General features: G+C 39.5%; 4 protein-coding genes and 3 long non-coding RNA genes across 15 annotated transcripts; 5 read left to right on the top strand and 2 right to left on the bottom strand.

The window, feature by feature from the left end:
- Window positions 1-19,780: 19,780 nt before the first annotated feature.
- Window positions 19,781-31,065, bottom strand: LOC121393661 (proteasome subunit beta type-1-B-like). Its single transcript, XM_041562745.1, has 6 exons — window positions 30,865-31,065; window positions 29,009-29,116; window positions 27,080-27,161; window positions 26,410-26,539; window positions 24,486-24,592; window positions 19,781-20,089 (listed from the first exon to the last, which is right to left on the bottom strand). Exons 1-6 carry the CDS (start codon window positions 30,969-30,971, stop codon window positions 19,904-19,906), a joined length of 720 nt encoding a protein of 239 aa, XP_041418679.1. The 5' UTR covers window positions 30,972-31,065; the 3' UTR covers window positions 19,781-19,903.
- Window positions 31,066-43,734: 12,669 nt separating this feature from the next.
- LOC121393662 lies at window positions 43,735-55,203 on the bottom strand. 2 transcript variants are annotated; one of them, XR_005961228.1, is made up of 4 exons: window positions 54,943-55,203; window positions 53,935-54,038; window positions 51,921-51,994; window positions 43,735-43,942 (listed from the first exon to the last, which is right to left on the bottom strand). It is a non-coding gene; the product is annotated as an uncharacterized LOC121393662 (long non-coding RNA). The 2 variants fall into 2 exon arrangements; XR_005961227.1 differs by lacking the exon at window positions 43,735-43,942 and adding an exon at window positions 50,754-51,638.
- LOC121393663 lies at window positions 44,006-44,706 on the top strand. Its single transcript, XR_005961230.1, has 3 exons — window positions 44,006-44,295; window positions 44,398-44,505; window positions 44,620-44,706. It is a non-coding gene; the product is annotated as an uncharacterized LOC121393663 (long non-coding RNA).
- LOC108715319 lies at window positions 44,707-49,371 on the top strand. Its single transcript, XR_005961229.1, has 5 exons — window positions 44,707-44,969; window positions 45,512-45,580; window positions 46,770-46,947; window positions 47,216-47,416; window positions 47,897-49,371. It is a non-coding gene; the product is annotated as an uncharacterized LOC108715319 (long non-coding RNA).
- A 162-nt stretch (window positions 55,204-55,365) lies between the features above and the next one.
- tbp.L (TATA-box binding protein L homeolog) lies at window positions 55,366-66,817 on the top strand. Of its 2 annotated transcripts, none has more exon segments than NM_001090900.1 (8): window positions 55,366-55,419; window positions 58,488-58,626; window positions 59,892-60,211; window positions 61,215-61,302; window positions 62,255-62,346; window positions 63,649-63,816; window positions 64,128-64,222; window positions 65,331-65,996. In NM_001090900.1, coding segments are annotated over 7 exon segments (894 nt in total). In that variant the 5' UTR covers window positions 55,366-55,419; window positions 58,488-58,575; the 3' UTR covers window positions 65,411-65,996.
- Window positions 66,818-78,338: 11,521 nt separating this feature from the next.
- On the top strand, window positions 78,339-121,533 carry phf10.L (PHD finger protein 10 L homeolog). Of its 6 annotated transcripts, XM_041562216.1 has the most exons (13): window positions 78,339-78,486; window positions 82,042-82,166; window positions 92,452-92,582; window positions 93,993-94,076; window positions 95,998-96,131; window positions 99,158-99,211; window positions 99,301-99,450; window positions 100,979-101,088; window positions 102,190-102,364; window positions 104,443-104,598; window positions 114,733-114,841; window positions 120,051-120,239; window positions 121,317-121,533. In XM_041562216.1, the coding sequence occupies exons 1-13, from the start codon at window positions 78,412-78,414 to the stop codon at window positions 121,400-121,402; spliced, it is 1,578 nt and encodes a 525-aa protein (XP_041418150.1). In that variant the 5' UTR covers window positions 78,339-78,411; the 3' UTR covers window positions 121,403-121,533.
- Window positions 82,222-85,392, top strand: LOC121393664. 2 transcript variants are annotated; one of them, XM_041562746.1, is made up of 2 exons: window positions 82,222-84,395; window positions 84,512-85,392. In XM_041562746.1, exons 1-2 carry the CDS (start codon window positions 83,035-83,037, stop codon window positions 84,930-84,932), a joined length of 1,782 nt encoding a protein of 593 aa, XP_041418680.1. In that variant the 5' UTR covers window positions 82,222-83,034; the 3' UTR covers window positions 84,933-85,392. The 2 variants fall into 2 exon arrangements, with proteins under 2 accessions (XP_041418680.1, XP_041418681.1); XM_041562747.1 differs by having other exon boundaries at window positions 82,222-84,323; window positions 84,440-85,392.
- Window positions 121,534-121,896: the final 363 nt, after the last annotated feature.

Here is a 121,896-nt window from a genome sequence, read left to right on the forward strand (position 1 = left end):
AGAATAAAATTACAAATAATATAGGTATCCTGTATGGTGATTCTACCTGGTTTCATATTTGGAAGGCCTATGATTTAGGGCAACTAAACTGTTTATTTTATAGAGCTTGGTGGATGCCTGAAAGTGTTACTGCATGTCTGCTATTGACAAGGAAAGGTAGGTAAATGTACTACTGCGTTTTATCATACATTACACTGACAGAAAAGTATTCTTGTCAAAGCTCAGTTACACACTGAAGCAAAGTGAAGCAAAGTGCTAGTCATTAAAGGAGAAATAAACCCCCCTACTAATAAAAACCCCTACCCAGTACCCTACATAGTCCCCCCTCCCTGCTCCCCCCCTACAGAGTAAGTATAGCGGAGGTCGTGGGTGCCATCTTCCGGGTCCACTTCCTTTCCTTCGGCAATTCCCGCAAATGCGCAATTGCTACAACAAGAAGACTGCTCCAACTGCACATGCACCAATACGGCTCTTACTTCCCCAAGAAATCTGAAGAGCCAGAAGATGGCACCCACAAGCTCCACTGCACTTACTCTGCACCTACAGGTGAGTAAAAGGATTAGGGGCACTAATAGGGGTTATCACCTATGCAGGGGGGGGAGAGCAGGGAGGGGGGACTATGTAGGGTACTGTGTAGGGGGTTTTATTAGTGGGGTGGTTGAGTTCGACTTAAAGGCTATTATTGCATACATACATGCTCCATTTCAACTTGTAGAAATGTTGGAGCAGGACAGTCGAAAGGTCACGCATGGATCAGACGAATGTAGAGTAAAAAAATAGAAATCTTCATTGGTATAAACTACTCGTGCCTGATGCGTTTCGTGTCGAAGACACTTAGTCATAGTATACCATTTATCCGCTCCCTTGAGCTGAGGGCCCGAGGCAGGAGCACCTGGGCCACCTACTACATTTGGTGAGTTATTTTACTGGCGAAGCCCATGCTTAAACACATAAACTTGAAGAAAGGAACACTGCACCTCTTTATCCCACTTTATATTTTAAATTCTAGTAACAATGTATAAAGCACCAACATATTCAGCAACACTGTACAATTAATGTGTGTGTTCAATGAACACACAGATTACAAAAAAAAAACCACAACTGATACAAGAGGTAAAAAGAGCCCTGGCCAATAGAGCTTACAATCGAAAAGACTTGCTCCAAGTCTTTTGGATAGTATTCTCACTATTGTCAGTATTAATGCTGTAAGTAAAGTCATTGCAACACAGCTGTAGAATACAAAACATGCACTGATACTTGTGGATTTATGAGAAAGGGACGCTAATTTGTGTCCAAAATGGTACATCGCACACGAGTTGCAGTAGACGCAGCTTTGTGCAAAATAAAACATGTAAGAAAAAGGTATTACAGTAACACCCAGGGCCCAACATCCTAGGAATGGAACTTTTTTTCCTTTGGAGAGATAACAATACTCATTGTACCAACACTTCTCCTATTGAATTGCCCTGAGCTATTTGTTATTGCAATGACTTTGTTTGACAAATCTTTTACTGTTTCAGAGCCAATGCCATTCAATGTATTTGTGTGCAGTGATACCTCACATGCTACTATATTTTACCATTTTATATTGTGCTCTAATGTAATAGGTCTAAGTGAAGGGAAAATTAGGAAGCTCCATCTAATGATAACATTACAGAAGTATGAGACCTGTAAACCAGAAATTGTTATGCAGAAACTGCCATCTCCCACAGACTCAGTTTTAAGCAAATAAACCTAATGTTTAAAATCTAGTTTCTTTTAATCTGCAAAAATGAAACACTACCTTGTATTTGATCTCAACTAAGCTGCCTGAATTCATATTGGTGGCAACACCTATTGGTTTTATTTAATGTTTAAATGATTTTTAGCAGCCTGGAAGTATGGAGATCCAAATTACGGAAAGATCTCTTATCCAGAATACATCAAGAGGCCCATTTATCAAAGGTTAAATTTCTAATTTATCTGAATTTTTTTTTACTCTAATAAATTCAAATATACTCACAATTCAACTGGGAGTTGATTTAAGAAAAAAATTGAATGTCTAATATTGCATCGAATAGTCCCAACCTGAAAATTTAAATCATATTCGAATCGTACAAATGTCAGGAAGGCTACTAACATCTTTAAATAGGTCAATGGATTTCTACCAATGACTTGTAAATGAACCGGGCAGGTTTTAGGTGGCGAATATTTGAATTAGAACTGTTACCATGGTCAAGATGTTACCATGGTCAACATGGTCAAATTGGGGGATTAAAATCCGAATGTGTGAATTTTGACACCAAAAAATTCAAGCCATTACATTTAAAGAAAGCATTACTTGAGAGAGAAGAATATCTTTCCTTCATGTACATATTAGGGGCAGATTTATCAAGGGTCGAATTTCGAGTTCATGGGAGTTTGTAAAAACTCCTATAAACTCCCATGAACTCGAAATTCAAAAAACAATCATCCAATCGAAATTCGAATTTTTTTTTAATTCTTTACCAAAAAACCTCTATTTTCAGAATGTCTTCAAACAACTCCAATATATTCCAGGACTCGAAAATGATTCCATAGGCTAAAACATAAATTCGGCAGGTTTAAGGTGATGAATAATTGCATTCGAATTCTTAAAGTGCCAGTACATGATAAATTTTGAAATTCTAATTTTTTTTCGAATCAAATTTTAACTATTCCCTAGTCGAATATTCCTTATTCCCTACACTAAAATCAATTCGAAAATTTTTACATTCGAAATTCGAATTCAAAATTCGAATTATCACTTCGTCCCTTGTTAATTCTGCCCCTTAGGGGCAGATTTATCAAGGGTCGATTTTTAATTTGAAAAAACTTCTAAATTCTAATTTAAAAAAGATAAACCGAAATTAAGTCTAAGTTTTTTTCTGGTCGAATAGGTCCGTTTTTGATCTAATAGGTTCGATGGAATAGCGCATTCAATCGAATTAGATTCAAAGTTTTTCCCAAAAAAAACTTTGATCTTTCAAAGTCCACCAATTGACTTCAAGTAGGTTCTAGGAGGTCCCCCATTGGCTAAAACAGCAATTCGGCAGGTTTTAGATGGCGAATGGTCGAAGTCAAATTTTTAAAAAAGTGACAGTACATGATAAATTTCGATATTCACATTTTTTATTTTTATTCAAATCGAATTTGTACTATTCCCTAGTCGAAGTACACAAAAATATAGCTTGAAATTCGAATTTTTTTCATTTGAAAATTCACCTCGACCTTTGATAAATCTGCCCCTTAGTGTCAAATTCTCAGACTTAAATGGTCCCTCCTAACCAAAGATCTCAGTGCTGCACCCAGGATCTAGGCTGCTCTCTCTCCACCATCAGCAGAAACCACAAGCTTTCCCCATACCCATCAGGCTGGCCAAAGCAATTGTTCTACCATCGTCCCTGTAAAATATCTGAAATTCTGTCTATCCCACTCAAAGAAGCCAAGGTTTCTTTTTAATCTATTCTAAACCATCTATGTGCTGTCCAACCTAGAGCAAACTAAATCAGCCATTCTAAGTATACAATAAAGCTGGCCATAGATGTTGAGATTTTTAAAAGATCAGAACCTGATCGTGAGACCACGATCTTCTCAGAACGATCGTACGAATTGACCATCAACTAAAAAGACCAATTTGCCAGGAAAACAAAGGGGAGCTGCCTGCTTAGCCCTGCAAACATAGATAGATTGCACTGGGACCGACAAAGATTTTTTGACCTGGCCGATCAATTTCCTGACAGATAAAATCGTAAGATGTACGATCGTTCGAATCCCACTAACCGCACGATAATTTCGAAGGATTGGTCGGGCGTCTATGGGGAGCTTAAGGCAATCCATGCCCAAGAAGGAGCCATAAAAATAACAAATGTCATTCTAAACTATGGACAAAATATTTATTCAGTAAGTTTTTAAAGATCCAGACTCAATACATAATCAGATAATAACATGATAATGTTTTGGCTGTAATCTTACTATATATATCTGCATAGTTATATTAGCTGAAAACTAGACATTAGCTGACCATAATTAGCCTTTTATAAAACCCTTGGCAATTCTAGTACATGAGGGGAAAAGGTACACCTGCTGCTCATGTCAGATTTGCCTAAACTAAGGGAAAATCTCATGATTTTGTAGCTGAAGGGGTGATGCAGTGACCATCAGTCATTGAAACTTGTGCCTGGACATATTTTTTGTTTTGCCTAGAAACACATTTAGAGGTTACTGTGAAAATTAGTAAACTACACCGTTTTGCTTGACTGCCAAATTTGCGAAGCCAACCAAAAATCTGAGAAATGCCAAAAATGCATTGGAGTTAGTAAGTGTTTTATCCCACACGAAATGCATTGGAGGAAATAGCCATTTGTCTTCTGTTTTTTTCTTGGACAATATGCATTGGATTCAATGCAGTTCTCAGTAGTCTCTGTGCTCTGAAATGGGGGGCCACCGCCCTGACAGTCAATATTGTTCCATGAATTAATATGAACAGTGTAGGAAGTATCTGATATATCGTGCTGTCGTGTATTGACATACATCAGTTTGGTGGTGGATTGTAGTGAACCATGCTATTACAGTATATATTGTTTTAGAATAGAGACAGTCTTGGAGAGGTGAATCTGGGTGTCATTGTGCTGCTGTGTATTGATTGAAATTCAGCTCTCAAAGTTACAAGAGGCGGCCCATTGTAACTGGCTGTTTCCTGCTGCCTGAGCACCTGCCAAAAGTATCCTTTTAATCCCTCCAATCAATAAAATTCTTAATAATTTATCATTCTTTCGATTTTTCATTATTCTTTACACTCAATTACCTGAAATTTTCTCTTACAAGTACCCGGCAAAGCCATCTATGCATCCCCTGGCATCACGAGAGCTATGGAGGAAGTTCATGATCTGAACATGACCAATCAAAAAAAAATCAAAAAACAAAGAAATAACCAGATAGGAAAAACAAAATATATTTGAGGAAAGTTAAACCATCCAGCTTCGCTAAAGTACAACACTCATTGCATCCACATCTAATGGTTTAAAATTGTTTATTGGTGAGCACAATTCTGCCTCGGATCTGGATTGGAATTGAAGGTTGTGGTTGTAAATAAGCTTTATGGTCAAACTCTACTGATCTACAATATACAAAATGATGTATGGGAGGTGTGTCTTGCATGAAGATATATTGTACCTTCACTAAGAATAATACATATTTATTTTATTGCCTATTTTTTAGTTGAGTATAGTTGAGTGTCTTTGACAATGTCCAGCCATGGGTTAGTAAGTGTTCATATGTTCCATAATCTGCAAAAGTTGTTCCATGTGACCCTAGCCTAGCCTCTGACTGCTATCAAGATGGGAGATTTTCCCACGTGAGTAAAGATGCAGCCAAATAAGTCTCACGAGCTATATATATATATATTTACTGGATAGCGGTACATGAAAAATAGAAGAGTAGAAGAATGAGCATGAAGTCTAGTAGATTTATACTAGTTCTAGTTGTCAAAGTATGGGACCCTTTATCCAGAAAGCTCAGAATTACTGGAAGGTTATCTACCATGGATTCCATTTAAATCAAATAATCCACATTTTTAGAAATTATTTCCTTTTTTCTGTGTAATATTAAAACAGTAAATTGTACTTTATTCAAACTAAGATATAATTAATCCTTATTGGAAGCAAAACCAGCCTATTGGGTTGCCCTAGGCAACCCGTTCGGATAACCCCGCCCCCACATGCATATGTGCTCGTGCACCATAAAGTAGGTGCAGAAGGGGAATAGGAAGGGCAGTTAGGGTCAGGGGAGGGACGGACAGGGGAGGGACAGACAGAGGAGGGACAGACAGACGAACAGAGGAAGGGCCGGACAGAGGAGGGAGGGACAGAGGAGCAGGTGACAGAGGGAAGCGAATCCGGACTAGGGATAGGCAGAATAATCTTGAACAGGCACCTGCCCAGCGCCCCCTCAGTGTTGCACACTAGGCAGCTGCCTCTTCTACCTACAGCTAAATCATGGAAAGACCCCCTTTTGGGAGGTCCCGGGCATTTTGGATAAATGTACAAGGAAACTGGGACCAGGCCACAGTAGGCCTCACTCTAGGAGAACTGCCATCAACTCATTATTTCCAACATCAAGTCATATAACATCTGTATCATTTAGCTTATAATGGCTGTTAGAGTAGGTCTTAAATGTAGGGTTAGCAATTCCTGGTAAGCTTTGTACTGTTTTATCCATAGTTTGCTGAGTGAAGGCTGCATGACTACATCATTCCTTCTGCAAGTCTGCAATGTCTGCTTTAGGTGCAACCTTAGGCCCCACCCTAGATGATATAGCTTTAGCAGATGCTGCATCATTAAGGAAGCAGGTTAATAAATAAACAGAATGGATGCTCTGTGCATATAAATCCATGCCCTCATGAAAGAAATGGGCAGCACATGCATTGCTATATACAACACCAGTCTCCACTCACTTGGAGAGATTGAAATACATTTAAACATGCATCCCCTTCATTTCTATGGGCAAGCTTCGTTATAATTCTAGCTTAGTTATACAGTTATAGTATACACAGGATCCTAAACTGGTTTTGTCCACTAGATGTCAGTGGACAGTAATTGTTAATTTATTCTGCTTCCACCTTTGGGGAATCAATAGTTTAGCTACAGTCAGCAAATGAGGTTCAGGTGATTTTCACAAAGGTGGAGAACAGTTTGTCCATATGAAAGAATAGTATATAAATAAGATCATCTGGAATGACGCAGCCCAAAATATGACGTGTCTCTGTTTTGAGATCCTTCCAATAGGGTCGAAGAAGGAGACAAGTCCAGAAAATATAAAGCAAGGATCGTCTCTCACTCTCCGTCGCACCTCCTCCACTCATTTGATCATTTATATTTTCAGTTCAGAGAGTTGTAATATCATTGTTAAATAATTTAAAGGGTTTTTTTATGTATTCTACAGCATCTAGAGCTATTTTGAAGTTTATTTAACAAATTGACAATGTGTTCGTCCTGTACAGGTGTGTGTGGGACCTGTTATCCAGAATGCTCAGGACCTGGATAACTAATCTTTCTATAATTTAGATCTTCGTACCTTAAGTCTGCTAGAAAATCATGTAAACATTAAATAAACCCAGTAGGCTGGTTTTGCTTCCAATGAGGATTAATTATATCTTAGTTTGGATCAAGTACAAGGTACTGTTTTATTATTAAAGAGAAAAAGGAAATCATTTTTAAAAATTTGGATTATTTGGATAAAATGGAGTCTATGGGAGCCGGCCTTTCCATAATTTGGTGTTTTCGGGCTGACGGGTTTCCAGATAACGAATGATTCAATATATAAAGGTTTCTTAAATACATGTGCTTGACATAATGATTTGTAAATTTGAGAGATTGTAGGAAGCTCGAGTGTGCACATCATTTTGAAGGGAGTCAATGCACGGCCTAGGGTAGTAGAACCTCCTAAACTATAAAATAAGTTGTTGTATTGGAGCGAATTTAAAATGCTCCTTGTGTGAGAAGGGTTTAAGTAGTGGGAATATTATCTAAAATGCAGAAGACTACAGGTATTTTTAACTTAAAATATGACATTTTCTGAAATGGTGCAGAATTTCTAAACAGAAAAAAGAGATATAAATCATAGGGCTTATTTACTACCGTCACGAGCACAAATTCTGGAGTGGCACAACAGTTGTCTTGCACCTCTTAGAGACCATACAAATAACACTTGTGCCAAACTGAATTTTATGCTTTGTGCTAGATCAGGGATTCCCAACCTTTTGAACCCGTGAGAAACATTCAGAAGTAAAAGGAGTTGGGGAGCAACGCTAGCATGAAAACTGTTCTTGGGGTGCCAAATAAGTGCTGTGATTGGCCATTTGGTAGCCCCTATGTGGATTGTCAACTTATATTGAGACTCTGTTTGGCAGTACACTTGGTTTTTATGCAATTAAAACTTGCCTCCAAGCCAGGAATTCAAAAATAAGCACCTGTTTTGAGGCCACTGGGAGCAACATCCATGGGGCAGGAGAGCAACATGTTGCTCACAAGCTACTGGTTGGGGATCCCTGTGCTAGATTGACAGGTCCAAGGGAGTCCAGTACCAAACACCTGTGGCAGAAGGTGCAGATTGGGGGTGGCCCAGGTGCAATGTGGACAAAAGACCTGCCTTAAACAGTCCGGGACTTCCTAGTACCTTATCATTTTGCAGTTATTGTAGAATCACTTATGTGCCTAGGTGTAGTGAGCACACTGTGCCATGTCAAGTCACCTGTCACCCTTTACATGGCAGACACAACTTATGCTCTATAAGGTGCAGGGCTGTATTTGTGATAAAGGTATCTATATGGTAAATGTAAATAAAGCACTTATAGTAAACAAAAATCTCTTTGCCCATCACTGGTTAGTTGCCGCTCTCTGCAGTGATGTGGACCCCCTCAATAGCTGAAGGCAGAGAGGATCGCCCCTGCAGGGGTTAGAATTATTGTGCATAAAAACAAGGAAAGTGAAGTCTGTTTTAACATGTTGCACCACTTTAATAAATGAACCCATCTCCTGTATTCAGCATGCCCTTCCTGGCTATTGATATGCTAATATAGAGTAAAAAAGGAAGACGTGTGTTTAGAAGAAAGAATCAAAATATTAAAATCTATTAGAAAGAATAATGCTGGGAGTTAACAATTACAGTCTTTTTTTATCGCTGGAACTTCAGCATCTGGAAGTGCAACCTAACAAACTTTCCCTCCCCCACTGAGATCCCAGAGTTATTATAGTGATCTAGTTAATATTAAACTTTGCCTGACAAGTTTCTATTCAGTGGTCAGATTTCCTTGGAAAAAAATGCAATCTCTGACCACAGACCTAAAACAAATGCCGATCTGCATGTTCAAAGGATTCGAGTGATAGAGTTGATTAATGAAGCCGATATTGGATTTTTTGTTACTTATTTCTCTTACCCACTGTAGTAACAAAGGTCAGGATTAGCCTAGGGTCTTCATATACTGGGAAAATGAACATTTATTCAAGGACCTATGGGCAATAAAATGCTTTTATTATGTGGGAATGAGAAAACCTGCAGCATGGAGCACATTAAAGGTGACATAAGTCATGCTACTGAAAAATAGGACAATTTTCTGTACTAAAATGAGTGACAACACACAGAAAAGTTGGCATATGTATGTGCAATGTAAATGATTTTAATGACCATTAGATTGGGATACCATTGGATTTTCGCTGCCTTTCCTTTAAATAAACAAAGGTCTGTCTGCAGGGATGTGGGGAGGAGCAGTGGATTAAATTTCTATTTCACATCACAGACAAACAAACCAGAGCCCTGTGACAACAGCTGGACATTAGGAGAAGACAGCTGACCACTTGCTCTGTATACTTACATCTTTCAACACAAAACAGACGTCTCTGGTAGGCTTTGAGCAAGGTCACCGAAGCAGGTTGAATTTATACCTTTTGGTAATAGGTATCACTTAACAACCTGCTATAAGGAACCAGGTTTTTTTCCATCGCAGCCATATCTTGCCCACCAAACCTCATTCTGAGCAGGATACTTTCATCATGGAGCCTTTCCTGTAATTCTATTTAGATGTCACTGTATTAAATTAAATTGCATAGCTTTATTTTATTGCTATGTGCAATTCACATAGCAATCCACAATTCATAAATATTTAAAAGTAATGACATTTTTATTGATTTTCTTTATCATTGGGCAATATAAAGCCTAATAACGGAAAGTAAGGCTTATTAAACCATTTTTAAAGTAATTGCGGAGGACAGGTATATGGTCAGTGCTTTACTGTGGCCCATATGATATCAGCCCCATATGAAAGAATTGGCTCTATTAAGTCTGTGTTCCTATGCATAAAAAAGCCACTGAACAAGCACGCAAGAGTAAAGGCTTTTGGGAAGGGTCCTTAAAAAGCCATCTCACTGAAAATATAAACTATAGGGGTTTTAAAATGTACAACCTGATAAAAAGGTTGCTTGTAGTGATGAGCGAATCTGCCCCATTACGCTTAAAAAAGGGCGAAACTGCAGAAAAGATTGAAAACCTTTTTCGGCACAAATATTCTGTCATGCAGCGATTTTTTTTTATTGTTATACGTTGTTGTGTTGTTGTAGCAAACTACATTAGAGTCTATAGGTGGTTTTTCATGGCACCTTGTTTCTGCTTTGGGGCTACCAATAAAATGTTTTTTCCTTACTTTCATGTCTTGCTGATTATGTATGCTGAATATATCTGCCATGTTTTGCTTTGTGTCAAAATTCGTAACCTGCCGTTAAAATTTGGGAAGGGGAAGGAAAAATCACATGCATGTTTCATTCAGTATACTGTTACACACGTGCCCTACATTGTTAGAGGATCTCTTATCCACTAGGCTACAACTGCTTTTTTATTAGAAAAAAGGCTCCCATGTTGCCAATTTCTTAAAAACATGTCTGTGATTTTTGACATTACCTCTGGTCAACTGGTAATGGTATCTACTACTGCACTCTGTTGCTGTTTATGCAAAAAGTGTCATCTATAGTTTATATATTACTACTATCTTACAAATACAGGCACTGGTGCCCCAGGTCTTATTAAGCATTTGAAATCAAGTATTATTCTTTATTAAATAATCACTGCACCCAAGAGGAGAAAAAAGATTGCACATTTTGACCAGTGCGTGGGGAATGTAGGCAGGGAGATCACATACATTAATTGATATGATGGGCATCATGGAATAATGAACTCATGTGTAGATGCTATATACTGTAGTACCTATAATATAAGTGGCTTCCTCATAGGAGACACTATCAGCAACCCCCTGCTACTACATACTGGGAATGTTTTTCTGTCATGTAGTAATATAGAATGACAGTAAGCTGGCATGAACACTGGTACGTGTATAGAAATAGCATGGGGACATTCATTTTGTCGGTGCTGAATTTCCTGCAATACTCTTTCAACAAGCAACCATGGTCAATTTGGCTGGCAATGAAGCCATTTTATGGAAAGAAGACCCTTGCAAATCTTTGAAAGTTGAACAAATGATTTATCCATTCTTTGCACTAATGCACTAATACTACAGACTTACATAAATAAATAAATATATCTTTAGAAACATACCCAACCATGAAGTACCATAAGTGCTACCCTCTTCTTATAGTTCCCCTTTATTTCTACACACTCAAATACTACCAGGTACAATGACTTGCCAAATGTTCCTTACATTACATGAGTATATGATTATATTATATATACAACATGGAAGGCAGGGTGCAAAGTACAAATTATGAGCACAATCTGCAATGATCTTGCAATTTGCACCCTACCTTGCATGCTACATGAATTGCTGTCAATCTCTGCTCCCTGCTTCAGAGAACAGAAATCTGTGGGCAACTGTATGAATACAGCGTTGAGTATGAGTCAGACTGGGCTGGTGGGGGGACACCAGGAAAAACCAGCCTAGGGGCCCTTGATGTTGCAAGGGGGGCCCTTGAGGTCATAGTCCAAGTGGGCCCCAGACACCCCAGTCCAACACTGGTGCTGCCTGAGACTTGTACCTCATTCAGACACACAAGTTAGAAGTAGCTGCAGACGCTGGTATGATTGGGTTGCCCTATATTTAACATCTATCTTATGGTTGGTATAAGGACTGAAGAAAAATAATCTGTTCACAAGGTGAAAAGCACAGTGCCATAGGATGGGCAGTAAATAAAGGGCCCAGTCTGAATCACGCACAATAAGGGAATGGTAAAAGGGTTGTATTTGTGGGGTGGCTGTAGGTCTTTGTGTTCTGATAAAGAGTGTAGACACCTGTGGAAATTCATCTAGCATGGAAGGCAGGGCGCAAAAACAAGACAGATTGTGTCCATTTTTGTTAAAATACTTGCCTTGCACACCATGCTGCACTCTGCAACCTCGCACCAGGCTTTTTTTTTTTATATGGTTTGAGCTATAGAATGCAGACATACAGTATACCTGATTGATGGATTTTCTAAATTAGCACTTTTGCATCTTTTAGTTCTCTACATGGGAACATAGTAAATTACCCCTGTATATGTGTTCAGTTTAGTGCCTCTGTTCTGCACTGTCGGCTCTTTGGTTTTATGCCAACAGGTCTACTGAAAATTTAAAAATGCCTGTCCAAGATAGCCTACTGCAGTGACAGAATTAATAGGCTGCTGGGAGGGTTCTAGGCTTTAGCTACCAGTACCAGGCTCTATGTAAAGTATTGGGCAGGGTCAGATTGGCCTATAAGGGTGCTGGGACCAGGCTACAGTAGACCTAACTCAAGAACTGCCATCAATTCTTTTCAGTTTGACTCATCTGGCTTATTGGTGCGCTCTGAACATGTGAGGAATGTGTATAGATGCAATCCATTCCAATCTGAATGGTACATGCTTGGAAATTACCTAATGTTCTCAGCTCTCAAAGTAAAACCTGAATCAATTCAGCATTAGTCAAGTTAAAAAGGAATTCAACTGCATTTAGCTCTGTATTCTCAAATGTAATTTTTAACCCCATATGCAATAAAAGCCAGTAAGTTTGCCAGGGAGCAGTAACCCATAGTAACCAATTAGATGTTTGCTTTTAAACAGGTGGCCAGTAAATTCTACCTGCTGATTGGTTGCTATGGGTTACTCTCCTGGGCAAACTTAGCACCTTTTATTAGATTAGCTCTTTTTTTAAAGTAGCAGCTATTTTTTGTCTCTCCCTGAATAGGACTTTAGGGTAGAGGCACACGAAGCTATTTGGAGATTAGTCGAGATTAGTCTCTTTTTCAGGCAACTAATCTCCCTGCAATGCCTTCCTGCCGGCTAGAATGTAAATTGCTGGCGGGATGGCTTCGTTTTCCGAAGTCGCCTGAAGTTGTCTCACAAGGAAACTTCGTGCGACTTCAGAAAACAAATCGATCCGGGTGCTATCCCACCGGCGGAATTCAGATTCTAGTCAGTGGGAAGGCATTGCGGGGAGATTAGTCGCCCAAAGAAGAGGCGATTTGTGGCTGGGCGACTAATCTCCCCCAAATAGCATTGTGTGCCTCTACCCCAAATAGCATTGTGTGCCTCTACCCTTACTCTTGTCAAAAGGTTTTAGATGTAACCACTTTATGTAGAGTAACAGTGACATCTAGTGGTCAAAATACATACACATTGAGTCAGGCATTAATTATGCCCTACATTGCTCTTGAAGGTAAGAAAGACTGTTCTAATAGTACACAGCCCACACTGGCAGTCTGTAGATAATGGCAAATGCAAAAGGTATTGCTGTAAGATGCCGTAAAGAGTCACTGTTTACTGGGCCAGCAGGAGGCTGTATGATCCTTTCTTTGATAAACATACCAGGCTCGATGTTGAATCTAAGTCTGGACATGGATGTAGGGCTGCAGAATGAATATACAGATTTAAAGTCAGAATCCCCCCTGTGTGCAATACCTTATGGCTATGCAAGTCTTAAAATTACACTTGGACAGTCAGAATTTGCCCTATGTAATAATCACTATGCTCTACATACTACCTTGCAACGTTATGAGTTGGATACAGGGTTAAATAATATCATGTACAAAGTTTGCTCCAGTCGAGCAGAGAAATTTTGGTTTAGATAGATATGTTTGTGCTACATCTTATATACCTATAAAACTAACGTCGGTGCTGAATTTCCTGCAATACTCTTTCAACAAGCAACCATGGTCAATTTGGCTGGCAATGAAGCCATTTTATGGAAAGAAGACCCTTGCAAATCTTTGAAAGTTGAACAAATGATTTATCCATTCTTTGCACTAATGCACTAATACTACAGACTTACATAAATAAATAAATATATCTTTAGAAACATACCCAACCATGAAGTACCATAAGTGCTACCCTCTTCTTATAGTTCCCCTTTATTTCTACACACTCAAATACTACCAGGTACAATGACTTGCCAAATGTTCCTTACATTACATGAGTATATGATTATATTATATATACAACATGGAAGGCAGGGTGCAAAGTACAAATTATGAGCACAATCTGCAATGATCTTGCAATTTGCACCCTACCTTGCATGCTACATGAATTGCTGTCAATCTCTGCTCCCTGCTTCAGAGAACAGAAATCTGTGGGCAACTGTATGAATACAGCGTTGAGTATGAGTCAGACTGGGCTGGTGGGGGGACACCAGGAAAAACCAGCCTAGGGGCCCTTGATGTTGCAAGGGGGGCCCTTGAGGTCATAGTCCAAGTGGGCCCCAGACACCCCAGTCCAACACTGGTGCTGCCTGAGACTTGTACCTCATTCAGACACACAAGTTAGAAGTAGCTGCAGACGCTGGTATGATTGGGTTGCCCTATATTTAACATCTATCTTATGGTTGGTATAAGGACTGAAGAAAAATAATCTGTTCACAAGGTGAAAAGCACAGTGCCATAGGATGGGCAGTAAATAAAGGGCCCAGTCTGAATCACGCACAATAAGGGAATGGTAAAAGGGTTGTATTTGTGGGGTGGCTGTAGGTCTTTGTGTTCTGATAAAGAGTGTAGACACCTGTGGAAATTCATCTAGCATGGAAGGCAGGGCGCAAAAACAAGACAGATTGTGTCCATTTTTGTTAAAATACTTGCCTTGCACACCATGCTGCACTCTGCAACCTCGCACCAGGCTTTTTTTATATGGTTTGAGCTATAGAATGCAGACATACAGTATACCTGATTGATGGATTTTCTAAATTAGCACTTTTGCATCTTTTAGTTCTCTACATGGGAACATAGTAAATTACCCCTGTATATGTGTTCAGTTTAGTGCCTCTGTTCTGCACTGTCGGCTCTTTGGTTTTATGCCAACAGGTCTACTGAAAATTTAAAAATGCCTGTCCAAGATAGCCTACTGCAGTGACAGAATTAATAGGCTGCTGGGAGGGTTCTAGGCTTTAGCTACCAGTACCAGGCTCTATGTAAAGTATTGGGCAGGGTCAGATTGGCCTATAAGGGTGCTGGGACCAGGCTACAGTAGACCTAACTCAAGAACTGCCATCAATTCTTTTCAGTTTGACTCAATTTCATCGTATTACAAAATATTTGAATTTTCTGTAAACTGCGATAAATTTATTGGTAAAATAACAAGCTTGTTTATTGTTAAAACGTAATATTATATCATATATTATTTTTAAAATAAAATAACGTTTGCTCCAGGTATAGTAATTCACACCCAATCAACGAGAAGCTAGTTTTAAAAAAAAAAAAAGATAGTACTGATAACATCTGAATTCTGGGGACAGTCTTCTCACAAGATGATGCAGCCTTGAAACTTGTTTAAAGAGCTAATAGCACCCCCCACCATACATTCCATAGCAACTGTACTTGATTATAGCAGTTATGAAATATCCTTACGCCACTGGATGTGTTTAAAAACACTATGTTTGGCTTTCTAGCAAGAAAAGTAACATAATTACACACAATGCAGTGTGTCATGCGTTTGTACATTTGTCACTGGAATTGACAGTGAAACAGCCAGCACTAATGCGGGTGTTATCCACGAATGACTATATTCTGCCATCAGCAAGTACAATTCTCTGCACAAAATAAAATAATAAAAACAGCTCAGAATATCATCTAACCTTATACAGTATTTGAATAATGTTTTTCTTGGAGCCTTTGTGTGTTTAGCTTAAAGAGGTTGTTCACCTTTAAATTAACTTTTCGTATGATGTAGAAAGTGATATTCTGAGACAGCTCACAATTGTTTTTTCAGTTTTTATTATTTGTGGTTATTTTTTTATCATTTCAGCAATCTGGTTGCTAGGGCCCAAATTACCCTAGCAACCATGCATTGATTTGAATAAACGAAGAGACTGGAATATGAATAGGAGAGGGCCTGAATAGAAAGATAAGTAATAAAAAAGTAGCAATAACAATACCTTTTTAGCCAGAAGAGTCAGAAGAAGGCAAATAATTCAAAAACTATAAAAGAAAATGAAGGCCAATTAAAAAGTTGCTTAGAATTTGCCATTCTATAACATACCAAAAGTTAACTTGAAGGTGAACCACCCTATTTACATATATAAACATACCCTCCTTATTTGACTGTTATCTGGATTGTACCACAAGGCTATACTATACAAGGTAATTCAGAGAGTCTGAGGCTTATGGCTTACCGGGAATAAACCTGGTGGACCCGCGGTTCTTGTGGCCGGCAGAGACGCTGCTGAGAAAAGTATCAACTAAATGTTGAAAAATTGTAACAGTTTAGAGTCTGCATTAGAATTATTGAGCTGCCAGACTCAAACACCAGAGAAACGAACATTTAATTTTAGACTTCGATTTTGGAAAAAACTTAAAAAATAAATAATGGAAAGTCATTGAAAAAAGTCTTTATTTCTGAGGAACAACTGAATTGAAAAAAAGTATTTGTAAGGTGAACTAATACTTTGCATATCTCTTAAAGGGGTTGTTCACCTTCCAAACACTTTTTTCAATGCAGCTCAGTAATTCAGGCGCAGACTCTAAACTGTTACAGTTTTGCAACATTTAGTTGATACATTTCTCAGGAGCATCTCTGGAGTATTAGCAACTATTGTATCAATTCTAACATCTGCCTGTAATGAAACCCAGAGATTTTGCTCAGCAGGGACAAAGATAAGAACTGTATTAACTAAATGTATCCATATAGAACAGTTTATATGGTCAGCGACCCCCTCCCAGAGCTGCTTCAGAAGGTGAAAAATTACACTTTACACTTCAATATTAGAAAAACAGTCACACCGAAATTAGAAAGTAATTGGAAAAAGTCATTATTTCTGGTGATCTATCTGAAAACAACTAGCTGTTTGAAAGTGAACCACCTCTTTAAAGCTGAATACCAGCATTCCCTCAAAGTGTTTAAGTACTAGTCGTGTGTGTGCAGCCTTCTAGGAAAAAAAAACAAAGAAAAATTACCTATTTGACTATTATTTGAGTTTATTTTTATGGATTCCGACTGCATTCCAGCACAAATACAGGTATAAACATTGGCTGTATGTATGAATTTAATTTATTAAATTAACCAGTACCAGTCTAGATGTTTAGCAGCCATATATCAGCAATGATCCAGGCCTGCAACGTTGTCCATAACAGCTCTCCATCTTCTGATCTTGTTCGGCTATTCTTGTGTCAGAGGCACTGCTCAGTGTGCTCTGGGCTTTTGAGAAACGAAGCTTTAAGTTTGTGCCTTTTTAAATAAAAGCAGATTCCTTGAGACTGGCAGAACTTAAATCTGTCTGGATTTAGGCTGGAAAGTAAGCCTGTTAGAAAGTAAACATGTGCTATAATGCCAAGCAGAGGCAGACAGAAACAGTGCTCAAATTAAAATCTGTTTCTTCCTTTTACACCAAACCAGTAACTGTGCCTGTACTACTTTTATCTGGGAACTTGCCTTCAATTGAATTAGATTCTACCTAAATTAAGATTTAAAATTCCACTTTTGCCTATTTATGCAGTACACTTCATCTGCCCCCCTTACACAGGAGAAATTTAATCCCACAAATTTCTATGTACACTTCCAGGGCCGGAACTAGGGGTAGGCAGAAGAGGCACCTGCCTAGGGCACAACGAAAGGGGGATGCTGGGCAGGTACCTGACTTTTGCCTACCCCTAGTCCATGTTCGCTGCTCCTCCCTCCCCTCAAGCGCTTTACACAGTCTCTCCTCAGTCTCTATCCCCACATCTCGCCTCTCTCCCTCCCCTCCAGCGCTCTAACACCCTCTCCTCCAGTATTCTGCACATATGTGCGCACATGGTGTTCAGGAGCGCGCACGTCCACAAACGTGGAGGGGAGCACAGAGCACGGGGGGAGGGCGGTGGCCGCCCGCGTCGCCCAGTCGGCTAGGTCCACCACTGTACACTTCACCTGCTTTATATATTCAAAAGTATTTGAGTGTAGGTAGTATAGGCTTTTCCTACATTTTCCTTTCCATAATTGATTTAAAAAAATTCATCTTCAGGTCAGGCCCAGAACTAAGGGTAGAAAGAAGAGGTTGGGTCATAGCAGAAATACCAATCCAGCCTCGCATAATGAATTATTTTCTACATTCCTTACCCATAGCAATCCAGTTTGGGGAGAGACAGGCTACCTTACTTTCTCCAAACTTACTATTTTCCTGTTCCTTTCACATGCCAGTGGGCAAGACTGGGTTAATCCCTCCTGCCGTGGGACAGGAATTACAATAAAAGGCCACTTCCCCCCCCCAGCCACCATCTTCTTTTCCTCCTGACGCTTCCCGCGCAGTGCCAGAAGGGTTCCTCTCCCCTTCTGATGCTCCAGGACCAGGATTACCCCGAGAGAAGCCTCTGGGCTTGGGCCATGTGTGCCACTGGTGCAATCAGTCGCAAATTAAGACACCATCTTCAAGAATGGTGCCCGGACACACCAAGCATGCGCAAGAGGTATGCAAACCCGGAAGTAGGTGCACACACTTCACGAAATGGGCAAGCAGGCAGAGGTTTAAAGGTTAAACTAGCATCCTTCTCCGCCTTGTGCAAACAAGCCACCAGTAAGAGCCTCTGCGCCATTGTGCGGTCAGGAGGGTACTGTGTAAATATGTACCCCATCTTTCTGACCACAGTAACCGAGCCCATAGAAAGTGGGACTGCCAGCTAATGATGTAAATCTTTTAGGCTGCTGGTCTAGATCTGTAAATCAAGGACTGCTTAAAAGTGAATAACGGAATGAGCTTCAGGTTTCATTCGGGGCTCAGAGGGGTGAGTTACCAAGAGAGGTGGAATAAGCAGGATGCTGCTGGACGAACTACTTATAATCCTTACAGATATAAAGGGATAATACAGATTACTCCATTACACTTTTTTTGTTACAGGAGTTCTCCAAATAAGAGAAGAAAGTGGAAGAAAATCAGCAAGGAGAGAATGTTCTTCCTGCTCAGACAATGCCTTACCAGACAAAAGACTATGTGCAAAATGCTTAATAGGAACAGCTCCACCACAAATGTCTGAATTTATGGACAATATGAAGGTTACATTCAACAAAACCATGACCTCCATGGTATCTCAAATGACTGATAATGTACTAAAAAAACATAGGCACACATACCAGCAAGATTGGAGACCTCAGCCTTAGAGGAAACATTGAGAGTACCAAGAACAGATACAGTCAGACAATGTTACCAATCTGACACCTGCCCAAGTGTTTATGTCCATGTCACCTAATTTGTTGGTAAACCTATTCAGCAATGATTGTATGTGCAATTATATACTATCATGAATCTAACAGCGAACAGGTCTAACTGACGGTTCCAACAATTCAGTCATCTGCAGCAGACAGCAAATCAGATTACATTAGCCGTTTTTGTGGTGGGTTCTAACAAATAGGACTATACAGGTTGGGATGGTTTTAAATATGTTTAAAATACACATATGAAGCGGTTTCTATGCTTATTGAACAAATATATAATTCTACACACATTTTAATACAGGTTATTTGGCTCTGACTCTTGAAACAATGTTGTATTAGTAGTTCCCCTGTTACATTAGTTCAGGAGTCAAGAGTAAGAAATGCTGCAAAAGTAAACAGCCAGACAGGTGCTGCTTTCAATTATAATGTTTACATAACTTTTTATAAATTAAAGTATACTGGAAAGTTGCTTAGCATTTCACTATATTTTATTATGTTGGGTGGAATGCCAAATGAAGACATGCAAGCTAGATATGATCATTGTTATGACCCCCCAGCCCGCCTATGGCATTTTTGTATGTTATAATTTGTCCCAAAAACATGATATATTGGATAATCAGCCCACTACAAGAATTGCCTTAACAAATATACATTTGCAGTGACAGTTTTTTTCTGGTTATTTTTTTTATTTTAGAGACACATAAAAAAGATCAACATTGCAGAAATCAAAGAATGTTCTGAGAGAGTTCAGAAGATGCCTACAGCCTCGTCACTGACTGCATGTCAAACTAATCTTTCCTCAGAGAAACGGACTCTTCTCTGACACCGTCTTTAGTCACAATGCTTATATGCAGAGCATCGCCTGTGTAGACATCCCTCTCAGCAGCAGATATGAATACATCTTTGATGAGCTTCAGAGCCTTCTCCAGTGTCAGAGGGACCTGCTCGACATTCTGCATGTTCTTGTATCCGATCTAGTAGTGAAAAGAACAAACAAATTTAAACAATTTACTAAACGTATCATCATTTGCATATATGATATCATTGCTATAAATTACATACAGTGGTGTGAAAAACTATTTGCCCCCTTGCTGATTTCCTATTCTTTTGCATGTTTGTCACACAAAATGTTTCTGATCATCAAACACATTTAACTATTAGTCAAAGATAACACAAGTAAACACAAAATGCAGTTTTTAAATGAGGTTTTTTATTATTTAGGGAGAAAAGAAAAGAAATCCAAACCGGTGTGAAAAAGTAATTGCCCCCTGAACCTAATAACTGGTTGGGCCACCCTTAGCAGCAATAACTGCAATCAAGCGTTTGCGATAACTTGCAACGAGTCTTTTACTGCGCTCTGGAGGAATTTTGGCCCACTCATCTTTGCAGAATTGTTGTAATTCAGCTTTATTTGAGGGTTTTCTAGCATGAACCGCCTTTTTAAGGTCATGCCACAACATCTCAATAGGATTCAGGTCAGGACTTTGACTAGGCCACTCCAAAGTCTTCATTTTGTTTTTCTTCAGCCATTCAGAGGTGGATTTGCTGGTGTGTTTTGGGTCATTGTCCTGCTGCAGCACCCAAGATCGCTTCAGCTTGAGTTGACGAACAGATGGCCGGACATTCTCCTTCAGGATTTTTTGGTAGACAGTAGAATTCATGGTTCCATCTATCACAGCAAGTCTTCCAGGTCCTGAAGCAGCAAAACAACCCCAGACCATCACACTACCACCACCATATTTTACTGTTGGTATGATGTTCTTTTTCTGAAATGCTGTGTTACTTTTACGCCAGATGTAACGGGACGCGCACCTTCCAAAAAGTTCAACTTTTGTCTCGTCGGTCCACAAGGTATTTTCCCAAAAGTCTTGGCAATCATGAGATGTTTTTTAGCAAAATTGAGACGAGCCTTAATGTTCTTTTTGCTTAAAAGTGGTTTGCGCCTTGGAAATCTGCCATGCAGGCCGTTTTTGCCCAGTCTCTTTCTTATGATGGAGTCGTTAACACTGACCTTAATTGAGGCAAGTGAGGCCTGCAGTTCTTTAGATGTTGTCCTGGGGTCTTTTGTGGCCTCTCGGATGAGTTGTCTCTGCGCTCTTGGGGTAATTTTGGTCGGCCGGCCACTCCTGGGAAGGTTCACCACTGTTCCATGTTTTTGCCATTTGTGGATAATGGCTCTCACTGTGGTTCGCTGGAGTCCCAAAGCTTTAGAAATGGCTTTATAACCTTTGAAATTTAACTCAGGTGTGATAAACCACAGTTAAGTTATTTTTTAATAAGGGGGGCAATCACTTTTTTCACACAGGCCCATGTAGATTTGGAGTTTTTTTTCTCCCTTAATAACGTAAACCTTCATTTAAAAACTGCATTTTGTGTTCAATTATGTTATCTTTGACTAATAGTTAACGGTTTTTGATGAGCAGAAACATTTAAGTGTCACAAACATGCAAAAGAATAAGAAATCAGGAAGGGGGCAAATAGTTTTTCACACCACTGTATATTACATATTACAAATTCAGTGCATGGTGCAAAGTGCTCTTTTCAGATGCAAATCTTTTCCCGGAGTTCTAATGTTACTGCTGCCTTGTGTCAAGTTTTGTCTGATGAAACGGCACATTATTTACACACTTCGTGCACGTTGCGGTCAACATTGACATATGGGTGAAGGCATCACTAGCGGTTACAGAGGTTAATAATAGTATTTGTATGCAATCTGCTTGCTGCTGGTCAGTAGTGTTAATGTAACATGCTAGCATTAGTCTTCATTTTCTGCTGCATCCAGGGTTCTCTTGTGCCAATGCATGAACTGGAGTGACTGGATGTCTAATATAATAGCCAGAACACTACTTCCTGCTTTTCAGCTCTCTTGGTTTACACTGACTGGTTACCAGGCAGTAACCAATCAGAGACTTGAGGGGAGGCCACATGGGTCATAACTGTTTGCTTTTGAGTCTGAGCAGAATGCTGAGGATCAATTGCAAACTGAACAGAAATGTACCATGTGGCCCCCCTTCAAGTCGCTGACTAACTCAGAGTTATAGAGCTGAAAAGCAGGAAGTAGTGTTCTGGCTATTATGTTACACCTCCAGCCTTTATAAATTACATTTTTGGCTAACTAACTATATTAGGAACATTTTTTTATTTTGCACAGCCAATCTATTTACCCAGTTTTTATTTTTATACTGAACAATTTATACTGAACAATTCCTTTAAGCGAGCGAGTACATGTTATAAATGACATTAATACACACATAACTGTCCATTTTAGCATGGTGCACTTGCTTTCCTTTGTTGTCTTCTTTAATTAGTGCTGACAAATGACTGTTAGAGGCACATTTATCAAGGGTTGAATTTCAATTTCATGCGAGTTTTTTTTAAAACTCCCATACACTCTCATAAACTTGAAATTTGACCAATTGAAATTTATTAATAAAATTTAATTTTCTCAGTTCGGACAAATTGAATCGACCCGAAAACTTGAATCTAATTTGATTCGAATTAGAAAAACTCAAATCGAATTTAGAAAAAACTCTATTTTTTTCTCTGAAAAAAACTCCAATGGGGAAGGCTGCAAACATCACCAAATTGATCCCTGGACCTCTCCCACTCACTTATATAGTAATAAGGCAGGTTTAAGGTGGATAATAGTCGAATTCAAATTCTTAAAGGACCAGAGTATGATAAATCTCAAAATTCGAATTTGAATTAAAACTCGAATCGAGTTTGGATAATTCAAATTTGAGAGTTTTGACCCAAAAAAGAAAATTTAAAAAAAAAAAAAAGAAAATTCGAATTTTCACTTCAACTCTTAGTAAATCTGCTCCCAAATGTAACTACAATTAAGGGCTACAGCCCCTGGATCTTTTCTCAGCTGGCTAAAATACACTTTTGTGCCACAAACTGCTAGAAAATTGCAGTCTCAGGTGGTTTACTTGGGAGGAAGAATGGGCAATTTCAGGTGCTTCTCCACCTGCTGAAATATATTAGCAGAAAAATCACACCATATGCGATCTACCTTAAAGAAATGTAACAATTAAATTGTTTTAAAATATAAATAATGGATGGAAGGCACCAAGTTCTGTTGAGATGAATTAAGGGAATAGGAACACCAAAAAAACTAAAGCGTTTCCATACCTTCATAAACTGCAAACTTAATAGCCAAAGCTTAAAGGTATAGTGACACCTCAGGTTTTAGCATAATTGAATTCTTCATCAAAATATGCCCTTTAGACCATTTTCCTTAATGTGAACTCTTTCTATGTAAATGGCACATAGGTCACTTCTCTGACACGTTCTTATGTTTCATTGGGGCTTGTGAATCAGAGCTACAAGGCCGGAAGTTCCTGTAAGTATGTATAGAATGAAACTGGGTGACTTAATGGTGCCTATATATTATGCTGCGTAAAAATAAATATGCCTGAAAAAAAAAAACGGTGTAAAAAGCTGTATAAAATAAATGGCAATTCGGCCGAACCCCCAGCGAAAGATTCGGCCGAATACAGAACCAAATCCTAATTTGCATATGCAAATTATGGATGGGAAGGGGAAAACATGTTTTACTTCCTTGTTTTGTGACAAAGTCCCGCAATTTCCCTCCCCATCCCTAATTTGCATATGCAAATTAGGATTCAGATTTGGTTCAGCCGGGCAGAAGGATTCGGCCGAATCCTGCTGAAAGATGCCGAATCCACACTAAATATTGGTGTGTAGGCAGCCACCTCAAGTCATTTTCATCTGTAAAGCATGGAGCACCACATGGAGTGTATTGCATAAAATCCAATGCTTATTCAATCTATTAAAAGTCAATACAAAAGAACGCCATGTGTATGTAGAACCATTATGCTTGACGCGCTTTGTAGCCCTCAGGTTGTTTTGCCTGGTCATGTGCTTTCAGAAAGAGCCAGCATGGAACTGCTTTCTGGCAGGCTGTTGTTTCTCGTACTCAATGTAACAAAGTGTCGCAGCGGGACCTGGATTTTACTATTGAGTGCTGTTCTTAGATCTACCAGGGAGCTGTTATCTTGTGTTAGGGAACTGCTATCTGGTTACCTTCAAATTGATCTGCTGAAGGGCTGCTGAAGGGCTGCTGGGGGGGGTATCACTCCAAATTGCAGTACAGCAGTAAAGAGTAACTGAAGTTTAGCAGAGCACAAGTCACATGACTGGGGGCAGCTGGAAAACTGACAATATGTCTAGCCCCATGTCAGATTTCAAAATTAGATATTAAAAAATCTTTTTGCTCTTTTGAGAAATGGTTTTCAGTGCAGAATTCTGCTGGAGCGACATCAGTATCCCTTTAAAGGGACTGGTAGTTAATAGTAAATGCAAAAAAAGTCAATGACCTGGCATTTAGTTCATGTTGTTACATACCTGGTTGTCAAGAAGAGGCTGCAACATGGCACTCGCAGAGCCACCAGCTTTGTATGCATCCCTCTGGTATGAGCCTACTGGATCAAAGCTGTACACTGCCCCTTTACCTTTGAGATAAATAATAAACTATTACAAACAGCACTGACTTAAAGGGCAAATCAATCCCAATACAAATTTGCCTAATAAAAGTGCTTTTAAAGGTTTTTTTTTGCAAAAACAATTGCTATTGAAAGAAGCATTTGCCGACCTCCTAGTTGTTACTTTTTAAACATTGTTGCAGAAGTCTTCCCCAGAAAAGACAGGTCTGTTAATCAGCTTGCCTTGTCTTACATTGTATCAATGGTCTGAGCCACAGGGCAGAGAATAGAAAGGGACAAACACTGCATTCAATAGCAATACATATACAAATAATGTAAAAACCATAGGAAATTTGTAATGAATGTATATTGCATAGTTGTGTAAAATAATGATTTATTTTAGTAGGCAAAAGAAAAATATATTTGGGTTTACATCCCCTTTAAACCATAAAAAAAATAATGTGAAGCTTATTTTTGAGTGGTAAGAAGTATGAACATTTGTCACTCAAAATGCTTGGGTGAGTGTTTCCAGGCTGTAAAGCACTCACTTCCTGGCCCAATCAAGTACTGAGGAGCTTTGAGAAAAGGAGCTGGAAAAAGACACACGTGTATATATACATACATTTGGGAGTATGTGTGTTTTTCATCATTTTATGAAATGCCATTAGGATAATTAATCTTTCTTTATTACGTAGTGTGGGTTCCTATTTTACTGTTGTCCCCTAAGAAGCAGAGAAATACTGGAGGCTGGTACACTACCACAGGGGTCCTTTGCAAGGCAGAACTTTTTGTCAAATACATTTTTCATCAGAAACAAGTAAAGGGTGTTTTACTAATGTGGATTAAGGAACTGAATAAGCAGGAGAAGCGTCCACCAACAGTTTTGCACACACATCTATTTAGAAGAGAATGTCTATAAAATACTTATATTGTATGGCTTATTATTTATTAATCTGGCTTAATAAATGTTAGTGAATCTGTACGGTTTCTCGATAGTAATAAGATCCACTCAATTAATTAGTGTCTCCCATGGTGACTCTCCATGTTTCTTTATTCCTACTTTTCCATTGTTTCACTTATAGTCAAGTGCCCTGAACAGTCTCTTAGTAGTGATGAGAAGCAATTCATAAAGCAGTATAGGGGTAAACTAAGCATATTCAACACTTCTATTCGTCTGCAGTTTGTAATGAGGCGGCAAGAAGCAGGTCTGATCAGCAGCTTTCTGTAGCTGCACTGCCAGGCACAGTTGCGGTTTGAGGATAGCTACACAGAGCAGATTGGCCTGTAAAACGCGAAAACAGGCATTTTCAGGCCTATCTCCACACAGGGTGTCTGCATTCAGGCCAAAGCTGTGCCTGGCAGTGTAGCTGGGACTCAAAATAGGCCCTGGCATTCTTATTACAGAGAGGCCCAATCAGCTCCAGACCAGCCTACTAAATAGTGACTTTTTATGGCATCTTATGGTAGCCCCTCTGGCATTTGCCAGAACCCACAGGGACTGGTGCAACTACAGGAAGCTGCTGGTTCACAGTGGATCCCCTTCTCTCCACCTTATCATAAATCACAGGTGGCTAGAAGCCTTGCCCTTGCCCAAATGTATCCAGTCATACACAATTAATTAAGTTTGAATCTATGGGAGATGGCCTTTCCGTAATTTCGGAACGGTCTGGATAACGGGTTTCCGGAAAACAGATCCCATACCTGTACTTGTTCATCTAATCATTACACAGTTTTGTTTTCTTGCAAGCAATATGGGCAGACATGAAAATATTTGTATGAAAATAAAAAAAACAACAACATTCTAGTGATACTTTACTTGCAAATTGAAAAATAGTTCAGAAATTCACCTTCTTCATCGAGGCCTCCAATGATGTTATATACGTAGTAAGGAAAGAACCGGCGGGAGTAGAGAATGGTGGATAACATGGCAGCTATAGCTCCACTGGTCATGGTTTTATTATTTGAATGTTTGTACATCTGGAGTTAATAATACACAGAAAATGAGAAAAAGTTAAAGGACAAAGATTCCTAATTTACATAAGTTACAAAAAGCCCGACAGCCCAAAGTTACTGCCTAAATGTAGATCTTGATCAAAAGGAGCGATAGGTAGCACCTTCCATTGATATGAAAACAAATTGGTGGTGTGCATGGTCACGAAGTGTAAGGATATATCATGAACAAAAAGTATGACCCATAACTAGCACCTTCCCACTAAATAATTCTGAGCTTCCCCAATAAATTAAAACGTTACCTTTAATACTAATCTTAAAAATAGCCGAAAAATGTAGTTAAAAGGAAAACATAGGAGGGACAAGCTAATATGACTCAAGGTCGTCAGCTTATAAACGGTAGGTTAATCCTTTATTGGGTTGGTTATCACAGTTTATATGCTCACTGTGTAACCCATTCTCGGTGTGAAAAGGTGGGGACAAATAGTGTGTAAATGAATGTTTAGAAGCACAAACTGATCATATCATAAGATATTTATGCAGTGTTTATCTAAATGTAGATCTTACCTTTAGCCTGGCTTCAATAATTTTTGTGAGTGTGAGGCAATCAGCATGGAATCCAGTGCAACCAATAACAGTTTTGTCTGTTCTAAAGAAAAAGAGAAAAAAGAATATTCATTAATAGCAATATACAAACATTTTGTAGACACTTGAAATTACACACACACAAAACAAATATTAACCAAACATGGTCACCCCACCTACAGAATAAAGAATAATAGTACTTAGAACGCTATTATAAAGCCAATATCTTAGCGCAAACCTGTACTTGGCACCTGCAGCCACAAAATAAAAGATGGCTGGAACTGGAACAGCACTGTGTCGCCCCCCATTCCCTACAACAAATCTTGTGGTCACAATCGTCAGAACGAGTCGTTGAAACACCTTTCTTGGACACGGTGAAAGCCGGCCTGCAAATTTGGTCGGATAACGCAGGCCCGGAAGGTAGAATACCTTTCCCGTCCCTTAATGCACCAATAAGAATGTTGGAGTTGCACACTACAGCCAAGCTTATGACCTGGGAAGACTTGGGCATATCCTCACAACGGCCCTTCTTGGCTTAGACACTAACATAAATGATAGGATATCAGAGAAACTGCTAACTCATATTTTTATAGCAGCTCGGAGACTAATAGCTAGATTCTGGAAACAAAAGGAATCCCCCACAAATGATCAGTTAATACAAGAGATAAATTCCAATATTCAATATGAGAGAGCAGCACTGACGGCTATGAACCATCCTCTCAGTGACAGTCAAAAATGGCAACAATGGACTCTATTCTACGATAGGACAACCAAAGGTTCACTAAATCCAACACATGGCAGCAGTAAGAGCTGAGGGATTGTTAGAGAAGTAATGATAGGGGAATCGAGCATAGATATTTGATATACAGATACCAGGTTTGTCAATGGTTGGAACGCAGCCGCAATGGTTTATGCCCAAGTTCATTTCTCCCCCGTTCCCCCTCCCCCCCACCCTATCCCCTATACAGCGTGGCTATACATAGGCAGCTTATCAGAGGTACTATTGTTGAAAAATTATGTGTATCTTACATGTTATGCAGTGACCTCTCAGATGCATATTGTTGATTCTGTTACTTCACTGTACATGAAAAGTATGTATCACTAATATCTGCTTTTTTCAATAAAGACAAAATTTGAGTGAAAAAGAATAATAGTACTGTGGACACAGACCTAGCAATTTATCAGTGACAACCATTCCTCAAAATAGCAGCTAGTGACTTGAAATTCCAGAGACCCCATTGAAGGAAAAAACTATTTCTAAGGCTAAACGTATTTCTATGGCCAAACGTCACACACTTGTTACAGATAGCATTAAATAACTTTGCATAGACGCTGAAAAAAATGTATCTACATATTTACATTTCTTTATACCTAAAAGACATATGATATTTGATAGAATATGATATGTGGTTTACTCTGCCAAACTGTGATTGAGTGACATTAAATTCTGGTACTGGGTGAAGTAGTAATTCAACTTTATTATCACTTTTTCAGTGCAAATATGGGCAACTTACATTTCTTTTACATTTGGTTTGTAAAAAATATCATCAATTAATACCACTCTTATTACTATGTTTTCATACATAAGGATTCAACACCAATAAATGCAGTTCCACTGAATTACATAATGATGATATTATATAAATGCATAAAGGCCACAACTTTGTCCATCCATTCTATATTTCCTGAACATCTTATCACCTTTCAGATTTGCCTTTCTGGGTGCGAAAGCATTACTGGTGTATGTATACTACTACCAGTGAAAAATATAGAAATAGGAGAGAGAGAAATAATTTATTTAATATGCTTTCACAGACATAAATGTGTTGATGGCTGTGTGTGTGCTTGTAAATGCACATGTACAATTCTGCAAATGAGACACTATTATGACATCTTTACAATGTAACTTACAGTTTGTAACATTTCGGTGTGTCCCTGCTGTGGATGCTATAACCTTCACTAAGTCTTGTGTCAGATGCCACGAGAGCAAAGTCATCACCTGCAAGAGCCAGCACAGTCCTAGGAATAAAAATTAGAAAACAGATAAATCTATGGGTCATTCAACTAAACCTATTTTTAGTACAAGTAAAAACTGATTTTTGTGTTTATAAAACCTGTGTTACCAGTCTAACGGAACACATCATTCCCAAGTATGTACATAAATTAAAGGGGTTGTTCACTTTTGAGTTAACATTTAGTAGTATGAGTGATATTCAGAGACAATTTGCAATTTGTTTTAATTTTTTATTATTTATGGCTTTTTAATTGTTTAGCTTTTTATTCAGCAACTATCCAGTTTGCAGTTTCGGTTATCTGGTTGCCATGGTCCAAATTACCCTAGCAACCATGCATTGATTTGAATAAGAGACATGAATAGGATTAGGAGAGGGCCTGAATAGAAACCTGGGTGATAAAAAGTAGCAATATCAATAAATGTGTAGCCTTATAGAGCACTTGTTTTTAGATGGGGTCAGTGACCCCCATTTCAGAGCTGGAAAGTCAGAAGAAGAAGCCGTATAATTCAAAAACAATAAAAAAGAAATAATGAAGATCAATTGAAAAGTTTCTTAGAAGTGGCCATTCTATGACATACTAAAAGTTTATTTCAAGGTGAACCACCCTTTTAAGACAGCACGTAAAAAATTATGCTATGTTTCCACAGGTGCAAAAAAGTGATTAGTTGTGATTGGTTATGGCCTAGATCAGTGATCTCACAAAAGTGATTTAGAAAAATCACACACCCTCAGAAAGATCAGCCCGGTGCACAATATTAAGAGGATCAGCAACCAATGCTTGACAAAGGGGAGTGTCCCCGAAATGTTGCATCTCCGCTAGTGATGTGCGGGCCGATCCGATTCCCACGGGACCCGTGGGTCGGGCGGGTTCGGGTCAACCTCGCAGTGCTCCTCGCAGTATAAACGAGCAGGGTGTTCCCTGCAACGCTAATGCCTTGTGTGCCAATATCCTTTTTCCTAGATCAGTGATCCCCAACCCTATGGATGTTGCTCCCAGTGGCTTCAAAGCAGATGCTTATTTCTGAATTCCAGGTTTGGGGGTAATATTAGTTGCAAATCAAGTATACTGCCAAACGGTGACTCTTTTAGACTGCCAGTTCACATAGGGGCTACCAAACAGCCAATCACATCCCTTATTTGGCATTGTCGGGAACTTTTTTCATGCTTGTGTTGCCCCCCAACTCTTTTTACATTTGAATGTGGCTCACATGTAAAAAAGGTAGGGGATCCCTGTCCTAGATGCTTAATTGACCAATGTTAATTTCTGTTAATTTACCCACATCCTCTGTGCTGTGTCAGGTTAGCTGAGTTTAGGGTTTTTAATGTACAGTGTATAATACTAGGAACACTGAGCATGTGCATGCCTGTGACACTAAAAAGCTGGTCTTGGAGGACAAGCTATTTCTGGAGTTGAAAGTGAAAGTGCAAGCAAGGCAAGAATGTTGCACATAAATGCGTATTTGCAGAGCCAGGCAAAATGAGAATAAAAGAAACGTTTCCGCAGAGCGACATACATTAATACTACATGTGCGATGAAACAACGCCTAAGGGGGGGGGTCAGTCTGGGTGACATGGGTTGTTAAATGTACAAACTGTATGGATCGTGTCCGTATTCAAGGTTTGTACAAAGGTTCATTCCGTTTCATATAACCACAGCAGCAAGATTCAAACTGTGTGCGGAAGAACATAAACAAGCACCGAAATGCCCCCGTTATCGCTCGGGGTTTCCCGTTTTTGCCAGGGCTGCCTTACCCTCCGTTAAAGGTGTATGGGTTAAAGCGCTGCTCGACAGGTCCCGTGTAGTGATAGTCCATGCTCTTGTTGAGCTCGCGATTTAAAATGGATTCGGACGAGAACATTTGGAACGCTTCAGTGCAAAGACCCTGTCAAAGCCGGCAATCACCAATGCTGTCTCACTCCCAGAATGGCTACCTTAGAACATCCGGTTTACTATTACTCACTTCCGGGCGAAATCGCTTGAAGTTGAACATGGGAAAGCGTGTCCTTCCGGTCAAAAGCTGTCGCTGATTGAGCAAATGCAGCTTTCATGGTTATGGTTGGAAAGCGTTCAGGCGCTAATCCTTTCTGTAGTTCACCATTAAAGCCTCTAAAGTAACAATAGTTTCGTATTCGCAGTTTTATTAAACAATATTTTTTGATCTTTCTTTTTCAGTTCTTTTTTCAAGTAAACTTTTCCACTAGTGTTATTTTACAGGTGTAAAACGGATGCTCAAGCTCTATATTATCATCCAGGGCCATCATCAGAAATCACAGGCAGTATGATGACAAATTTTCTGGACCCTGCCTCAGACTCCACAAGCCACACAAACTTGGATGCTAAAACATAAACGCTAAAAACCCACTGGTAGCCAGGGACACCCTACACGTTTATAAAACATAATTGGTGGTCAGGGGTCCCCCATAGAAGTTAAAAAAGAACCTTTAGATGCTAGGGTTTCCCCTACAACAGGCATGTCCAAAGTCTGGCCTGGGGGCCAATTGCGGCCGTTTTGCAGCGGCCCTCAGCCTCCATCATGAAATTAATAATAATGTGGCACCCCAGCACAGTGCGATCAGGAATTGCGTAGCTGTAGCCGTAATATTTGGGCACATTAGTGAAATGATCTAGGTCTATTCTGCTGCCTGTGTGCTGAAGGTGTTTGCAATAGACAAGTACTGGCACGTAGTGACACGCTGCTGAAGGTGTTACTGACACGTAGTGACACGCCGCTCTCGCATACTTCTTTAGGGCCGAAGGTGTCAATAGACGTACTGACGTGCCAGTACGGTAAACTAAAGAAGTATGTGAGAGCGGTGCATCACCATGTGCCAGTAAGTGTCTATTGCTAACACCTTCAGCACACAGGCAGCAGTATAGACCAAAGTGGCAGATAATTTCACTAATGTGCCCAAATATCACTGCTACGGCTACGTGATTCCTTGTTTAAATGAGTTAAATGATGTTAATGGTTCAAAGAATGTCTGGCTGAATGGTTTGTCCGGAACTAGGGGTAGGCAGAATTGGAGCAAAGCTAGGGGGGCACCAGGCACGTACCTGGTCTGTCGCCTACGCCCATGTCCGGTCTCCTCTCTCCCCGACTATGTGTGGTATGTTCCCTTCATTCTGCGCTTCCGCCCATATGCGCACGTCAATTCACGCAATCGCAAACTCACGCATGAGTGCCAGAGCACCGATTTGCGTATTCAGGGCCGGCCAGGTTGCCTAGGGCGACTGGCCGGCTCTTTGTCGCCCCCACACATTTTCACCTCACCAAATCTGGCCCTTATTGCAAAAAGTTTGGACACCCCTGCCCTACAAGTTAAAAAAAAAACAACTGGTGGCCAAGGGCCCCCATATAAGTTTAAAAAAAACTTCATTGGTGGTCAAAAACATTGGTGCCAGTGAAGTATGAAACAGGAGGGTGATTTAGATAAGTTGTTTGTTGACAGTGTCTTGAGATCTACTGATCACCAGCTACCTTTTGGGCACCCCTGGCGTAAATAGTGTTATTATCAACCATAGTAGAAAGAGCTTTATCCAGCAGGGTCAATCCTTTGCATATCATATCCAGGATAGAACCTCAGGTAAATATCAGATGTTATATCCAGTTTGCAAGTAGCACAGAATATTACTATAGGAGACTGGGGTACAGAGGCCAAAATCTGGCAACATCTGACTTCTACACAAGTCAGTCCCACTGCATGCTGGGTATTGTAGTCTTACATTAAACTTGGCAGTCGGCAAATTGTTAAACAAAAACTACATTACCCAACATGCATTGGGAGACGCAGGCTTGGCACATTAAGGCAAGAAAAAACTTTCTCTGGTTTCTAAAGTACAAACCAGCCAAAGGCCCCAAAAACCTTTCAAAATCTGTCTGGGCTATAAATAAGTAGTCCATTTGGCTGGAAACCCGCTAACCTGGTAATCCCTGTCACACTGCCAGAGTGAGACTGTACCAAATGTTGGCCAATATGGGGAGTAAATAGCACTAAAAGAGACACACTCTGGTACAGGACATGCTACATGCACATGGTTAGAACACCCCTTTAAGCAGAATTAAGAGTAGGGACTAAGAGCGGATTACTGAAAGAAAATGCTTCTGTGCAGTTGGTCAGCTTTAAGACACAAAGGCAAACATGAAGCAGCACAAGCTGTAGTTCTGGAGATTAGGGTCGGACACACCCACCCACCAGTGCTGGAGGGAACAGAGACCCCACAGGAGCCCGGCCTTATAGAACTACCATAAACCTAAGGGGCCGGCCTGTTCTACTCTTAAAGGAAAACTATACCCCCAAAATGAACACTTAAGCAACAGATAGCTTATATCATATTAAGTGGCATATTAAAGAATCTTACCAAACTGGAATATATATTTAAGTAAATATTGTCCTTTTACATCTCTTGCCTTGAACCATCATTTTGTGATGGTCTGTGTGCTGCCTCAGAGATCACCTGACCAGAAATACTACAACTCTAACTGTAACAGAAAGAAGTGTGGAAGCAAAAGACACAACTCTGTCTGTTAATTGGCTCATGTGACATAACCGGTATGGTTTGTTGGTATGTTTGTGAGTACAGTGAATCCTACGATCCCAGGGGGCGGCCCTTATTTTTTAAAATGGCAATTTTCTATTTATGATTACCCAATGGCACATACTACTAGAAAAGTATATTATTATGAAAATGGTTTATTTACATGAAGCAGGGTTTTACATATGAGCTGTTTTATGCAATATCTTTTTATAGAGACCTACATTGTTTGGGGGGTATAGTTTTCCTTTAAACTGGCCGAGTATTTACACCAGTCCGAATGACTTTGGTCTCAGGCCTTCCCCCCATCCCAGAGCCTTGAAGAAACATTCGGAACGAAGTCCTGAACCCTTCACCCCCACCTTCCAATCCAGATCTGGTCCCTTCACAACTTCAGGCCGGCGGGGAAAGCTGTAGAATGGGTTTTCGGCCTGGCGCCCCCCACGTCTTCTTCCCCATGAGGAAAAGAAAAACCCACAGACGGAAGGCAGCGGCAACTTCCTATCCTCAGAAAGGACCTTGAGGACATCACCGTCACGTGACTCCACCATGTGACCGAGGGGTAGGGTTGCCACCCGGTCGGTAAAATACCTGCCAAGGCCGGAGCCGGTATTACAAATTTACCGGCAATGTAGCTGCCGGTAAATTTGTAATATGATTAAAAAGAGCCCTCGGCCTGCCCCCAATCCCCTGTAACTTAGCTTTTCTTTTCCTTCTTTTAACGTCCGTGGTGCGGCCCTGCCCCTTTTGATGTCACAGCCCGCCCTTTATGTCCCTGCCCCCCACCAGCCGGTAAAGAATTTTAAAAAAGGTGGCAACCCTACCGCGGGGGGCAAAGCAATTGCTGCTGCTAAGCGGCAGATTCAAATGGCTGCTGATTTGCTGTGTGAAATGCGGTGTAGTGGACTCTTCTTCTTCCTGGAATCTGCAGCTTAATCCCCATAAGATGAACTTTGCCAACTCTTACTGTAGGCTGGGTGCAGCGTTTCACTACTAGATTCAACGTCACTTGGTCATTTTATACTTTCACTGAGTGCGGCCAGGATTCACTGTGTCACTTGCTGCAGGGAGGCTGCTGGGTAATCTTCATGTTGGGTGTGTAGTGTATTTGTACTAATGTTGTGTGATTTACAATCAGTGTGCCATAAAGTTGTGGGTGATGTGTGTTTATAAATCCTAATTTCTTTTGTGATGGGGCATGGCTTCTTAAAGTGTAAATGTATTATTCCAGATGTAAAACCTGTATGTAATGTTTGTGGCCGCTATAAGATAATTCTTAAAAAAAATTCTCTTGAGTGAGAAACTCATAGCAGGAAAGACGCTGAACTTGTAAATACATTTGCGGTTGCTGTGACAACCAGAAGGCAGGAAACCGGAAGTGCGTAATCAATGGAACGCATGTGGAACGCAAGAGAAACGCGCACCACAGGAGAGGCACGGGACCCATGTGCAACACACCAGAAAGTATCCTAGGGTAATGAGGGATGATGCGCCTCTTAAGGGCGCTCCTGTAGAGACACTTCATGCCTCTGAGGAAGCCGATTGGTCGGTGAAACGCGTCAGGCGGAAGTGACGTCACAAGCAGAACACGGAGCAAACACCACGAGGGAGAGAGACGCCGGCACAATATCCTCCTTTGTTTTACAACTGGTGACATCTCCAAAAAAGGACTTGCTTACATGTGACAAAACCTTGCAAACAAATGTGAGTGTAAATCTTTTAATGTTTTTTAAATTTTTTTTAATAAAACGCTATTGCACTATGTACCCTTTGTATTCCTATCTGGGAGCCCAATGGTGACTGACAGGAGGGGAGAATACAGGAAACCAAAACTACATGCGATAAAACTGCCACTGTCTTGTAAGTAGGCAATTTTACTAAATTTCGGTGAAGGATTCAGAAAACACTATTTTTGCTTCTACACATCTTGGGAAAGGAAGATCACTTTAATGGGAAAATAACATATTTTAATCCCTTTCTGATTTTTATTTTTTCACTTTTTATTTTTTCACTTTTCAATTTTTATACTTTTTCACCACAGGGTGTTCTAACAAATTGAAAATACTACACCATATTATGCCCCTGTTTTTTTGCTCTCTCCGTTTGCTCTAGGCGCTGTTCTACAAGGAAACATATATATTGTTCCAATTGGAATATATATATTTTTTTTTACTTTTTCTGGAACTTTTTTCACGCAGTTGAGAGACTGAAAGAGAACGACAGGAGGGGGATACTCTAAAGGGTTAACTTTTTTCTTTTTCATTGTATATTGTTTTGCAGGAGATTTACTTACCTGATAAATATCTTTTGCATAGGCCCGTACTGTCAGTGCAGGACGTATGGGGTTAAATTCTCCTCTCTGGAGGCAGGACAAACATTAAATGAATTTTAGACTCCTCCTCTTCCTGTGTCTCCCAGTATCCTCAGTTGTTTGTAAAGTCTGTGAGGAGACACATAGAATACATAGAACTAACTCCCTATATAACTAAGGATCGGCAGCAACCGGCATCCACACACAAGGGCGGGATGCTGCACTGACAGTACGGGCCTATGCAAAAGATATTTACCAGGTATGTTAATCTCCTTTTATGCATACGGCCCTACCTGTCAGTGAAGGACGTATGGGGATGTCCCAAAGCCTTTCAAAAAAGGGAATGGATGTGGCAAACAACTGTATATAATTGAACTAACAGGAAGCTATCTATGTGCTATTGCGGCTTGTAGCACCTTCTTGCCAAACTCAGACTGCTGAGCATGGAAAACATCAAATTTATAGAACTTGTATGAAAATGTATGAGGCAAGTATAATATGTCTATATAGGGCCATATGCATAACGCCTTTTTAGTTAACTAATTTGCAGATATAGTTACTTTTAGTAAATCTTCAGTGTTATCGGTTTGTTTAGACATGAACATGTGAATAACAGTGGGGCCATTGCAGGAGCAGAAGGAGGAGACGGGGAGAAAAGAGGTCTACGCAGCAGTTCCAGGCCTCCTCAAACCTTAAATCCAGTGGGAGGCCGCAGTCAATCTTGGGAGGAGTCTTAGCATCAGCCCACCAGGCAAAGGAGGCCAGCAAGTGCAGGAGGTGTGTAGCAACTGGAAGAGAGCAGTCTGAGGATTGTCCAGGGAGGTTCGCCAACTGCTCTCAGCTGCAGGCAAGTGGAGGGGGTGGGGAAGGGGAAACACCACACCTGGATGCCCCGTTTTACTGGGGGTGACACCAGGAGGCTTCAGACCATGCAGGTAGGGTTGCCACCTTTTCTGGAAAAAAATACCGGCCTTCCTATATATTTATCTTTTTTCCCTTTTAATAACATTGGGATCAACTTGTTAAAGAAACTTGTTTTTCAGAGTGGGATAATTATTTTTTCCTGCTGTTTCATATACACAACATCCACCATGTATTAGTAGTCACAAATATAGAAAATTGAAACAGACTGGAACATAGGCAGTACTTTTGTCTGCAATAACCCTTTATTGGGACCAACCATAATTTTTACCGGCCAGGCTGGTAAAATACCGGCCAGGTGGCAACCCTACACGCAGGGGAGGAGAGGACCAAGTTCTTAGCAAGACCCACCAGGAGGCATAGGCAAGTGGAGCAGAGGAGGTGGGGGCAGGTTAGGAGTCTTGGTCTGAGACGACAGTTAGCCAGAAGTCAAAGCGGCAGAGCAGCGAGAGTCGGAGGAATTGACTGGCAGAGTGGAGAGGCAGCAATAAACAGTCATCAGGGGACCACAGTGACAGAGACACAAGTAGGGACCAGAAGGGCCTGGCTTTGGGACAAGCCTGGCACAGTGACAGGTTCAACGGGGTCAGGGGCACAGGAAGATGATGGCAAGGGAGCAAGTCCGACAGGGGTAGTGCAGGGTCAGACAAGATTGGGGCAGATGGAGAGGAGCAGCCAGACACAGGGGTGCTGCCAACATGAAGGAAGCAGAGTGAGAACACAACAAGGAAAGAAATACTTTCATTTCGGGCATCGCATTCCGCCTCCTTCCCATTCACCGGGAATGCCATCACTTGTTCAGGAGCTGGTTTCACAGGCCCCTTTGCATTTATCTCTGCCTCCCTATGGGTTATTGTATATTCTGCAAATACTTTTGAGATGTTTAGTAGTTTTACTGAATGTGTTGTCAGGAGGTATGGTGGGGTATGGCTATCTGGTGCACTTTCAGAGGACACAGTGGTAATCAAGTGGTTTGGATCCAGAGCTATGAAGTGGGCTGGGAGACGGCCTGATGTCCTAGTAATTCATGCTGGACGCAACAATATAGGGTTGGTGGATCTAAACAGAGTCAGTCTTATACTACCAGATGTGGTGAAGGTGGTCTGGTCGTCAGGTGAAATAAGCTGGACCTTAAAGCAATTGAAAAGAGTAGGGAAAGTTAACAAGGTCATGGGGGCATTTGTGCATAGTGGTAAGCCATTGACTGTTAGAGTAGCGGTAAACTGGTCAAGTGGGCATGGGATGGGTGGGTGGGGACCTGGCGGTCAAGGTAAGCAGGGAAGTTTCATGGTAGGATAGGTCAGGGGCAGCCCAATAACTTGGGGGCAGGTACTGTAAATCAGACAGGACAGGGTTAAAACTTGGTTGGGGTCAGGCGTGGTTGGAAAAGGAGAGTATTTCTAATGAGGTGGAACAAGAATTTGGCCTGGTTGGTCATTTGTTTTACAAACTGTTATATATAGATGGGTTATCACATTGTGGTTCAATTATAAATTGTGTTCTGTTTAATAAAATGCTCTCTCTGCTGCCTTTTTATCTCAAAACTGTCTCCTAGTGTTTGTTTGAGGGATGGGGGTGGTATCTAGGGAGGTTGGTCGTCCTGGGGGTTGTGGGGTTGGTCACCCTGGGGGTGGGGGGCTGAACTTGATGTTGCCCTGGTCATATATATATATATATTTTTCTCTTAATTGTCTCTGCTAACATGTTAACGCTGGCATATAAATCCTTTAACACCCATGAATCTGCAGCAGATATTGTCCTGAAAATTCACACTTCCACCCTGATAGCTGTTCTTTGTGTCTCTCAAGCGAACCCCTGTGTGCCTGGTGAATATAAATCATGTGCTTAGTGATACAGGGAATCAAGACTAACCAATGAACTATCACACATTTAAATAAATTAAACAGGTTTTTCTACACCACTCAGTATTTGCCTGAAATACTAAAGTGATATATATAACATTTTATTTACAGTTTAAGCACAACACGTCCGATAGCAACTCAGATGTTCAATATCTTGCTTCAGTTATAATTTTTAAGCTATTTCAGGATAATACCATTCATTAGCTAACTGTGCAGAGGACCTCTTGTATTTGTGTGTATACATTTGTAGTCACACAGAAAAATAAGTAAATTGAAGGTATGGACAAATAATCCATGTTTTGATTAAAGGGGAGGGTATTTTTTAATAGCTTAAGGCAAAAAATGTCCCAAATCAATAATGGTTTGAGTGCAAAAGACCTTCTGTATTTGTGTGTATTAAGTTTGAGGTCATGGTCTCATTGCACCCCCGCAATTAGCCGATCCTAGCTCACGGTTCAAACTGGAGGGGCTGCTTAGTCCTCAGGAACATAGAAATCTTCAGCCCAGTTGGGAGATCTCATCATCGGAGGCCTCCAAGAAAAAAGTGGTGTTGTGACTGGCAACTGCACCCTGGCAGAGAGAGAGTATTGAGTTCAATGGAAAGTACACAGAGGCAGAAATGTTCACTATTGGGGAGACACCAACATCCCAGGATAGGGAATTATCCCCTCTTATAAAATTGAAATCCACTAATCCAATATATTAGGAGCCCACTGGGAGAGATATTGACTCCAATGGAAAGGACACGGAGGCGTAAATGTTAACTATTTTATTTATTCAGTTCTATAAAGGTCTTGCTCATATCTGAATCTGCGCAACTTGAAGCGAAGTATAAACTTTCTGCAGTTGGTCTGTGTGATAAGAATTAAAGATGAACATTATACATTTTACCTTTGTTGTCACCCCAATTTCACAGTGACTCAGTCAGACATGCTCTCTAATGGTGTGAGGACTTTGCCTCTCGGTAGGACAGAGGTACAAGAAGGATGGGAACCTTTGGTAGAGGTGGGACATCACTGGAGACCTTCAATCAGAAAGGGAGATCTATGACAGAGCAGCATAATGGCTACTGTGGGGCCGTCACTGGCAAACGCACACTGGGATAGAATATTGATGCCAGTATTAAAGATGGCAGAATGGGGCTCCCTCAGCAGCTGGTGCAACATCCCAGGGCAGGTTATTATCTTCTGTGTAAGCTTCATATCCATAGAGGCTCATGGGAGATTTCAATAGAGCTCACTCACTCAGACTTCTTACATTGGCCATTAGAATTAATATTCCTTATCAAAGATTCATGAGCTGAACCCCCACATATCCTTACTGAGGTCCCACTTATCTAAGCAGCATATAAACATGTGCTAAACTTGCAGCCAATCACTACCAGGATATAAACATAAAACGTGATTGGCTGTAAACTCACTTTTTTATTTCTGGGATCAGAGGTGAGCGGAGCATTTATACACAGGGGCATTAAGGGAAATAATGGCAGAAATTAAGGAAATTACTATTTGAGTGTGACACTGGCTAGTGCCTGGGATATTCGCCTTGGTTTTGTGCATTTTCTAATAGAAAATATCATCATGGGAGGAATGGGGAAACAGGGAGACAACAGACAACTCAGGATAAATACACAGAAGTACATACTGGCATTTGGCCGTACGGCTAACTGACAGTTAAATAATGGATTTCTCACTTTCATTTCTGGGATCAGAGGTGTGTGGATGCACAACACACACTGGGGGGACAATTTATGGAAAATAATTATATAAATGTAGAAAATCACTACTAAATTGAGTCACTAGGTAGCGCCTGGGATATAAACCTTGATTTTGTCACTTTAAAAGATTATAGGAGAGTTGGGGTTGGGGGAAGGAACAGGGATGCAGGGAGACTATACACCTGTCAGGCTAAAATACAGAAAGTATAAAATAACATTTGTGATTCCAATTGCTTTATATTTAAAATAAGTGCAAGTTAAGAAATAATAAAAAGTCTGAAATCTCCTATGTTAACATATAACAGGGTTATATGGTGTCTAATAAAAGGGCAGCCAAGTTTGGGAGTTTTACTTTGAAAGCAGCTAGTACGTTGCAGGTAAAACTTAGTCCCTTTGTAAAATGTATAATGAAGCAATAGAATTCTTAATGAATCAGATGAAAATTGAGAATAGGACTGGCCAGATATGGGATGACTTTGACGTAGTTGGCCAGCTTAAATATATTGCAATATATGGACAAACAATCCCTGTTTTGTTTAAAGGCATTTTTCAGTAGCAGTATGCACAAAATGTCTATGTCTTAAATATATTGATAATGGGTGGAGTGCAGAGGACTCTTGTATTTGTCTATATATAACAGGGGTCACTATGGCAACATCTGGAGTGACAGGTGGCCACTTGGTGTTCAGGTTTCTCCTCTAATGCTATTAATATTTATATTTCTCACTGTATCTCACTTTGTATATAACATTTACTTCTTAAAAAAGCTTTTAAGGGAAAGTTAAGAAATTATTAAGGGGAAAAGTCTGAAATCCCCCATGTTCCCATATAACAGGGGCCCCTGACAGTGTTTGGAGTGACAGTTGGCCACAGTTGGCCACTTGGTGTTCAGGTTTCACCTCTAATGCTATTAATATTCATATTTCTCTCTGTATCTCACTTTGTATATAAAATGTACTTATTAAAAAGCTTTTCAGTAAAAGTTAAGCAATTATTAAGGGGAAAAGTCTTAAATCCCCCATGTTCCCATATAACAGGAGTCACCCAGTGATTGGAGTGACAGTTGGCCACTTGGTGTTTCTCCTCCAATACTATTAATATCCATATTTCTCTTTGCATCTTACTTTGTATATAAAACTGACTTCTTAAAAAGCATTAGAGGAAAAAGTTTTGGAGCTGCAACTTCCCAGTCACTGTTACTCATGTCCTTAACGTCCCAGCATTCCTTGTCAGAGCTGCAGCCTGGAGTCTTCTACCTGTTACTGACCTACAAATCCCAGCATCACTTTTCAGACCTGCAACCTGTAGTCTTCTAGCTCTTAATGAACTACAAATCCCAGCATCCCTTGTCAGACCAGCAGCGTGTGGCCTTCTAACTGTTACTGACCTACAAATTCCACCATCCCTTGTCAGACTTGTAGCCTATAGTATAAATCCCAGCATCCCTTGTCAGAGCTGCAGCTTGTGGTCTTCTAACTGTTACTGAACTACAAATCCCAGCATCCCTTGTCAGACCTGTAGCCTTTAGTCTTCTAGCTCTTAATGAACTACAAATCCCAGCATCCCTTGTCCGACCAGCAGCTTGTGGTCTTCTAACTGTTACTGACCTACAAATCCCAGCATCCCTTGTCAGACCTACAGCCTGTGGTCTTTTAGCTGTTACTGACCTACAAATCCCAGCATCCCTTGTCAGACCAGCAGCTTGAGGTCTGCTAACTGTTACTGACCTACAAATCTCAGCATCTCTTGTCAGACCTACAGCCTGTAGTCTTTTAGCTGTTACTGACCTACAAATCCCAGCATCCCTTGTCAGACCTGCAGCCTGCAGTAGAAATCCCAGCTTCCCTTGTCAGACCTGTAGCTTATAGTACAAATCCCAGCATCCCTTGTCATACCTGCAGCCTGTAGTACAAATCCCAGCTTCCCTTGTCAGACCTGTAGCTTATAGTACAAATCCCAGAATCCCTTGTCATACCTGCAGCCTGTAGTACAAATCCCAGCATCCCTTGTCAGACCTGTATCTTATAGTACAAATCCCAGCATCCCTTGTCAGACCTGCAGCCTGTAGTACAAATCCCAGCTTCCCTTGTCAGACCTGTAGCCTATAGTACATATCCCAGCTTCCCTTGTCAGACCTGTAGCCTATAGTACAAATCCCAGCTTCCCTTGTCAGACCTGTAGCTTATAGTACAAATCCCAGCATCCCTTGTTCGACCAGCAGCTTGTGGTCTTCTAACTGTTACTGACCTACAAATCCCAGCATACCTTGTCAGACCTGCAGCCTGTGGTCTTTTAGCTGTTACTGACCTAAAAAACCCAGCATACCTTGTCAGACCTGCAGCCTGTAGTACAAATCCCAGCCTCCCTTGTCAGATTTGTAGCTTATAGTACAAATCCCAGCATCCATTGTCAGACCTGCAGCCTGTAGTACAAATCCCAGCATCCCTTGTCAGACCTGCAGCCTATAGTACAAATCCCAGCATCCCTGGTCAGACCTGCAGCCTGTAGTACAAATCCCAGCTTCCCTTGTCAGACCTGTAGCCTGTAGTACAAATCCCAGCTTCCCTTGTCAGACCTGTAGCTTATAGTACAAATCCCAGCATCCCTTGTCAGACCTGCAGCCTGTAGTACAAATCCCAGCATCCCTTGTCAGACCTGCAGCCTGTAGTACAAATCCCAGCTTCCCTTGTCAGACCTGTAGCCTATAGTACAAATCCCAGCTTCCCTTGTCAGACCTGTAGCTTATAGTACAAATCCCAGCATCCCTTGTCAGACCTGCAGCCTGTAGTACACATCCCAGCATCCCTTGTCAGACCTGTATTGTATTGTACAAATCCCGGCAGTGAATCCTGATATGTATAGCAGAGAGGGCTGGTGCATGTGAGCTCACAATCTCTTCTTTCTTTCTGTGTCCCCACACAGTGAAATTTCCGAGCGACGAAGCGTTTTCATAGCGTTTTCTAAGCGATTTTCCGAGTGATTTCACAGCGATTGTTTTATAGAGATATTCAGTGATATTACATCTGATTTTTGGCGTTTGGAAAAAACATTTTCCTTTGACGTCAAACATCTTCCTTTTTAACTCAACAGCTCTTTTAAGAGCTTAAAAACTTGGGCGAAATGCCATTCTGCGCCCCCTGGAGGAAGGTAAGGCAACTGTTTTATCTGAATTTAGGGTTTTGCTGCATAGAGAACAGATACAGATAAAGTATAGAATGTGATAGAATCTTTCTCTTCTCCTTCAGCCACAGGCGGAATCCAGACCCCTCTCTGAGATTGATAAGGTGAGTAGAAAGGAGGGTAAAACACTCGCCGCTACTGCCGGAAGTGAGACATGTTTTGTACCCTGGGGAATATTATGTTATCAATAAAATTCTTCTTTTTTCTATTTTATTTTCCAGCCTCCTGATGGTCGGCTGACCAGGATGTGCTTCTTGGAGAGGGCAGCACCGGAGACGTCTACAAGGTAAGGGACCAACCAATTCCTAGAGAGTAGAGGAACAAGTTTGTCATCACTACACACAATCACACAATGATTTAGGCAGACATATCAAGCTTCTGGTTTGGGGGCTGCATTAGACCCTCTCTTTCCTACTATTCCTACTTGTATATAAGTCAACCTTTCTGTCTGTATTACAGGGACGCCACCATCGTAAAGGCGTGGTAGCGGTGAAGATCGCCAACATCAGCCGAATATATACTATACACTATATATCAATCCTATTTGTGTAGTTGCCTATGTGAGCTAAAGCAGTTCGGCGGCCACAAGAACATCGCCTCTTACTATGGAGCCTACTACAGGGCTCCACTCACGGAGTGCTCATGGGAGCTCTTGGAAGTAAGAAATGATTTACTGTATCGTTTCATTCCTCTTGTGCCAAAGCAATCTCCACTGGAAGCGATAGAATACATGACCTTAAATGATTTCTATACATTGCAGATTGTTCTCGAGTACTGTGGTGGAGGCTCTCTCTGCAACCTCATCAGCAAGACCAATGACCAATCCCTGAAGGAGACCTGGATTGGCTATGTCTGCAAGGTTTTAAAGGTACGGCCAGAGAAGGACTCTTCTTTAATTGCATAAATTATGTATACAATCTCTTTGTTGGGAATGTTTAGTCTTATGTCTGTTATATTTTAACCTACATCTCAATCTCCCCAGGGGCTGCACCACATCCACAAGAACTGGGCCATTCATAGAGACATCAAGAGCCTGAACATCATGCTCACAGAGACGTGAAGATCAGGGAGTAAAACTTACAGTTATAATGGATGGTGGGGAGCTTCTGTGAATATGGAGTCATGAGGTTTCATAATTCAGGTTTCTATCTTATTGTGGTTAAACAATTTATTTTCCATTAACAGATACTATCTGTCATTTCAGTCGACTTTGGAAACAGCTGGGACATGGACCCGCAGACTGGATTGTGCCACGAAGCGGAAGGGACTCCACATTGGATGGCACCCGAGGCCATAAGGCAGATGGGCCAGCGCATGGCATACGACACTAAAGTATGTTGTACTTCTATTACTTGTAACAACACGGAGCATTTACTTATCAGTGTTAATGGAACATAGGAGCAGTCATTTTCTCATGGAGAGAAAGGAGTTTTTCCTGAAACGTTGGGTTTATTAACTTTTTGCACAATGTGTCTGCTTTAATATATTTGCACATTTGCATTGTGATGCTGGTGTTATGTACTGTAACTGCTATTGTTTGTAATGGAGATGTATTGCTGTATACACGTTGATATATAATGAAGAATTTTTTCACTTTTACCTATACCATGATGTGTTCATTTACTAGGGTGTGCATTGGGTTATTTTAGAAGTTGTATTTTGTTCTGTTTTGGCCATAAGGGAAAAACACGTAAGTGAATCACAACAATTGTGGCTACTTTATTTTATACATTGAGCAGCAGAGGTTCTATATCAGAATGGGAGGAATTTGGGGTGATTAGCTATTTCCAGCAAAAAAGAACTTTTTCTATAGATTAAATAAATAACTTCTAGACATGTGTGATGGGCCTGATATATATGTTTTTCACTTTTAGCATACGCAGATCAATATCCGGTGGAGCACCTGATAAGAGAAGCCCAACCACCGAAGCTTCAAACAGATGGTGAGTTGGTCCCAGCTTGTGTCACTGTACATTGTACCAGTGCTTGCAGACATGGAACTTATTAACACTTGGGACATTTGGCAACTCCTATATCCACTTAGCCGCTTCCACAGTCTGCCCTCACCATGTCCCTTGTCTGTACAAATTTGGGATAATGGGGAGATTTCAGTCTCAGCTCAGGGGGAAGTGTATTTTTTTAAATAACTCCTAAATATAAAAAGAGGTTTTTCTACTGCAGACTTTAAATGTGGCCCATGAGATGCAGGCAGGGATATGTGTGTTTTCAGGGAAATATAGGTGGATGCAGAGCAGATATGATATATTTTATGTATATAATCAATGTCTATGTCTCAGGGGCATAACAGTATAACTGTGGGCCCTACTACTGTGAAATTACAGACCATGTGCACTATGGTGCAGTCAGGAGAGGGTGTGGGAAAATCACAGGACCTTACCTTGTCCCTCATACCCTTATAGACATCTAGATTTGCCACTGATATCCTTTGTTATACCCTTGTTGACCAGTTTGGGATAGTGGTGGGGAATCTTGGGTTGGGGAACAATTGTATGTATGTGTAACTTTATTTGTAAAGCGCTGTTAAGGAGTCACAGCGCTGTACAATGCATAAAAGTACAATATAAATAAAAGTATCCATGGGGGAGACAAATCACATAATAAATATATACCTAATCATAGGACAAAGAGCTTAAGTGCTATGTGGTAAAAGACATAGTGGGAAGGAGGTCCCTGCCCCATAGAGCTCACAGTCAAAGTGGATGGGAGGCTTACATACAGGTGCAAATTGGAGATGAAAAAGTGCACAAGGTAAGGCATGGTCAGTAGGGACAAGACTTTGGGAGAAGATTTCTATAATGTGTAATGCTGTAATACTATGGGTCTCGCTTCTCCCTAAAGAGATCAAATCAAAATAGATAGATAAATAGGGGATAGATAGATGATAGATTGAGGGATAGATAGTTAGATATATTGATAGAAACAGGGATAGATAGATAGACAGAGGGACAGATAGAGAGATAATATATGATAGATAGACAGATAGATATACTGCAAAATATATGTATATTCTGGGGTATAGCTAATGGTTACTGGGTAAAAGTTTCTGGAATCTGGAAACAATGATCGGGGGATTTTTTTTGCTAGCTAAAGCTAAAATCTCTTTTTTTCCAGGTCACAATGTTTTGTGTCCTTCTTGGAGTCCTTTCTGAAGAAGGATCCTTTCGGAGAGAGGGAGTGCTGAAGAACTCCCGCAGCACCAAATTCATCACCCAACTGCCACCAAAGAAGATCATCAGGGCTGAGATTGGAGAACATCTCCAGACTCTGCAGAACCGGCCGGCCAAGAAAGGTGAGGGAATCTATTATATTTGATACGACTGCACCATCACACAGTGTAACTCAACAGCTGCAAGAGTTGGTTTTAAAATAATGGCACTGGGAATAATAAACATGTTTTAAGGGGTACTTTAGCTTAATATTATATTTTAGTATAATGGTGACAATGGCATTCTAAGACAATTTGCATTTGGTCTTCAGTCTTTATTTTTTTGTTTATGAATCATATTCAAGCTCTAATTAGTATTCATGAATCACAAATATGATTTTTCCCTATACAGGACTGAAGGGAGAAGCTCTCCCGACCCTGAAACAGCTGCAGCGTGCTTGTGACTTCTGCACACAGACATTGGCAGAACAAGAAGCAGCTCTGCAAATGGCCCTGGAGGGCTTCTCCTGTGATTGACCTTGTGGCCAATAACATCAACAGCCCAGAATGAGTTTCCTGAATCACAGCCGAGGAAAAAGAAAACATCCACAGGGTAAGGTCCCATCTCCATTCAGTATTCCTGTACAATGGTTCTTAGCTGGTAGAAAAATAGCAATTTGATTCCCTGCTGCATGGTGTGTGTCTACATTGGAAGGACCCGAATCCTCACTGTGCACAAGAGGTGGGTTTCGGCTAGAAGATGCTCAAGTTTACATTTCTTGGTCACAATCCTCCCCATGTGTGAAGCAAATAAACACATCGGGCAGTAGGGGCTGAATCAAGGTTTTCTGTGCTGATGGACATTAGCCTCACTGCAGCAGCTGCACAATAACACAACAGGGTAGAATGCAATTGAGAAGGCTCAGGCATTGTTTCCTATTCCCATAGCCAGTGCATTTATTTTTAAAAGGAGTATCAGCCTGAGAGAAAAACTCCCTAACATGTTAATGAATAAGGCTTGTGCATAAATGCCATGCCTCTGAATGAGAATTAATGATGATCTATTACTGACTGATATTTTTTTCTCGTACAGATCCAGTGGCATCTGCAGCTCCACCGGCACCATCTCCTTTCAAGCTGATGCAGTTCAGCAAGTGGTAACTTCAAGATTCCTGCAACTACACCAGCAGGGAATTTATCTCCTTATGTAGTTCCATGATCATATTCATATTGTAGAAATTCATATATCTATATATTATTTTGTGTAAGTATCGATGGTCAAATTACCACTCATCAAGGTGATAAAATATATTTTATTATGTGGAAATATTACAAATTATATTCAAAATTCAAATAGCTAGTCAAACATACCATTGACAGCCTAAAGTAAATAATCTGTATGCATAGGTAAAAGTATAAAGTTTAAGTGTATATGAGGTGCGCGCGTGCATGTCTCTCTCTCTCTCTCTCTCCATCTCTCAGGAAGAGAGATCCTTCTATCCCTCCAGGGAAGAAGAGAGCAGGAGAGAGACCAACCTTTTGTTTCATAGTATATGCCTCTTTCAGGGCCTATGCACCCCCCCCCCCAAGTATCTATATAAGGCAAGAGCATATGTTCTACAGCCTAGTTCTACAAGGAAGTGTGAGTGAGTAAGACAGGCGTACATACATTATACTGTGGTCAGTATTACTTTTAAACTGTGTCAGCTAATTTCTACACATATTCTACCACATCTCCACCAGTGGTGTCTTTGCTTCAGTTTACATCACTCCACCCACACACATCTCCACCTCACTTTCCAACTGGCATAGTTCCATCCACTATTAGGACCTTAGTTTTCATTAGTATCCAATTGCCACATCTCCACCCAAGGACTTTTCATTTAACTTTAGCTCCACCACCAGCCCTTTTACCATATTTTACCTCTACCCGCAAGCTCTATCCTTTTACCTCCACCAATATCTTCTTTTATTTACATATCATCAAGACTTTCTCCTCTTTAAAATATCTTTTAATCCTTGCCCTTCTTCCTGCACCTCCATTGGTTCTTCCATTCCACCAATACCAAGACATTTAGTCACCACCACACATCACACACTAAAATGATGCCCCCTACACAGAGGCTTCTCTTCTCCACTTTTTTCTTTTGCCTCCCCCCCCCTGCAATCTCCTAACACCAATTACTCAGTGGTTTCTCCTGTTCAAATTCTTTCCTTTCTAAATTCTATCATTTCAAGCCTTCCACTCAACAACCAGTCACATCTCCTACTCTAAACCCTGACATAAACTCTTAGTACTGATACTGACATAAACTCATAGTACAAGTTGATCCAGGGACTTGTCCGATTGCCCTTTGGGAGTCAGGAAGGAATTTTTCCCCCTCTGAGGCAAATTGGCTCTGCTCAGATGGGTTTTTTTTGCCTTCATCTGGATCAACTACTAAATAGGAACATCCCATTTACACTAAAACTTGAACCTAATGGATGTGAGTCCTTCCCAACTTAAATTAGTATGAATTAATCTAAAATGCATAAATAGAACATCCAATTTATAAATAAATATGTTACACATTTCATTGGTGTTCTTGCATTTTTTATAGTTCTATAGTATTGCCAGGGAACATTACAGAGAGAGACTTCTAGTGCATGAGAAAAGGGTCACTGAAAAGTAAAGGTGGAATAAAGAGGCAAGGGTGGGAGAAATTGGTGAAAGGAGATGCTAAGGATGAAGAAATATAAGAAGGGGATAAGCCATGTCTGGAGCTGAAAAGCAGGAAGTAGTGTTCTGGCTATTATATTAGACATCCAGTCACTCCAGCCTTTATACATTACATTTTTGGCTAACTAACTATATTAGAAACATTTTTTATTTTGCACAGCCTATCTATTTACCCAGTTTTGTTTTGTCACACTAAACCGTTATTTTAAACTAAAAATATGTTATTTTTGGCCTAGCAGGGACTTGGATATAAAGGTCACTGCCATTAGTATCCTTTGGTCCAAGGAGAAACTGACTCATTGGGTCTAGAAATAGCTGATCCATAAACATGGCACTGTCATTAGAAACGTTTGTGCCATGATAAAGTTGCCTTTGGTATTATTTGGGCATAGGAAGGGCAGGTCTGAGTGATGTTTCATTGGGCATCAGTCCATCCCGTGATTGGTCTGCTGATAACAGGTGGGATATTAAAGGCCACTGGAAAGAAGCCCTGGGCCAAAGTAAGACATACATAATTTACTCTATATTTTTATTCGTAGTGAATATTTTACCATAGTACCCTGCTCCCCAGAGGTTCACAGCACATATCACTTCCTTTGGGACAATGGGAAGAGGAGGGTCCGTCCAGAGTCACCAGGAAGGTTTGTTCTGCTGAAGTGGGGGGATGTAACTTTACCAATGACACGGCTGAGAGGTAGTTCAGCAGCCCCCCTGCCCTGATATTAATCCATGCAGTTTATGTTTAGTCCTGGGTGTACTTGCCCTTTAAAGGGGACCTGTCACCCAAAAAAAATATTCAAAATCCTATTTTATCACATTAGTCAAGCAAAATGAACTTTAATTACACTATATAAATTAATTGAATCTTGTTTCCTTCAGTCTGGGAATTCAAAATGATAGCAAGTAGGCAGCAGCCATTTTGTGGACACTGTTTTTAAGGAAAGCCTTGCATCATCTCAGAATCTTGTTTTTGCACCAGAATGGGGGACCCGATGTCCATCCCCATGTACTGGCTACACAATTAAATTGTGAAAAGAATGGGAGAATGCGGGGAGAGCAGTGACATCTAGGAAGTGCTGAATGGAAAGTGAAAGTAATTGTCTGCCCCGCCTCTAGGCCCATGGCATAGAGGAGGGGCAGACAATATTTGATTGACAGCTGAGATTTTTAAATGAGCTTACAACAGCTATGAATGCTTTAATAAAAAATAGAAATTGGAATTCATGTTTAATTTGAAAAAGATTTTTATTATACAGATTTTTGTGTCTGGGTGACAGGTCCACTTTAAGAGACAGGGTGGGGGGGGGTAGACAGAGCAAGGGTTAAGTTTATGTTATTGCAGGGTACAACAGTATCAAGCTTCTCAGTTCTGTTGGGCCCAGGCCTTTAACAAATCACATGTTGATCTTGCTGCCTCCCTGCTGCATGGTGTTGCCCCCATGCTTTATAATGAAGTAGTAGAATACCCATGCCCACTGACATACATGAGTAGGGGAAATAGGAGACGCTGCTTGTGGGAGTAGGCGCCACCAACAGGTTTTCACAGTCCATTGCACTGATTTAGGCTGGGTGCCAGCACAGTCCAGTCAGCTCGGAAGAGGCATTATACTGGGCTTGTGCTGTGCCAGGGACATTATCATACATGGGCCCTCAGAAGGTCCTGCCTGACCAATATCTAGGGTTGTCACCATTTTCGAAAAAAAAAAATCTGGCTGTACAGAAAGGGGAGAGACAATGAGGGGGTGGTTCGGGAGAAAATATGGTCGATATGGGAGCAGGAGGATTATAGGAAGAAGGGAAAGAAGCGGAGCTGGAGGCAGAGATTGGGGAGGGACAGGACAGGGGTGGTATGTCAGGGAATTATACATTTATGAGCAAATACATTGCTGGTTAAATGTGTAACACTGGTCCCAGTTTCAGCTGCTATATTACAGGTTAGGCTGGTGATATGTCAACCCCATTTATATCTAATTGAAGCCATATGTATCTAGGCAGGTGTGAAATGGACCCTTGACTGAAGTAGCCACTGATCAGCTCCCTGCTCTTGTACGGTCCATTGGCCAGACTAGTCCACCTCTCAAAGAATGAGCCAGGTAGCATATTTTGGTTATCAGATCTAAGCAAGAAAAAGAATCAAACAGCAAATCCAAACACAGGGTATAGATCTATATATTCAGTAGGACATGTGGCAGGGGGTTGGGATCTGATAATGAAACATCCCACAAATGGGACACACAAAAACATCATACAAAATAGTTTATTTTTATTTATTTTTTTGTACAAAACAGAAAACGAATGACATTATTATGAATTCTATGCTGAATTATAAACATAAGGGCCTGGTTTCTACCTGTATATAACTGAGCAGCTTTACACCTGTAGCAGCTTCTCCACTTACTTTTAGTAGTCGTCTGGGGCTTTCTTCAGCTTCTCAAAATATTCATCCAACTTCCTCTGGAGTTTGCCCAGAATCTGCAGAAATGAACGAGAGAGAGAGAGAGAACAGTTTAGTATCAGTCAATAAACCCCTTTTACATCCGTGTGCAGAATAAATACCTAGAAATGTTCTATTAGAGCAGGGGTGTCCAAACTACGGCCCGCGGGCCAACTGCGGCCCGCGATCCAGTTTTAATCGGCCTGCAGCCAGGGCCGGATTACCCACAAGGCACCCTAGACTGGGCCTCCCCATCCACCCCCTACCGTGGCGCGTCGCTCTGCACGCACACTTCTAGGAGTGCTCGGCGTGCACGCTGCAGAACAGCTCAACCGGACCTCTACTGCTGCGCATGCTTGTTGGCTATTGGGATATTGCATCACTCCAGGATGAGAGCGAGGTTACGTGCATGTCAGAGCCAGCCGTCAGCATCCACTTCCTGGTCCACGCTGCTCTAAATACAGTCTGGCTGGGCTGCCACAGTACTCCTTCAAGCATCGCATTTCGTAGAGTGTAGAGTGATGCGGCAGAAGGGCTGGGCAAGCGGCAAGTGGGCTGGACAAGCGACAAGTGGGCCGGGCAAGCGGCAAGTGGGCCGGGCAAGTGGCAAATGGGCTGGGCAGGCGGCAAGTGGGCCCATTGGTACAGAGCAGCTGGTTCCTCTGGCACATAATGCAATTATGCAACTAGAGGGCCTAGGGCCCACCAATGCCGGGGCACACCGGGTTTTAACAGCTGTCAGGCTCGCAGGTTGGGCATCCCTGCTTCAATCCTATGCCCGGGCATAAAACTATGGCAGCATATATCAGTATGCTGTCCCAGCTGCTGCGTGTCTGGCCAATTGGGAATGCTGGGAATTGTGGTTGCACTGCTTTAGACTGGTACTTGTCGTTGTATTACAGCTGCTGCTGGTTCAGTCCCAGTGTCTATAGTGGCTTCCCATTTCATATTGCCTGGGATCCAGCATGTCAGGCTGAATGGTCGGCCCCCACACATTTTCACCTCACCAAATCTGGCCCTCTTTGTAAAAAGTTTGGACACCCCTGTATTAGAGGCACTTTATTGTGTCTGGTGCAAATGGATATAAGAGGGATGACTCTACAGGGGATCAGTGATTGGAACAACTGGGGGCCCCCGAACAACTTGGCACTACCCAGTGATTTTACATTTTCTCCTCTTTAAAGAAAAGTTGAATATAAAAATGCTACAACTGTTTGAAGCCTGAACAGAAGGGATTAAAGGGCTGGTTCGCCTTTAAGATCACTTTTAGCATGTTATATGTCTACATTTATTTCTCATAGTTTTTAAGTTATTTGCCTTCTACTTCTGACTCTTTCTAGTTTTCAAACAGGGGTCACTGACCCCATCCAAAAACAAATGCTCTGTAAGGCTACAGATGTATTGTTATGGCTACTTTTTATCATTAAGGTCCTCTCCTATTCATATTCCAGTCTCTTATTCAATTCAATGCATGGTTGCTAGGGTCATTTGGACCAGATGGCTGATACTGCAAACTGGAGAGCTGCTGAATAAATAAAAAGCTAAAATAACTCAAAAACCACAAATAATAAAAAATGAAAACCAATTGCAAATTGTCTCAGAATATTTCTCTCTACATCAAACTTAAAAGTTCATTTAAAGGTGAACAACCCCTTTAACATGAGACAGGAAGGAAAACAGAGAACTCACAGCCTGATTGTGCCGTTTACTTTCATTCTCCTATTCATATTCCAGTCTCTTATTCAAATCAATGCATGGTTGCTAAGGGTAATTTGGACCCTAGCAACTAGATGGCTGAAACTGCAAACTGGAGAGCTGCTGAATAAAAAGCTAAATAACTGAAAATCCACAAATAATAAAAAATGAAAACCAATTGTAAATTGTCTCAGAATATATCACTCTCTACATCATACTAAAAGTTAATTTAAAGGTGAACAACCCCTTTAACATGAGACAGGGAGGAAAGCAGAGAACTCACAGCCTGATTGTGCCGGTTCTTTCATTCTCGCCCAGGGCCTGCCGGAGATGGTCAATAGCTGAATAAGGGAACCAAACCAACTGAGAGGTTGCAGAGAGAGGAGCCTGGCAGGAAAGAAACATCATTATTGTGCTTTATACAGCGCATGGCTTCTCCAGTAGAACTGATTTTCCTATCACAGTGGCACATGCACAGTTGGTTCAGTTCAGAAGGCAATAAAGTCATCAGTAGGTTTGCAGAGGGAAACAGACACTCCATATGGATAGTGCCATAAAGGAGAAGTAAAGGCTACAACTAAATAAGCTTTATCAAAAAGGTCTATATAAATATACCAGTAAACCCTCAAAGTAATGCTGCAGAGTCCTCTGTCAAAAGAAACACATTTCTTTCCTTCTATTGTGTACACATGGGCTTCTGTATCAGACTTCCTGTTTTCAGCATAAATCGCCAGGGCTTGGGCTTGAGCATGCTCAGTTTGCTCCTCTCCTTTTCCCCTCCTCCCTGCTGTAATCTGAGCTCAGAGCTATGAGTGAGCAGGGAGAGAGGCAGGAAGTGATGTCACACCATGCTAATATGGCAGCTGCTATCCAAAACAAATAGAGAGAGCTTCAAGAGCTGTTTACTCAGGTATGGTAAAGCATTCTACAGAATAAATATAGTGTTATAGCTTGCACTATTGTGGCTAAACTATTGGAAATAAACGGCTTAGGTAGCTTTACTTCTCCTTTAAATGAAATGAGTATACGTGTTTGGGGTTCATCTAAGAAGCCATACCCTGTACCCCACAAAAATTCGGAGGCACAGTGACTCTCCCATCTAAATGGAAACAGCAACCGGGTGAGCTCTGATGCAGTCCACATCAACCTTCTTTATTGTTAATAACTGTAGACTCCCCCCCCCCCATAAAATTCAGACACACTGACTCCCCCTTACCCCACAGAAATTCAGAAGCACAGTGACTCCCCCCTCACCCCACAGAAATTCAGAGGCACAGTGACTCCCCCTTACCCCACAGAAATTCAGAGGCACACATCCCTTCAATCTCTACAAACATCCAGCGACACAATGAACTGCCCGAAAACTAAGGTAGAGGTTACAACCTGTACCAAACCTACAATACAAGTTGGCAACACCGGGGTTTAAGTTTCAGGTCCAGTCAAGAGTCCGCAGCCGCCACTAGAACCCATTACCACTTTCCCATGTTTGAATTTGCAGCTCACTAATGGGTAATACGCAGTGGAACGGTCACATGACCGGATCACATGACCGTGACGTCAGGTCCTTTCCGAGGATAGGAACTAGCTGCTATCAACCCTTCTGATGGTGGAAAAGGAGGCTTCGCGAACGGGATGTGACGTAATTCATTGCGCTGATTAGTTGAGCAGCGTTTAGTTTACGCATGCGTAATAATCAGTGGCGCCGGGTGAAATGGTGCAAAGTTAATAAGGCGAGTCGGCGAGTGGCAGTCAGTGTGAGTTGCAGCAGGTAAGGGTCTATGGTATGGTTGGCTGCGCTCACTCAAGGGCCTGCTACTTTATTTCCCTCCTGCAGGTTTTTTTTGCTTGTAGTGTCTTAGGTACAAAGCAGTTTTAGGTACAAAGTGTGTCTGATGGTTCCGGTCACTTCTATCAAGCCGGTTTTTCATGTCTCTCGTTCCCCTTAAAAACTAATATAGCGTCGTATTTTGGGCGTACTTGCTTAGAATAGCCAGTGGCCCTGGTGTCGCCTGTGTTCCGCATAGTATGGCCATGTGAGTTTATAGCTTCCCCTCAGGCCTGCTTTGTGTAATAGTTTAATTTAATGGGAAGGTTCATCTCTAAGTTTACTTTTAGTATGTTATAGAATGGCCAATTCTAAGTAACTTTTCAGTTGGTCTTCATTTATTTTTTTATAGTTTTAACTATTTGCCCTTTACTTTTCAAATGGGGGGGGGGGTCACTGACCCCCTCTAAAAAAATGATCCATAAGGCTACAAATAGTTATTTTTACTTTTTATTCTTTCTATTCAGGCTCTCTCCCATACCTCATATAGGGTAAAAAATGGATCAGCGCCTTTGGCAACGGAGTCGAGCACACCAGAAACAAAAAGGAAAATAAATGGATATATAGAGTAGTATTTTCAAGATGATAGTTTCACACCACGTGTTGGTATACAGATTTTCTGTTGTGTTTTATTATTTCCCCTTTTCCAAGTTCCCTTTACAGCATGCATGCGTGGCTTCCACCAAGGGATGGCTAAAATGCCTACTTACAAGACGTTAATCGTTAGATCGCATGTAATGGTACCTGCGCCCCTCTCCTCTTCCGTCACTCCATGCAGTCACTCGCACATAGAATAGAGACTGATATCGTGTAGTATGCTTTAATGAATATTTAAAAGAATATAAAAAAATGTTGCACTCCCATCTTAATCAGGTTTCACAAGCGTTATTATAAAGTTAGCTGTCCTTTGCAGGTTGCCCAGTTCTTTCCGGGGTAGGAGTAAAAAAGCTGGCTTCTCCTGGCTTATTCCCTGCTGGTCAGCGTCTTGTCCCCACTGCCTGATGTGTTTCGCTGATCCAATCGGCTTCCTCAGAGGCATGTCTCTCCCATACCTATTCCAGTCCCTTATTCAAATCAAGGCATGTTTGCTAGGGAAATTTGGACCCTAGCAACCAGACTGCTGAAACTGTGAACTGGAGAGCTGCTGAATACAAAGCTAAATAAATCAGACTACAAATAACAATAAATGAAAACTGAATGCAAATCTGTCTACATCCTACTAAAAGTTAACTCAAGAGTGCACAACCCCTTTAATAAGGGGATTTCATGCAATTATATGTTGGAAGCTTTCCACTAAGTTCAGTTTTTAAATGAGAATGTAGGGTGAATGGGAGATGTTGGCATGTGGCAATATCCTCCCTGTTTGTCTGCACGCAGGCTGACATGTCAAAGGGAATGAGCATGTATTGGCTTATCTTAGCCTGCATAGAAAACATAGGCAGAAGCCAAAGCAGCACCTAGTGTGCCACAAGCCTTAGGCATTCCCCTGTTAATGATTCCAGTCTTACTTGGTTCCTCTTAAAGGAATTGTTCAGTATAAAAATAAAAACTGGGTATATAGATGGGCTGTGCAAAATAAATAATGTTTCTAATATAGCTAGTTAGGCAAAAATGTAATGTATAAAGGCTGGAGTGACTGGATGTCTAACAGAATAGCCAGAATCCTACTTCCTGCTTTTCAGCTCTCTTGGTTTCCACTGACTGGTTACCCTGGTGACCAATTAGTGACTTGAGGGGGGGGGGCACATGGGCCATAACTGTTACTTTTGAATCTGAGCTGAATGCTGAGGATCAATTGCAAACTCAATGAACAGTTCTGTCCCTTGTGCCCTCCTTCAAGTCACTGACTTTCCTTGTCCTTTAAAGCCTTAAACATTTAAATTAAAAATCCTTCTCTCTGCTTTGAGCTGACAACGTTGATTTGTTGCAGTTTACCCAGTCTTAATTTTAAATAACCCTTTTTTTCCTCTAGCTCAGTTTCTGTATTGTTACATTCCAAACTCTGCATTAGCAGTTAGCCTATGGCTCTTTGTACTGTGGGTGACATGATACACCCTGTATCAACATAAGCTCAGTGGATTGCGCTGAATATATTTTGCCAGTTGCTTTAATTTATAAATATGTATGGTGGTATTTCTGGCACACAAGCAGAATATGAAGTAAATTTTAACTTGAATGCTTCCTGTCACTTCCTGAGCCTGAGCTGATAAAACTTTATTACCAGTCCACTGAGAAGCCACATGATAATGTGCTGTTTAGAGGCTGCTACTTAGAGAAGGAAGGAGTTTGTTCAAAGATAGATAGGGAGCTCTGAACAAATTACCCTGTTTATGAAAAAAGGAGGTAAGATAATTGAAAACAGCCCAAATTAGTGCTTTATAAAGGCTAAAAGAGGAAATATGGATTTTGTAAATTAAAACAATAGGTAGAATGAATGTAATTTCAAAGCAAGTTCTAGTTATTGTGTTTGTTGTAAACTGCCCCTTTAGTTCCTCAGGGAGTGGGACGAATGACAGACTAGCAGATGAAAAAGAAAAAGGTTTTTTTTATATCTTAAAAAAATTGCTATGTTCATAACAGACAACATACTGGGGTTTCTGCTAACCCAATTCTGCATAACAATCTTGAGTATGATGTTTAGATATACTATTTGACCCAATTTTGACTTGTATAGTTGATCATATTGATGAAACCAGTCTTTGGCTTTACCAGTACACTTATTAAACAGACTTCTGCACAGAATAACCTGTGGTACCATGTTTACTCATTATTGCTTAGAAAAAGAATATGGGGCTCATTATGAAGACAGGTGCTAAACTGCACATTTTGGGATGCTTTTTGCAACTGATCAGCAGTTCATTTTCAAGGACTCTACAACAAGTTGGAAAATGAAAATTGCTACTGGAAACTGCATTTGTGCAAGTTAGCACCTGTATTGGTAAATGCAAACATAAGCCCATTAATTGATACATTGCCTCTTTGTTTAATGTATTGTTACTTTTTTTCTATAGGACTTTTGTCTGCAGCTGGAATGGTTCATTTTAATTTGCAGAAATAGCACACCATTTTATTCTTTGTGGGATTTCCAATTGACACGACATGGATCAAAACAACAGCATACCCCCTTTCCAAGGGCTGGCATCACCACAGGTGGGTGTGAATTCCATTTATGCTTTTGCTGTGTGGTAATAAAACGTTAAAACTGCTACTTTTTTCCTTTTACCACAACACCTTTTAACAACAACATTTAAATACGATGTCCTATAGGCATTGTAATATTAGTTTAGTCTACACTTAGCAAAATGTGGGATCATTCTTCAAAGCACAATATTTTTATTTGATAATGCTCTTAAATTTTCACTTCATTTTCTAGTTCCATGAGCAGAGTAGACCAGTGTGTCTATATTTAGACAAGAAGTCACTGAAAATTGATAAACAGGACTTCAAAGAGAGAATGTGTACGTGTATAGGATAGAAATAAATGTCAGGATTTAAATTTTTGGTGTTACTGGTCTTTAAAGCTGTAAAGATCCATTTATTTCATGAGGACACCATACTGGCCTTTTCACTAAATCTTTGCATGATTTGGCCCCCCAAAATGCAGGCCTTGCATGATAGGATTTTAAAAGTAGCTTAGAAGGCCCCATCCACAGCCCAATATGCTGCCAACTGACTTTGGTGAATATATCATATTATATTAGTAGTCTTTCTAAAGCAACCAAACAGCTTTTACCAGTGCATGCTAACAGTATATTATATGTTAATTACTTTAAAATGCTTTTTATTTTTTGGTGTTACTGTTCCTTTTAATATACTTTTGTATTTTCCATGTTGAAAAGTTAAGTACACAACATACAAGGCATTTTATCACTGCTAAAGCTCAAAAATATAAACTGCATCCTTGGGTATTTCTAAACCAAAAACAAAAAAACTACATAAACCAAAAACAATATATATAATAATTGAATCTGGCATATAGCTGTTAAATATAATTCAAAATTAACTAAAGTATTGTTCTTAGAAACATAATTGCTTCTGCCATAGATTCCTTTGTAGAAGCTCTTAAATCTGATTTGATTATTTTCAGTAATTAGGAGTCAGAATCTGTACATTAATGCCAGCTCCAACTCCAGGTGCCCAAAATTGCTTCCTGCTCCACAACTCAAACACCACAGCTCTGGTTGTCTTCTTGTAAGTGGTGGTATAGTCTGGAAGGGGGAGGTCTTTCCTGCTTTCTGTGCAGGGCTGTACCATCAGATTTTTGTTAAAGGCATTCCCCTGTACTAAGCCCAGTTCAAAGGAAACTGTAATGTCAAAAGACTTATTTATGTTAGTGTTCTAAAAATGAAGTTTGGGAGCAAATACATGTATTATTAAAAATATATATATATGTATTTTTTATTGCCTTTCTATAGGGTTCTCTGACTCCAGGGATAAATATTTTCAGTCCATTGATAACCTATGGAACTGGTCTGACCCCCCAGCCTGTACAAACAACTAACAGTTTGTCAATACTGGAAGAACAGCAAAGACAACAGCAGCAGACGCAGCAGTCTACATTACAGCAAGGGAATCAGGGGTCAGGCCAAACCCCTCAACTGTTTCACCCACAGACTCTTACCACAGCACCTCTTCCAGGAAATACACCATTATACCCCTCCCCAATAACTCCAATGACACCTATTTCTCCTGCCACCCCTGCATCAGAAAGCTCAGGAATTGTTCCTCAGCTACAGTAAGTCTCTATCTTAGGGGGCATCTTACAGACATCAATTGTCAGATCTGTATCTTGTATGTAGCTTTTGTTTGTGCATTTATATAGCGCCATATGGCATACAAATGGTAAATCCTGTATTTACTGTATAAAGTTAAAATGACTTATTTTCCCTGTTGATATTTATGAATATCTTTGACAGTGCAGCATCACCAGTCTTTATTTACCATTTAAGTGTTCATCTTGGCTGTGTGGGCTTTTGAGTTTTTGTTCACTCACTTCATGTAAAATGTGGGCAAATATTGCATTCATAGAACATTTATAATCTAACATATTTGTCTAAATATTGCTGGGTGCTGATTATTGCTTTGGCATGTGTATTCTTCATAGATGTCTATAGCAGGACCCTCTTTTATAAAGTATTTATAAAAATACCCTACACATTATCAAAATGTGAAAAATATTCAACTTTCATTAAAATACAGAAGTATTGGATTTAAAAGCTTACTCTGTATCCTAATGCTTGCACATTTCCAGGCTTCCTGTATGCAGGAGGAGTTCAGCACTTTAGTTTCAGCACTGTAATTACCAGCACAGGGGTAGGTGAATAGGTCTGGGTACTGATCTAGACAATAGTTCCCTCAAATCAGACCTTTACACTACATTCTTCAGCATTGATTGCTACTTTTAAAAGCAATACTGACAATTTCTTGTGGAGAAGTCTCTCTTGAGCATGGTTTATTGCAGTTTCCACACTTGACTGCTACATCATTTAGCACTTGCAGTAGCATCCTAGTTTATCCTAGTAAATTTAGTTAGGTGTTGTATAAGTCTGTCCAACATTTCTGAACAATACAAGTAAATAATTGGGAAACGTACTTCTCTGTAAGACATATGTACAGATAGGCAAGTGTTTCTCAAATTTTTTAATAGAGAGAGAGAGAGATACACACTGTTACAGTAGTTTATATTAGAATGAGAAAAAAACACTAACAAATTCATTTACATTTTTTATTTTGTCCAGGAACATAGTGTCCACTGTAAATCTTGGCTGCAAACTTGACCTAAAAACAATTGCACTTAGAGCGCGAAATGCAGAGTATAACCCAAAGGTAAGAAGCATGTTGTGTTCCCCCCCCTAAATTATGCTTGTTACCTACAAATACTTTCACTCTGAATTCCTATATCTATCTAAGGTAATTCAGAAGTATATATTGGTGCATTGTATCAAAAGAGGTGCCACACTTACACCAATGCTCTGTTTGAAGATCTGGTGCACGCTGTATTCCTCTCTGCACAGGTTAATTCCACATAAGAATAAAGACTCCAGCAGTATGATGCTTAAGTCTAATAAGGTCATGACATTCTAGAAAAAATGTGTAATTCCTTGCCCTAACTCATCTGCTGGCAAGAAACTATACCCTTTCTATTGGAGTGAGCTCACTGAGCAAAGTATGCTGTATGCAAATTATGCTGCCTTGGTGTGGCACAGGGATTTGAGAATCTGTGTTATCACTGTTAATAGTATCTCCAGGTTTTTTTTGCAGCCTGTGGTTTGTGGTTTTAAATTACCTAGGAGCTGAACTAATAACGTAAGAAAAACCAAATATTGCAGATCCACCCATATCATGTTTTATAGTACTAAATGAAAGCAGTCCTATTAGTGAGTGACACAACATGGACATAGACAATGTCAAAACAGCTACCTCCGCAGTCATTTGATGTGTCCCTATTGCTGTCTATTCTCTACCTCTTCTCCGTCCATCACCATGCATTGTCTTCCTTCAACCCAAAATAAATTATATTGGAGCAGACTTTTGGCCTTGAAGCACTAACTGGTGATTTGAAGAATACCTTAACTGAGGGGTGGCATGGAACAAAAGTGCCTAATGTGCAGATTAAAAATTACACTGATCTTGGGGTGGCTTGATCCTTCATTAGTCTGGAATACTGTTACATTGGTATAATTTAAGAATATAAAATGTTTTTATTTAATGAAATTGTGTAATATCTTTACATACTGATATATTTTGTCTGTAAACTTTTTTTCTTCTTTTAAATCAGCGTTTTGCTGCTGTTATAATGAGGATACGAGAGCCACGTACAACTGCGCTTATATTTAGTTCAGGAAAAATGGTATGCACTGGGGCTAAAAGGTAAGTTTCGCCCCCCCCCCCTATTGGTTTAACCTAGCGCTACCACACTGTCTGTGTTTAGCAATAAAGGGAAATAGATGGGCCATGTTTACTGGCTGACAGACAATCAGTCAGGGGCCACTACTTTCTTGCTCTGTGTGACTGTTTTTGATTTTTGTTTTATTATGTGACAGATCAGTCATTTAAATGTACAATCCACAAGTGAGTGGAGACTGAGCCAGTTGCTTGTTTGCCAACATTGTTAAGACCTACCAGCATGAAAAGCATCTTGCTTGCTAAAACATTTAGTAATACAGTTCAAATAAAGATAAAGTTGATTGAAAACTTTAACAAGATTTTGGAGGCAATGGTCGTTTTTTATTTTGATCCCCCTAATATCCTTTAATGCAAATGTTAAGTTCTGCTTTAGATCTGCTTTAAAGGAGAAGGAAAGGTTAAAACTAAGCTTTATCAGAAAGGTCTATATGAATACACTAGTAAACAAAGTAACGCTTCTCCGAATCCTCTGTCAAAACAAACACCACATTTCTTTCCTTCTATTGTGTACAAATGGGCTTCTGTATCAGACTTCCTGTTTTCATCTTAAACCTCCAGGGCTTGAGCATGCTCAGTTTGCTCCTCGCCCCCTCACTGCTGTAATTTGAGCTCAGAGCTATGAACGAGCAGGGAGAGACTCGGGCAGGAAGTGATGTCACACCAAGATAATGTCAGCTGCTATCCTAAACAGAGAGCTTCTAGAGCTATTTACTCGGGTAATGGTAAAGCATTCTAAAGAATAAAAATTGTGTTGTAGCTTGCACTGTTGTGGCTAATCTATTGGTAATAAGCTGCCTTGGTAGCTTTCCTTCTCCTTTGAGAGTAAAAATAATGAAACTCCAATGTATACGTACGGCATCTAAAAGCTGCCGCAGTCATGTAAAAGTGAAATGGATTACAAGTTAAAAAGAAAAAAAAAAATAGATAAATCCAATACCTCTTGCATAAAATGTGGAGTAAACAAGGATTTCAAGGTTTTAATATTCTTAATTAGTTGTGTTCATTTGCTTTGTTCCTTTTTTATATTCTAATCTATTAGCAAATAAGTAGACATTCATGCCTCAGATTTGAATTTTGATAAATAGGCCTCCACATCAAAGAAGGATGTCTAGTAAGGAGAGGTAAGATGGTGACTCTTCATTAGAAAGAAATATCTTAATGTGCTATAATATGATTTAAAATATATTACAAATGAGTAGGTTTCATATAATTATTAGACATTGTATCTGTAATGATAAATTAATCTATTTTTTATTTTTCTTCTAGTGAAGAACAGTCTCGTTTAGCAGCTAGAAAATATGCCAGAGTTGTACAGAAACTGGGATTTCCAGCCAAGTTTTTAGATTTTAAAATACAAAATATGGTGGGAAGCTGCGATGTGAAATTCCCTATCCGATTAGAGGGACTGGTCCTTACACATCAGCAGTTTAGCAGGTAATCATTTCATGCTGTTGTTGTGTCTTCAAGTGTTAAGTTTAGCAGTTGCATGTGGGCCATGTGAAATACATGCTAAGCATACTGAAACAGGATTTATTTCTGTAAAGGATTTTTTTTTTTTTTTTTTTTAAAGAGCAGTGCAGATCGTTGGCAAAACATAAATAAATATTGGTTACATTGCCACAACAACATACTTCATGGAGGGAGTTTGCTTTAGCAGTATGGGCATATATTTTCAGTATACCAAGAGGAATGAGTCGCAGGAAGTCAAACGTATAGACTAATGTGTTTTTTGTTTTTGTACTTAGTTATGAGCCTGAGCTGTTTCCAGGTCTTATCTACAGAATGATCAAACCAAGAATTGTCCTGCTTATTTTTGTTTCTGGAAAGGTTGTACTGACAGGTAGGTAGTTTGTTATATTCTCATTTATGCATGTTGACCAGTTGATGTTAAAATACTTTTTCCTTCTGTATTTGTCTAATGGAAATAAAAGCCGAATATACTGATATTTTTATAAGGGGTGAGTTATTCACACAAGAAACAACCAACCAAACAAACTGTGGTTTTATTGGAATAGTTTGATATCTGAAAACTTTGTTAATTTAGGAATTGCATGTGTTTTGTAAAGTGGCCGGAGTTCCAGGTTCAGCTCCGACTGTAAGGGGATTATTTACTAAACCTCAAATTTATCTGGTCAGGCTTTTTGGGGCAAAAACTCCGATTTTTCATGAAAAAATGCTGCAAAAAGCCTGAATACGAAAATCCACGCTCTGAGTTTTCGACAAAAACCAGACTATTCGGGTTTCTGCTCTATTTTATCGGGTTTTTTCCCAATTCGATAAATTCGTTTTTTAGGTAGGACTCCACGAACGATTTTGTCGTGATCCGACACGCTACTACAAAAATAAAGTAAAAGAATTGTTGCATGGTGTCGCAGCGTGACTGACATGACTGTTGGATGCAGGCTCTGATCAACCATGCAACAATTCGATTTCTTACCTTATTTTTGTCGCATGCATTTTGTCGGATCGTGACAAAAATCGTTTGAGTCCTACCCTTAATTAATAAATTAAGATCAAATCAGGCATGGGAGTTTGGTCATGGGTTTTTTTAATAAAATATGAGAACAATTTTGATTTAAGTAAATAACCCCCTAACTGTGGGAAGTAGGTTTTGTATTCTGACACATTCAGTCGAGAAGAAAATGTGTAAGCCTGTGTTTTACCTACTTGCCACTCTTCAGTTATGGGTTTGTTTTTCTATCGCTTGTATCTACTTAAAAACTTTCTCAAGAAATACACAGAACTTAGAAACAAGAATAAATGCTGTTATAAATGGGCTGTTCATAGAAGGGATCATAGGCAGCACGCATGGGGTATGGGTATTGTAATGTTAGGTTCTCCCTGAGGGGGTGCAAGAGTAGTCTGAATGTCTATGTGCCAAAGACTGTCCTAATTGGATAGTTTGGGTCTTGTTCAATAATAAATGTATCCTTGTAACTTTGTTTCAGGTGCTAAAGTACGAGCAGAGATTTACGAAGCATTTGAAAACATCTATCCTATCCTTAAAGGCTTCAGAAAAACAACGTAACCGCTGGCTTAAACTTTTTTTTAATGTAATATAGAACATTTTGTACAGGATTTTGACTGAACACACCCCCCCCCTCGTTACATATGGTGTTCCATTGAAACCAGTATATTTGTGGGGCTTTGTTTCCTGATGGAGAATGGTTTTACATGGACTTTTAAAAGTTTTTAATTTGGTTTTATCAAGATTGCTCCCTTTTACACAGAAGAAAGCTGGTCAACAGGAACTTTAGATGGAAAAATCTGCTTCCGTATGTTTTAGATTAAAATCTATCAGGGAAAATCTGGGTACTGTAAGGAGTCCCTATTGTAAATAGATTTCATAAATACATTATGCTCTTTAGTAATGACTTGATAGGTTTATCTCTGCACTTGATAGCATATCTTATGAATATGAACCAGCAAGTTTTATTATGTAAAGTAACTGATGTGTGCTCACAGCTCATTGTTCTGTTTGTTTTTTATTAACTAACCTTGGGTCTGAAATCTGAGCAACCAATGTAATGAATCACTTTTACTACAAGCTGATTGATCTGGACTATGATTTAATTGCTTGCAGAGTTTATTAAATCTGAAACCACTCGGACAAACAACTGTATATTATATACTCTAAGGAATATATAAAACCTGTAATTTTTGTGTTTACTTGCTTTGTGCCAAACACATTCCCGATTCACAGAATTCAGTGAGATAGAATAAATGTATAATGTTTCTGTAATTTGTCGTTAAAGGACCAGTAACATCAACTTTGTTTTTTGGGTTTTTTTGGTATACCACGAAAAAAAAAAAAACACCAAGACTAATTAAACTTTAAAATTTGCACAGCCTATATTAGGAAATAATTTGCTAAAAACTCCGCTTGCGCTCCTCTTCAGAAAAGGAGACACAATGACGACCCATCGTGCAGCGCTAGATTTCTCCTCCCTGGCTATCTCCTATAAGGAAGGAAGGCAGGGAGGAGAAATTGAGCGCTGCACAATGAGTCTCCTTTTCCGAAGAGGAGCACAAGCAGTGTTTTGGTAAGTTATTTCCTTTATAAAGGCTGTGTGATTTTAAAGTTGAATTTGTCTTTGTGGGTTTTTTTTGTGGTATACTAACAAGTTTTTTTTTTTTGTTTTTTTAAATTGATGTTGCTAGTCTTAAGTTGTTTTTTACAGTCAGTCTTACTGTGGTCCACACATTCAGAACTTGTTGTGAAAACCTTCCATGAATATCAAAACCGCTTCTGGGGGCATATTTATTAAGATTGGAGACAAACATCCCTGGGTTGTTGCCCATAGAAACTAATCAATTTTTTATGTTTTTAACTTGTGGGTGACTGTTACAATCTAATTGCTGATTGGTTGCTATGGGCAACATCACCAGTGATGTTTTTCTCTTGTGTTAATAAATAAACTCTTTTAGTTTGCAACACTATCTCACAGGTTATTCAGAATTAATTCAATACAAATATTGTGTTGTCTGCCTTCGGGCTGGTATGTTTATTGTTGTTGTAGACTAGGAAATCGCCCCTTAACCCTTTCACTGCCAGCCAATTTGGTACTTTTATTGCCGGACCATTTTTTAGTTTACTCAGGACAACCTAAGCTTTCAAAATGCTCGAATTTTGGGGTTATTCCACTTCTGTAAAAACAAATAGGCTTCCAAGTGTCTAAAATATAAAAAAAAAATCATTTTTCCCATAATACAAACACATATATCAAACTTATTTTATGCACAAGAACACAGATTTGGAAAGTGCTAGGTTTTGTGAACAAGCCAATACCAAATATGTATAGTTTTTTTGGTGATTTCTGACTTGTATAGGTGAAAAACTCATTACACTACCCAATTTCCATAGCACTGCTCCACAAAACTGCATACTTCTGACTTTAAGGCCAAACATTCCACTAACAGTAGGTTTACCCTAGAAAACAATACATTAATGGAAAGAACAGATTCTGACATCCAATATGGGTAAATATATCTATATACTCAAAACTACCCAGTTATTTTTTTTTATAAACACTTGTGAAATTTTTGAAAAATGAACTCAAAGCTTCCAGTCTACAGCATCATATCTCCCACATATCATAAGATAACCATATAAAACACCCTAAATAGGAATGCCTGGGGCTGCTGAATAGTTTTATACCCAATATGCATAGGTTTACCTAAGTATGTAGCATATAGGGGCCCCCAAAATGAAGACACCCTATACGAGCTATCAGTTCTGTAATAATACATACTGCAAAATCAACACATTTACACAAAGGTACTGAAAAGAATTTTCACCCCAGAAAACCATATATTTTTGGAAAGTACAGATCCCCCCCAATCCAAGTTGGGTATGCATGTCTTTTTATCCCAAAGCACAAGGTGCAAAGCTTTCCTATATTTGGCTATTTTGATATTTCCGAAAATCTGAATACTGAATGCTCAAGGGTACAAGCCTGCAGAATAAAATGGAATCATTTAGGTGAAACGTTTAGGTGCATCCAAAGTGCTTCTCAACCGCTGCTATCCCCAACAGTGCTGCTTACATAAATTAACACTATAACTGGTGCTAAAAGGGATGACGTATTAATTCTTTAGTAATCTCACATACCAAATAACAATATACTTTGAAATCCAAGCTCTTAACAGGCTCAGCATGGTAAATGACAATTATTACATTAAATCTATTTAAATTAATCTATTCATACCTAACAATTGTCAGCGTTGAATCCCCCCAGCTTTGAAATAAAGTGAGATAAATATACTGAATTTTAAGTTTATGCCAGGAGATGGAGCCTACTAAGCTTTCTATCAATGTGAAAGTGAAATTCATTAAGCTTGAAGAAGAGTGCCTAGCTGGCTGTTAAACTGATGGAAATGTTTGCTACTAAGTGAAATGCTTACGGACTCTTTCTAGCATTCAAATGGGCGTCACTGACACCATCAAACTAACAAGTGCTCTGTAAGGTTATGGGTGTATTGCTACTTTTTATTACTCATCTCTCTATTCAGGCCAAATCAATGCATGGTTGGTACGGTAATTTGGACCCTAGCAACCTGATTGCTGAAATGTCAAACTGGAAAGCTATTGAGTAAAAAAGCTAAATAACTAAAAAAAACACAAATAATAAAAAAGGAAACCCAATCGCATATTGTCTCAAATTATCCCTCTCTCCACCATACTAAAACTTAATTTAAAGTTGAACAACCCTTTTGTTTGTCTACTTTGCTTATTTTTATCATTTTCCCTGTGAATGAAAGTGGGCTCAAATATTATCAGAGGAGAAACTAAATTGGTTTGCAGCATTGCTCACATGTAAAATATATGTGCAGCAAATCTCATTATCTTTGTTCCTATGGGAAATTATTAGTTTTAACTTCTGCACAATGAAAGAAATGCTTTATTGCACTAGAGTTTTCTTAGCACTACAGTTAAATAGAAATCCTTTTTTTGTGCTGCGTAACATTTGTAGTAGCAATATGGTTAGATGGAACAATACATAAGTCAATACTGTGAAAAGGACAGACAGGTGCCCACTACTTGTACACAATGTCGCCTAACAATTCAAAGCACTATATAAAAATCAATGTGCCATTGGGTGATTTTATCTGCATTCAGTGTCAGACTGGGGTACCTGGGGCCCACCAGAGAATATCACCCCAGGGCCCCCCCTGAAACGCATAAGGGCATCCAGCACTGCAGCAGCCACCACCTCCCCTCACAACTTTTGTCTCCCTCCAAGTCCCAGCCATGTACACACACAACAGGGCTGTCTCAATGAAATATGGAGCCTCAAAAATGCATTGTGCTTAGCATGGTGCCACTATTTGTACACTCTTTATGCAACTTGTAGCCATAATAACCCAGACATGCAAGTAAGATCATAATAAGCATTAACCACAGATATGCCAGTATGAAGTTTCCAATGAATATATTAATCCCAGAAATTCCAGTAAGAAATGTACAGATAGCAGATAAGCTCTGTAGAACATAATAACATAATGATGTTATTGGTTATCCACTATTTATCCTGTGCCATATAGCCTTTTTTCAATCTCCACCATTGCTACAAAGCTTTCATTTTTCGATGCTGCTGTTCCTTTTACCCCAGACAAGCCAGTAAGATCACTGCTGAAAATAAATAGAGCAACTACTTCAAGTATCTCAACTATTCTTGCACAAGCAGAATTCCACCACGCCATGACTAAAGCTGAGTAGGGGGTCTGTATGTTCCTTGTGTGTTAACTTTCCTTACCAACTACTTTGTTGCATATGAAAGCTTCCTGGCTCATCATCTACCTTCAGTCTTCTTTGCCCCCATGCCATCTTGTCACCTCCTGTACCATACCTAACTTTTCTTTGGGCACCACACTCTCAGTATCCTCTGCCCATCTTTCCAGAACAAGCCATATCTTCTCCTCTTGCCTTCCTCTGTTCCTCACACCTCTTAATCTTTTAGTTTTGTGTGCTTCACATCCTATACATTTTGCCACCTGCTCCTGTTTCCCCCTTTACTTTTGTGTCCACTCTGACATGCTCTTACCTTCTTCTAATGCATTTTACCCCATACCCATCTCCTACTGTGTGTTGCACTCCTTAATTTCTTTCATTACCTTGTGTGTTGCACCTTGTGGTGCTGGTGCTGTCTGACGAAGGGGTCCGCCCCCGAAACGTTACATTGTAATAAACACGAAGGGCTTTGCCCGCATGCATCGAGCTCTGAGTGCCAGTTTTTCTTCTATTACGCTGACTACAATTGGGGTTGCCGATCCCTTCTGACTGTGCACCGGGCCAACTTATGCTGGAGAGGCCAGGGTGTGCTGGTGGGTTCTGGAAATTGGTGCTGGTGAGGGAGAGCCAACAGGGAGGGAGACAAACTGTTTGCAGTGAGGGGGGCCCAGCAGACCAGGGCCCATCGGGTTTTTTCCAAGTATCCCAGTGGGCCAGACCGAATCTGTCTGCATTCAAAGAACCCTATTTCTGAACTCATCACATTGTGCAAAGTACATTATTCTGATGGAATTTTCTATGTTATTTCAGACAGTGGAGCATTTTTCTTCCACGATTCCAATGTTATTGTGCCTCAGGCTAACTTGTATGCGCCACAATTGTGTGCGATGTGCCAAAATGTGTGCTCATTACCTTAAAATGGACCTGTCATCCAGACATGAAAAGCTGTATAATAAAAGTCCTTTTCAAATTAAACAAGAAATCCAAATTCCTTTTTTTATTTAAGCATTCTTAGCTGTTGTAAACTCAATTAAAGGACAAGGAAAGGCAAAAAAAAATAAAATCCCATTTTTAATTTCTTTAATGAAAAAGAAACCTATTTCCAATATACTTTAAAATGTGTACCGTTTTTATAAGAAAACTGACTGTATGCAGTGAAATTCTCCCTTCATTTACTGCTGTGGATAGGAATTGTCAGATGGTCCCTAACTGCTGAGCAGGGAAACAATCATACTTATGAACAGCAGGGGGAGCCCCCACCTTACTTAACAGCCATGCAGAATTCAAGCAGCTTTGTTTATGACAATCCCTAAGCAGCCCAGACCACACTGAGCATGTGCAGGGTCAGGGTCAGGCAAAGATGTTTAACAAAGTTACAAGATGACAGCCCCCTGTGGCCAACTTTCAAAGCATAAATCATTTGTTTGATTAGGCTTGTGGTGCAGTAATTTCATTCTTATGTTTAGTATACAAAATACAGCATTTCTTGCCTTATTCTATTTTAGACTTTCCTTGTCCTTTAAAAGTCCCATACCTGTACTATCAATATTTTGTGCTCACATGGCACAACATGCTTGGGGGTACACTTGACTTCACTGAGTGTCCCTTTGAAACGTACTATGTTATACAGGTATGGGATTTGTTATACAGAAGGGATTTTCCGGATAAAGGATCTCAGTAATTTGCACCTTCAAACTCTATTAGAAAACCATTTAAACATTAAATAAACCCAATAGGGTTGCTTTGCTTCCAATAAGGATTAATTATATCTTAGTACAAGGTACTGTTTTATTATTACAGAGAAAAAGGAAATAATTGTTTAAAAATTTGGATTATTTGGATAAAATGGAGTCTATGGAAGATGGCCATTCCGTAATTCAGAGTGTTCAGTATAACAGGTTTCCAGATAATGGATCCCATACCTGTAGTAATACAATTTCCATTACTGTGTGTGACTGCTCTTTTATATATCGATTATTGAACACTGGATCCCATTAGTGAGGTTGGCACTGACACTTTTCTACAAAAAAATTGTGATGTGCAGGATGTAATTTATATGTGATTGTTTTTCACTTAATCCCAGCAATTTATTCTAGCTTTGCACTTGTGCTGTATTTATAATTTATAGGCAAGGTTTCCTATAAACATTTAGGATTCTGAATGCAGAATAACATGTGGTACATTTGAATAAATGTTTCATCTCACCACAGAGAATTGTTTCACTTAAATCATTTTAAGGCTTCTTTCCTCAATCACTGTATGCATAAATTACACAACCGTGCATGGAAATTTGAAAAAATTTCACAGTTTAACTCATTGGTGAATAAGTGGGAGAAGTAACGCAAGTATACATTCCTTCCCACCCCCTTCCAGAAACTATTTTCCCTGTCCCCAAGGGGGTGCAGGTTTGGGTGCAATAGAACCCCCACAACCTTTTTTTTTTAGTATTGTACAACTCTAACATTGTTTGGTCCGGAATGGAACTTCTACTGGCACAGAATATACATTTGGTTTCAAACAGACCCCCCCAATATATACTCCCAATATAAAATAAGTAGGATGTCAGGGCACTAACTTGCACAGATAAAATTGGTCTCCCATAGTAACTTGGTGCTTCATTCAAAAGAGAGCAAAGCTGATCCATTGTGCTTAAACCTTAGCAAATAATACTTGCTACCATGTCTATTAGCAGAATATAAGCACCACTGAAATATTAGCAGTGGCCTATACATTTTAATTACAAGTTGGAATAAGCAGACCTTGAATTATACCAAGTAAAATCAAAAGAAGAATAGTGAAAGGAAGCCATAGGCTGCAGAGCTCTGCTGCGTTAGTGCTTTATTGTACACACGACATGTTTCGAGTCACACGGACCCTTTCTCAAGTGTAACAATCACATGATCAAAACACCTCTTATAACCTTAATTACCACACAGTGTTCCTCCTCCCACCAATTACCTCATTATTCCAGGGTAATAGTAAAAAGTGTAAAATAGGTAGAAAACGTATAAAACGTTTAAAAATCCCAGTGGTCTCCAGTGAACAGGTAGTGTCCAAGTGCCAAAGTTCCATATCCTCAGGTTCACTCTATAATAAAAACAAAAAATCCAAAAGTCCCACATCACCTTAGTCCACTGAAAAACGGACAACTGCTTTTGTTTAAAAACAATTAAATATACATATTCACATAAGAAAGGTGGTACTATCCTTTTTTTGGATCTACCTGTCCTGACAATCCAAGAATACATGCATAACTGTGCCTTTCCACAATTATTCTAGATATACATTTATTTTAGAATATTACACTTTACAATACGATTTACGTATTAAAACAATAGCTTCTCCCTTACCTTACCCCCAGCTGAGAGAATAGGCACCAATTAATATCTGAAATAAATAAGAGTACACCATTACAATTCTTATAAAAAGCATTTCAAACTCCAGGCATCATTAAGCCCAACTGGGGCTAGTGAATTCAATTTTGAAATCCATTTGGCTTCACGTTGTAGCATCTTTTGCTTGAAATTACCACCTCGACTTAATGGTTGTACTACCTTGAGGACCACCCATTTCAATTGCCTGTGGCTATGTTTTGCCTCATTAAAATGTCGGGCTACAGTCGTATCTGTGTGAGATCCTGGTTTATAATTCTTTATGTCCCCTTTATGCTCTTTAATCCTAGTTTTTACATTTCTCATTGTCTGCCCCACATAGACTAGGCCACACAGGCACTTCAACATGTATATGACCCCTTTAGATTCACATGTGGCATAGTCATTCAAATTAAGTTTATTACCTTTAGTGGGATGATTAATGCTTGACCCTTTTATTATCGAAGCGCAACAGACACAATTCAAGCACGGAAAAGTACCCTTCTTCTGTATTCCCAGGAACCTCTGTTTCTTTTCTATAGGTAATTCTGAAGGGCATATCAAGTCCCTAATACTCATTCCCTTCCTGTAACAGAACCGTGGGCGATCCTTGAATAATTTCCCAAAAATCTTATCTCGTTGGAGAACTGGCCAATATTTCTTTATAACCTTTTCTATTTATTTACTATGCCTAACGAATTTGGACACAAACATACTCCGGTTATCCTTCTGTCTAACCTGTCGATTTTTTTGTAACAGCTCTTTCCTTGGTATAGACTCTACTTCCTCCATCGCTTTTTTGATATACTTCGACTCATATCCCCTTTGTACAAACCGCTCACTTAAGGACTGGCCAGCCATTCTATAATCCTCATCTGTAGATGCAATCCTTTTAGCCCTTTAAAACTGCCCCTTAGGGATTGCTTTAACTGTATTTGGGTTAGGAAAACTTTGGGCATGGAGTAAGTTATTTCTATCCGTTCATTTAATGTATCCATGGTCCCATTCCATAGTATTCCATAGTATCCATGGATACATTAAATGAGATGGTTAACAAAGCAAATGGGTCACATGAGACTATACAATTTACAGTTGAAATGTCTGACAAGGAGTTACACTTCTTAGATGTCCAACTCACCATATGTAATGGGGCTATTAGCACTAACTTATATAGATATAGAGGTTAAAGTCCACACAAGTGAGGGCAGATACTACTTAGCAGGCACCTTTAGTTACACTGAAATTCTACTTTGTAGACAAAAACCATGACAATTTGTGTTTGATTAGTGCACTTTGCACTTGCTGTGGAAATGAGACCTTAGATCCCAAATTAAAGTGATACTGACACTAAAAAATGAATTTTAGCATATGAATGTACAGATATAGATATGGATTTTTGTTTTGGTTACTAGGTTCCCTATGGGACTTAACAATGAGTATGATGTAACTGCCATACCTATAAATGAAATAGATTCTTATTCCGCTTACTAGGCTGCCTATGACTTAATCACTTAATCACATGTACATGTGTACATGTATTAGATATGGTACTTTATGGATATAAAATATATAGTTTTTATGTTGACTTTCAGAGCCAGGCGCCCTAGGCCACGGCGCTGAAGGGTCGCATACATGCGCAAAAAGAAACTGCCGATGCGGAAGCCCAATCGCGAACAAAAGCAGACAGACCAGAGATGGCTAGGGGTAGGAGCCAGAGAAGGTGCCTGGCACCGCCCCAGCTTTACGCCCTAGGCATGTGCCTACTCTGCCTACCCCTATTTTCAGCCCTGTTCACTATTTGGGTGTATAAATATGGCACCAACTACTTTTGAAGTAAACTAAGGTATACCAATATGGCACCCATTACCTCATGGATGGGTGTAGCCTTAGTATTCGCTTACACATTCTTTTGATAGTGATTGGTTATTTTGTTGAGCTATGTGATTTGGTAATTGAATAATTGATTGGGTTCTCTGATTGGTGCATATTTGTTTAAATATTAGGTGTAGAGCTCTGTATAGATAGCCTTTGACACAGGGGCAGATTCCCTAAAGGGCAAAGTGACTAACGCTAGCGAAAATTCGCTAGCATGACATCATTTCGGAACTTCACCGATTCCCTAACAGGCGCTGGCATTACTTTGCTAGTGAAGGAGATAGATGCTAGCGTTGCTTTGCACTCTAACGCCAGGCAAATTTTTGCTCTGGCGAACTGACATAACCTCGCAAATTCACTAAGATGCGGATTTTACTGAAGGTTACCTCATTTGCCAGACTTGCCTTCACCAGCTCAGACCAGGCAAAGTGCAATGGAGAGCATAGGACTTCCTCAATTTTTAGTGCAAAATTTCCTAAAAAACGCTGGTCGTCTTTTCCTTTTTTGTGATAGTCTGCAAAGGTCTGTAAACTTTTTTTTGGGTAACCGGGTTCCCCCCTACATTTTCTAACATATGGAACATAAACTATACACTGGGCTCATGTGTAGGGCATTATAACAACTCTATTTTATTAAGGTTCCCTGGACTTGTGTAATGTAATGTATTTGCTGCAACATATACGTCCATGTAACTTTATCATTTCCCACCGTATGCAAATTACCCACACTAGCGCATCTTCTCTGTGATTGAAGAGGTAACGCCAGCGTAAGGCGCCCTGGACGCAACTTCGCACTTTAAGGAATTGGCGTTGTCCTAGAGAATTTACGCCTGGCAAAGTGTTGCGATGGCTGCGAAGCCTACGCTGGCGAATTTTTGCTGCTTAGGGAATTTGACTCTAAGTGTTTGTAACATGAAACGTGAAAGGCTGTATATGTGGACATAATAAACTTTTTCCACTTGATTTATCTGCCTAGTGGAAGAATGCCTTTATTAGAGTGCCTGCTCCACAATTTTATGTTTTCTACCTCCCACAGTTCCAGCCCAGTTTTGCATTTTGTTTGTAACAGAGCTCTATAGTTTTGTCTGTAGAATGGGAAGATGAGAAAACCGTGGCTAAGTACATCAAAGACAGGTTCCATTATGTAACTACAAGTTATTGGGCACCAGTGGCATAAAATAAAGCGTTGAAAGCTGGCGGGCGGGTCAGCAGAGTCTATGCAAGTTGGGCCCCAAAAGATTTTTTTGTTGCAGGGTGGTCCAGCAGCACATTGTTACACAACTGTTGGGCACCCAAAGCAAAATGATTGTAGCTTCAGACCTCTAACACTAAGCAATATAAAAGGAGTCAGTCGTTTGGCGTGCTGCCTTAAAGGGGCGGTTCACCTTTAAAGGAGAACTAAACCCTTAATTTAAAAAAAACCCTACCCCTACCATACATAGACCCCCCCTCCCTGCTCCCCCCCACCTAGCTGTTACCCCTGGTAAATGTTCCTAACTCTTTACTTACCCCTCGGTGCAGATTTAGGGCATCGGAATTCACGGGCGCCATCTTCTTCTCTTCTTCTTCGGGAAGTAAGTACTGTATCGGCGCATGTGCAGTTGGTAAGTACTGTATCGGCGCATGTCCAGTTGGAGCAGTCTGGTTTTTGACAACTGCACATGTGCCGAAATTGCCGCCCATGAACTCCGATGCCCTGGATCTGCACCGAGAGCTAAGTAAAGAGTTTGGGGCATTTAGCAGGGGTAAAAGCTAGGCTGGAGGGGGGAGCAGGGAGGGGGTCTACTTAGGGTAGGGTTTTTTTTTAAAATTAAGAGGTTAGTTCTCCTTTAAGTTTACTTTTAGTATGCTATAGAATGGCTAATTGTAAACAAATGGCCTTCATTTTTTCATTTTTATAGTTTTTGAATTATTTGCTTCCTTCTTCTGACTCGTTCCAACTTTCAAAAGGGGGCACTGAACCCATCTAACAAACAAATGCTACGTTAGGCTATTATTGCTACTTTTTATTACTAATATTTTTATTTAGGCCATTTCCTATTCATTTTCCAGGCTCTTATTCAAATCAATGCATGGTTGCTAGGGTAATTTGGACCATAGCAACCAGATTGCTAATACTGCTATTATTTCGGCAAATTGTCATAGAATATAACTCTGCATCATACTAAATGATAATTTAAAGTGAGCAATCCCGTTAAGGACGGCTTTTTTGGGCAACACATCATGCAAGACGTAGAGGCCTGCCTCTATCTGATAACACTGAAGCATGCAAAATGCACTGGAACAGGGTGCACACAGATTATTAGTGGAATATTTTACACCTGCCTAGTTCCTAGTACTCTGGATAAGAGCAGACTTCATGTGCAGCTAGGCGGCATGCCACCCTAATTCTGGGCCTTGCCACAAATTCGGGCCTGATTGCACACTGCAATTTATTATGCAAATGAGGCATAAACACTATTCAGCACATGTATACAGATACTGAGCCACTGTCCACACTGGACTACTAATGCTCTTGAGCCTCCACCAGGGCCTGGGCCTGTGGTCTCTTCTGTTAAGCTCCAGTACATAAAAGCATATTGCAACTGGTCTATATTATGTTACTGCACTGATGATGACCCTGCGCAAGCTTAAAATAGATTCTGTGTTAGCAATTCAACAAGGGCACAATACTTGGGAAAATTTGCTTTTCAAAGGAAGATTATATAAGAACAGGTATGGGATCTGTTATCCGGAAACCGTTATCCAGAAAGTTCCAAATTACGGAAAGGCCATCTCCCATAGACCCCTTTTTATCCAAATATTCCACATTTTTAAAAATAATTTCCTTTTTCTCTGTAATAATAAAACAGCACCTTGTACTTGATCCCAACTAAGATATAATTAATCCTTATTGGAAGCAAAACCAGCCTATTGGGTTTATTTAGTCTTTATGCAATTTTCTATGTTAACTCATAGTATCTTATAGAATGTCTTATTCTTAGCACCCTTTCAGCTGGTCTTATTTAACTGTCTTCTTCTACATCTGTACTGCTTTCAAATAAAAATATTGCTCTGTCAAGCTGCAATATTATTGCAATTTTAATTGTTTTTAAAAAAATCTGTTTGGTCCCCCTCTTATTTCAGTCTCTCATTCAAACCACTGCCTGGTTGCTGGGATAAAAAGCCCCCTAGCAACCAGATAGTAGCTAAAATTACAAACTGGAGAGCTGCTGAACAAAAAACGAAATAAATAAAAATCCACAAAAAAAATGAAGACCTACTGCACACCTTCATCATTCTAAATGCTACATTAGAGGGGAACTACCCCAATGTCATTTGTAGCGTTATCCCTCCAGCTACTCGCTCTCCACACCACTATGAAATGGATAAGCAAAGTGGTTTTTCAATAGGGAAATCACACACACTGCACTTGTTTAGTGACGCTTGCACATTCCCCTCCGCGAATCAGCGTGCGGGTAGGCGGGGCTCCCTTGTTGGGGTTGTGTGCATGTGGGGGCGGGGTTTATCCTTTCTCCCTGCAGTAATTGTATTGCTTCCTGTATGACGGGTCATGGCCGCTGTTGTTTCTCCAGCAAAGCCTTTGTGCGACACTGAACCGCCCATCCCTGCACCGCCCTCTGTAAAGGTGACTTGTTTACATTCTGTTTCTCTGTGCGTTTGTTTACCTGTGCTCTAGAGTTGTGTCTGTGTGTTTCTAGCCGGTCGTCCTTGGTACGTGCATGTTGCATTATTATCTTTTCTGTTGTGGACTCGCACATTTTATGCATACATAACCTTTCCTTTTTCTTCAGTTTGAGAAGGGAATATATAATCACTGCACCATGTAAAGAGTTCTGAAAGCTTGTCATCCTATCATTCAGCTAATTCAAACACAAGCTGTAAAGCTCTTCATCTCTTGTGTTTGTGTGTGTGTGTGTATATATATATATATATATATATATATATATATATATATATATATATATATATATATATAAATAACACAGACACACACTGTTTTCTTATTTTCACCATTTCCTAACTAATGGTGTATAACTATAACTGCAGCAGAGACACTATTAAGTCTTATAAACACTACCATGTGGACCCTGTGCACCCTGTGCTTATTTTATAACAGCAGAAGTTAGTGAACGTGAGTTTAGAAAGGGTCTCTTATTTTTTTTTTAACAGCCCTCTAAATAGTGTCAGAAACTCTTATTCTCGTTGGTTTTCATACTCACGGATCTGTTAGCTGTTGGTACCACTTGTGTTTTATGGAACATGAACAAATTAGTTTCGGTGGGGCTGGAATTTCACAGAAAATGCTTGGTGTAATAATATGTATCTGAATCTGTTGATGTAACTTCAAAAGACAAAGTTAAAGAAATTCTTACTGTAATACATGCATAACAGAGGTTTTAGAATTCCTCCTCATTTTAGTTACTGTATTCTATTGTAGGAGGGAATATCCATGTAATCATTGGCACCATAGTGACCTGTCTAAGGGTAGGACTACATGGACGTTTTCGGTGCGATTCACCAAAACGCATGCGGCAAAGATAGGTGAATGCATTGTCGCATGGTGTTGCAGCGTTGATCCGACACGACTGTTGGATGCAGAGCGTCGGATCGGGCCAAAAACATCCATGTAGTCCTACCCTTAAACAGCACAGAGACCCATTTGATTAGAATCCTTGGCCTGTTGAAAACAAAATAGTTGACTACCCCCAATAGTTACTTTTTCTTTTTACCAGTACTTGTAACATTTACATTGTATGTATTGTGTTTGACAGTTCTGTAGAAAGTGTTACTAGCTTTCACTTGTTTTTTAAATATTTGGCAAGTGTAACAAATACTGCGTGCTTCAAGTTACAAATAGTTGCATTTATACATTGTAACAATAATAGCATATAAAAGCAATCTGTTATGTGCTTCTATTGTTGTTCAGTTCCAAACCCACCAGCGCACCCTGGCCTCTCACGACAAAATTGGTCTGGTGCTCGGTAAAAAAGGGGATCGGCACCCTCAACAACACGTCATAAGAAGAAAAATACCGGCACTCAAGACTCTAGTAAATTAGTAAATTTCGTTGTAATAAACACAAAGGGCTTGGCCCGCTTGCATGGAGTCTCGAGTGCTGGTATTTTTCTTCTTATCGTCTATTATTGTGGTGCACTGCATTGTTGATATTACTACTACTGTAAAGCATTCTCTCTCATTTTGCAGGCAGTAAAGCGCATTTACAAACACAAGTGCAAAGAGAAAAATACATGTTTTAAACCATTATTCACAATTTAGCACCAATGCTCCTGTTCAGCCCTCTCTCATGAATGCATGTTAAGTAAATGACTCAATAGATGCATACAATTTACACTTTTTTTTGGAGCTGGCAGTAATTCTAGTGGTCCATTAGCAGTTTGTGTCTACAGAATAAATTGGTGGATTGCTTCTACATACCTAGCTGAAAAACTAGCTACCATTGAGGATGCTAATTTGCATGAGCGTTGGTGAATTGGGCACAAGTTGCAGTGTATTATATTTAAAAGGCATCTATAATAACACTGGAATTCTAGGGAAAAACTCTGCATTGTGGGCAAACGTGTGCACATTGCAGAGTGCAATTGGGTCTATTTATGTGTACACATACAGAGTTTTCTGTGTGCTCCAATATTGTTAATTTATAGTGGTATAATAACTTGTGTGTGTGCACATGGGCACACAGATTATAGCAAACATTGCTTATAAGCATGTCTAAGAAACAATCTCAGAATTGACAAGTGTTTCTGGCAAAAGCTGTGTTTGGTAGGAATTTGGAGTTTACGTGTGTTTGCTGGAGTAGTGGCTTTATATTTAATTTTTTATATATCTAACTTTATATCTTTTGCGTTCTTAAGAGGAAAAAATGGATCTGATGAAAGTTGGTGAGTTTAAACTAGGGCTGCACCACATCCCGGGTTCGGTATTCGTTTGCCTTTTTAGCTGGATTTGGATCCGACTGAATCCTTGTGCCTGGTTGAACTGAATCCTAATTTGCATAAACAAATTAGTTTCAGGAAGGGAAAATCATGTGACTTTTCATCAGAAAACAAGGAAGTACATTTTTTTTCCTTTCCCGCTCATAATTTGCATATGCAAATTAGGATTTGGTTCAGTATTCCCAAATAGTGGATTGGGTGCTTCCCTAATGCCTGACACAGTATACCTTGCTGAAGAAGATTATAGCAGCAAAGTACAGTGCGACATAAAATTTAGATGTAGCAATTAACCATTATGCACAGAAAAGCAAAATGTGGCTATTTTTCTTGGAACCTTGGCTAATTTTGTCTGAAACCAGGTTAGATTTATATATTATACAGATTAGATTTCATTGAGTTACAAGGTCTGTCATCCAGATGTTTTTAGATTTTGTCTTCTAATTACTTTTGAGTCTGAAATAAAGTCTGCAAACTACTGAGATATTTTTGTTCTTGTTAACGGATTTTGTAAATATTCCATTGGAATATAATCTGTGGGGCATTTGTATAGCAGTTGACAGATAAGTGTCAGATTGGTTTCTCTGGGTTATTGTGCAGATGCAAATATTGGTCCAGTCCAAAGATCTCTTTGGTGGCCCCCTGCAGTCACTCTAAGAAAATCATGATAGTACTAAACACTAAGAGGAGAACTGCAGTATAATAATGCAGCCAATAAAAAATGGTATGTGCTTACAAAGGTGGATGTGGTGGGTCCATGTGCATCATCCTGGACCATCAGCTATGGGAGCAGACAAACCATCACAATATGGGAAAAATAAATAAAAAGTAAAAACAGCTTTTATTTAATAAAAGATAAAGGTCAGGTGGTGCAAATGCTCATTTATTGCTAATGAATGGGGTTCAAAAATCAGTTATGGCTCTGTTCATACCTACCGGTATAATATGCTTCGTGCATAAAATAGCAATATGGTTGCAAATAAATATTTTGTTTCAAGATTCTGTAGAAACATATCTGACCTGTAAAGGCATTTCAAGTTTTTCCAATTTATGTATCGTTAGGGTTTCTCCATTTTTCTTGTAATGTCTCTGTTAAGCTTGATTCATTTAACAGATGAATTTCTTTTCAATATGCTTAATTTTTATACATTATTTTCACACAAATCATATTTCATTTTAAGCTGTCCTGTATCTACTTATTTAACATATACACTTATTTAATTTTGAAGGAAGAAAATTCAAATGATACAAAAGACACAGAAGAGACTTCAAATGATGGCAGTCAGCCAGCAAAACGAAGGCGAATATCTGGAGATAGCACCCCAAGTTGTGAAAATTCAAACCAAGATTTTGGGTACTTTCATTTATTTTTGTGTTCCATAGTATCTTTCAAAATGCTTTTTCTCTTACGGCTCGGGGGACACAGGAACCACGGGGGTTAAGCTCCTCCTCCAGGAGGCAGGACACTGATAGCAAAGCTGAAACTCCTCCTTCTCCCTCTTCTATATACCGCCTGCTTAACTCCCTTAAATCAGTTTTTTCAGTGTCCTGCTTCCAAGGAGGTAGGGACTAGGCCTCTAGGAGGCCCTACTGGTAGTGATTCTACGGTCAATGAATAGCATTGACACCCGGGGTGAGACTGGAGTCAGGGACAGTCCTGTTCTCCAAGGTTAGCCCCCATCGCGGGATTCCTCGGCTGGGGTCTGTAAGTCTTGCTTGCAAGCTGGCCATCCATCACATAGGGCCTGCCAGCATGGCAGGACCCTGACTGGCCAGTCTGAGAGGCTTCTGAGGGGAGCTCTGGGTCCCTGGAATATCGGTAAGTACACCGCTAGTGCATTTCAGGGACCGCATTTATCCTGCAGCCCTCTCACCAACGCACTGGGGGGAGGGAGAGGTAGCGGTGAGCGGCCCCGTGCAGGGGAGGAGGAGTACGCCGTCAGGAGGGGGCATTAGGACCCAGAAGCGGCAGTTCCTGTGCGCTCGCCTGACGACGTAATTTCCTTCCCGGCTCCTCGCGTCCTAGCACGGCGCTGCAGTCAGCGCGCACGGGTCTTCAGTAACGCCGTTGGCGCGTGGAGAGCCTTATCCACGGCGAGGTGCGGGAGTATCCAGGCACGGGTGGCTGCTGCTTCTCCTTCTTCTCCGTCAGGTGCGGTTGGTGGGGGAGGAGGTTAGGTGCGGGAGTACACGCTCCAGAGGCCTAAGGCTGCAGGGAGGCCATGTTTCCCAGGGGAGGGAAGACTAGGTCCTCTGCCTCAATTACTTACCTTGCCTGCGCTTCATGCGGCGCCAAATTTCCCAAGGGTCAAGGGGACCCGACCTGTGCAGCTTGCACAGCATCAGGGGAGACTTCTAATCCCTCCATAGCTCTGGAGGTTTCAGAATTGGCGAGTGATGCTCCTGCTGGGGTCTCTTCAGGGGCTTCAGCTTCCCATCCCTATTCTATGGGGGACAATCCTCCTACTTGGGCGCTACAGCTGTCCCAATCCCTGGCTAGCCTACAGGGAATTGCAAACCTGTCATCGTCTCAGGATAAGTTTGTTGCTCACTTATCTGTTCAACCTCAGGCTAAGCACAGGAAGGCCCCGAGCAAGAGAAGGGTGCCTTTGTCCGTATCATCGGAGGATTCAGCGGACGATATCGGTGACTCTGAGTTTAGCGAGGGTGAGATTTCGTCCGCATCTTCAGAGGGTATTCCTGATCCTGACAAGGAGGTGCCACATGATATTCAGGGAATTATCAGAGCAATCAAGACCTCCCTTCAGTTGGAGGACCCATCTGGAGCGGGGTCGGGAGCCAAGGGACCATTTAAGCGACAGCGTAAACAGAGTGCTGAATTTCCTTTTCACGATCAGTTGGGTGAGGTTATCCAGCAGGAATGGGACTGCCCAGAAAAGAAGTTTCAACCTTCACGCAGGTTTTCTCGTTCTTATCCCTTTGCCAGGGAGTTAACAGAGAAATGGGGCGTTCCTCCAGCAGTAGACGCTCCGGTATCACGCTTGTCCAAGAATACAGCTCTTCCTGTCCCAGATGCGGCAGCCTTTAAGGATCCCACCGACAAACGCCTTGAGGGGTTCTTACGTTCAATTTTTATTTCCGCAGGCTCCACCTTTAGGCCTATCATTGCAGCGGCGTGGGTCAGCAGGGCTATGGCGGACTGGGCTCAGGAGCTCCTGGATGGCCTCAAGAATAATTTGCCCAGGGCAGAATTATCTTCCCTAGCTGATCAGATGGTGGACGCCAATGCATTCCTGGGAGACGCTCTTCTGGACTCATTGCAGGCATCCGCTAGAACATCAGCCACTGCAGTAGCAGCGCGCAGAGCACTCTGGCTGAAGCACTGGACGGCGGATCTCAGCTCTAAGAAGGCTCTAACATCCATGGCCTTTAAGGGCAGACGTCTGTTTGGTGACGATTTAGAGAAGATAATTTCTCAGGCCACTGGGGGGAAGAGCACTTTACTGCCCCAACACAAATCCCGCATCCATACCGGCCAGAGGCGCGGCAGGTTTTTTCGTGGCCAAACCTCCAGATCATCTAGAGAAGTTCGACCCACCTCTTCCTTCCGATCCAAGAACAGGTTTCAACATAAAAGCAAAGTCAGGCCTGGCAGAGGCGCGGCAGGTTTTTTCGTGGCCAAACCTCCAGATCATCTAGAGAAGTTCGACCCACCTCTTCCTTCCGATCCAAGAACAGGTTTCAACATAAGAGCAAAGTCAGGCCTGGCAGCCTCGGAAGAACCAACAGAAGCCCTCCCCTGACAAGTCCTCTTCACAATGACGGGACAGGCCCTCCGGTGCCAGATCAGGCAGTGGGGGGGTCGCTTGCTTTGGTTCCGGGAGGTATGGCACGACTGGGTGTCAGATGCGTGGGTTCACGAGCTTGTAGCGGAGGGGTACAAGATAGAGTTTCTATCTCGTCCCCCAGAACGATTCTTCCTTTCCAGGATTCCTCAGAGAAACCCAAAGAGAGAGGCTTTTTTTTACAGTGGTTTCGGGACTTCTTCAGGCCGGAGTTATCGTGCCAGTCCCAGAGGACCAGATCTTCCAGGGTTTCTACTCAAATTTATTTGTGGTGCCCAAGAAGAATGGCTCCTTTCGACCAGTTCTGGATCTAAAGGGTTTAAACAAGTTCATCAGATACCGTCGATTCCGCATGGAGACTATTCGCTCGGTCATAAGATCCTTGAGCAGGGACGAATTTCTGGCATCCCTGGATATCCAGGACGCTTACCTGCATGTTCCCATCTGGCCAGGGCATCACAAGTTCCTACGGTTTGCTTTTCTCCAACGGCATTACCAATTTGTGGCTCTCCCGTTCGGACTCTCTTCGGCTCCACGGGTGTTCACCAAGATCATGGCAGCAATGTCGGCGGTCCTACGCCTTCAGGGTATTTCCATCACGCCATATCTGGACGACATCCTGGTAAAGGCGGCATCCCTGGAACAGGCTCAGAAGCATCTGGCAATCACCATCAGGACATTAGAGCAATTCGGGTGGTTGATCAACCGGAAGAAATCCTTCCTAATTCCATCCCAGGTAATGCAGTTCCTGGTTTAGATCAAATTGGGAGCAGAAGTAGTAAATACTATTAATAAGCATGTTGGAGACCTCTAGTGACCAAAAAGAGGCAAAACCACAATCTCAATAATTTCTCCAAAACATGCTATTCAATAAAAAAATATATTTTATTCACATCAGTAGTTAAAAAACATGTATAGTAATCCCTCTAACGCCTAACGCGTTTCATGCTTACCCAGCACTTAGTCATAGGCAGAATCCAACTAGTCTTTCTTGTTTAGTTCCTTAAATACTAGCACATATAGTCCCTCCCCTTAATAAAACCAATCACATACATATGTTTCAAATGCCATGTATCATCCAATGGACTACAGGCTTTGATCTAATACAATGATCTATATGTTAGATAATACATGTTACAGGGCATATACAAAAATATAATTCACAAGTAGTCATAAGAAAATATAATTAAATATAACAAGTCACATCAAATGTGTAATTGAGGCCTAGTGGCAACCTGGTCTGTAGGTGAAAGATCCAATATACCTCTCTTTTCTTTAATTTCATCAGTAGGTCACCCCCTCTAATACCTGTCTTAATTTGTTCTATCCCTTGTATAGAAAAATACTTTAAATTACTGTTATTACATTCTTGGAAGTGTCTAGTGACATTGGTTTTGCTGCTTAGTTTAATATTGCTCACTTGATTAATGTGTTCCCTGATACGTTCTTTCAAAGATCTAATAGTGCAACCTACATATTGCTTGCCACATTTAGTGCAGGTGATGAGGTAAACTATCCCCCTACTGCAACAATTGATATACTGTTTGATTTTATAAGTAGTTGTGGTCACAGTTGAATTGAACTCTCCAGAGACTTTTAGATATTTACATGTGACGCAGCGGTTGTGCCCACACTTGAAACAACCACTGTGTCTCAGAAAATCTTGTTTACTGCTATTTTTCTCTTTGAATAGGCTCGGAGACAATGAATCACCCAGAGTATAGGCCCGTCTTGCTACACATCCTATTCCTGGAACTAATGCCTTACAGAAATCCCTATCGGCATACAATATAGGCAAAAACTTTTTTACTGTTTTGACAACCTTTTTGTATTGTCTACTATATCGTGTAATAAAAGAAATTTTTTGACCAAATTCTTTCTTGTATATTTTATTCTGTGGGGTCAGAAGTATATCCCTATCAGTGGTTTCGGCTCTAGTGTAAGCCCTCTGAATAGACTTGCTGTTATATCCCCTTTCTTTAAATCTGTCCCTCATTTCATCTGCCTTGGTTTTGAATTCATCCAGGGTAGAACAGTTTCTGCGTAATCGCAGGAACTGTCCTATTGGAATTCCAGCTATTTGGCTCCTTGGATGGCAAGACTGTGCATGTAGCAGAGTATTACCACTACAAGGTTTCCGATAGATAGTGGTATGTATAGTATTGGTTTTGGCCATCAATTTGACATCCAAAAATTCAATTTCTTCCTTAGAGAATGTGTCTGTAAAGCTTAGATTCAAATCATTGGTGTTAATATCCACCGCAAATTCCCTGAACTTATGTTCTCCTCCTGTCCAAATGCACAGCAAATCGTCAATATAACGAATATAGAATTTTAGATGTTGGTTACTGATTGTTGTCAGATGGGTTTCTTCCCACCACCCCATATAGAGATTGGCGAAAGAGGGCGCAAATTTAGCTCCCATAGCCGTCCCGCACTGTTGCAGGTAATATTGGCCATTAAACAGGAAATAGTTGTGTTTCAATAAGAAACCTATAGCTTTTAGAAGAAAGTCTTTCAACTCCTCTGTGTATTTACTGTATTTATCCAAATGAAATTTAACAGCCTCCAATCCCTTATCGTGTGGAATAGAGGAGTAAAGCGAGGCCACATCAAGTGTGGCCCAGCTGTACTCCTCACACCACACAATCTTGTCAAGCTTGTCCAGTACATCTGTGGTGTCCCTGACATAACTAGTCAGTCGTAACACTAATGGCTGCAAATGAGCATCTATCCATTCAGACAGGTGTTCATTCAATGAGCCTATTCCAGATACAATCGGCCTACCGATTGGTGGCCTTTGAGTTTTGTGTACTTTAGGTAAATGATAGAATGTGGGTATAACGGGAGAGCTCGGTATAAGATATTCCTTGATTATATCAGTAATCAGCTCCTTTGAATAAGCCAGCTCCACCAATGTCACTAGTTTATGTAAAAATGTTTCTGTAGGATCCCTTTCCAATAGCAAATAAGCTCCTCTATCTTCAAGTTGCCTCAAGGCCTCATCTTTATATGTTACAGCATCTAGGACTACTACCATTCCACCCTTGTCTGCGTTCTTTATGACTATGGAGTTGTCTTCCTGTAGTTCCTTAAGTGCAGCTTTTTCTTTTATTGTCAAGTTAGAGGACCATTGTGTATCTGCATTCTTGAAATGTAACTGCCAAAGTGCTTCTTCTACTCTTGTCTGGAATACGTCAACCAATGGTCCCCTAAATTGTGTAGGATAAAATTCACTACGATTTTTAAATCTAGAGGTGTCTATTGTTTCTGGGGGATTTGAAATAGCCAAATCCCTCTCATTCTCTTCCCTTTGTGCAAAATACTTCTTCAATACAATTTTCCTAACAAATTGGTTAACGTCTAACATTGTTTCAAAAATATCAAAATTCCTAGTAGGAGAAAAAGAGAGACCCTTCGCCAGAACCTGTAAATGAATAGGGGAAAGACATTTAGATGACAAGTTCATTACTTTCTCGGTGTCTTCTTCCTCAGTGCATAGCTGTCTCTGTCTTTGTCCCTTGGTGTCTCTTGTTCTTCCATAGGGTTCTTGTTTTTCCATAAGGATCTGTTTGTCTTGTTCTGTGTCCACTGTCTGTTTTCTGTATTTGATGTTTCTTCGGTCCCTAAAAAAACCTTTTGGGCTTTTTCAGTCCTATTGGCCTGTGAAGAGACAGGGGAAGAGCCAGCAAAAGAGCCTTCTGAAAGATCCTCACCCTCCATACTTGAAAAGCTAACCTTTTTTGGGGTACTCGTATTCTTTAAAATCGATCTTTGTGAGTAATTGTGTCCCTGTGTAAATCTATTCTCCCTCCTCCTTTGTGCCCAGGTGTAAACCTGGTCTCTTCCATAATCTGTCGTATCCCTATTGAATTTATTTTTCTTATTCTCCATAATATCTAATTCAATTTTATTTACCTTTTTCTTAGTGCTCTCATATGTGTCAATATATTGTGCATGCCCTTTAAACGACTCTAAATCTTTTTCCATCCTTCTCAAATCTAGTTTAATTTGTTCATGTGCTTTACTCTTATACTCAATCATCAGTTCCATTAATTTAAATGAGCAATCCGACAATATTTTGTTCCAGCTAGTGACAAATACCTCGTCTTTCTCCACAAAAGAAGGAAATTTTTTGATTCTTAAACCATTCTTATACATGTTTTTTAACTACTGATGTGAATAAAATATATTTTTTTATTGAATAGCATGTTTTGGAGAAATTATTGAGATAATGCAGTTCCTGGGACTAATTCTGAACACACGTGCCCAGAGAGTAGTTCTGCCACAGGAGAAGCAGGAGAGGATGCAATTGCTTGCTCGGCAGCTTATACAGATCAGAACAACGTCGGTGCGTTTTGCCATGCAGGTACTGGGATTCATGGTGTCAACCATGGAGGCAGTACCATTTGCGCAGTTTCACCTGCGACCTCTGCAACTGTGCATTCTGCGGAACTGGCGGAGGTCTTCGATGAATCAGAGGATCAGGTTGGATCAAGTGACTTTGCAGTCTCTACGATGGTGGATAGACCCAGTACATCTAGCGGAGGGCCGACGGTGGGGGGACACTCAGTGGACAGTTCTCACCACCGACGCCAGCCTGACCGGATGGGGGGCAAGACTCGATCAGAGATCGGCCCAAGGAAGTTGGTCTCCCGCGGAGTCCAAACTACCCATAAACGTTCTAGAGCTACGAGCAATATATCTTGCACTGCGCCATTGGGAGGTACCCCATACGGGTCTTTCGGTACGAGTACAGACAGACAACGCGACCGCAGTCGCATACATAAATCACCAAGGGGGAACACGCAGCGCCGCAGCCTGGTCAGAGACGGTTCAGATCCTATCCTGGGCGGAGGAACGGATACCAGAGATTTCCGCAGTGCACATTCCAGGTATCCAGAACTGGGAGGCGGACTACCTAAGCAGGCATCGGCTGGACCCAGGAGAGTGGGAGCTCCTGCCGGAGGTGTTCGACATGGTAGTCAGCAGGTGGGGTCAACCAGAGGTCTATCTCATGGCGTCTCGACACAACAGGAAGACTCCAAGATTTTTCGCCAGAAGCAGAGACCCGCAGGCAGCAGGAGTCGACGCGATGACACTACCGTGGCGGTTCAAACTCGCATACATTTTCCCTCCACTTCCAATGCTTCCTCGAGTTCTAAGACGTTTTCGACAAGAAAGTTTGCATCTCATCGTCGTGGCCCCATTCTGGCCTCGGAGAGCCTGGTTCACGGACCTAATATCAATGTCATCGGGAGACTGGTTTCACCTACCAAGACGTCCCGACATACTGCGTCAAGGGCCCATATTACATCACAACCCAGGACTACTATCCTTGACGGCGTGGCTGTTGAGACCGCTATCCTGAGAGGAAAGGGCTTTGCAGATACGGTGATCGATACAATGATCAGGGCTAGGAAGCCGTCTTCGGCCAAGGCATATTACCGGGTGTGGAATGCCTACGCATCCTGGTGTGAGACCAGGGGAGTTCCCTTTGACCAGCTCGATATTTCTCAAGTCTTGCTATTCTTACAGAGGGGTCTCGAGGGCGGTCTAAAGTTGGCTTCTCTCAGGGTGCAGATTTCCGCATTATCAGTGCTCTTTCAGGAGAGATTGGCACTAAAGGACAACATACGTGTCTTCCTCCAGGGGGCTGCCCATGTAGTGCCTCCTTTCAGACGACCGGTTCCGACATGGGATCTCAACCTAGTTTTGAGAGCCCTTCAGGATCCTCCGTTTGAACCTCTAGGGTCGATTGAGCTCCCGGTGTTGACCTGGAAGGTCATTTTTCTGGTGGCCATCTCATCGGCCAGGCGGGTCTCTGAGTTGAGTGCTCTCTCCATAGATCCACGATACATGGTTTTTCATTCCGACAAGGTCGTTTTGCGAACGGTACCATCCTTCTTACCCAAGGTGGTGTCTGCATTTCACGTCAACCAGCCTATTGCGGTTCCATCCTTTTGTCCGAATCCAAGGAACAAAAAGGAGGTTCGTCTACATTCCCTGGACGTGGTCAGGGCGTTATCTACATATGTGAAGAGAACAGCTTCGTTCAGGAAGTCCGAATCTTTGTTTGTAATTCCCTCAGGTCCTCGGGTAGGGACAGCGGCATCCAAGGCCACCATTTCAAGGTGGATCAAAGAGACTATTCGGCAGGCTTACATAGCGGCCCGCAAGAGCCCCCCGGAGGGGGTCAGAGCTCATTCGACTAGGGCCCTAAGCACTTCCTGGGCTTGGAGGAATGAGGCCTCCGCTGATCAGCTGTGCAAGGCTGCCACATGGTCCTCAGTACACACTTTCACTAAATTTTATCGTTTTGATACCTTTTCTTCTGCTGAAGCGGGTTTTGGCAGAAGAGTCCTGCAATCAGTAGTTTGCTCAGACTGAAGCAGGCAGTTGGTTTCTGTTCTTCCCTCCCTGAATTATCAGTTAATGGGACTGCTTTGGTAAGTCCCCGTGGTTCCTGTGTCCCCCGAGCCGTAAGAGAAAAGGAGATTTTTAGTATAACTTACCGTTAAATCTCTTTCTCTCTAGGCATCGGGGGACACAGGAACGCCCACCCGGAAACAGGTCGTTTGTTGGCCAGACATGGGAAAGGTTCTCCCGTGGCCTTGACTTTTGTTGCGTGTATATAGTTTCTTGTTATCTGCTTGCTATCTAACTGATTTAAGGGAGTTAAGCAGGCGGTATATAGAAGAGGGAGAAGGAGGAGTTTCAGCTTTGCTATCAGTGTCCTGCCTCCTGGAGGAGGAGCTTAACCCCCGTGGTTCCTGTGTCCCCCGATGCCTAGAGAGAAAGAGATTTAACGATAAGTTATACTAAAAATCTCCTTTTTTTTTTTTCCAAACATAGCCATTCTGACTTTCGATACTGATCTATATACTTAAAGGGCTGGTTAACCTTCAAGTTCATTTTTAGTATGGTCTAGAATGGCCAATTCTAAGCAACTTTTCAATTGGTCTTCAATATTTATTTTTTATAGTTTTTGCATTAATTGTCTTCTTCTGACTCTCCAGCTTTTAAATGGTGTCACTGAACCCATTTATACAACAAATGCTCTGAAACGCTACAAATATATTGTTACTGCTATTTTTTTTATTACCGGTACTCATCTTTCTATTCAGGCCCCCTCCTATTCATATTCCATTCTCTCATTTAAATTAATGCATGGTTACTAGGATTTTTTGGATCCTAGCAACCAAATAGCTGAAATTGCATACTGGAGAGCTGCTGAATAAAAAGCAAAATAACCCATAAACCACAAATAATAAAAAATGTAAAGCAATTGCAAATTGTCTCAGAATATCACTCTCTTAATTAAAGGTGAACAACCCCTTTAAAGTGATGCTAACACAGAAAAATACTCCAACTATTAATGTACATTAAATAGGTAGCTATAGGTCATGTTGATTGTTTTTTTTAATGGTAGGCCTGCTTTAGTAAATAATTTACTTAAAGTTTCTAAACCTGACTGTTTTGCTACCTGACGGCCCTTTACAACCTGTCTGATCAGGGCCTGGGTTAGCAGGGCCCACTGGGGTTTTTCCTGGTGTCCCACAACCACAATGTAATGTAAGTAATGTAAAAGTGTCCATGAAATACATTTATAGCAAAATGATAAATGGCATGCATATCATACTATGATAGATGTAAAAAACGGTTTAATTTCTGGCTTGGCGATTTACCACATCTAATGAGAACATGTAGCACAATTTCACACAGCAAAAGGTTATATGCCTGAGAAGTATTAACAAGTTTGTAGTATTCAGTACTTCATAAAATGTAAAATAATACTATAGTGTAGTAAATCTTTTGTCTCATTCCTATAAGGTCCAGCTATTTCCCTGCAGAAAATGTTATTGAATACAAATGGCCTCCAGATGAAACAGGGGAGTACTATATGCTACAAGAACAAGTCAGCGAATATTTGGGTATCACCTCATTTAAGCGTAAATATCCAGGTAATAAAAATATCTCACTGTTATGAATGTTTATTTATTTTTTGGTTGCATATGTGGGCTTTTCTGTCCGAAATCTGATTGATTTGCAGGTATTCCGCAGGTTCACGACCAGCTGCAGGACTCTGACGCTGGTGAACTATCATTATAAAGTTAGAGTAACCACTTTTGCATCTCATTATCTACATAATTTCTCCATACTAATATCCATGATATGTTATTTATTTATGGTAAATTCTCTAGAGAATTTTCCCCACTGCAATTGTATAAGAAAATTCACTGTTGAATTCACAGAGGAAATTTACACCAAGAGAACATTCACAACTCTTTCTTCAACATCGTTCTTATGATTCTTAGTAATTTTGACAAAATACACCTGAAGTTTGAAGTGAAATTTAGTGGAATTAGACAAGGAGAAAATGTAAATATGCCTCTTGTATAGAAACTGCCAGTTGCAACTACTGTGGTTTATGCAGAATCAGGCTGTGTGACAGTGTGACTCTAGCCTTTCTTTCTATTGCAACATGCAGTTGCATCCTACCCTTATAAGTGATATAATAAACAAGCCAGGGAGGTAGCAGTGTGTTAGTATGTAATGTGCTTTTTAAGATTCTAATCTAATTTTCAAATTAGATCAGAAAGGGAAACCACTACCTGCTTGTTTCGCTTCAGGTGTTTATAAGCAAACATGTTTATATCAGTTAGAACATTTTTAAAACTGATCCTGACTGTTCTCTTCTACATTTGTGAGTTTCCCACAACTTTTAGAAATCAACTCACATATTGATAGGGTAACAAAAATATGTGGCTTCTAGAGGCCCAAAATATAAAGTAAAGTAAATTTTTGTTTAAAAAAAGACTGAGCGCAGTTATTGTGTTGTAAAAGCACAGAGACTAGTGGTTCCCCCTCGGGGGGTCAGCTTTACGGTCAGTTAGAGTGAGATTTGGTGCTGAACATTATTGCTCTCTTACATATACTTGGAGTTATAACAATGTCATTTACAACAATGTTTTCACATATCTGTAACAGTGTTCTGAGCCCTGGGCAACAGTTGGGTCTCAAAGGGTGGCTTTACACAAACATCTTGAAATCACTGCCCTTGACAGTACTTAAACCCCAGAAACCCTTATTTTTGGATTTCTGCAGGCTATACATGGAAAAAACAGAACACAAAAGACCTTAAAATAAATATGAATTATACTAGGTATATATTGTAAAGTTCTTTATTTGAACGGTCAATCATTTTGTGTTTTGTTAATGACTTTAGCTCCTCTTAAGACTTTAAAATAACTGGTTTTGTTTGTTTTGCACATTACTTTTTATAGGAAACCACATAGATGTGCATAATGCTTAGTTAATTTGTGTGTCCTTTTATGTAAGAAAATTAATTTGCATTGTTTCATTCTTTCAAGATTTAGAAAGAAGAGATCTGTCTCATAAGGAGAAATTATATCTGAGGGAATTAAATGTCATTACTGAAACTCAATGCACTTTAGGTAAATATAAATACTTTACACTCACTCTACCCCATGATTGTAAATATTTTCAAAGCTGCTTTTTGTATTTGTGCGCATAACTTATTGTGATGTCATTAACCAGTCTGGCATCAGAAATTTTACCAGCATTTTTCTTTTCTTCTCATTCTTTTGTACCACTATACTGGTGGCTCTTTAAAATCTTTTGTCTCATTTGCTCATTGTCCTCACTAAGAATTACTGTCTTACTTTATGCAGCTAAGCCCCAATGTTATTTATATATTTTTAAAGGTGATTTGCTGTAAATGCAAGAGCAAGAAAGTCATGGCAGTTTCCAATCAGTGTATAGTTAACAAGGGTGCTTTTTTTTTAATAATAGTGTTTCAGCACAAACTCCGCAACCTCTCTCATATGTAATTAGTAAGTAACATCATAATCTGAAAAAATTTTTTAAACAGTTTGTATCTGTCCGACAGCCAAACACAGATAAAATGTTTCTTGGTGAATGTTATACTTTATATGATGTTTTCATCGTGCAGATCTGTAGAGATCAATAAATGATATTTTATCCATAGTTAAGTATTAAAATCATTATATTCTATTGAGCCTATCTATTATTTACCATGTAAACTGCCTAGTGGTCAGTAAACCATTGTCACTAAGTTCTCTTGTATAAAAATGTAGTACAATTTACTAAGGTATCTGATACAGCATTTCACATATTTGGAACATTAATCCTTGAATGTATGTATGTTTGCATAAGTATGTATATACTAGGGAGTGATCTCTGTAAATGCTACCATTGCTTTGAAAGCATTCCTTCCTAGCACTAATAGGCTAAAAGAGAAGAGCATTTGGCAAGGCAGATTAAACTGCAGCAGTTTCTTGATCATACAACATGTCCTGGGGCCCATAGTGCACTGGGCAACATACATTTACAATAATAACCATTGATATTGCTACATGTATTAGAACACATGGGACCAGTTCCATCTAATATGCTCTATTTCATGGAGATGTTCTCTCTGTAGCAATACATAGCTATGTGGTAAGCCATATACATAACATAGGACATCCATATATATTCGTGTAGGCAAAGTAGGGATGCACCGAATCCACTTTTTTGGATTCGGCCGAACCCCCGAATCCTTTGAGAAAGATTCGGCCAAATACCGAACCGAATCCGAACCATAATTTGCATATGCAAATTAGGGGTGGGAAGGGAAAACATTTTTTACTTCCTTGTTTTCTGACAAAAAGTCACGTGATTTCCCTCCCCGTCCCTAATTTGCATATGCAAATTAGGATTCGGTTCGGCCAGGCAGAAGGATTCGTCCGAATCCTGCTGAAAAAGGCCGAATCCTGGCCGAATCCCGAACCGAATCCTGGATTCGGTGCATCCCTAAGGCAAAGTTTTGGACCACATGCACGCTCTCCTCTTTCTTCTGGAGTTTTTTTATTTCAATATTTGCTTCTCATAATGGCTTTCTTCCAGTTTCCCTTTCTGTTTTCCTCACCTTTCTTAATGTTTTCTAACTTATACAATTTCAATTATGATTTGCCTATCCTCCCTTCTACTTTTTTCATATTGATATGTTCTTTGCATTTAGGGCAATTAAATTCCCAGGTATTACTGGTTCTTTAAAGCAGTCATTGAGAGTAGTCAAAGGCGATGATTGTATCCACTGTTTGTACAATTTCTTACTTGGTTACATATTTGAAAGTGGTTCACTAATGGTGTCAACTCTGCATTAATCTGTTTTTTCTAACCATTAGTAACTTCCACACTGTGTATGCCATTGGGCAAAAGTAAATTTTGTTAATTTTTTAATTTTTGGAGCTCATCTTGATAAGTGTGCTTATTATAATATTTTGTTGTAAAAGCAAAACATTGAAACATATTTTTTTCTATTTTATACCTTTTCGTTTTTATTTTTTCCAGGTCTGACAGCTTTACGAAGTGATGAAGTAATAGATCTCATGATAAAAGAGTATCCAGCCAAGCATGCAGAGTATTCTGTCATCCTGCAAGAAAAAGAGCGTCAGCGAATTACAGACCATTACAAAGAGTACTCTGTAAGTAAAGGATGGATGTGCTGATAAAGTAAAGTTCATATAATTTTAAAATACGCTAATACAAAAAAATTATATAGAAGCCTGAAATTCAGTGTAATGAATTATGTATATCTAGTTAATATGAAAAGGCACACTGTACAGGATTACATTAACCATTCAGGAAAATGATTGGACTTTGTCTTTCATTGTTGTTAAACGATATAACTGTACAGCTGTCTCTGCTATACTTATTCTTTTAAGTCTGGATACATTACAGTAAAGTACATAATTGGTTAGATGATAAAATCTGAAAGGTCTTGTCAGTGTTTTTTTTCCGTATAAACAGTTTTTTTTTAAACAAGGGCTAAGTTTTATCGGTAAGATACGTTTAAAGGAGCTGAAAAACATACTTTAAAAATAATATAAAGCAGAAGGAAAGGCTTAATCACTGGTTGGGGGTGCCAAAATGTCATTATAATCGCTTACCGAAGACCCTGTGCTGGTGCTCCTGTTCATTGAAAATTGCATTGGTCCATGGTACTACTGCAATCATTTTCCTGTTCTTGGATCCTTTATGTCGCCCCAGGCAGAGTGTGCATGCACAGTAAAATAAAATGCCAGCTTTTTGCTTCTAAGTTTGTTTTTTTTACTCTACTGTGCATGTATAACTGGACCAGATGGTAGTGAGGATCCCAGAAGAAGAACAAGGCAATGTGGTACTCCCAAAGAATTACCTAGGCAGATGCAGTTTTTAGTGAACAGGAGCATGTAATCAATGGTGATTTGGAGGGGGGGGAGCATCCCAGGTGATAATGCCTTCTTATTTAATGGAACTTTAAAAAAAAATGTGCTGTTCTGCATTGGTAAAAGTTATGTGTTTGCTTTAGAAAGACTACTATAGTTTATATAAATAAGCTGCTGTGTGGCCATGGGGGCAGCTATTCAAGCTGAAAAAAGTAGAAAAGGCACAGGTCACTTAGCAGATAACTGATGTGCTCTAGAATACAATGGTCTTCTACACAGTGCATCTGTTATCTGCTATGTAACTTGACCCTTGAATGGCTGCACAGCACCATGTTTATATAACTCATAGTACAGTTTCTGAAGCAAACACACCGGATGTACCAGTGCAGGGCAACTGTGAACTATATTTGAAACACTTTTGTTTTTTGGTGTTCCTTTAATCCTTAAAACTGAAAGTATACTGTATATCAAACATATAGGTGGTGACATACATATTACTACGGGCTCTACAAATTGACAAAAAATGTTTGCTATTAGAACTTTTGTTTTTATACAGTATCTAACAAAATTCCTACAGAATTCCATAAAGATGTGTAGAATCCAGAGCCAATCAAGCATCCATAGGCCACTAGTCTTACACAGGCTCTCCTACCTGTACCCAGAACTGTTGGGTCAGCTGTAGTGCAGACACTCGCAGCTGATTTTGGCACAAGAATGCATACTCTCGAGTTTCTGTATGAAAAAGCCGCGTGGGCCTGCACCACAGCTGACCCGATGGTTCCGCGTGCAGGCAGGAGAATAAGCTAATGCACAAGGGCTGATTTTAGCATCTGCTTGGCACTAGCTTTAGTAAGTGAGATTTACTTAAAAGTCTGCAGCAGTTTAAAAATGCTCTGTTATATATAGTTATAGGCATTTATTGACCAAGCAGACATTCACACTTCACATAGAATGGGCCATATTCAGGAAACTCAGAGGAATTCAACAAGTATCAAAAGCCAACAAAGCTCTAGCAGAAAGAATAGCTACAGCAATCAGAAAAGCTATATTACAGGAGTGGCTCTCACCCCAACCCACCATCTATGAATCTAGTGAAAAACTTATTATGATTATTAATCAGAATGTCTTTATTAGATTTTTTTCTTTTGTATAAATCTATAACATATGACTGTACTATTACTGAAGTGAACTTCTTCACTTTGTAAATGCTCTGTTAAACATGGATGCATAATATGACACTCTCTTTTTAGTGATGCCTTTTTTTTCCTTTATCACATCCTCTTGGAATGGGCAAGTGACACCATGCACAGTGCTATGAAATGAAAGCTCTTTATGAACCTAAAGATCATAAGGGTAAGACTAGATGAAGCGCGTGGACCCGACACGTCACAATGCGACTAAACTCATGCGACGTGTCGGATGTTTTACAGAAAACGGAAGTGAAGGAGAAAATTGCAGGAAACAACTACATTGATCCGACTGTTGGGTCCACGCACTTCGTCTAGTACTGCCCTAATAGTTATATTTGTTAACTACAAAATATATATCTTTTTTTCATGTATAGCAATTTGGCTGACATTATTGGAGTATCTTTCATTTTATTTAAAAAAAAAAAAAGTCTGCATTGTATTTTTGTTACAATAATAATACAGGATTGCAAAAACAACTTTGCATGGAAGAATGTTTTGTTAAAAGCAGCTTGTGAACAACTGCCCTAAAATGAAATACCACAGCATTTCTTCATGTCCAGAGATATTCTGGGCAAAGAATAAACCTTATGTAGTTTCTTAAACTTCCTATACAATTCTTATATAGAAATTCTCATAGAATTCTTAAAATTCTTAAAAAAAGCAGCTCTTTACTTGGCTTTAGGGGGAAGGTTATGTGTTATTTAGGGCTCCAGTGGACACATGCCTGGACATGCCATTGTTTTGACACCAGAAATTAAAGCAAACATGCAGCAATGTATAAGATTTTTTTTACACATTAGGGATATACCAAATCCCAGATTAGATTCATCTGAATCTAACCAAATCCTCCAAACATGATCCTAGGCCTAATTATCACAATACTTCAATTATCACGTGATTGGAATTAGGAATTCTTTTTTTGCTGAATTTTCTGTCCTGCGATTTTGCTGATATGCATATGCAACTTTTGTGGATTCAGTGCATCTGTGTGTACAATATATATACACTATAGAGGTAATAATTTTTATTTTGTGGTGTTACTAGGCAGTAAGGTTAGGGATTACTTTTAAGACATGGAGAACAAACTTTTATACCAATATTTTTCCATAACAGATAACTACTGGAGAAATTCAGAATGAAGTATGTGATCAGGATGAAACAGGGAAAGTAAAGACGGTTTTACTGAAAATTGATTCTTTTCATTTTTTGGATTGAATGGCACTGCATCTTTTAACAAGAGGACGTCTGTTTTTCAGCAAATGCAACAACAAAACACGCAGAAGGTTGAGGCGAGCAAAGTTCCTGAGTACATTAAGAAAGCTGCCAAGAAAGCTGCAGAATTCAACAGCAACTTGAACCGTGAAAGAATGGAAGAAAGAAGAGCCTATTTTGATTTACAGACACACGTAAGAAGAGCTGATTACTGCTTGTCCATCAACATAAGCTAGTCAATCTGCTTAGAGTCGACATTTGCATACTGCGGTACTGTGTTCCTCTTAAGAACTGCTGCATGGCAAGTCTTGCAGAATTTGTTAATAAAGGTCCATTTAATTTTTCTTCAAAGTACAAGACTTTGCCAACATCTACAAGACCATGAGTGCTTACAGTTTGGTAAATGATAACTGCCATATTGAATACCCTTTTTTGTGATTAATATACCTATCCACAGTGCAATGCACAACTAGTGGTTAATGGCAAAAACTGAAATTTAATTTAAGCTTTATCTCAAGGAAATATGAAATTTTGTAAATATAATCAGTTACAAATTCTGTGCCCTTTCTCTTATAATTAAGTTACTATTCACTACATCCCTGTCAGAAAACCTTCTCCCAGGAGTTTGGGTCAGCATTTGATTGACAGGTAGGTATAATACATTTTTTTAGAGGGGGCTCTGTTCCCTAGCAGATGTATTCAATCTCACTCAAACTGCAGAACAAACCAAATCTATCAAAATCCCACATGAAAAGCAACAGGGTTTCCATCAGAGCCGGTTGTTTTGAAAGAGTGAGCTCTAGTACATCTTCTAGGCAAAGGTTGCAAACCCAACAAAGAATGTATTGGAATCAGATTTTGATTGACAGTATCTGACTGCTGCATGAAGTAGAGAATGAAAAGAAACTGATCATATTTACAAAGTTTATTATTTCATTTAGGTGAAGCTTATATTAAATTTTAATTTTTGCGATAGTTCCCCTTTAACTGTGAGGTGAAATGTGATTTAAAAATTATAATATGGGCAACGGCACATGGGACATTTTGTTACCGATGTCCAAAAACACATAGAAAAATGCCAATACCATATGTGGTTAAAGGAACAGTAACATCAAAAACTTAAAGTGTTTTTAAGTAATGAATAAATAATGTAGTGTTGCCCTGCACTGATAAAACTAGGGTGTTTGCTTCAGAAAGACTATTATAGTTTATAATAACAAACTGCTGTGTGGCCACGGGGACAGCTTTTAAGCACAAGACAAATAGTAGATAACATATAAGCTATGTAGCATCCCATTGTATACTAGAGAACTTATCTGTTATCAGCTGTGTAACCTGTGCCTTTTCTCCTTTTTCAGCTTTCAATAGAGTTGCTGAAGCAAACAAACCAGTTTTACCAGTGCAACACAACCGTGCATTGTATTTTAATTAATTGAATACACTTTCATTTGTTGGTGTTACTGTTCCTTTAAGCATTAGAATTGCCAAAGACAAGTCAGTAAAAGCAAGATGTATTTTACTGAGATCACAGATTTTACTTACTTGTGACAGTTCTACTTGCTTATGGAAGGGGATTTCTTGGGTTTTTATGCCCTGCATTTCAACATGACTGACAAAGCGCCCCATGTGCCATTGTCCTAAATTTGTTTTGTTTCATCTGCATAAGTCCTGGGACATAATTTCGTGAACAGTTAACCTGTTGATTTTATTTTTTTAAAATAGGTTATACAGGTGCCTCAGGGAAAGTACAAAATTTTACCCTCTGAAATGACAAAAGTGAGTCCATATCCAGTTTCCCTCATACCTGGGCAATTTCAGGAGTACTACAAAAGGTACTTTTCAATCATACTCTTATTACTTCACTCTTACTCTTTACTATATTCATAGGTCTTTTTGCAATTTTATTGCAGGTGTTTTGACTACTGTTTTCATGTTCTTGTTAGCCTAAATTTTCTTGGTGATTATACTGAATTGAAACACAATTATAATACAATAATATACCCACACTATAACATAGCTGTCAGCCCCCACCCCCAACTCTCATGGATGTTTGAAACTTCGCTCCCCTGCGTTCCGGTTTTATGTGTTCAGCCACAGGGGAGCGCAGGAGTAGATGCGCTGAATTCTTTTCAATGCGGCTGTACTCACACAGACACATGTAAGCACTGAACAAAGGTAAAATGCAACGTGCTGCGTCCCAACCTGCGTTTGGTGCTTACATGCGTCTGTGTGAGTACAGCCACTTTGAAAAGAATTCAGCGCGTCTACTCCTGTGATGACACATTCTGATGCAGAAGCCCATGTATACACAATAGAAAGAAATGTGGTGTTTCTTTTGAGAAAGGACTCAAGGCAGCATTACCTTGAGGGTTAACTGGTGTATTTACCTTTCTGATGAAGCTTACTTGGTTTTATCCTTTCCTTCTCCTTTAAGCTTTCCTCTGATTTCCGGCCATTTTCCACAATTTCAGACAATTTGAAGGCAAAAATCCAATGTGTGCCTGAACATTTCAGTGACTTCAGCAGACTGATGTGTGTATGTGCAGAACGGAATCTGTGGTATCAGGCTGTGCGGATATGTGAGAGGTCACTACTGCTGACGTCACTTCGGGGTTAGAAAATTTTAGGCCATAGCCCTCCATCAAACAGTTATTAGAAGGTGACATTTCTGCTATACTATAATATTAATAATCACCAAGATTATACTTTACAGGTTATCTTATATATTCTAAATAAAACCACCAAACATGTTCAAATTTCATTCAGCAGGGGTATGATTTGATTAGATGCAAGAGTAACTACAACTACAGTATCCATGAAATCTACTGTAGCTTCTAACTACAAGTCAACCTTCAGTACTGTTCATTACTTTTTTTTGTCCACGACTGCTCTTTATCCCATTAAATCCACCCCTTTTTTTACTTCAACTGCAGATATTCCCCAAATGAGCTCCGATATTTGCCGCTCAACACAGCCTTGTATGAACCGCCTCTAGACCCTTTGGACCCTGAATTACTGGCACTTGACAGCGATGGAGATTCCGATGAGGTGGAAGAAGTGAAAAGTGAAAAGAAAAAAACAAAAGGATCATCCGTAAGACTTTCCATTATATTTTTAGATCTCATGTTGCAGCACTGGTTTAATGTGATGTGCACTATTTATAATGTTTCCAAAGCAACAGAAAAACGTATTCAGGTATAATTCCAGAATTTAACAGTTTACAGAGAAAACTACCCTATTATAAACCCTGAGGCAGGTAGTCCTTTTCTACATGGTATAGCGGCTTTATTGGTTAACTATAGAAACTACAATGGTAGGTCTAAAAATGACCTAGTGTATTAAAGGGGTGGTTCACTTTTCAGAACTTTTAGTATGATGTAGAGAGTGCTATTCTGAGTGCAATTGAAATTTGCAATTGGTTTTCATTTTTTAATATTTGTGGTTTTTGAGTTATTTAGCTTTTTATTCAGCAGCTCTTCAATTTGCATTTTAAGCAATCTGGTTGCTAGGGTGCAAATTCCCATAGCAACCATGCACTGATTTGAATAAGAGACTGGAATATGAATAGGAGCTGAATAGAAAGATCAGGAATATCAAGTAGCAATACATTTGAGTATTTTCTTTTTAGAAGGGAGTCCGCGACTCCCATTTGAAAGCTGCAAGGAGTCAGAAGAAAAAGACAAATAACTATGAAACTATAAAAAATAAATAAATAATAAAAATTTGGCCATTCTATAACATACCAAAAGGTGCCATAAAGGTGAATCATCCCTTTAAATTAATATTTACATGTATATGGCGATTGTTACTCTCATGTTGTTCTCTGTATGCTAAAAAGATCCTATGAGCAATAAAATGCAGAAAATGTTGTGCTTTGAAACTTTTCTTTTTGTAACCTAGACTGTAGAAGTCACTTGTTTTGGTATCACCATGTTGTCAGTAGTAAAGTCCTGTGGTTTGTCTTTATTTATGCTTGCTTCCCTTATCTACTGAAACTAACTATTGCTATTTCTGACAAAAACAAGTAATGGCAAAGAGTCCTGCAATGGGAAACTAGTCTAGACTAATGCTGCCATTTTTTTTATGTAGTTTGACTATTTTGTTTTAGTTAGAGAGATACTTGCAGCCCCGATAATCTTAGAATAATTTCATACTCTGGACAGAGTGGAGGCCATGAACATTTCTTTAATCGGCACATACTGCTCTAGTTGATTGCAGTGTGTCTTGACCAGGGTTGTCACTAGTTGTTATATATATATAATTAGAAGTGGTAGAGATCGCACTCACAGGTCTTAATATTGAAAAAGAAAATTTATTGTGGACAAGTACACAATAAATAAATTTTCTTTTTCAATATTAAGACCTGTGAGTGCGATCTCTACCACTTCTAATTGATGTTACCGATCTTGGACTGCACCCAGGCACGCTTGACCTCCATTTCGTGAGTGCCGTTTTTTTGCTTTACATTATATATATATATATATATATCTATATATATATATATATATATATATATATATATCTATATATATATATATATATATATATATATATATATATATCTATATATATATCTATATATATATATATATATATATATATATATATATATATATATATATATATTTGCATAACTTATATACTATAGTGTTTAGCATAGAGTTTTTGATTAAGGTTTGACATTTCAGTAGAGGACTCTAGAAAATAATAAGCATCTGTACATGGCATAATTAAAGAAAAATCTATTATGGCAGGAAATCATGTTGGCCATTTTGCTGACCACTACACTATGCAACTATTAAAAACGAAGTTAAAATTATAAAACAAAGTTGGATCTTAAACGTTATTGATACTTAAGTAAAATTTATGAGTGTTGAACCAGTTCTGCTCTTGAATGTTTTACTTCATTTTATGTTCATTCATAGGATGCACTACTGTGGTAAATGAAACACATCTACATATATTTCTCCAGTCCAGTAATCGGCAATAGTCCTTTTAGTTTTCCTATTATTGTTCCTGGCACATTGAATTAGTAAAAGCCTACTACTGGTTGGTTCCTGTGGGATACTGAAGAGGGAAAACTGTACATACTGTATTATAATAGCTATCAAGTTCCATGTGAACAAATTATAACTAAATATTTGTTCTTAAGCTTTTACCATCTTAATAAAAGTTTGTTATTGCAGGACAGTTCCTCTGTGAATATGTCAGAAAGTGATAATACCCAGGACACCCAAGAAGAGACACCACAACCAAAACCAAAAGTGAAAGAGAAATCATCAACTCCTAGAAAGGAAGGCGCCAAACGTTCTGTACTGTCCAAATCTGTCTCCGGGTACAAGGTAGAAGAAAAAAGCCCCTGACTCAGCTTCTTTTATGACCAGGCTTTCCCCCTGAAATATTCTTTTTGCCCTTGCATCTCATTTTTTTTTATTATAACTTTTCGTTAGTTTTTTTTCTACTTCTGAACATGGATTTTTTCCCTCTCAACGCTCCTTTTGTTGTGGCCCTTGTGCTTTTACTCTTTTCATGTTCTCCATTCTTTCATTTGCCTTTTCCCCTGTGCTTTGTTTAACCTGGGGCTTTTCCATAACCTTGTCTATGGATTGACTTCTGTACCTGAACTCATTTCTTTAGGGATTTCAAAAGGGATATCCTAGTAGAGAGCTGTAGAAACTTCCCAAATAATCATTGTGATGCACATCCAACATTCCTTGGCACAAAAAAGGGGCGTGTCTTTCTACTCCATCGGGACTGGGTTTGTTCTTACTAGTAATCAAAAGTATATTGTTGTGGAGTAAGAAAACAATACATATTAAGAGGCTTTAGGTATGTTTAGAAAATGTTCTTGTAAAATATCTGTTGTGTTTCCTCATGTGCAGGAAGTACAGTTATTTTTTGTGATTTACAAAGTTGTAGAGATAGGCTTTGTAATTTCCATATTAGCTGAGCTGTCTTCTGTCTTTTACTGCTCAGAATGTTAAATGGCCATTTACTTTCAGCAGGAACAATATTTTATGCAGAAAGCCAAGAGGTGTTAATTAAATACCCAGAAATAAAATCACAAATCTTAGTTAGCACTTAACATTTGACATTTACTGATGAAAAACATTAACACTAATGTGTATACATTCATACACATGTACACACACAATGTACTTGACTTGAACAATAATTTATTAAAATTTAATAATTGGGGATTTCCATTGAAAAGTTGTTCACTGGATTGCCCCTGTTGAAGTTCAAAAGCGAGTAAAAACATTTGGATTTGTCATGAATCGAGAGAGTGCTTCCTGTGTTTGGCATAACACAGGACTTCACAAAAACAAAAGCAAAAAAAAGACTTAAAACTTATTTACAATGAATGCATAAGAACCAAGGTTTTGCCCCCAATTATGAGTCTTTGTCAGCCTGATGTGGCCTAACGAAGGTTCACGAGTAGAAACTAGGCTCTTATGCAGTAGTTGTGTATATATACACGTGTGTGTATATATATGTGTGTGTATGTATGTATATATACACACTAAATTATATAGTGGATAATGTACCCCCTACTGTAATTTATAAAGATGTTATTAGTCACTGAGGAGTTATATGACCATATAAAAGCACGCATGCTTTTATACAGGTCACATAACTCCAAGGTGATTACTAATATCTTTATAAATTACAGTAGGGGGTAAATTAGGCATTATAATCTACAGTTTTGTGTCTAGTGTCATACATCCTTTGCTCTATGTATGTGTAGTATTTAACTGGCTTTGCCCTATGTGCTACAAAATTACACTTTTAATGTTGTTTTCCTTTTGCCCCCCCCCCCATATTTAATTTTCTCCCTGTAGTTCCTTTTTTGTGGATAAGTACCTATTTTTGAATTCCATCTGCTTTTTTCAATATGCTTTGTATTCTGCCCTGGGTGACGTCAGTTGCAGGTTAAATAAAGCTGAGGAGGGGGGAACTTGAGGGAAGGAAAGTGACAGAGGACTGGAGAATGATGGTTGGAGGTGGAGCAAAACCGGAGGTTGATTATGTAAGGGAGACCGGAATGGCATTGTGGAGATGGGAGCTAAAGGAGCGAATGTATAGGAGCATGAAGTGAAAGTTAAGACGGTCGGTGGAACAGAGGGGGAATGAGAGGAGGAGTGAGACGGAGAGGCACTGTGCGAACAGGAGGGAGACCAAAGAGCCATCATGTGAGGCAGGAACTGCAGTAAACGGGCATGGAGGGGGCAGGTAGAGAGAAACCTGAGAGTGAAATAGAGGGGCAGTAGCTGTGAGACAGAAGGAGAGCGCCGGTGCTAATGAAGAGCTGAGCCAGGGAATTAGACAGAAGGGGTGCAGAGTGGAGGAAGAGAGCAGCAGCGACAAGTGCTCTCTCTACCTTATAAACGATGCATACTGATGTAGGAACGCGGCGCATACTGATGTAGGAACGCACCGCATATATGGATATAATTTACAGTTTGGTCCCTTGGGAAAATTACTAAACTGTAGACTATATCAATCGATATATTTTTAGGTGGAAAAGTGTTAAGGGGGCATGTATAGCTACTGAATATATGATGATTTAGAAAAGAAGGCATATACTTTATAACCTTCTCCTTGATATATTCTATGTTTTGTAGTCCCATGCGAGTCCAAAGCCTGAAATGCATGTGTCATTTTGCACAAGGATATCCAATAGTTGTTGAACGACAACTTACACCTAAAGCTGTTGATGGATATTGGTATCATGAAGAGCCTGAGACTGGACATCCTTTATATAGTGTTTATATATATATATATATATATATATGTTCTTTTTTTAGAACTCCATACCAAATAAAATTGTCAGATATTATGTATATTTTTTTGTAATAAAGCATTAAGGTGAAAACATTTTATATATGAGTTAAAAGATTTATTGTAGAATTTATGTTAACTTAGTAGAATTATTGAAATGTGCAAATATGCCACAATTTTAGGTTTAATACAAATAAGATGTATTCTCTGCCGGCTGTCTTCAACCGACAAAGAAACACTTTAATGTAGCTGTGCAGTAGTCATTTGAAATGCACCTCCCTGTCACCATTAGTGCATTCAATCTTGACACTGCACTAATAGAATGGATTGACCCTTTTCTCCACAGGAAAATGTCATGTGTGCCATTAGCCTGTCAGTGAATGTGAGTAATTGGAATGGCCAAGCGCCTGTGGAGAAAAAGCCGAGTCCTGCTTGTGTATGCTATAGCCTAAGCTTTGCTGTATTAGCCCTGACTGATCATTTGGAATTCAAGTAATGGTATGACATAATGGTCTGTGAAATCAGAGACAGATACAGTAGAACCCCCATTTTACGTTTTTCAGGTGACCAGAAAAAAATGGTGTAAAATCAGGGAAATGTATTATGCATAATATATAGGTGGGACCACAAAACAACAATATAAAATAAGGGGAAACTTTAAATTAGGGGATGTAAAATTGAGGTTTCATTGCATATCAATTTTTAAAATTCTTGTGTGCGTAATCTGCTTTAGACTTATGTGTTGATTTGCAAGTATTTCGTGGTTGGTAGATAAAAACAGCATTACCAGAAACAAAGAGAAAATAGTTTATGCGTACTAAATCACTTATCTCATAGATATGTTTAAACATGGTGTATTGATAAATAAGGCTGTTTTAAAAATGACTGGTTTCCCAGTAATCCATTCCCTTGGCCTATATTATGGTAAAAGTATGCTTTTTGACTGCCTTGAACTCTGTCTGACAAATAATTCACTTTTCATTTGTTAAAGACACTCTGACCTTTAAAATATTCCTTTGTGAAATTTGCTTTAGGGAATGCCTATCCTAGACACAGGTAATGAGCAATCCTGGCTGGTTTTTTTTGCTGCCTTTTCTTTGCCTTATTTCTACAATTACTGGTTCCATCAGTTCTAGTTCAGTTATTTCAAACCCCACATTTTCAAAATAGACAGAAATCCTACCTGTTTTTGGCTCTAAGCAAGACTAGTAGGAAGGCACTATGGGAACAAAGGCAGACCAGACAAATCAGAATCTGCAAGCAATGTCATGAACCTGTTTTATAGTCTTGCAACACATGCAGTATACATTCTCTGAAAAAAAACTGCGAGTATGCCTCTATGATGGGGAAAAATTAATCTGGTTTGGCTTTGGACATGCTCCTGAAGGTTCACCTAAAGATTTATAGTCCAGGTCAGTGACATGTCATAGTGAGTAGTGATCTTTTTTTTATTGTGCAGCACTATTCAGCTTTTTCTATATAGTGGGCCATTAATGAAATACAACCACAGTCTATACAACGCATAGCCAGGGTCTGACCATGGAAGGACACCTCTGACCCATAGGTCCAGAAATGAATTTATAAACAAGTTTGGCTACTACCGTATATGAGCAGCTCTGCTTGTGTGCTTATTTACAAGCATATGATGGTAAATGTTCTGCTGAAAAGGCTATTTCTTGATGCTTTTTTTTTACCCATAATTCCAGTGTAATTGCAGCCATAGGGGTGTTGGCTTGGCACAATTGCATCCGATGTGTTAAAACATTCCGCAGTCCTGCTTGTGTTTCAACACAAATCACAGGCTGAGAATATTTAATGTCAGGGTGTTGTCAATTCGGGTGCTTGGTGTCAAAATGACAGCTGTGCATGATTCCTTAGGAGCAAGTGTAATTATTAATGCAGGCTGCTGTGGGAGACCTGGCACCACCTTCAAGGTTTGGTAGCTCCAGTGTTCCCCTGTGCTAATAGGCGTTTTTGTAATTCATTCAGACTGGCAGCAAGAAGTGGCTTTAGAATGAATGGTGCCAACTTGCACAACGATCACAGTAAAAGTTGCATGAGCACATACTTGTAATGTTAGAAAGAAACTAACAACTATAACAAAAAAAAGGTTTTTTTAATGTGCTGCCAGCAACTTTTGCAGCCTGCCTGATAGTTTGTGACACATAGGGGCCCATTTACTTATTTTGAGTGAAGGAATAGAGGAAAAAAAGTTCAAATTTCGAATGGTCGAATACGGCTACTTTGACCATCGAATGGGCTACTTCGACCTTCGACTTCGAATCGAACGATTCGAACTAAAAATCGTTAGACTACTCGACCATTCGATAGTACTGTATCTTTAAATAATTCTTCGACCCCCTAGTTCGCCACCTAAAACCTACCGAGGCCAATGTTAGCCTATGGGGAAGGTCCCCATAGGCTTGCTAACAATTTCCTGATCGAAGGAATATCCTTCGATCGATGGATTAAAATCCTTCGAACCGTTCGATTCAAAGGATTTAATCATTCGATCGTAGGAATAGCGGTAAATCCTTCGACTTTGATAATCGAAGGATTTTACTTCGACGGTCGAATATTGAGGGTTAATTAACCCTTGATATTCGACCCTAGGTAAATGTGCCCCATAATGTTTAAAGGAGAAGGAAAGGCATGTTATACTTGGGGTTTTATATACTTACCTCACACCCCAGGCTGGTGCTCCTATCAGCAGAAAACTGCACCGGCCTGGGGTTCCAGCAAGCACCATGAAACAATCGTCTTCCGGCTTCTTTCTTCTTGAGGCTGCACATACGCATTAGAGTGAAAAGCCAAACTTTAATGAAAAAGCTGGCTATTTCATCCTACTGCGCATGCATCTCCCTGGGAAATTTTAAGAAAGAAAAATCCGGAAGAGGATCGCCACGTGGTGCTCGCTGGAATAACCCGGGGCCAGTGCAGTTTTCTGCTGATAAGAGCACTGGCCCGGGGTGTCAGATAAGTAGATACTATCACTTGGAGAAGCCTCATTTTGGCACCCCAAGTAAAAACACCTTTCAGACTTTTAAATTACAAAATGTTGGTGTTTTTGGCTTTGCAAAAAGATGTGTGAAAGCTACACAATATCAAACACAAGTTTTATTTACTTTGTATGTTAATTACTTGTATTTAGCTATTCTTAAATTAAGTTTTGAAGGAAATTTAAGATTCCTTTAGCCTTTTGACATTGATAAAACCGAAAGGCTAGAGCAATCACAAATTGGCCCCATTGTGGGCATGGCATGTTTTGAAGGAATCCTATTAAGCACATGCTTACTTAATACTAATCTTAAACTATAATCTAAAGCTGGGATCCCCAACCCTTAGAACCCGTGAGCAACATTCAGAAGTAAAAGGAGTTGGGGAGCAACACAAGCATTAAAAATGTTCCTGGGGTGCCAAATAAGTTATGTGATTGGCCAATAAGTAGCCCCTATGTGGATTGTCAACTTACATTAAGGATCTGTTTGGCAAAACACCTGTTTTTTATACAATTAAAACTTGCACCTGCTTTGAGGCCACTGGGAGCAACATCCAAGGGGTTGTTGCGGACCTGGATTTTTCCGGATAAAGGATCTTTCCATAATTTGGGTCTTCATGCCTTAAATGTACTAGAAATTCATTTAAACATTAAATAAACCCAATAGGCTGGTTTTGCTTCCAATAAGGATTAATTATATCTTAGTTGGGATCAAGTACAACCTACTGTTTTATTATTACAGAGAAAAAGGAAATCATTTTTAAAATTTAGATTATTTGGATAAAATGGAGTCTATGGGAGACAGCCATTCCGTAATTCGGACCTTTCTGGATATTGGGTTTCCGGATAAGGGATCCTATACCTGTATGTATGTATGTATGTATGTATGTGTGTGTGTGTGTGTGTATATATATATATATATATATATATATATATATATATATATATATATATATATATATATATATATATATATATATATATATAAATACACAAAAGCCATGAATATCCTGTAAATGATATCCTTATAAACGGTGAGTTCTGATGTCATCAGTTATAAACGGTGAGTTCTGATGCCATTTTTGTCACACGACTCACTGAAACTTGTGTATTATAATAAATAAAGTACCCCCTGTTGTAAAATATGAGGATATTAGAAGTTACCTTGGAGTTCCTTCGGCCTCGTGTTTTTATATGGTCATGAAACTCCTCGGTAACTTATAATATCCTTATTAGGGGGGGTACTTTATTCACTCTATATATATATATATATATATATATATATATATATATATATATATATATATATATATATATATATATATATATATATATATATATATATATATATATATATATATATATATATATATATATATATATATATAAAAATATTGTAGATACATGCAAAATAAAAACACAAAGTTGCAGAGTTGCTTAGAAATGTAGAAATCATATGTTTGTGAGTTTAGCTTCTGCAAAACGGTTTCTTAAAGGTAGGTAAGGAATGGGCTTCTGTATAATAGACTTTTTACAGACTAGGGATGCACCAAAACCATTATTTTGGGATTTTGACAAATCTTTTATGAAGGATTCGACTGAATCCAAACCCTAATTTGCATATGCAAATTAAGGCAAAGAAGGGTTAAAAAGAACCATACTTGCAGCTCACACAAAATCACAATATCCTTGTTCCTGTGGCAAAAAGTGACATGATTTTAAAGAATTCAGATTCTTATTGGCAGAATCTGAATCCTGCTGAAAAGGGCTGAATCCTGGATTTGGTGCATGCTTATTACAGACAACTTCAGGTGTTTAATAAAGAAAAGTTAACTGTATACTATAGGAGAAGTGTCCCAGTAAGAAATGTTATATGTGTTTATCTTGGCAGACATTACAATTATTTTGTAGTGATAAGCTTTTAAATGTTAGATTTTTATTTTAATGTCTCCTATAAAATGTATTAAACAGGTTGAAAATGCTTTATTTTCATTATTAAATAAATGGCATCACTGTCATTCTGAATGCCTCTGTCATCATTTTAATGAGGTTAAAACTTTAAAGATTTTGTGAGACATTTCCTGATTATCCATTGGTAATACAGTCTTATACCTTGTAAAAAATCAGAGATGCTAATCAGAACATGAGGGTTGGAAAGTACGCCACCATATATAATTAAAATATATATACTAGTGAGATTGTTACCAATTTATAGTACATGGTTTAAGATTTTAATGTTTATCTTCCATTTAGTTTCTCTAAAATGCACTATAAGGCATACCTCTCTCAACAGTCCCATTATTCTTGGAAAAGTCCTTGTTTATGGTGATGCAGGATAATCATAACTGAGTTTAGGCGGCTGCTGTGTTGCTAAAATTAATTTTTTTTTAGTTGACTAAAACACACCTTAGTGACATTGGCCTTATTCCCCTTGGGGTTTGGATTTGGCAAATGCGCTTCAAAATGCACTTATTAAGGTGAAACATATTTCAGTGGAGTTTTCTTTTCTTTTTTTAATACACACAAATGAAAAAAGAAAATCAATACAACCATTATGTAATGTTAATGACACTAAATCCTCTATTTGTGTTAAAGGTTTCAATGTTGTTTTGTTTTATCTGTTCTTGAGAGCTGTGTATATGTGACGCTTATGCTAAACCTTTAATAATGGTAACTTCCAAAACTTGAAAATATGTGGTTTTTGAAGGGTATTGGAGTACAGCTATGGGACCTGTTATACAGAATTCTTGGAACCTGTGGTATTATGTATAAGCGGTATTTCCCGTAATTTGAATCTCCATGCCTTAAGACTACTTAAAAATCATTTAAACATTAATTGAAGCCAGTAAAGATTGTCTTGCCTTCAGTAAGCATTCATTATATCTTAGTTGGGATCCAGAACAAAATACTGTTTCATTATTACAGTGAAAAAGGAGTCTATGAGAGATGACCTCAGGTTTCCGGATAACTGATTTCATACCTCTATTAAGTCTCGGGCAGGGCATAATTGCCACTTCCTCAAAAGGTATTTGCAGCACATTTTGGAAGTTTGTTGGAAAATTTCAATAGAGTAACATTTTGGTGTCACCAAACCATATGTGCCATTTAGTGGATTCCCAAGTTGATCTACTCCCCTAAATTTGTCCCACTGCAGTTTTCTAAAGAGGTTCATTAAAAACATAATGTCTAATCAAAAAGAACCCACTAATAAGAAATAAGAAGAATATTGAGGCTGATCTTGCTGTTGTCTTATGGAAACTGTCTTTAATACTTTGAATTGCAGGAACAAAGACAATCCTGCTTTACATAGATGACAGGTGGAATTCTCACTGCAGGGTTACAAATACAACCCTGATATTGCTGGACTGCAGCTGTTGGCATGTCCATTGGGTTTCTATATCAAAACCTGCCCCTTCTGTGCACCAACAGGCTAATATCTAATGGCAAGCCTGTCAACAACGCACAGTGATGCTCGGGTGGAAGGAAGCCCATTGCCGTTTTCTCCCCCAGCATAGTACATCAGTAGAGAAAACGCCTGGCATGACATGGCCTTAATATGTTAAAGGAACAATAATACCAAAAAATTAAAGTGTTTTAAAAGAATGACAGTATAATGTACTGATGCTCTACACTGGTAACTGGAGTGTTAGCTATAGAAACACATCTACATTTTATATAAACAAGCTGCCGTGTAGCCACGGGCAGCTATTCAAGAACAGGATACACAGTAGATAGCAGATAAGTCCTGAAGAATCAAATTGTATAATATAACTTTACTATTATCTGCTGTGTATTCTGTGTATTCTTTTCTCCTTTTTCAGTTTTGAATGGATGCCCCATGGCTTCATAGCAGCTTGTTTCGATAAACTATAATAGAGTTTCTGAAGCAAACACAGAATTTTTACCCGTGCAGCACAACAATACATTAAATATTCATTACTTTAAAACACTTTAATTTCTTGCCTTTAAAATATGCTTTAATGATGAGTATGATTTGTAGTCTTAACAGTAAGTGTGATTGAGCAATAGCATGCAGGTCCCCTCTACAAGTTTTCAGTAATCAAATATCAGATGATTAAGAGAGCAGTTTCATAAACCTTTAAATCACTCTGTTTATAAATAGGGCACAGCTGCTTTCATGCTGGATTTGTTATGGTCTTGTCTTTACAAATAAGAAAACAGTAAAACAATTGTTTAATTAAATCTTGAAATGGAAAAACGCACATGGTATTTGAAAGTGCAGGCTATTAATAAAGATTTAAGTTTTGTTTAACTGATAACTTTAACTGTGGTATCTGATAAGCAGAATGAATCTTAATTGTAAGTGGTTTTCATCAATTTATTTTGTCTTAAATATAAAATATATATTTTGTGTGCACAAAACATTGATCTACATAATACCATTTCTGCTTTAGTGACGGCGCTGGCTTTCCCCATAGTCTTCAGTATAAATGTTCTGCAGCTGTATATGAGGGATGAGACTGGAAATATTATTTCATATACTATATAATGCAAAAGGATAGTTTAATCTGCATTTTTTCCTATGCTGTCACACTTTATGTTCTACTTGAGGTTAAAAAATGGAAGATAAACACAATTTATTCATAGGGTATGCTTCTCATTAAAATAGAAGAACCTAGTGAACCCTTTTTTGGTTCCTGTCACATAATTTTATAGCCCTTTTCTACCCTTCCAGCCAAAGTCCAATCCAAATGCTATTTGTGGAATTTGTCTGAAGGGTAAGGACGCCAATAAGAAAGGAAGATCTGAGAGACTAATACACTGCTCCCAATGTGATAACAGCGGTAAGTGAAGACATTGTGTGTGTCAGTAATTAACACTATATTTATATATTGCCTTTAGAGCATTTATGTGTATCTGTCACCATTTAATTATGTAGCAGCAGCCTAATAACTAAAAAGAAAAAAATCCCAAATGGCTGGTATAAAATATATATGCATTTTGTTAGGGATTTTTCAGGTCTTCCAGCTGTCTATGTATGGTGGGCCTGTACTGAACCGTTGGACATAAAACAACATTCACTTCTGTAGGTGTGGTCCTCACCTGATATCCCAGATCTCTCAGTGGATGTTTGGTGTGCCTTGATAGATATAGTTCCTTATTGGCACCATACAAGGGCCACCAATATGGTCAGCCAAGGACAAGTCTGCATGCAATATAGTCCCGTGTATGGCTTTAAGTAAACCGCAACATAAAAAAAAAAAGTTGGTACAAGTAAAGGCATATTTTCGCCAAAAAAATAGCCCCTTTGTGTGCGTGCTCTGGCACCCTAAAAATTCAGATATGATATACTTACGTATTTTTAGGCACAATGACACATAGGAGTATAAAATCAAAATGAAGCTCACTGGGTCATACTGAACGTATTATTATCACCAAAGCTTTAGTGTCTGTTTTATATACAGTAAACTATTATCCAGTCATTTATCAGTCTCTATATTTATATAATACACAGGAGCCATGAATGTCCTTTAAATTCTATCCTTATAAATGGTGCTTAGTGATGTCATTGGTTATAATCAGAGCTTAGTGATGTCATTTCTGTCACATGACTCACATAAACTTGTGTATTATAATAAATAAAGTACCCCCTGTTGCAAAATATGAGGATATTAGAAGTCACCTTTGAGTGCCATGACCTGTATAATAGCACTCAGCCTTCGGCCTTGTGCTTTTATATGGTCATGGAACTCCTTGGTATCTTATAATATCCTATAATATATATTTTACAGTAAGGGGTACTTTGTTATATAAATAGATTTTGTATGATCATATAGCTGATGAATACTGTGAAGGGGGATTTTGACAGATATTACAAAGTATTGTTATTTTTGTCTTTGTTTTCTTTAGAGCTGTAAAGTACTGTAATTTTGTAGAAAAATAATGGGTTGCTTTTTGGAGGGGGGGGGGGTTAAGAAAATGGACAGCAGGAGATTTTTGTTACTGTTTTCCCAGTGGCTGTTTTTTTTACATGTAGCTGTATAAGTCCAGACTGTAACAATCTGAGGATTGCCTGGTGGGCCCCAGCCTAGGAGGACAGTTCCAACCAGCCAATTCTTAATTCCACTGTGGTTCTATATACAAACCTGTATCATTTTGATTGTTTTCTGGTTGGTCCTTGGAGACCATATAATATGGACCCTGTATATGTGGAACATAAGATACGTGTTTATTAGATTGGCCTACAATGATTAAGCTCACTTGCTTCTCCAGGAAAGAACTGCAAAAAACTGAGAAAATTAAAACCATGTAGTCATCATCAATATCCTGTGATAGCTTTCTCTGTGGTAATTGGCAAGATAATTAATCCACCTCTTTAATTTAAGTTAGCTAAACCATTCCATTTAGCTTTCTGCCCTTTGTTCAACCTTTTCCTGATACATTAATAGTAGTTCCATCCCTGCAAGCAACGGAATAGTTTATTCATGTATTACGTAATGAATAATATGAGGCTGAAAAATGTGTGTTTATGCTATGGATAATGTCACATGCTTTATCAATGTGCATTGCCTGAGGCAAGTTGCAGCAGCTGCTGTGTTCGACAGACAGTCGGTGACATTCACATTGTATTGGTCAACACAGTGCCAAAGCTCTTCTTGTGATGTTTGATGTGAGTCTATATTTTGAGAGGAAGATTAATGATGTGCAGTATAAAAAGCTAAAGAGCTAATCCATTTTGAACAACAGAGTCCTGTAGGAGTCATTGCTGGCCATTGCTGGTGAAAGTGGAGATACCACTAATCTCAGTATAACTTATAAATCACTATTTATCATGCAAGATTTCACTTTTGCATTTTATTACATAAATTGGATTCACCAATGGAATTGAATGGAAATATTGCTGAGGTAAGGAAATGTTTATTGACTATATTCAGCAGTTTTCAAAAACCACCAAAAGTAAAGTGCCGTGCAAAACCATTCAAACCCTGGCAATCCTCTTATTTAACTGAATAACTAATCCTACACGGAAATATTGTTTTCTGTGACATTTTTAGTTTAAAAACACTGAACTCAATTATTTTTTTGGTGAACTATCTGAAAACAACTGAACTGAAAAAATGTTGGAAGGTAAACAACCCATTTAACAAAAAATTATATTTAGCATTTTAGAGCATTATAATAAAAAAATATCACAGAGAACAAAATGTCCGTGTAAGGCATCTGGTAAATCTGGACAATCTGGCTTGGCATTCTTGGATCAGGAGACAAGATTGTCAGAAAATTAGTGAATCCATCAAAATTAAGTCTTGGGGGCAAATTCACTAAGATTCAAAGTTGCACCAGGCGCAACTTCGCCGCGCTTTGCCGCACTTCGCCAGGCATAGTTTCGCCAGCGCTCCGCAAATTCACTAAAATCCGAAGTTGCGCACAGGGGTAGCGTAAGTTTGCGAAGTTGCGCTAGCGTTGATTCGCCAAGCGAAGTTTCGCTAGCGATGGTTCATTTGCATACGGCGCCAAATTCAAATTTCAATGGAGGAATACGTATCAGCACTACAAATGCCTAGAAAACCTTCAAAACATCACATCAAATAAAAATTTTATTTTGCCCTACACATGTGCCCACTGTATAGGTAAGTTGTCATGAGTCAGGAAATGTAGGGGGGAAGGAGGGGAGCCCCAAAAAAATTTCCGATCTTTTTCAGCCTATCACCCATAATGTAGAAAACACGCCAGCGTTTTTTGGGACTTAGAAAAAATTTTGACTTTTTTTTAAGCAATCCCTACCTACTCTATTGCGCTTCGCCTGGTCTGAGGTGGCGAAGGAAGTCTAGCGTAAAAGGTAGCGTTCAGTACACTGCGCGCGTTAGTGAATTTGCGTAGTTACGTCCGTAGCGAAAATTCGCCAGGTGTAAGGGTGCGAAGTAACACTAGCGAATCTACGCCAGCGTTAGTGAATTTGCGAAGTAATGAAAATGCCCAACGCTAGCGAATTGACGCTAGCGTTCGGCGCTTAGTGAATTTGCCCCATGGTGAGGTCAACTGGAAAGTCTGCAGTACTGTCCACAAGGCTTCTCTTCTCTCCTACACCACAAAACAACATCTAATAGGTTCTTACAAAGAGGGCCATTTGAGGTAAAATATTAAAAGGTAAGAATGCCGTTGCACCAATAATAATCCTGCACAACCATCTCCTAACAACTCCTTACAACTTGCATTGTAAAAAGGAAAATGTTCAAACATGCCTTTTACAATTACAATGTATATTGTATGTGCTTCTTTAGAACATTTCATAAATTGGTCAAGTCTAGCACCTGATTTGAACTTCTTAAAGGGAAATTACACTCGCATATTACCATGCCTTGTGCTTAGTACAGGAACATACCTGTGGTGGCATAGTTATGGTTGGTGGAAGTTATCCCCCTATCTGTTGACTGCAAAATAAGTTAGACAGTTAACCATGCATTCCATGTTTTTCATCCACGTATCTGGCTCTCTATAACTAGCATCAGACCACGCCTCAGTCAGTTTCCATCTGCCACCTTGTTGATTATTATAAATGGAGAACTATGTAAGGACTTGGCAAAGGTTGTGGCATCCAGTCAGACAAGGCTAAAAACAGCAGGCTGAGCCAGTAACACTGACAGAAGGAAGGGAACAAATTAAAGAAAAACATCCTCCACTTTGCAACAAGTATAATAATAAAAAAAATGCCTGATAATGATAAAAAAAAATCCCTTTAATCAAATCTGGAAAAACAAACATACAAAACAAACGACTTCACAAATATATCAAACAACCAGAACATTAATTGATATAGACAACAAAAAAGGCCGGGCTGTAGATGGACAACAGACATTCCAAATACCACCACTCTGGAAATTTTCAAACAACACACAAGTATTATGAAGCTTCTTCCAGTGAGTAGATATCAGGAAATGCCTCTACAAATACTTCACAATTCTTATCTAACTCCGATTAGGAGATATAAAATGGGAAATCTGCCCTCTGACAGTTGCCTCAGATGCCAATCCCCCAAAGCAGATTTAATACATAATTTATGGTCTTGCCCCCGGTAAACCTTTTCAGGCACAATTAGAATGGGCTATGTTTAGCAATGATACCACCTTTACATAGTTAACAAAAACAGACAAGACCCTGATTGGTAGACTGGCAGCGGCAGCCTGGAAAACAATATTGCAGCATTGGCTAAACAAAGATCCTCCCAACATAATAGTAAAACAGAAATTACATTATCTCTTTCATATGGATTTGCTAGAAACCACAACTAGAAAGGAACAAAACACCACAAGATATGGACAACATACACAGAATTTCTTCCACAACAACTTAGACACCTCACAGTACACACATTTAGATGTACAACATGGTATGATACAGCATTACTAACAGAACAGCCTTTGGTCATGGAATCGTCCCAACACCTCAGAGACCAGCTACAAGACCGGCGACAACCGTGCAATGCACCCCCCAGGAGCCACCTTACTTACTAACAGGTTACTAGCCTCTTATCCACAGAACCCTATATAAGGTCCTAATTAATCATTTGTCATTCGAGCTGATAGTTTATATTGTTAGCTTAGTTAATTTTGTTACTATGATATAAGAAACTAGATACATACCGTAACTAAAATGCAACAATGCATTTACTGTCTAGTTCTGAACGCTTAAATATTATGAACACATCTTTAAATAAAAAAAAAATTTAAATACATCAATACATTTGCCTTTTAAGATTTTCAATACATAAATGGAAAATAAAAAATTAAGCGACCATTTAGTATGCAGCCCTGTTTATTAGACCGCTAATGCTAAAGTGTGCCTGTTGTTTAAATTAAGGTGAACACACCATTCAAAAAAATCTCAACGTTCATAAGTTTCGTACGTTTACTAAATTTGGTGCTGCTTAATAGATTTTTTTCAGGACCAAAACTGTTCTTAACATTTGCTGCCTTGTATAGCATTGTCTCTATTATTGCCCTTATTAAAACTGTATAGAATGTTACGAGATTCATGTTTTCCTTTGTTCTTTAGGTCATCCCTCGTGCCTGGATATGTCTTCAGAACTTGTTGCTGTAATAAAAAAATATCCTTGGCAGTGTATGGAATGCAAAACGTGCATTATCTGTGGGCAGCCCCACCATGAAGAAGAAATGATGTTTTGTGACACCTGTGATCGTGGATACCATACATTCTGTGTTGGGCTTGGTGCGCTTCCATCAGGTAGAGAAAATAATGCTCATTAACATTATCTTGAATGTGTTCAAATTCTTCAGACATTAAATGAGCACTAAAGTGCAAGTGGCATGATAAGTTAAATTATAATGTCAAGCCTTCAGTGTTTTGGATTGTTTTTATTATAATAAAAGAAGAGGGTATGTTCTGCCTACTCACCAATCCAGAAGATACTAAACAAATAATACACTGATTTATTTATCATAAATAAATTATATAAGGGCTTATTTACCATGTACATGGCAAACCGCAAAATATAAACACACTTTGACCCTCAGGTGCAACACTTTGCACTCTAAAAAAAAAAAAGTAGCACAAAGGGCTGCTCCTTTTCTGTGTTAGGCAGCACTGCATTCATTTACTACAGTGGGTGGTGGGTGGTATTTAGGCCTCAAGACTTATCCCCTGACTTACCATGACCCAAGTAAGGGGATTTCTTGCTTGAGTGCTAGCTCATGTCTACCACTCTACAATTGGGTTGTGTAAAATACAGTGATAAGGAGAGAGACAATAGCTGTCCCAAAGCATTTCCCATCCTGAAGTGCTGGCTCCTTCTCAAAGCTCAGAATCAGATACAAAGTACTGAGATGGCTGCCTCCACACAAAAAATAATAGATTTGTTGGTTAGCAATGCAAACCAATCCTTCAGCAGAGGTGTTGGGTAGCTGCTATCTGGTAAGCTGTTGATAGGGTGCTGGGGAGGGAGTTGATATCACTCCAACTGGCAGTGTAGCAGTAAAGAGACACATGGTTTGGGGGCACCTGGCATATGAACATCATGTCGCGCCCCAAGCCAGATTTTAAAATTAAATATAAAGAAATCTGTTTCCTTGTTTAAAAAAACGGATTTCAGTGCAGAATTCTGCTGGAGCAGTATTATTTATTTATTGATGCATTTTGGAAAAAACATGTTTTCTTTAATTTGAAATTAAACTAGCAATTTAGACAAAATTCCTATTGTGCATGCTGTGGGCACATAGAATACAGTTTTGAGATTTATGCCGTATAATTGGTTAAATGCTGTTTGACTGTTATGCAACTTAACAATTTTATATTTGTGTTTAGGTCACTGGATTTGTGATTGTTGTCAAAATGTCCCGTCTACTCCGAAAAAAGGAGCGCGAAAGGTGAAAAATAGTAAAGAAGGATAACTATGCTGTCAGTTGCACAAGCCTTTAAAAATGGTGCTACATGACCAGAAACTCACGTGCTTTGGGAACCAACCCTATTGTGTAATACTTTTCCACATTTTTACAATAATTATAAAATGTTTGAAATTTTATTTATCTTTCTTGGGCCTATTGAAACTCGATAATACAATCTATGGCAAAACAATTGTGGATTTTAAAGTATTGTTTAAAGAAAATAGGTATAAAAATATATATTAAGTGTCAAAGTTCTTTTTCAAATGAATAGTTGAAGGTTTTTTTGGAGAGTGCTTGATATGCCATTACAGAACTGTCACTGAATACTCATAATATACTGATATCGAACAAAATGATAATGCAAGTGACAACATTTTATTATGAGGTTGTGAGATTCCTTCCATTTCATATGTATCGTATGACACATTTTATGAAAGGGAGAAACCTCATGCTGACTGAATTCCAGAAATGCTATAACATGGTTTTGTGGGATTGATTGA

The sequence above is a fragment of the Xenopus laevis genome, chromosome 5L (genome assembly GCF_017654675.1).
Source record: "Xenopus laevis strain J_2021 chromosome 5L, Xenopus_laevis_v10.1, whole genome shotgun sequence".
NCBI lineage: Eukaryota > Metazoa > Chordata > Amphibia > Anura > Pipidae > Xenopus > Xenopus laevis.

What these genes read in the sequence shown, in the direction of transcription:
- LOC121393661 (XM_041562745.1), bottom strand. Translation starts at nt 30,971, where the DNA reads ATGTTCTCGTCCGAATCCATTTTAAATCGCGAGCTCAACAAGAGCATG. An exon ending in ACACCGAAATGTTACAAACT is followed by an intron (nt 27,162 to 29,008) that starts GTAAGTTACATT and finishes CTTTTTCTTTAG; the next exon opens with AACAGACAAAACTGTTATTG. An exon ending in AGCCTCTTCTTGACAACCAG is followed by an intron (nt 20,090 to 24,485) that starts GTATGTAACAAC and finishes TTTCACTACTAG; the next exon opens with ATCGGATACAAGAACATGCA.
- tbp.L (XM_041562131.1), top strand. Translation starts at nt 58,576, where the DNA reads ATGGATCAAAACAACAGCATACCCCCTTTCCAAGGGCTGGCATCACCA. An exon ending in AAGGGCTGGCATCACCACAG is followed by an intron (nt 58,627 to 59,891) that starts GTGGGTGTGAAT and finishes GCCTTTCTATAG; the next exon opens with GGTTCTCTGACTCCAGGGAT. An exon ending in ATGCAGAGTATAACCCAAAG is followed by an intron (nt 61,303 to 62,254) that starts GTAAGAAGCATG and finishes CTTTTAAATCAG; the next exon opens with CGTTTTGCTGCTGTTATAAT.
- phf10.L (XM_041562216.1), top strand. Translation starts at nt 78,412, where the DNA reads ATGGCCGCTGTTGTTTCTCCAGCAAAGCCTTTGTGCGACACTGAACCG. An exon ending in CTCCCAATGTGATAACAGCG is followed by an intron (nt 114,842 to 120,050) that starts GTAAGTGAAGAC and finishes TTTGTTCTTTAG; the next exon opens with GTCATCCCTCGTGCCTGGAT. An exon ending in GCTTGGTGCGCTTCCATCAG is followed by an intron (nt 120,240 to 121,316) that starts GTAGAGAAAATA and finishes ATTTGTGTTTAG; the next exon opens with GTCACTGGATTTGTGATTGT.
- LOC121393664 (XM_041562746.1), top strand. Translation starts at nt 83,035, where the DNA reads ATGTTTCCCAGGGGAGGGAAGACTAGGTCCTCTGCCTCAATTACTTAC. An exon ending in TCCTTCCGATCCAAGAACAG is followed by an intron (nt 84,396 to 84,511) that starts GTTTCAACATAA and finishes ATCCAAGAACAG; the next exon opens with GTTTCAACATAAGAGCAAAG.